The following is a 112,500-nucleotide window of genomic DNA, read 5'->3' on the forward strand; positions in this document are numbered from 1 at the left end:
GCTCTAAAAATGTCATAGTATAGCATGTCGTCCAAAAAACATCAGAGTATAGCATTTGGTCAGAAAACGTCAGACTATAGCCTTTGGTCTAAAAACGTCAGAGTATAGCATGTCGCTCTAAAAACGTCATAGTATAGCATGTCGCTCTAAAAATGTCATAGTATAGCATGTCGCTCTGAAAACGTCATAGTTTAGCCTTTAGTCCACAAAACATTATGTCCTGGCTGTCTGAAGAAGGTGAGGAGCAACAGAAAAACAATACAAACGCTGGTTTCCAGAGGGTTAGACAAGTATTTATTTGAAAGAGTAAGTTTACAACAGCACAACATGTTGGGGGGTTAAAAGCAAATGGGTGTTAGCAAAATAAAAATAAATAAACAGAACTAAAAGTGAACTTCACGTTGACATTGATGGACATTCCAACCATGAACAAAGTAAAAGATAATCAATACGAAAAACAACTCTTCCTGTTCACCTCTTAAAACCCCAAAAAAACACCGCAGTAGCATCCTAAACTAAAACTACCAATGGGTTCCCTGTTTTCCTTTGTGAACAATTCAAAGGTCCCTCTCTGTCTCCCCACACATCCACCAACCACTGGAACACATCTCCAAAGTTCTGTGGGGCCAGCTCAGCTTCCCCTCAGAAGAAGTGCGTCCACCTGCCAGATGAAGGAGTCTTTTGAGAGGCAGCTTGCATCGTGATTGGACTGTACTTTGGTCTGTTCCAATCCAGCTTCAGCTCCAGAGACGGCAGGCGGGACGAGTCAACGGAGGCTGGGTGGACGAAGGCATGCAGTTGAGTTGGGAAAAAAAATGCGGTTTTTCAACATGTTGTAAAAACGTGCCATATGATGAAATAATGTAAAGGAGGCCGTGAAAAACACTATGGTAAGGTTTTCTTTGAAAAAAAAAAATCATGAATTTTGGCGCAAAAAAACGCCATAGTATACTGTCGACAAAAAAATGCGATTTTTCAACATGTTGTAAAAACGTGCCATATGGTGAAATAATGTAAAGGAGGCCATGAAAAACACTCCAGAAAGATTTTCTTTGAAAAAAAAAAAATCATCATGAATTTTGGCGCAAAAAAACGCCATAGTATACTATGTCGAAAAAAAATGCGAGTTTTCAACATGTTGTAAAAACAGTGCCATATGATGAAATAATGTAAAGGAGGCCATGAAAAACACTCCAGAAAGGTTTTCTTTGAAAAGAAAAATCATGAATTTTGGCGCAAAAAAACGCAATAGTATACTATGTCAAAAAATGTCATTTTTCAACACTAAATCTTATTGAAAAATATGTTTTACTTAAGTCCATCTGTTTCAGCCATCTCTACCCCTCATTAGGTACCACTCTAAGGTACATTATACAAAAAAAATCCAGTAGACGTCACTGTGTTTTGAAACAGCATGCAGAGCAAGTTAGTCTGCTCACAGGAAGTTAGCACGAGCAAAATCACTCCTCACATGAGGCCTCTGTTTGCTGTGATTTTCAAAGGTAAAGTAATACTTTTGACATATTATGGTGCCTCAGGAGTTGCTGAACACAAATGTGTCATTTGAAATGTAAAAAAAAAAAGATTTAAAAGGGTGAAATAATTTTTCTCAACCGTTTGGTAGAGGTCAATATTTTAAAAATTGCTGGGTCTCTTCATAAAAAATCCATTGATTGTTGTTATTAGTGCCCAAAAGAGATAAGAAATATAAAGAAATAATTTTTTCATTGCCTTTTTCTTGGTGAGGATGTTAAAGGGTTAACTTAACACCTGTAAACAAAACAAAAACGTATCAACAAAGTTTTCTGTTAGAGTTTGTGGTCTTGTAAGTTTAACTCCAAGATTTTAAATACTTTCATTTACTGCAAATGAATATCTACTCCAAATGTCTCACTAATAATCATTATCAGCCTTAAAAACCCACAAAACACCCCTCTATACTGGACCACACTTAGTACAGTCCGGTTCCCCCTTCTATAAATCTGCTTGGAATCTTCCACTTCCTGTTTGTCAAAGTGGCCTTCTACCTGGACAGGTTTTGTTGGAGCTCATGCAACAAACATTTTGGGTAACTGCACTTTAATATGGATGGATGACTCTGAATTAGAGTCTGTTTTAATGAGACTGAGTTAAGATGTGAAGCTCTGTCATTAAATAGGAAATTATTTCTCAGAATTCACAGAAAAAAGTCTGAAATGTTTGCTAGGTTAGCGTCCCACATGTTCTTTGGCTCAGCTAAAGCTAACTCTCTCCAACTTCTGGATCTCTTGAGTTGTTTGTTGTTAAAGTATCTTTCTAGAAGTGCTGAAGCTCAGAAAGTCTGAGATGTTTGTTCAAAATTAGCTCATTCTCAAGTCTTATCTGAACTGTCCTCTTTTGTTTGAACTTTCCCTAAACTTAGGAGTTAATGACAGAGCAGCACATCCAGACTCAGTCTCATTTATGTAGAGATTAAACTTCAGTGTCATTCATTGATATTAAAGTGCAGTTTTTCAAATGTTTGTTGCACATGCTCCCGACCAAAGCAGTCCAGGTGGAAGACGATGTGAAGAGAAAGCTCCAGAGGATGAATATCACACATTTACGTTGGAAATAAATGTCCTTTAATTAGACATTGTCATGCAAAAGTTGGATTTCCCTTTAATGATGTTCAAATCTTTGTTGAGTGTTTTGTTGATGTTGGTTTCTAAATGTTTTTTGACACCCGGCCCCAAAGATTAAAACCTTTTCCGGCTCACAAGCTGCAACAATTCACACATTATCAACTATCTTTCTGACTAAACTAAGATAAAAAGTTAAAAACTGCCTGATTCCTGCATCATGAATGTAAATCTTTTTGGTTTTTATGACAGTAAAGTGAATATATTTGGGTTTGACATTTTATAAACCAAAACAAGAAATGAATTACTGGAGAAAACAATCAATAGATTAATGGACAAAGAAAATGCATTTTCCAACATATATGGCTGAATTACTCCAACATTACAAGATACATACAATTTTAATTCAATTTTATTTATATAACGCCAATTACAGCTCAAATTGTATCGATGCTTTATTTTTGTATTTTTTTTGTCATTTAAAATATGACAATGAAAGAAGTTTAAAACCTCTTGACTAATCCAATTTATTATTTTGTTTTTAAGAGACTAATCGACAACTAAAATAACTTTCTCCAGTAAAAGTAATAAACATGAGGTCAAATAGAAGGAAGAGTTTTAAATACTGCAGTCCCACGACGACAACAATAAAATTTGTCGACAAAAAGTAAATCTGCTGGTGGATTCCATGAAAGTCCTAATAAATGATAATAAAGTGTGATACTAAAAGTTTGTTGTGCTAAAAATCTCCAAGTAAAGATATCAAGTTGAACATCTGGATGGAGGTTGATAAAAGTTGACCTCCCTTCATTTCTCTGGAACTGACTCCAGGGATTTTATGGATGGTGGTTAAAGACCTGCTCTTCAAGTCGTCTTCCTTCGAGTCGCTGTAAAAAGTCAGTCCATCCTGGCTGACTTCAACACCTCTTCATGACAACTTGTTCTGCCTCAGACCTGGTGGAAACTCCAGAAACTCGGGAAAACCCGTGGAGACTCGAAGAACTCGTGGAGACTCGAAGAACTCGTGGGGCGGGGGAAGGTGTGGTGGGTGGTGTGGGGAGGTGGGGGAGTAGAGGGGGGAGGTCGCCACCCACCTCCCCACCTACTCTCCGCCCTGACTCCACCCAGGCTCCGCCTTGGCTCCACCCATGTGGTCACTTGAGAAACTACGATGCCAAAGGGACGACGAATTTATTTCTTTTCATCTGATCTGTAGCTCAGTGAGTTAAGGATTTGCCTATGGAGCTGCAGGTCGCTGGTTCAAGACCAGACCCTTCTTAAGTTTTATCAAAATCCTGACAAAGACAAAGAAAGAAAACTGCCGGTGGTGGGTCTTGAACCCGCTACCTTCCAGTTGGTAGTCCGTCTTCTTTTCCCCTGAGCTATTCGCTCAGATACTAATTCTTCTTTTTTTTGCGCATTTATCATCTATTTTTTCTCGTTTTCGAGTTTTTTTTTAACTCGAGTCTCGACTCGACCGTTTTTCTCAGGAGGTTGGACTTCAGCCTTTGTGATGGAGGGTTGAACCCTCAGTTCCAAGACTTTCCAAGCCTCCACACCTCCCGAGTCCTCAGGACCTGAGCTTTCACACAGTCTGAGGGCTGAAATTTTCTAAGTCCCACAGTAGTTCTCTGTTAGATTGAACTTTCAGACAGTCCAAGGACTGATATCTTCTAAGTTCCTGAGTACTTCTCTGTTAGTTTGAACCTTTCCACAGTCTGAGGACTGAAATTTTAAAAGTTTCTCAGGACTTCTCTGTTAGTTTGAACCTTCAGACAGTCTGAGGACTGAAAACCTGAAAGTTCCTGAGTAGTTCTCTGTTAGTTTGAACCTTTCCACAGTCTGAGGACTGAAAACCTAAAAGTTCTTGAGCAGTTGTCTGTTAGTTTGAACCTTTAGACAGTCTGAGGACTGAAGTTTTAAAAGTTTCTCAGTACTTCTCTGTTAGTTTGAACTTTATGGTTAACAGAAGCCTTAAAACTTGTGACCATGAGTCTTGATTTCACATTTAGATCATCCATCTGAGTTCTTCTCAGACCTTCACCTGTGGGTTTTTTAGAAATCCTCAACAAACTTTGATTCTCTTTACTGAACAGTAAAGTTTGTGGAGATCAGAAGGTAACATTAGTTTGATCCATGCCTTCAACTACTAGCAGACTTTATCTGGAAAGCAGTTTTCTTAAAGGAGCACTTAGTAAATCTATCCACAATCAAACCAAGAACATAGAAAGAGGAAATGTTTGAAGAAACAACTTGTTTTCATTTCACACTAGAAAACGCTTTCAGACCTTTATCTGTTTTTGCTCTTTTTGATCGTTTTATTGTCTTTTCTGTTTAATTTGATCTTCTAAAGTTAACTGGTGTCTTTTCAAATGTTTTGTCTTTAGTTTGATTCTTCTTAAATGTTTCGTTTTGCTCTTTTCTCACCTTTTATTCTTTTCTAATGTCTGATTTGATTTCGAAATGTTTTGTCTTTATAATGTTTGTTTTTTCAAATGTTTTATCGGCTTGTTTGAAAAATTTCCTTTTCTTTCCCAATGTTTAATTTTTCGATTAAATCTTTAAAGTTTTTCTTTTTAAATGTTTTACCACCTTTTAATGTTTAATTTTCTTTTTAAATGCTTCATTGTATTTTCTGTTTAATTCCTATTTAAAGTTTTATTGTCTTTAAGATTTAATTTTCTAATTAAACATTTAATTTTTTAATTAAATGTTTTCTTTTTAAAGGTTTAATAATCTAATTAAATGTTTTGTATTTTTTTTTAAATGTTTAATATTCTTATTGTTTAATTGTATTTTTTAAATGTTTAATTATCTAAAATATTTCATCTTAAATGTTTAATATTTTTGTTTAAAAATGTGTTTTTATAATTACGTTTTGTATTTTCTGTTTAATTATTTAATGAAATATTTTGTCTGTTTAATATGATTTAATTGTATTTAATGTTTAATTTTCTTTTTAAAAGTTTTATTGTATTAAATGTTTTTTCCTTTGATTTAATTGCTTTTTAAATGTAGTTTATTTCTTTAATCTTTTTTTCTGTCAAGATTTTAACCGCAACCTTAAAAATGAAACAAACCCTTAAATCACAATGAAAATACTTCTGTTGTCACAAACATGAGTTAGTCAATTATTCAGTTTATCAATTCAATTTTATTTGTTTAGCACCTTTCACACAGATGACAAAACTAAACAAGCAAAGAGAAAAAACTATGCTAAAACTAGGATTAAAACTCAAAAACATATTTTTTAAAAAAAAGATTTAACATGGTAATAAAATATATTGTGTCCAGGGGATGGAGGGAGTTTATTGAAGTCTTCTTGGGCTCACATGGGAAATCATTTAAAATATAAACTTGATATTCAGCCGAAGGAAACTGGAAACTGCAGAGCGACAGAAGAAGCAACAATATCTCCTGTTTTCTCCTTTAATGAGTCGACTCTTCTTGTGCTTTCAGACCAAAGAACTAGACTCTTCACAACCTGCTCATACTCTTGGTACAGGACCTCACCACACGGGTCAAGAAGGTTTCTGTCTCATTTCTACTCTGAAGCTCACCTTCTCCTGCTCAAACTGCTGATAAATGTTTCTGCTGCTCTGAAGTCTGCTCTCCAGAACTTCCTAAAAACTCTGAGTCTCTTCTGCTGCAGGTTGCTTTGTAGAACTGTTCCAGAAAACCTCACTAAACCACATGGAGGAGCCTCAAGATAGTCGTCCAAATGAAACCGTACAAAAACCAAACTAGCACAACCCAAATGCTAAAGTCTCCTGCAGCCTACCAGAGAACCTCTGAGAACAGAGAATCAGGACAGGAACTCTTACCTTCTGGACAACCAACGTTGCTTCACAAACAAGAATACAGAATGTGTCTGACCAAAAACCTCTAAAGACTCACTACTGCCAAGATAAAGACACAACTCAGCTGCTCCAAATCCACTAATCACTGCACACATTAGCACCATATGCTAACTGTGGCGAAAGAACCACATTTACCAAGACAACTATCCAGTACAAAGCCCTAAAACACACCAAGAAACACATTAAAGATGATTTTACTGCTGGAAGCTGCAAACCAACGCCTAAAGAACAAACTAAAGCAATGGAGCCAAACCCGGTTCAGTGGTGAACAGAAGCAGAGGAAATGTTTGGCTGCAGCTAAATAAAGCAGGAAGACACTGAGCTGCTCAGGTGTTCCTGATAATACCAAGCAGCCACCTGGACAGCCAATAGGAACACAGCTTACAGGAAGTCCAGAGGGCTGGGTAAGTGAAGTAAATTTAGTTTAAAGTTGAAGCAGAAAGTTAACAAAGAAAGTTGAAAACCACCTTCTGATACCTGAAATCTCTGAGTTTTCACACAAAGAACGCCTGAACATGTCAAACTGGTTCCATAGTAGAACCATCATTGTAAAAACGTCATAGTATGGTGTGTTGATCAAAAAACATTAGGACCCAGCTGTCTAGGGTTGCTGAGGAGCAACACAAAAACAGGACAAACGCTGGTTTCCAGGGGGTTAGGAAGCTATTTATTTGAAAGAGTAAGTTTACAACAACACATGTGAACAGAAAAATCACAAAGTCTGTCTTTAGTTCAGCTGAAAATATTAGTTTTTGTCTTTTTTCTTGACCAAACTTTTCAGGAAGTAGATGAAGAATAATTAAAGCTCTCATGTAGAAGTCCAGCTTATTTTGGATCCTTGTGGAGAGTTTAATCTTAGAGTTTGTAAAGCTGTTGAGTTTTTAGAGTCACATGGATTGTTTTGACATTTAATAACAGAGTCCTGAAATAAAATTACAGTTGTGGATTTCTGTCATTTAGTCTGGACTAAACAAATAACAGCAGCATGAATCTCAAACATCATTATGAGGAGTCTGGATTGAGGTTTCTCACTTGATAATGATCAAAACATGAAATTTAGGTTGGTTTAAAGGAATATTCCACCTTAAATCTTTGAATGTTGACCTAAAAGGTTGGTTTCAGGAAGTATTCCACCTACAAGGTCCTCAATCATCCACCTTAAAGGAACATTCCACCAAAAATCCTTGGACATGCACCTAAAATGTTGGTTTAATCGAGTATTCCATCCAAAATCCTCAAAGAGACCTGAGGGGCTGGTTAAAAGGAATCTTCCACCTAAAACCTCAAATATAGACCCGGAAGGGTGGTTTAGAAAAAAATCCTTCAATGTCGACCAAAAAAGTTATTATGGAGGAATATTCCACCTGAAATGTAGACCTGAGAAGTTGGTTTGGAAGAATATACCATCCTAAACATCCTTACATGTAGACTAAAAGACGGACTGGAAGAAAATTCCACCTAAAATCCTCCAATGTAGACCTAAAAGGTGAGTTTAATGGTATATTCATTCAAACTCATTTTCATCAGTTTTTTTAGTGGAGGTCACAAATAAAGGAGCTCTTAGTTTTTCCTGGCGTTACTGAGTCAAAAGCTGCTGTTTCAACACAGAACGTTCACATGCATCCACAAACCTCTCAGCACTCAAACACCCACAGACAGGAGGCCGGCTGGACCGAGGCTCGGCGGCGTCCTCAGACCCACGAGTCGGTGAGTCGCTGAACTTGTTGGTCCGGTTTGAAGGCCTCCATGTGGTCCAGTAGAAGTCCACGTAGTCGGTGTTGGCTTTGAACCACAGCGACTGGCCTCCATCAGGTGGACCAGCTCGTCCTCGTAGGGCTCCTCTTGTAGCCTTGAGGGGACCACAGGAACATTCAGTAGCTGCTGGAGTTCCTCCTGTCAGGTTCATGGTAGAACGGCTCTGAAGAATCTTGTACTTGTCTTATCTGGAACAATCTAACAGCCTAAACTGTTAACAGCAGTGTAAAGAAGCAAACACACAGGCATAGATTAGGACTCAAACTAGATTTATTTTAGAAAACAAATCAGCGTAGAGGCATTTGTTCACACATGTGGCTGAATAGGAGGCCGTCCAATCAGATTCAAGGTCTTCACTCTGTAGGTTGTTTGTTTGGTGAGACTCTTGGACCTCCATCAGCTGACGTGGATGTTTGATGGTCTTCTTCTCTAGTGCCAGATGATTCATCCATGAATTCAGCAGCTACAGACTGAAATGAAGCTCATGCTGCCGTTATTGAATTCCTGTTCCAGATCAAATGTTCAGAGCTCACCTTGAATGCAGCCGTCTGCTGTCTGATAGTTTTTCTCATTGTAGTCTTCAATAAAGTCTTTTTCCTCATGTCAGGATGTGGTGAGACTCTTTCTCAGTCTCTGCAGACGTCCCTCATTGTGCATCTCCAGAGAAGAAACAGAAAAACTGGTCACTGCTTCAGCATCACAAACGCTCTCCAGCATTGAGAGTGTTTTAGGAATTCATTCATTGTGTTGTGAACTTTGAAGGAGCAGAAACTTTACAGCTGCCAAAGATATGAGCTCCAATTCTGGATGTTTTAGGAAATGAAGTTCATCAAATGAACACTTGATTTTTGCTGATAACTCATTAAATTACTGAAGAAATCCAACATAAAAACCTGTAAACTCTCAGGCAGCTTTTGTTAAAGTTTGTCTATAATTCTATCATCATGTTCTGGAACCAGGACTCTGCAGAAGTTCCTTCAAACAGATACTTGTGTGTTTCTATTTAAGGCCTCAGGTTTGATGTACAGCAGAGGATTAGAAAGGAGTGATTTTAATATTTAAATCAGTCCAGTAAAGGTTTGGAGTAAAAATGATTAAAATTTTGATTTAGATTCGTGTCAAATAATATTGTAGTCTCACTTAAATAAATCCAAATGAGTTCAGTGTATTTACATTTTATAGAATATTTGATTTCTTAAACTCAATACTATAGGGTCTGACCCTAAATATTATAATAATGGTGTAAATTTAAATAATAAATATTGTAGTGCAGAGTCATAAACTTTAATCAGCTAAACTTACATAAATATCACTGCACAACCTTCTGCATGTAGGTTTTGCTCCAACATGCTGTGATATTCAGTTTTTACCTGAATCAATACAGAGATTCTATTTCCAACCAAGACTGGAATAAAAATTAGGATGTTATGAGGTTATTAATGCAACTAGATCCTTTCAGATGGAAGGATTTACTTCTAAGTTCTAATTCAAGTTTCAGTTGGAGCACATTGCATTCACAAAGAAAAACAGCGAAACCTTCATAGCAACATTTAATAAACCTAAAGCTTCCCTGTTGGCACATTGGTGGAGTTTGTTACTGAGCATCTGAACCTTAAATCCAGTGAGACGACCATCTTCAGTCGAGGCCAATCAGAGAACTTCAAGACCTTCCATCAGCTGGACCAGATGTGGCATCATCTCCCTCTGAACATCTGGATGAAAGGAGAAAAGACAGAAATCAAACACAGATCACAGAAATACAATTTATTCACTTTCATCATTTTATAAAAGTAGCATGAACTTTATTAAAACTTGACAATATCAGTAATGAAAGTAAACGTTTTTATCTAGTGTTGAAGCTAAATTTAAAGTCAATTTTAATGACAGTTTATCCTGAGAGGAGTGAGAATGGAGCTTTTCTTTCCTTTTTAGAATATTCCCTCAAAATATTCTGTTTATTATTGGCTTTAGAAGCATTTTTCTTTACTTATTTTTAGATACCTCAGACTGATGCACTTTGCTGGTTTGCAGATAATTTCATGTACAATGACAATAAAGATCTTCTATTATAACATATTTTGCTAAAACAAGAACTGCAAACCTTCTCAACCATCTCTCAGGCTGCAAAATTCCAACTGCGACAAAGAATTATCTGATGTAGTGATTATTATAATCTTTACTGAACCAGCCCTGGAATTAATAAAAATCTGTATATGGATATGATTTTCTCTGATGGAACCACTAAAACTGCCTACAATAAAGTAAATCTCTTCTGCACTGCACACATACTACACTTTTGTATAACTCTGGATGTCAGAGTAAAGGCAGACAGATCCACCGATCAGCCACAACATTCTGACCACTGACAGCTGAAGAGAACAACATCCATCATCTTGTTCTAATGCAACGTTCTGCTGGGAAACCTTGACGTTCATGTGGAAGTTTGACATGTACCACCACCTAAACACTGCAGGAGAAACAACCCCCTAGTCTCCATGGCAACAGCAGTCCTTGATGCCAGCTGCCACCCTCAGCAGGACAAATTAAACTGCTCAGGAGTGGTCTGTGGAACACGACAGAGCTAAGCTGTTCACCTGGGTTCCACACTCCCCACATCCACATCTGATGGAGCATCTGTGGGATGGTCCAGGATCAGCCTGGTCTAGGTAGGACCCACCCTGCAACCCACAGGATCCACAGAACCCACAGGATCCCCAGAGGTTCTGATGAACCACTGGGTCAGAGGAGTTTTAGCAGCATAAAGGGACCAACACAGTATTAGTCAGGTGGTCAGAATGTTCTACTGTTATATTGTCATGCTGATTATATGTTCAGTAAATGTTACCATCAATTATAACGTCCACATTGATCAGGAAAAAACAAACAAACTATCAGTTCATTCAGAAACTGTGGGGTTAAACCTAAAAACACAGACTTCAACAGCAGTTTGTTTCAAAGCAGAACACCAGCCGGTTTTCACTAAAGAAGCTTTCAGAGCAACAATTAAATGACAATTTTGTTCTCATTAAGTTCAGAGTCAGCCAAAATAATGTACACACATCAGGAAAAGAAAAACTTTTATAGATATTTAATTTGTATAAGTACTTCTACACATATAGATACCTCTTTCAAAGTTTGATCAAATCACGATAACTCTGTGTTCTGTTGTACGATGTTTTCCCAACAGATGGCGCTACCCTCATGAATGGAGCATCAACAAGTGACGTCTACAACACAACAGAAATGTCTGGAAGCCAGTGGCCACCACTTTGAGCACCTCTTGTAATTATAGAGGCCAAAGATAACTTTTATTAATCTCGTGATGTCTGAATAAATTTAGTATTGAAATATTTATGCAAGTTTTTCTTTTCCTGATGTGTGTAAACATTATTTTGGGTGACTCTGTATGATGGGTTTCTGACAGGTCACCAGGCAACATCTTTTTATAATAATGACAAACATACCTGCATTCTACAGGAGTGATTTTCCTCATGTGCAGGTAAAGATGTGGGAGGAGCTTAGAGATGACAGGAGCAGGAGTCATCCTCACTAATTCAGCTTCCACCTAGAAACAAAAAGACCACAAACAAACACACTGATATACTCTCAAACGTTCAACCTCACAGCCTCAAAATATCTGTTTAGGAAGTGTTGTGTTCCTAAATTGTGCTGAAAGCATTGACAGACATTCTCTTACAAGGTTGTGTAAAAAGCAGCCTGTCCTCTGAGCTACTGAGAAATCTTCCTGAACAAAGTTTCTACGTGTAAATCGGCTCAACAAAACTAAAGCCTCAGTCAGAGATAACAGGTATCGCAAATTATAGACAACTTTCTTTGTTAACTCAGACTGTCTGCTTCAACCTCACATAAAAAGGGGAGTTTAACTCGTCAGGTGACTGAAAATGAACGGCTTGTACAGTTCTAGATCCAAAAGTAGGATGTTTCATCTCATGTTTTACTACAAATACATACAGTAATAAATAAATACAATGGCTGGTTGTTAGTTTATTCACTATTAATGTCACTTTATATACTGGATTGAACTTGAGCAGTGGAAGAGAGAAGGAATTTAATGAAATTATGGAGATTCAGAGAGGTAATGTTGCGCAATGTTAAGTCAAGCACGGTTTAATTCAAACCAGCTGAATGTTAAACTTCAGTGCAGCTCAACGGGTTTCAGTTAACCTTGAAGTAAAATAACTCTTTTAAAAGCTAAAATACACAGCAGAGAAATACAGGTTGAGAAGCTCATTCTAATGACGGACAGCTGCGGCAGCAACTAACACAGGTGTTCAGCGGTAAGTTAGCCACCTGTGTTAATTAGCCCGCTAGCTAACTTAGCCGCTTAGCTAGCTAACGCGTCCGGACCAACTGCTCAAACACGACAAAACACAACTCTTCACAAGTCGCTGACTTAACGTACAAGAAAATAACGCTACTGGTTAGAAGTATTTATCTTCTTACCTTGTTTTACTCCAAAAACAAAGTCAACAGCAGCCAGAGATGCTACCAGACGTGCTGACCGTATATATAGCAGACTAGCTCCGCTAGCGCGCTGTCTTCTGTAGTATCTATGGTCTGACCAATCACTGCTCTCTGGCTCCGCCCACTGAGAATCTTGTTGTTGTTTGGCTCCACACTTGCTGATGACCACTTCCGGTCTCAGAAAATGAAAAAATGGACCTTTTTCGCTTCTCTCTTACTGATTTTATTTTTTTGTTATTCTAGGTATAAAATGAAAATCAAAGCATTTTTTAAAATTCGTATATCCCTTTTTGATCATGAAAAGGAAAACGCCATATATTTCAATTTTAATTTTTGTATTTTAAAACGAAAATCAAATAACCACTCGCTTTTTGTTTTTCAATACCTGTTTCAGAATGGAAAATCCAATTGCCAAAATATACACGGACCCATACAAGTTGAACAACAGGTTACATATAAAGCAAATCAGACAGTATTACAAAAACAAAATCCACAAAGACTTTTAAAAATAGAAAGGCTAAAAAGGACTGTTAAAAATAGAAAGGCTTAAAAGGACTGTTAAAAATAAAAAGGCTAAAAAAGGCTAAAAACAGGTGCAGTGGTCCTGAAGCATTTCTCTAGCTGATTTTTTAAATGACAAGAGTGATATGTATGAGAAGAGTTTTAGGGACTTTTGTAGAGTTCCAGTCGTCAGCAGCAGAAAACTGAAATGAGGATGACCGAGAGTGGTACGAACTTTGGGGATGATACATATGAATAGAATATAAAATATATAAAAGGCACCTTTAGAAAACTCCAAAATTCTGAAAGCTAAAGAAACATCCTCCACATGCTGTGAGAATATTTTATTAAATTTATTTTCTTTCATTTTATTTATTAAAATAAAAGCTCCGTGAATCCAGAGAATCCTCGGATTTGTTCGTTTTATTTGTATGTTTTCACTGTAATCCTAAATTAGTCACTATAATCTCCATAATTAATAACACCATACAGTCTGAGCCTTAATAGTTACTACAGCCAGGTAGAGTTGTATTTTTCATAATTTTTGAAGGTTTTAGTCCATAATATTTCAAATATTCAGGCAAATTCACACCATAAACACCACTGTAGGGTCTGTTACATTAATTCATGAGGCCACTCTTATTTTTCTACACTTTGGCTGAACTGCCGCTGATTTAATGTGCTGCATGAATAACGATGACTTGACCTGGCTTGACTTATTGAGTTTTGGATCCTCATCCTCTCGCCTTAATGCCTTTTGTGCGCTTTGATTTCCTCAGTGGTGAAAGGTGAGAACACTGGAGAGATCCTCCACATGCACAGCCTCCATCCAGATGTCTAGTTAGACAGAGAGAGACAGTAGAGTTGATAAACGTGTGAAAAAGTCAGAGGCAGGGGGAGACAGAGAAGAAGAGGCGTTTCATGACAACCACAGTCCTCCTCCTCTGGTTCCAGAAGGCGCCTCATGACGCGCTGCCTCTCTCTCTCTTTCTCTCTCCGTCTATCCGGCATGTAGTTCAGCGGGGTTTGCTTTAATTCATTAAGAGACATATATGGAGCAGAGAGGAGGAGAGCAGAGCAGATTCCTTCGGGCCATGTAAGAAGAAACAGCCACAGTCCGTGATTTCTTCCTCCAGTGTTTTTACGCGCAGCGGAGCGATGGAAGCGTTGCGCCCGGAGCGGAGCGCTGCGCCCCGGCTCTGCCTCCTCCTGCTGCTCCTGCTGGGTTCCTCCGTGTCCCCCTTGGTAGCCTGGGACTTGGTGCTTCTCCACACCAACGACGTGCACGCCAGAGTGGAGGAGACCAGCGTCCACTCCGGGAAATGCAGCAACAAAGGCGGCGGGTGTTTCGCCGGCGTGGCGCGGAGAGCCACGATGATCCGGAGGATCCGTACCTCTGAGAGCAACGTGCTGCTGCTGGACGCCGGGGACCAGTTCCAGGGCACCGTGTGGTTCAATTACTACAAGGGAGCAGAGGCAGCGCATTTCATGAACACACTGCAGTATGATGCCATGGTAGGAGCTACAAGGTCACACATAGAGGCAGTTTTCATGGTTTTATAGATGGGTTTTATATTCAGAATGCATTATTAATGCCTTCTTGCACCTCCACTAGAGGCTTATGTGTTGTTTCCAGTGATGGGGGAAATATCCAAATGTATAGAAGTATCTCAAATACTCCAGTATATTTTAGGGACTTACACTCTTAAAAGTAATTAAGGAACTCCTCCCTACCCCTCAATTAAATGCACTGTTGCAAGATAATAAGAAAAAGTCTAATTTGCTGATTTAGATCAACTTTATAAGTTGCAAAATCACTTCCCATGGGTTGTGGTGACATAATAATGTTGGTAATTGCATCAACTTAATAGTGTATAGTTAATTCTAATTATATAAATATAATTTCAACTCAGATTTCTGCCTTAGTTAACTTAAAACCAAGGCTTGCAGTTCAGCACTCAGTTGAAGTTGAGATAACTTAAATTTCTTGGCTTGATATCTTTTTTTCTTCACCGTAAGTTCAGGATTTGGAGTCTACCTTATTATGCCTGTATAATTAAAGATGGTAGTGCCATCTGAAAAGATTGGGGTCATTTTAAGTCTTTTCTGGTATTTTAATCTATGGTTGCATGTAATAACCTGATTAACTGAAGTGGACTCAAAGTGTTAAGTAGCTGAAATGGAAACAACCAAATACTGAATAAGTACTGAAATAAAATCTAAGGGTTTCTGTATAGTAATACTCTGATTATAATATCATTCAAATATCTATAATAGCCTGCATGGTGTTGGTGGTAAGGATAATTGTCTACTGTTGGATTACGGATGTTCCTGATCAAAGCTTTCATGTATTTCTCTGGGTTCACAGACAGCGATTGGTTCATTCATCATCCAGCAGTTTTCATCTGATAATTACCAACAAGAAAAAACAAGGACTTTATTAAGAAGTTACAGTGATGATAAATGATGAAGATCAATCAGCTCATTACATTTACATGTTTATATAGACAGTGAAGGAGCCCAGTCATCAATGGTGGCGTTTAATGAAAGCTCTACAAACGTTGATAAAACCATCAAGGACTCCGACTGCACTCACTGTAAGGCTAAAGCTGATTTATCGACTCGGGTCTAAAGGCTTTAGAGGTTTTAATTAGCTTAATTGCAGCAGCATTCTGATGGATCAGTTGTCTGCTCTCGTTGCTTTTTAGTCTATGAGACAGAATCAGAGAGACGAGCTGACATCTCACTTGAACCTTCGTGGAGAACAAACTGTTTTCTTCTCAGGAGTTTAAAAATGAGATGTTTTAAATTCTGCATGCGTAAAAAGTGAGTCGTGTATGAAGGCCAGGAGAGTTCAATGCAGTGAAGCCTCAGAAAAATTTGAATATATGTTAGATAAACACTTGAAAGTTAAAAATAAACGAAAGCAAAAGGCATAAAGGAATGCACTGTGAATCTACAATGCTTTTTACACAGCATTTTGAAGTGCTTTACTGTAAAACAGAGTAAACAGTAAAACTAAAAATGCTAAAATAACGAAGCTACCATAAAAAAATGAAAATTTGAGAAGTGTGAAGAATCAGTACAGGATCAGAACCTAGAAAAGATTTTCAAGTAGGAAAGACCTTTTAGAAGGGCGGTTTGTAAAGTTTGTTAAAAAGAACATCAACAACATTTTCATCTGAGTGTAAAGAAAATTATATGGGCTACTTTCTTAATACCTGCAACTGTTACAAACAGGTAAATGCAAGTTTAAGTTGTGTCACTGTGACTACGTGGTTGTCAAATGAAAGGTCGGAGCTAAATATAACCAGTTGCAGCTTTCAGCTCTTTATGTCCAAAAGGTTGAAGTGGAGTGTAAAGTTTTGTGTCATTAGCATAGATATGAACATATAGAGCCAATAGCTAACTTCGATTTGTGGACCAATGTCATTGAAGTACAGCAAATCTCTCTTCCAGGCCTTTTAGTGGCAACTAGAAGATATATTTGCATGTTAATTGTATTTAAAGATCCACTTCAAACGTGTTTTAAAATGTTTAAAAGTACTCTGCCTGTAATCACAGTTTCCCTCTAATATGATTTTTCACAAGAAAGTAAAAACCTGTAATACGATACCTTCTTCACCACTGAAAAATCAAAAGGTGCTGATTTTTTTCCAGTCTGAAGTTGATCTGTTGGGCCCAGGATGTCGTCGTCTTGACTTGAACAGTTAATTCTCAGTGTTTGTGATGTGGAAGCTTAATGTTGCTGCTTAACACCACAGTTGGCTCTAAACTCTGGTTATAAATCTTGCTCTTTCATGTAGTGGAGTGGGACTTTAAAACTGATGCGCTGTCCAAGTAGTACTGAAAATGTCCTTGTCCTGTTGTGTGGCCTGTTGTTTTATTATTATTATTTTTTTTTCAAATAATAGCACCAGGACTAAAGTTGTGCTGGTTTCAAAAGAAGCACACTGATGGAGGAAGTGTTCCCTTTGCATTAGAAGTTAACTCAGCTAGAAACGATCCTTAAAACACAGCTGTTAAGTGAAGTATGAAAAGAAACGTGGGAGTGAAACTTATATCCAAACCACAGACATTTGGTTAAAGTACACAGAAATGAACACAGGGTTCTAAAATGAGTAAATTCATAATTTGTTGAAAAGTCTGTTATGAGTATGCATGTCTGTTTCTCACAACTTTCAGTTTCTATCTGGGACAGTGCAAAGTTTATCAGTCTTCACTGGTTCCAGCAGAACAGGAGAGACCCAAAAGCATTTGTTTTAGACACAAAACTGTGAAATATGAATTCAAATTTAAAAAAAAAAACTATTTAAGAAGGAAAAAGTGCTGTGGTCACAGCTCATAAATCTACAGTTCCTAATCAAACTTAAGAGTAGGTGTCACCATAACTCTATTTAATGAAACTCACAAAGGCTGTGAGCCACTTTAATAGACAGTAGATCAGCAGTTTTATTACTTGGGTGATAGACTTTCCAAACCAAAGTTCAAAGTCTTTTCAAGTTGCTTTTTCACCAAAAGATCCAGGAGCTTAAATTTCCAAAGAACTCGTGCAGGAATTTCCCCAGAAATAAGGTGTCCTCTACAAAATGACATGGACTTCATCATCAGGTTTAGAAATCTGCTGGGCTCCTCCATCCTGGTTATTTGGGATGTACAACAGTGTTTTGGAAAATGCTGCTGAGCTTGACCAGTCAGGGACTTTCAGTGCACCCTGAAAGTTCCTGATCCTTCAGAAAGTTCCACCCTGAAAGCAGCGACTATTGGGGGTAAAACTCTCTGAAACTTAATTGAGATTCTGTTTTTGTCAGTGGACACTTAGGTAGAAGAAGTGGACTTCTTTAAAGGTTCCCGTTTCAAGGTGAAAACTCTGAAGGATGGAAGGACCGTGTGGAAAGTTGAGAGGAACCAACCTGTGAGCTTATTTTACTGAACAAAGACTTCCTAGAGGAATCTGTATTGGTGTGTAAACATCTATGTAACAGCAGCAGCTATCTGGATGGTGGTTCAAGTCATGAGTCCTTTTTGACTTTTTTTGTGTTTAATTTTCAGGTTTTTGGAAATCACGAGTTTGACAACGGAGTGGACGGACTCATGAAGCCATTCATGGAGAAGATCAAATGTCCCGTTCTGAGCGCCAACATCAAACCAGACAGAACTTTGGCCCCAACGTTCGGCAACAGTTATTCACCCTATAAGATATTTACTGTTGGAGACCAGAAGGTGGGCGTGGTGGGATACACCTCACAGGAAACACCTGCTCTGTCCAGGCCTGGTGAGCGAAAGTCTGTTTGGTTTCTGACTCACATCACTTACAGCCAAAGTTCCATAGAAATAGTTGTTGTTTTTTTTCTTATTTCTAGAAGCAAACATTTGATCCTTTTTGAAACAGGGCCTACAGATAAAGATAGTACACCTGAACACAACCAGGAGGAAAATTACCTTTTTCACTCGTTTGCTCAACAGAAATATCAACAGATGTAGTATTCTTAAGTGGAAAAGTAAGTACACCTTCGGCATCAGAAGCAAATATGGCTCCAGTTAACAGAAATAACTTCTTGTAGGAGTTTCACTACAGTGTTTGACCACTTGTCTAAAAAAAAAATTCTGTGCATTCTTTGTTGCAACAGTTCAGTGAGATTCAGCAGATGTCAATTTTATGAGATTTGTTTGAGCAATAAACACTGTTTGAAAGAGGATCAACTGTTTTCTTCCTGCTGAAAAAGTCCCATGACTGTATGTGCTCATCGGAACGCCTCCATATTCTCAACATCTCACCATATGAGATAATATACATTCCTTTGTTCAGCTTTTAGCTGATGGCTTATATCTGTAGAGTTAGTCATCAGCTAAAGGCAGGCACTTTTTTGTTCTTAAATGTTATGCAGAGTTTAAGACATTTTTGGTGTAACTGAAAAAATGGAGAATGGAAATTCAGAAACCTTTTGTCATCTACGTTTTTAAAAAACATGATGCCTACCACCCACATTACACAAAGAAAGAGACTGGTGTTGCAGCAGCTCTTCTAATTTTCCACAGCAAGTTATTCCACATTCAGTGCTCTCTTGAATATTTGTTGCGGCAGGGTGATGTGTGTGGGGCTGAGTTAAAATAAACTACAGTGTGTGCGTTCATGGAAATTAAGGAACATGTCCACCATGTGACTCACTGATGTGTTTTTAATAGGTACCAACTGTAGCACATAGGAATAAGATGTATCAGGCTCTAACATATCTGTTAGTAGGACATACAGCACATTTTGGATTAGTCGACAATAGGAAAAAAAAACGATTTTGTGACTTCTTTAACATTGTAGAATGTAAGCAGTACTATCTTATGTTTGTACAAGGATTTAATGAACACCGGTAACTAACTTTAACATTTGAAATAATAATTTAAAAGCACTTTTTCCATCCTCGTTGCCTGCCAGGCTTGGAAACTAACACATGTACATCTGCACTACTGTTCAAAAGTTTGGGGTCACCCAGACAATTTCATGTATTCCATGAAAACTTATTGCGCTAACATAACTGCACAAGGGTTTTCTAGTCACCAATTAGCCTTTCAACACCATTAGCTAACACAATGTAGCATTAGAACACAGGAGTGATGGTTGCTGGAAATGTTCCTCTGTACCTCTATGGAGATATTCCATTAAAAATCAGCTGTTTCCAGCTAGAACAGTCATTTACCACATTAACAAGGATTTCTGATTAATTTAGTGTTATCTTCATTGAAAAAAAAAAGTTTTTCTTTCAAAAATAAGGACATTTCTAAGTGACCCCAAACTTTTGAACGGTACTGTATATACGTCGTCATACCCACAAACTATAAAACAATACTGATGCTTGAAAAATGCTTCTATGTTTCTAAAGTGATTCACCATAAAGCAGAAAGGTGATGGAGCACATCTCAAGTTGTCATATACAACAATATAAAATGCAGTACAGTCAGTGATTCGATCCTCCTGCTTATGTTTTTGCCTGCACAACGTTTAAAAGTGTCAAATATTTGTGACTCTCATTGACCACATTTTGTCAGCTTGTCAGTAACTGAGCAGACTGATATGAAATTCATCATTTCTGCAGGTCGAGTCAGAGGTGACAGAAAGGTGGTTCCTTGACAACTGGTGGAAGAACTCATGCAGTCATGTTACAAGAAAATTAAAGCAAGTGAACAACAAAAATGAAAATTTACTATGTAATTTTTAAAGATATACTTGCTTGTTAGGTAAATTTTGAAGCAGAAATATATATCAAACAGGTTGTAGATTAATTTGTCTTTTCTGTGCGAGTCTTTTACGATTTTGAGCAAATGAATCTAGTTCCTGTGGTTCCATAATCAGTCAGGAAGTGTTTTCAAAGTAAGGCTGCCCTTCAGTTACTCTGTCATTTGCAACATTTGTTTCATCATATTTTAAAAATCTCTTTATTTAAGGTCAGGCCTCTCTTTCAGTGTTAAAGTGGACATTTGTGCAAGTCTGAAGGCATTTTTGAGTTTCCTCACCTGTTAATGGTTCTGTACAGGACCACATCTGGAGTTCGAGGACGAGGTGAGCTCCCTGCAGCTGCAGGTGAACAAACTCCAGACGCTGGGCATCAATAAGATCATTGCTTTGGGACACTCCGGCTTCACTGTGGATCAGGAGATCGCAAAGAAGGTCCGTGGAGTCGACGTGGTCATCGGAGGACACACCAACACTTTCCTCTACACAGGTAGGGATACAGCTGTTCATGTCACATCTGTTACAACATTCATTTATGCAACCAGTTTGTGTTTTCTGATATTACATCGAGGTGACTTGTTAGTGATGCACTGATGGCTCATGGTTAAGGTTAATGTTGGGTCAGACAGCAACCCCAGAAGACTCCTGAATACTAGTGAATCAGAAGACTGTAGAACTTATTTCTCTATCTCCTCCCCCACCTACCTCACCCCAACCAGTCAAGGCAGATGACCCCTTTCCCTGAGCCAGGTTCTGTCCAAGATTTATTTTCCTCCCTGTTAGAGGGTTGTTTTTATTTCCCTCCTTCCCACCGTCGCAGACTGCTTGCTCCTGAGGAATACAAAGGAAACTTTAGATTGTTGGGCTCTTGGTTCAAGATTCATAAAGTCTTCCCTTTACTATGTTTAGTGCTATGAGATGGCATATGTTGTGAATTTGTGCTATATAAATATAACTGAATTGTGCTTACTAGGAAAATAACATATTTGTAAATTTGAACAAAACTACCAAAAATGCTCTAAAAATAAAAATTATTTTGAGTTAAAGTCGACAAGCTAGTGAACTCACACGCAGCGTTGTTTCTCTCTTCTTCTCTCAAAAAAATCTACATTAAATGAAATGATGTACAATCCTGTGAACAAAATGCTGAGACCGTATAGGGAAATTCAGGCTGTATGTATAAAATGAGCATAGCCACCACAGCCCCCTTGAGTTTAGAATTTGGCTGTTGCCATCTTGGTCTTCTGGAACCGGATGTAATGAGTGAGCGATGGATCTGTCTGAGCACTGGAAGACATCATATGGTACACACACACCCTAAAACATGCTCTATTTTATCATTTATTTTCCTCAAAATACCACCATAATTTACCACGATAACATCATGTTGTATTGAAGGAGCCTTGAAGGTGGATTTTAAGATGATAAACTAATGAAGTAAATTAATTTTCTGAGGCAACAAATCAAGTGAGAATGCATTTCACTGTGCATTATACTATGTATAACTCTGATTGTGATAAAGATCTTGAAATCATTCTGAAGTAGGATCATTTTCTTTTTTGGCTCCTTTATAATCGGACTTCTTTTTGCAACCAACCCTGCCGGTTGTCAGAACAAATGCAGATTTAAGTATCTTCCCCGTCGGCTTCACATTTTACACCTGGAGAGAAAAGAGAGAGAAAAACAAAACAAAACTGACTGAATAGTAGGAAAATGTAAATGTTAGATGCTCAAATGTGAGATTGTTCCACAACCATTTTCACCAGTTTGTGGACTTTTTGCCAAGTGAAAGATATCACAGTTGAGAGAAATCCCCAACATCTGCAACTTAGAATTTCTGCTCCTGTCAGTCTTGTAGTTGTGATTCAGTTCAGGCTGGTTTTGCCCCACTAACATTTAAAGGGTAAGAACAGTGGATTCATCCAACTTTTCATTTTGTTAATGAGCCTCACTGCTGTGCCAGCTGGTGTGGCAGTAAACTTTCAGTCCGGTTTATTGTGTGTCTGCTTTTATATGGACAGAACAATTTTGCATTTCACCGTCCGTGAGCTTTGTCTTTGCTCCTGGACGAAAGGAAACTTTGAGTCTTCATACTCGTGGCTCATTCAAGAGTAAACATGCTGTCGACATGAGTCTGGTCTCCATAAATAACTCTGTAGTGTTATATATAAACAGCAGTGGTCAGACGGAGGAACTGAGCCGCCGGTTTGGACCTCAGGCCACAGAGAGATGTTTTTCTGCAGCGTGTAACTGTAGAAATAGGATGAAGCTCCACTCAGAGTGAACAGCACTTAGTAACTGTTTGGACTTTGGAGAGGAAGAGTGTCCTCGAAAGCTGACAGTGATGCATTCAAGCTCTCCTAAGTTAAATGTTTTTACTGTGCCATTTAAACCCACCAACTGCAGAAAACCATCAGTCCACAGGTATGCATACACTCGACTCATGTTTGGAGTGTCTGGTAGTATAGGCCAGATCAGTCAATACACTTGAAAATGTTATTTCTTAATGGAAACATCATTATCAGAAATGTCACCAGATTAGATCCTAATTTAAGGATCTGTGATGGAACTAGCAATGAGCAGCTTATGAAGAAAATATGTCCAGTCATTGGACAATGGTCACATTATTTGTCACATTTTTGCCTCTAATTCATCACCACAACATTTCTTTTTCTTTTCCTGTGTTAAAACATTTGATAATGTCCTGATACACTCATTGCACAATGCTATGCAACAAAGCCAACAACATCAAAAGGCTCTGCCAGTACGTAATTCCATTTTCTTTTTAAGTTCCTCAGATTACTCACCAAATTTGAGGTGAATTATTGCAGAGTTAGTCAGAATCAAATTTGTCTTTGAGATTTGCTGAGTCACAGTTGCAGTTGTGAAGCAACCAGTGCTTCAGTGATGTGTTGTTGCCGTGACAGTAGTAAAAATAGAGGGAAAGCAGAAGCTTGTTTTTTTTTTTTCATGAATAAATTAGTGTTCACACTGTAACCAGTTGACAACAGCTAAACTAACAAATCTGCTCCTAAAACCAGAAAAGCTACAAAGCAGATGGCGCCTTAAATATTAGTAACCAAACAACATGGATGGATGGATGGATGGATGGATGGATGGATGGATGGATGGATGGATGGATGGATGGATGGATGGATGGATGGATGGATGGATGGATGGATGGATGGATAGATAGATAGATAGATAGATAGATAGATAGATAGATAGATAGATAGATAGATAGATAGATAGATAATTTATTCATTCCCTTGGGGAAATTCAAAGTTTACTGCATGAGATGAAAAGAAAGAAAATGTTTAGTCATGTTGCGCAGTCAGTGACAGAAGACAATAAACTTTAATTGAGACAATGTGTATGAGACGTTGAGTTTCATCCGAAATTACATCACATAAGGGAAACTCAAAGTGATACATTTTCAGATAAAATTCTCAGAAAACGTGACTGAAATAAACAAAACCAAGTGTTTCCACTTAACTTTATGACCCCTTCTGTGGTGACTTGTTTTGTCAGAATGGAAGGTTGCTGCTTAACAAAACACCAAATGTCTTTGGGTTCCATCATCTAAAAAGTGAGGATTTTTTGCTTTTCTCCGATTTGTGTCACTGTAAACTGAAAGACTTAAGTTTCAGACTGTTGGTCAGACAAATTAAAAACATTTAAAGATGTCCGTTTGAGCTGTGGGAGACTGTGATGAGCATGTTTGGCATATTAGCAACTGAATAAACGCATAAAGTTGCAGTAACTGCGGTTACAAACTACATGTCAGTACAGTAACAGTTAGCTGTTTTTGAAGCTTCCCCTGACTGTAATTCTCCATTTTACTTATTTTTTCCACCCTTTAATTTTCCAGGAACACCTCCTTCTTTTGAGGTTCCAGCCGGTCCTTATCCCTTCATGGTGAAATCAGAGGACGGGCGGCAGGTTCCTGTTGTGCAGGCCTATGCCTTTGGAAAATATCTGGGTCATCTGAAGGTGACCTTTGACGATGCAGGGAACGTAGTGAGGTCGACAGGAAACCCCATCCTGCTGGACAGCAGCATCCCACAGGGTAAAGACAGCAAACTGTGCATCATTTGCTCCTATTGTTTTTTCTCACTGTAATTATTCTTGAGTTACGACTTTGTTACTGCTGGGAAGCTAATCGTAGTTTTTGATCTGTTTTTTTTCCTGCCTTTGTGTCTGAAATGTTCTTATCTGACAAGAAGTTTCTAACACTGATGACTCCACCCATTTGGTAACCTTTGAGGTACATGAGGTCAAACCAGCACTTTTTTCCCAGAACTTAGTATCAACAGTAACAAACACAAAAATATATTGTGGTTTTATTGTATATGATACTAATACAGTGGTGGAAAAAAGTTTTCAGACACCCTTGAAATTTTACACAATCTCAAATATTATCATGAAGTATTTGTGGAAAAATCTTTTTTGTGTTTCGAAAGGTGTGGCTATATTAGGCATACACAAACAAATACAAATGATATATTTTTTTGTTTATTGTTCACAAGAAAAACTAACAAAACTAAATTCTACCAAAATGACCCAATACTCAAAATTTGTTATTTTTATGGAACTAATCAATTTAAAGTTTTTAATGGCTTATTTAGGATTTTTTTAGTATTATGGCTGTGATTGTACTTAAAGAAATTGCACTTGAAGGCCAAAGAGTGATTCTTAATGCAATATTTCACAAATATATGGGGTGTCCGAAAAGTTTTTTCCACCACTGTTGGACATATCCATGCTATAATCCCAATTCACGGCTCATTTTGTCTGAGCTATTATCATCATTTCATCCTCTGGTTCTGCTTTTAAATGATCTGATTCATAAATGTAACCAAAAACGAATTCCTTCAGATCATCAGCAGCCTCAGCATTAACTGACAGGGTAAAATATAGTCCTAGGCTCACATAAAGTATGCATATAAGGGTTAAAAAAGTGGATTTTTTCTTTTGACATTTACACATTAGTGCATTTTAGGTAAGTTCTTAGCTGAAGTAATAGTGTCAAAACAGTGTCAAAAACAGGCATTTATTTACATAAATCATCATCACCTGTTATTTTGACTCCTCTTAAACCTGAATAATATCTCTCACAGATCCAGATGTCCTTTCTGATGTGGAGGAGTGGAAGAAGAGTCTGGCCAACTATTCAGCTCAGGTGGTGGGAAAGACTCTGGTCTTCATGAACGGAACAACTGAAGAGTGCCGGTTTAGAGAATGCAACCTGGGAAACCTCATCTGTGACGCCATGGTAAGTCTTTAATTGGAAGGTCTCAAGGTCTGTAGCCTCGTGAAGAAATTTCAAACTGACCTCCGGCTGGTGTGGTGAGTTTTTGCTCACACACTCCCATCAAAGTGTAGTACGACTCACCGGATGTAGACTGTGACTCTACACCTGTAATTGTCTGCATATTCAGGCAATCACCTCCTTTTCCACTATCTGCATGTCACTGCTTTAAAAATCCACTTCATTATTGGAAACAATAACCTCCAAGCAGCCACCTATGTGCTGAAAATGGCAAGTTTTGATAAAGATGCTGAAGTGTGCAGTAAGATTTTCCAAGCATGTTCCACCAAAACAATTCTCCCTCACACCATTTTGCAGGGGCACCCCACCACTGTATCCTGGACTTAGCGCTTCACAAGATGAATGTGATTTGTTTAAAGAACGAGCCAGAGCATTTTACCACCGTAGCACAGTGATGAGGTGCAACCAGATCATTCCCTAGATCCAATGCAGTGCTGTGGAGATAGGTCTGGCGATGTGAGACCGAAAGAATGAGACTGCGGGTACAAGCGGCCGAAATGAGCTTCCTCCGTAGGGTGGCTGGGCTCAGCCTTAGAGATAGGGTGAGAAGCTTGGACATCCAGGGGGAGCTTGGAGTAGAGCTGCTGCTTCTTCGCATTGAAAGGAGCCAGTTGAGGTGGTTTGGACATCTTATTCGGATGCCTCCAGGGAGACTTCCTTTGGAGGTTGTCTGAACACGTCTGCCAGGGAGGAGACACTTAGGTAGACCCAGAACTCGCTGGAGGGATTGTGTATGTGGCCTGGGAACGCCTCAGATTCCCCCAGGAAGAGCTACAAAGCAGGGGCAGGGACATCTGGAATGAAATGCTTCGTGTGCAGCCTCAGCGACCTGGCCCTGGATAACCGGAAGAAAATGAATGGAAGGATGTATGGATGGATTGTTCTTCTCATCAATTAAAATTAGACAGATCATTTACTGCTGCTGCAGATCTTCAGGCAGGGTTGGCAGCACATAGATCTAAAAATAGCAAGAAGGACTTGGTAGCACAAGACCTAACATGTTTGACTGAAGGAATCTGCTTCCTGTTTCCATTCCTCAGGTCGCCAACTACATTAGGTTCCCCGATGATCTCGAGTGGAACCATGTCAGCGCCTGCCTCTTCAACGGAGGTGGCATCCGGACATCTATCGATGAAACCAGCAGGAACGGTGAAGCCAAATAAAAACAGAGCAGGATTTTCCAGTATTGCATTGCATTGTTTATGGCAAAGCAGTTTGTGATGAACTGTTGTGTGAGAGGAGCTTTAGAAAACATTGCTGATATGTCGTCGGTAGGTTCGATCACTATGGAGGACCTGATCTCTGTCTTACCTTTCGGAGGAACCTTTGACCTGGTGCAACTGAAAGGCTCCACACTGAGGAAAGCTTTCGAGCACTCAGTCAGGCGATATGGGAAGAGCACTGGAGAATTCCTACAAGTGTCTGGTATCTGCATTTTTACCTATGTATATATATTTTGCCTTGACGATAATACAAAACTAAAAGAATCTGGATGGTTTGCTGGTCGCTCCACCACTTTGGTTCATATTGAAATTGTTCAGCAACTATAAACAGAGTTAGTGCAGACATTAATGGTGCCCAAAGGATCCTACTCACCAGTAGGCCTCTGACTTTTCCTCTTGTATCGCCTTGAAGTTGGCATTTGTGGGTGAAATGTAGCAACTATTAAATATATTGCCTTAAAATTTAGCACAGACATGCCTCCAGAGAACACTTTACTGTCCCCTTTTCCTCTCGAACCATAATCAGGTTTGAATTAGCTCAATACCTTTGTGTATACAGAGTCAGCCAGGTGTAAACAATATTTAGGAGCAAATCTGTGCCTTTGGATCAACAAAAGCAGGAAACGGACAAAACTGTAATAATCTAAAAGAGCATTTTAGTCTGCGCGACATGCAAAACCATCCTCAAACCTTTTAAAACAGCAAATGATGAATCATCAGCATTGTACGGCTTGATAGTTATGTATTGCTGACAGATTACATCCTTCTAATTGTTTGAATCCAGCCCTGAAAAGCTAAGGCAGGGAAGTTCTGCGCTTGGTTTAGCAGTCTGTTAGCTGATCAAATACCTGCAGAAGTTCTCATCAGCCTCAGATATACTTTATTTACTGCTAATTAGGATTGTTAGCATGTTAACACATGAAACTAAGTTGTGAACGTTTTACCTGCTGAACATCACCATTGACCACATGCTAGCATACTAGTGTTTGCACTTAGCTCAAAGCACCACTGTGCCTGTGGTTACACACAGCTGCTAACACAACTGGAGGCAAAACAAAAACGGCCAAATTCTCGAATGTTAAATCTCATCCAATCACAAGACTGTGCAAGAACTTCATACCTGACCAAAGACTCATCATCTAGGTCATGGTTAGCCTCAGTGCTACAGCAGAAAGTTTACTCAGTTTTTAGTTAGAATTGAAGAAGCCTCTTGGATTTGGAGGTAAAATGTCTCCAAGAACCAGAAAGAGAAGTCCAGCTGCTTTCTACAGAAGCTTTTAGGAACACATGAGAGAGTACTATAAACCACCTTTCGTCAAATTTTGACAGGTCCCAATCAGAAGCTGCCACGTCACAACCGTAAGTCCCGCCCACCATGCCCCCAACGGCTGTTTTTTAAAAACAGCCGTTGGGGGGCGTTGGGGGTGTGCTACCACGTGAGAGGCTGGACTCTCTCACGTGGTAGTTTCCTGATTCAGACTGACGTTGTTTCCTTATTGTCCTACAGGTTTTCATGTAGAGTTTGACCTCTCCAAACCTGCGGGGAATCGCATCCGAAGCCTCAGCATCCTCTGCACATATTGTCGGGTTCCTCACTACGAACCGGTCGAGGATGAGACGGTCTACACAGTGGTGCTGCCATCCTACATGGTGAAGGGTGGAGACGGATTCTCCATGATCAAAAACGAGACCCTCAAACACAACAGCGGTGAGACTTCTGGAAATAACCTCAGGACTGAATCAGTTTAGTTGCTTGAGATGCTGATTAATTTGTAAAGGGACCATTTGCCTCTTTTCACTCTTTTTTTCTTTTCCTTTCAGGGGATTTGGACATTTCAGTTGTGTCAAAGTACATCATACAAAGAAAGAAAGTTTATCCTTCTGTTGAAGGACGCATCAAGATCTACAACTCGGCCTCTGGACTTCTGGGGCAATCCACTCCACTGGTTTTACTGGTTTCACTGGGGCTGCTCTGGAGTCTATGTTGCAGCGTCTAACTTTACTCACAAGAGGACAGAAAAATTTTATTTTTAACCAGACCGTGTTTTATAAACTGCGCGTGAACTTTAAGAATTAACAGATGTCACGGATGTAATCCTACAAGACTGAAAAGCTCACCTCATAAAAACTTTATTTCCATACTATGGGAAAGCTCTAGTTCAGTATTTTGGGTGTGTATTTAAAGCCCATGTGGACCAAGTTTGGACAAAACTCCACAAAACATGGCCCAGTATTTAAGCTATGGAAGACATTACGCACTGCAGTTCCTCTAATCATCACTAGATGGCAGCTTCAAGAATAAAATTGTAGTGCACACTAGGAAATATGAAAAAAAAAAGCCCTCTGTGCAACAGAAGTTGAAATTCTCATATGTACATTATTATGGATTGAAAAGAACCACTCACATGGCACATCTTAGCTCCACAGCTTCTGGTCTATATTACTGTTTTTAAATTCAGTTACTGCCATTAGCTTCAGAATCATCCAAAATTGAAGGCAGAAATTAAAGCAGCTGGACAGTTGAACCTTCGTAAACTGTGGTATTTGAGATCTTTTTCAGCCTTGGGTTTTAACTGTACAGATCTGTTATTTCCAAGTAAATGTTTGAAAATTATTATTTGTGTTGAGTTTTTAGTGTTTAGCTCATGACTTTATTGATCAGTCAGTCAGTTGGTCTTTCCATCACATCAGTGACCATGAAACTGTTGCAGATATTCATGATTCCTAGATGATGAATCCTGTTTACTTGATCATCTGAAATTTAGTGCCATGATGAGGCTCACATTTGTGATTCTGAAGTAAAATGTCTTTTGAATGTACTGTCAGTAAATTTTGTTCAAACATTCATGCTCCCCTCAGGATGACCCATAATCACTTTGGTGTGTCGTCATCTGGTCAGCATTTGAATTTATCCAATGATTTGGTTTATGACTGTAGACTGTATGTAAAAGATGGACAAAGTGACATCAGATCACCCACTGATTTGTGTGCTACTGTTTAAAGCCTCTAATTAGGCATTTGGCGGTCACCATGTTTGTGTTTGCGAACAATGGATCTGAAGAAGAACACAAAGACATTATGCATTATGATATTTAGCAACCTGCCAATCACAAGCTTTGTCGTGTCCTACAACATACCCTGCTTTATCATCTATTTTCCTCTAAATGGGACCACAATTTACAAAAGGAACAGCATGCTGTATTGAAGGAGACTTAAAACCATAGATTGAGACCATAAACTCATGAAGGAAACGTTAATTGAGGTAGCAGATCAAGTGAGAATTACGAGACTTTTCTCAAAAGCTTTTATACAATCAGACGTCGCCTCCTGCTGGCTGTCACGTTGTCTTCAAATTTCAGACCCAAAGGTTATGTCCATTTTTTATATACTGTCTATAACTATGTTGATGCTTTGTGTGTAGTGCTGATTTGCTAATGTTAGTATGCCAACATATTAAATTAGGATGCTAAAGAAGATGGTAAACATTATACTTACTAAACGTTGTTGATGCATGCTGACGTTAGCATTTAGCTTGCTCCCATGACAGTGGACTCCTCCCTCTAGACAAATTTTATTTAAAGAAAAACTGGTCAAACTCAAGCACAGTGTCATTCATCATTTATATATTTCAAAATAGCTCGCTTAGATTAAAATGCATTCATTATTTGAAAATGCACTAATGGAATATCATCTCCAGTTCACCTTTAATAAACAGCAAAGTTCATCCATCCATCCATCCATTATCTATACACCGCTTAATCCTCACTAGGGTCGCGGGGGGGGGGGCTGGAGCCTATCCCAGCTGACTCAGGTGAAGGCAGGGGACACCCTAGACAGGTCACCAGTCTGTCACAGGGCTACATACAAAGACAAACAATCACTCTCACATTCACACCTACAGGCAATTTAGAATGATCAATTAACCTCAGCATATTTTTGGACTGTGGGAGGAAGCCGGAGTACCCGGAGAAAACCCACGCATGCACAGGGAGAACATGCAAACTCCATGCAGAAAGATCCCGGGAAAGCCGGGACGCGAACCAGGGATCTTCTCGCTGCAGGGCGAAAGTGCTAACCACTACGCCACTGTGCAGCCCCAGCAAAGTTCAATGTTGGAAAATGCTAGTGAAATTCTAACAAATTTCCAGAGCAGTAAAAAAAACAACAACTTTCGAAACCTTATTAACTTTGTAAAAACAAAAATGACAGTAATTCAGAATACAAGAGGCATAAAAGTGCTCTTTTAAATGTAAAAAGTACTATTAAGTATGGTATTCATTAGTACAGTGTTGGTCTTTTACTGACAAAAACAGCCTCTATTGCAAGAAAAATGTGTGCTGATGAACTTTCTCTGCTTCCATCATAAAGGTCAGACTGCATTTTGTAATATAGCTCCATGACTTCCATGCACCACAGTGGCATTCAGAGCACTAAATTGTTAAAGCAGAGATGTTTCCACTCAAGTTTAGGTATGAATGAAGTAGTTTATGACCCTCTCAACAAATACTCTCTACTCTGATGATGGTGGTGATTTTGCTTCACTTCAGGCTGAGGATCACTTTGACTTTCTGACTAAATTTAACATTTAGCTTTTAATAATTACTCCAAGTAGATGGAAAAACGGCATGAAAGGAGATCTGAAATGTTTCTAAATCTTTGGACCTATGGAACATTTAACATTTCTGAAACATAAATACAGGTAACCATAAGATACAGTATGTCTGGGTTTGTTTACACTGCATGGTCTCTGTTTATACACTAAGTTTCAGTGTGATTTATTTTCTGTTGGTTAAATATGTCCTAGAAAAATGTTTGACATTCCAGGAAATACTCATTTTGGCTACAGTTTACATGACAGCCCAGATGCAATTAGCTTAGCTTAGCTTCACTTAGCACAATAACAGGAAACCAGGGGAGACTGCTAGCCTGACTACAGTAGCTTTTTGTAGGTAACAGTCTGAGACTAAAGCTGCTATAATGACCGTTTTGTGGAATAGAAACCACAAACTATCATCAGCCGCATTTGTTTACATTCAAGTGTGGCATTTATAAAGTTCACAGGGAGGGGGAGGTTGGTGTGGATGGACGGGTCAACAAAACATTTGACCGTTCGAAGCTATGTTTTGTATTATCATGTTAAGATCATGACTTTACCAAGTTGCTTTGGTGCCTAAACCAAACCTTTGTAACATCAAGGAGTTGTTATTTTTCAGCAACGTTGCTCTGAAACTTTAATTTATGCTGGATTTTTTGAGTTGATGTTGAGTTTCCATTGAATATTTGACTTTAAAAAACAATCTGACCATGATATACTAATATGTAAAGGGTCCTTTAAATATGGTTGTTGAATAAAAGTAATATTTAATGAGGATAACATTTTACAGTGCACTAATAAACTTGTCTTCCTTACCTCTTGGTGCGGCTGAGTATCAGCTGACGGCAGCAGTGTTCAGGAAACTCTTCATCCGTAACAACCAGCATTGTTGGCGGCAGCTTTTAACCGGAGCTCCTCGGTGAAACAAGGCCTCCTCTGTGCTGAGGGATCTCCCAAACAACGCTCTCTGCCTGCTAATGACCGGGAACTCCTTGTTAATCGCTGCACTGAGGGTTCACACAGCCGGCACCAGCCTGCACCAAGACAAGCTGCCAAAAACCTAAAAACAGACTCATTCAAATGAAGTGGAAAACTGCTCTCCATCTGCTTTCATAGCGAGGACAGACGAGCACAGAGCTGACAGCTGTAGAATCCATCTGAGTCACATTCAGGTCAGGCAGCTTGTCATTTTCATATTTAGTCAGTGAAAGGAGCTTCCCAGTTTGACTTCAGTGATGTTATTGGCTCCTTTTCTTGTTTGTTCTTTTTGGTTTTTAGTCTTGTAACTGAGACTCTCGGATGGAGCAAACTTCATCTGGTAATGAAGAGCACAAGATGTATCAGAGAGTCGCCAGAAGCTTCCAGTAAGCAGACTGTGTGATGAATAACAGCAGTGAGTTCCCAATTTACTTTTAAACGGTTGTTTCAACCAAACTCCAAGACCAACAACCTCAATACGTCCTAACTCATTTCCTGCTGTATAAGTCAAGTTAGTTTTGGTTTTATTTGCCCAGATTTTGAGATTTCTGTCTAATACAGAGGATATGGAAATGGTTTTAGCACTTGAAACAAAAGTTTGCTGCACCATTTTTGTCGAGCAGTGCCCCCCGTTACTGTTTGTCTCTTAATGTGGTCATTTTGCATTGTTTTGCGTCTCTGTGTGATCATTTTTCATCTTTATCCAGTCATTTTGTGTCATTTTGCATGTCTTCGTAGTTGCTTTTTTTTTCATCATTTGGTCATTTATCATCACCTTCCGGTCCTTTTTGCATCTCTGTGGTCATTTTGTGTTGTTTTGTACCTAACTGTGGTCATTCTGCAACTTTTTGACTACCTACCTACAATTTGGACACACTTTCTTATTCCTAGAAATGGATGACAAAGTCTGTTCAAACTTTTGGACCCTAATGTGGGTGTCTTTGTAGTCTGTTCGCTGATGCAGAGGCGTCCTTTTTTCACATGAACAAAGCTACGTCTGTTAATGAAAACAAGATGTGGCACAAAGTTCCAGTAAGTGGATTTAATGTTCATTTTTTTTCTGAAAAGCTGTTTTCATGTTTACTTGAAGTATACCAAACATGGTTATTCTTATCTTTCTTCACAAACATTCCCTTATATTTGAAACCTGCATTGTTCTCGTCTGGTCATCGTCTTTGCTGTCAAAATGCTGCTTTTCTAGGAGTTTTTCTGTACAAACTCTGCAGACAGTATGGTTGTGAGCTGCATCACCAGCATGTATCCTCCTGTATGTGCTAGTAGAGCATCAAAATACAACTAAATGGAAACTCGCTAATGAAATTATGGCTCTATGACACCATTAGTAGTCAAAATCTCAGGAGGACAAGTTTCTTGTGATTACATGTATGTAACTGCTGACATCTGTGGAGCGGCGTAAAGGTTCTTTTGGAGGTTTTTGACATGTAGTGGTGCTGTGCAATGATTTTCCTATGACAGAGTCCATGCTTTGTTTATCAGGGGACACAATCTGGACAATTTTGCCCCATTACTTTACTGATAACGTGCCAGCATGCATCTCACAACACACAAATGAGTTGTTTTGAAAGGACAGAAGCATTTGTCTTTTGTAGCACTACATGATAAGCAACATTTTCTGATCTCAAAATATTTTGTCTTAAGCTGGAAAGTCAGGAAAAAAAGAATCCTCAACTTTTCCTGAAAGTGGCCCGTCATGATTCCTGGTGTCCCTTAAATTGATTCTAAAACACTGAAGCAAAAATCCTATAAATATTTAACATTAGATTTCAGACACGTTTAATGACAAAAAAAAAAAAAAAAAAAATATATATATATATATATATATATATATATATATATATATATATATATATATATATATATATATATATATATATATATATTTTATATAGAATATCAAATTGCGCAAGTACTGTAATAGGTATTGACAGAAAACACGACAGACAGCATCTAACTGTAGTGACATCAATAAATATATCTCTTTATTAGTGCATTAATAAACAATGGAGTGCAGCGACTGTCCCAGAGCTTTGGAAATAGTTTGAGAATATTGCACTTCTGTTGGTCATGATGTGGAAACAGTGTCGGGTTTATCTTCTGATTCACACGATGATCGCCTCCCTCACTCCCTGAGGTGGAGGAAATAACAAAAAACATCTGTGAGCTCATGTTTAGACAATCACCAATCCAGTTTATCATATTAAAGAAAGTCTATCATGTTCAAATAATGTGTATTTATGCAGTGAGAATTTCTACAGGCTGATTCGGCTCCTATGTCTGATTTCATTTTAATAATAATTAACTATATTTATACGCAACCTTTTACAAGTTTCTATGGTTAATGGGATAAATTCTTGTTTTGTTTGAAAATAGGACAGATACTTACTTGAACTTAATGATTTCTTTTATTGGTTCCTTATTCCTTCAGAACCAGTTCCAACTTGTCTGACGTAGAAATAAGCAAGATAGCGGACTGTACTGTTTACCTGCAGCTTTGCTTCTGGTGTTTTATTTCAAGTATTTTTCTTCTGCCCAGTATAACATGAACCAGTGCAGATAGACAACAATCTAAAGACTCTTAGAGTATAAACAACTTCTGTTCCTTGGAAAAACTGACATTGACAGTAGGATGAGTGTAGTCTCCTGGATTTTTACAGCCTCCCACATAACTATTACACAAGGTCAAACATTATACATTTGTTATATTATCTTTTTACATTGTCAGTTGTTTACCTTGCTGAGTTCAGGAAACAGTTCCTGTACAGCGATGTCCAGCAGGACGTACGTCATCTGAGGAGATAAATAAAACATTACAGTCACAGAAGAACCCGCCTCAGACACTGCAAGCACTTTGATTAGTGCTTCTTGTTCATTTTACTGCATGTTAATGTAAAACAATCACTGTGATGTATAATTCAACAAATTTCTTTGAATCTTACTTGACCTTTTGCGCTACTGCTTGTTCTCACAGCCAGATTACATTCACGAATAGAAAAGCACTGAGAGAGCGCAGCACTCTGCCAAGAGTGTTCCTTCCCCTATATAGCATTGTTGGAAATGCAGCATTTTTTGGTAGAAATGCAGCATTTGTTTATTAGTTATTGATGATCAGAAATCACAGCACCATAGATAACTCTGCCGCATTCCTTAGCAATGAATACATTATATACAGAAGTCATGCATTGGCTGCCAACAGGACTGACTATGAAAATGTACAACTTTTTGGTGCCGAGTTAATACATCTGTAAATCTAATTCTATACAATAGTTTAGACTTTACTGAAGTCAAGTTATTGTTTGGTAGCATGTATTCAGAAAATGCTTAACATTTAAGGACTTTTTTCTTTTGTTAAATAAGCACAATAAGAATTGCTTTGGTATCAGTACAAAAAGTCAGATATTGTATGGGAACTTGTATATAAGTAATTGTATAATACATCAAAACATGTGGTTTATTTTAGCACTGTCTAAAATGATTATCCAATTGCGTAATTCTGAGGACTGTAGCCTGAGGTGCTACATAAAAATAGCTGTCAGCTGTCAAAAATATGAAGCAAGACAAGAGCAACATTCCCAGAAGTATGTGCTTGTAACAAACACTGCAATAGTAAGGAGGAAACTGTTGACTCTGAGCAACAGTACTGAAGCTGTGGATATTTTGATAATTAGTGAAGTTTTCTGTAACTCGACCTGTAAAACAATGCATGCAAGGACACAAGGGAGCTGCAGAACAAGATGTTTCCACTAAGAAACAGCACAAATGTGCACCTTAACAGTTTTCTTGGTCATTTTTACCAAGTTTTATTTTTGTTGCCTTCTGCACTTGGGTTTGAATGTTGTTCTTCACACAAAAACAGCTTTTCCAGGTCTGAAAACTTTTACACTGTCATGGTTTAAAAACTGGTAATAGAAAAGTAATAACTGACCTAGTATGCAGGGCAGGAGGTTGGGAAAAGAGCAAGTCAGCAGCAGCAGCAGCACGCCCGGCAATACCTGGCTCTTATCCATGACTTCATGCCATTTCACTGATCCACTGTTGGCAGTAATGTGCCACGAAACAGTACACATGAAGATTATACCTGATTTTTGATTCTATTCATGGAATTATTTCTGCAATAGCTGTTAAATGTGTTTACATTCAGTAGTTTTTTATTGCTGGCTGCAGAGTCCAACTTGCCTCTATTTCAAACAGCAATCTGAGCATGAGGAGTTCCCTAGAAGCCATGCAGTGGCCTCAGTTTTTGTCGACATTGTATCTGTTACTGGCTATGCTAAATGCTGTTTCACATTAAAACCTCAACTGGAGATAAACCAGATGATTTGAATTGTGAAGCAGAAAAGGCCAAACATCACGTGTCTGATGAAGGTGAACCTGTGTGCAAAGGAGCACCATCAGAACGACAGACCTGCCTGAACATGCAGGGTGTAACATAAAAGTACTGAGGAATATTGGCACTGAAAAGGTAAAGAGGTAAACTGTACATGTCTCCTCATGAAGCCCAGGCACCCTCTAAACCCTCTGATTGAGCATTTGGCAGATCATTTATTCAATATTTTAGATTGTAGTTATGGGATGACGGAGCTGCTCCCTTCTTCCTCCTCATTATACAGGGGGTCCTCGATTTACGTCACAGTTCCGTTTCTACAGATTGATGTAAGCCATTTTTGCCGTAAGTTGGAACTCGGGAGAAAATGTAAACAAAGCCATTACGTGCATCACAATACTGATCAGTTCTTCATAAAAGTCATAAATATCAGTGATTTTCATGCAGGTGAGTCATTTTACAAGAAGATAACAGGATATGTTCCACTGTTTTTACAGTTTGATCTATTAATGCTGACGTTCGTTGGTGTTTCATCTTGCGCCAAACTTTTTATTACATCTAATTTCACATCCATGGTGTGTTGCCCTTAAGGCAGAATTATCTATGTACTTTTATTTTGAAAAAGCCTTTATTTTAAAGTTGTCTGTTGACAGTTGTCATTTCCTGTCCGCTATTTTTATGTTTAGCTTTACACACGTACGTGCTTTTCTCAATGCATGGCTCTCCACTTTCTAAACGCCACAGAGGCAATGTCGTAAATAATTAACTTCATTTTTGGACTTACTGGTTAAGTTAAAAGGATTTATTTGCGTGTATTTATGTTGTTTTATTCTGCTTTTGTTGCAGCTTTCACTCTGTTTGTAATGTGTATCATGAGCCACAGTAAAGAAGTCAAGTTTGCTACTACTCACGATTCATTTTGTAAGCACAAGTTTAACTAGTTGGACAGCTGCAACTTTTACGTTGCAGTGAAGACGGCACACATGGAGACGGCTTTCCTTTTATTTGAAGCACTGCCATCAGAAGAGTCTGACTTACACTTGGGAGCCATAATGAAGGCCAAAAAGTTAGCAAATGTAGCACAATCCAAGGTGGCATACAACCGGAGAATGTAAACAAAGCCGTCTTATATCACTGTGTGACGACGTGTTCGTCTGCTCTGCTCGTCAACTAATTCCAACTCTCTTAAAACAACACATTAGTGTAGCTGTGCTGTGACCAGACACAGCAGCTGCTCAGTGAATGCACACACCTTCATAACCACAGATGTCACTAAATCCACCTGAACGAAAGCTTCAAACTATTACTGCCTGCAGATCTGTTTTGTTGTTTTGTTTTAGTTTTACTGTTTACCTGCTTGTTGAGGAGCGGCTGTTGCAAACCATCGAAGAGGAGCTGGATACCTTCGTATTTTGCCTCCTCACCGATGCATTTTCCTACGAAGTCTGAAATCAAACACGCGTTTTAAGTGTGTTGAACATCTGCAGCATGACACAATTCATCTTTTGGCAGAGAATGTTACAGTCTTGAGGACAATAATAACATAATTATTGTTATTATTGTTAATAAACAAGTGTGGTCAGTAGGGATATTTTTAACTACATCGAACCCAAAAGATATTACATGAAATTATCAGGATATTTCTACCGGTTCAGTTCGTGAATTTCACCTGATGGCCCTTAAAAATTGTAATTTCATCAATTCTGTGTGTCTTAAGCCTATAACCCACAAGCACACTTTGAGGTGCACTAGTTTTAAAAGTTCATTTATATAACACATTTTAAAACTAGTGGTACAAAATGTTCTACACACAGCAAACAACCCAGAGTGAGATAAAGAAAAAGCATAATATCTGAATATTAACAAAAAAGAAAGAAAGAAAAATTGCTCACAAGCAAAGAACTAAAAAAATGTATGTAAAAGTAGGTGTAATTTATAAGAATATGGCAATTTGGTGAGTTTGAGCTCCTCAGGCGGATTGTGAGGGCAGAATTATTTCAGTTTAGGTGCCCTGACAGCAAACAAAACACGGCATGTACAAGAGGATGATTACTGGATTACAATATGACTACCATGCAAGTGAAACATGGTGCTGGATGCAAACTGACCTGGTAAATATTTCATCATCTCCTCAAACGTCTGCTTCGCTCTGACTTGTTTGTCCTCTGCTGTTCGCTCCTCGCTGTTCTCACAGAAAACGGCGTCTGCAGGAATAAACAACAACATACAGAGAGCCGGATTAAACTTCCACATAACCAAGATTTTTAAATTTCCCCTTGTGTCTTTCTTTGTTTTACTACATGCATGTTAAAATCCTAAACACGAGTGAAGACGGCCCTCACTGCCTTGACGTGTTGAGTTCAGAAATATAAGGAAAGATTCATGGAATGGTTTTTGAAGGGCGTCGAAAATGTGCTTTAATTTAGAGCTGGTGTGGAACAAACAAAAAAACGTTGGTGAAACTCTGAAAGTTAGAGGACAGAAGTATTCGGATAATTCAATATAGTAAAAAAAAGTGAGACCTAAAGAACACTCCATCATAAATCTAAGTGTTACATTCAAAATTTCATTATTACAAATATGTACACTGAAGTTACAGTTTTATTGTGTATGATATTGTGTCATCTTGCCATTGCTGATCCCTATTAATTATATTAAAAGCAGTGTGGTTGGTCAAAGCAAAGCCAATTCAGCAGCTACAGTTGGATCTGGAAACTGCTAATACAGACTTTAATCTAACACATTTTATTAAATATGCAACACTTTGAAACAACAGGCGAGGCCTTTTAAACTCTGCCACCTTATTGTTCACAAGTTTAGTCAAATCCTCAAGTTGATAAGCTTAACATTAAAACATTTATCTCTATTATTTTAAATTTTAAAAATATTTAGAGCTTTGAAACATTTTGTTTGTCAGACTGTCACAGTGAAAACAGTTTGCAGTACAAAAGTATGTACAAGTACAGGTGTAAATTAACACATGCAAAGGTAAGAGACTACAGCTTTCTTATTACAAAGTGAGGCACTATTGTTGCTGCCGTATTGGTATCATAAAATGGTTAACGCCATTTTTGTGCTTTAAATGTTTATTCTGAAGTGGTCGATTGCAAGTAAAGATGAAGAAGCAGAACTTTTACTCAGTGGGTGTTAAAGGGTTAAGTCACACTATTTCCTGTAGGCATCAGATAAAGAGGCGGCATCTCATAAACAATCTTTGACCTCCGAGTGACCACAAATTTCGGTGGAATATCACATAATTGCAACGTCCAGGGTTTTGACTCCCAGTCGGAGCAACTTAGTTTCCAAATAAAATGCCCAGACATCATTTATATAAAAACGCCAACAGTGTTGCAGAGTACAGAGAGCAGCTGAGCAGAGAGCACGCTATACATCTGTTCTACCACAAAGTCTATGAATTACATCTGACATCAGCTGCTGCCAGCAACATTTGTCACTTCAACAAGCCGGGAATCAGAAAAAAAGACTTAATTTGACACGATCCTACCTCTGAGCTGGGTGATGAGGGAAACCATGCGGTGCTCCTGGAGGATCTGCTCCAGTTTCGACTGCATGTACTGGTCCATGTAGGCTTCGAATGTGCTCTTGAACAGGATCCTTCCCGCGGCCAAGATGTGATGCAGCCAGTCCGGCATCCGGAATACCACTCGACCTGTTAGTAAAAAACACCAACAAAGACTGAAGAGCGAGAAACGCACCAGAGAGACTGCAAACGATGCTTTAATATACAAGGTCAACAACCAAAATACAATCTACAGTGTTTCTAGCTGTTTTTAGAGCAGCTTTACTTCAATTGTGCCAACTCTCATCTAACTGTAATCTGCATTTAAAGCAATTACGCCTGTGACTCGGGTAATTTTCAAGGAATTTATATGATTTAATCTCACTGTCAGTGCTTCATTTACTGTAATTATTTTCATACTGAGCTGAGAAACTGAGCTGAGAGCACTTCGTATTGTTCAAAGGTTCAAAGGTGTGTAAAGGTTGCTTCCTGTTATTAAACTTACCAACATACATCATGTAGTCATACATGCCATCAACAGTGACCATTTCCATGAAGTAGTTGCTGTTTTGTTTAATCTCTGGACCCCCTGAGAAGTTAGCGTTGTTCTTGAACAGACCATTGAAGAGCTGCAGGTGAAAGACATGTCGTTAGGAAAATGAGGAATCGCACAGTCCTGGAGAGGAATTATATACACTGTTATCCCAAACTTCAAGAGAATGACCGAAGCTAAACAGAGAATTTACTTGATCATTTCACATTTTGTGCCATGACGTGACTAAAACCAGCAATGTGTTCAGCTTTCACTGCTCAGTCTGTGACTCCAAGCTTACTAATAAAGACGATAATCTTTAAAAAACCCTCACAAATTTGTTCTTTCCTTAAAAAAATCATTTATTTCTTCAAACAAACACTGTTGTTTTTAACAAACTTTTGGTCTCGACTGTATTCAGCAGAAGATTCCCCCACATTTGGTGCTCTTTGACCCACAGTTGCCAAGATGTAACTAAACTTTATTCATTGTTTCAAATCAACATCAACGAACCACAATGTTAAAAGTGAGATAAGTTTTGTTAGCAATGTTTACTTTTCTGTTTACATTTGTAATATTGGTTATATTAGAGTTTGTTTTTATTTTTCCAAAATTACAGCCTGTTCCTCTGTTTTTTCTTTTTTGTGGAACAAAAATGTCTGACTTTCAGTGACTTTTTAAAAAATGTTTATTGGTGAAATCTCCCTTGAAAATGTGATTTTAAATTTAATGGTCTTGCTGCTCGAATAAAGACTGAGTAAATTAATTAAAAATATTACATGTTTTATAATGTGTCCCACTAACATTAAAAACTTTCATCTCTAAAGTTTTTAATGTTCAAAAACTTTAGATATGATAATTCTCAGGTCTTTAATTGGCCGGATTCATCAAATAAAGACTGTGACTTTCTCTACTGTCAGTTCCTCAACTGAATTTCAAGAAAATTGACTTTCTTGCATATCTAACTGCATCAAGCATTTAATTTAAAATATTAAACTACCCATCAGTGTACACTCAACGATCTAACCTTCACCAGTGGTGATCCTCAACATAAAGTTTGACTCGTCCCGGCTGCTGATTGGTACAGAATGAAGCGTTTTCTTTTCTGTTCTCGTTTGAGCCACAAATGCAAACCTGCTGTTAGTCACACAAACATAAGTGACGGAGATTCTAATTTGAGTCACACGGTTTCTGACTCGTGACAGTTACTGCGCTGACATGCTGCACAATATGGTTATAATGCGCTGCATGCAAGTGCAGTGCAAGTGCACCACAAACAAAAGGTTTTTGTTTGTGGTGCACTTGTATATCAAGTATATCTCATCCAGACACCCAGCGCTGCTTGCTGATGTAACAAGTGGATTATAAATACAGGGTTTAACACACTGCTTTATCAGTCAACTTAGCTAATGCTTCCTCTCGAGAGGAAAAGGAAATTTCTTTCCTCTCAAACCTGATAAAATTCTCTGCAGATGTTCAGGAAGCCATCCTTCAAAACATATATTTTGTCTTTTTTTTTTGATAAAGTTAAGCAGTCAGTTTTGGAGCCAGTGTGTCTGAGGAGTTTTGGGATTGTATGAAACATCCTGCTCTGGTTCAGCAGGATAGAGATGTTAAGTTTGTGTTGAACATTTTACCTTCTTGTTGTTCTCTGCCGTGGGGCTGAGGATGGTCAGCTCGGGTCGGCTGGGTTTTGGTTTCGGCGACTCGCATGAGTTGAAGAAGGACTGGATGAAAGGCTCCAGGTTCTGTCCTCTCTGAAAAACAGATATTGGTAAATTTCACTGTGTAATATCATTTCTACTGCAAACCTCCCCTATTAGAAACACCGTTTCTGTTAATTAGTGAAGTTTCAAGCAAAAAATGCAGAAATGCCAAGTTATAGAATCATTTTAAAATCATAGGAAATTCTTTAATCTCTTCTGCACAGTCATTTTGTCCTACATGATTCTGGACTGTGGTTTCATGTTGGACAACAGCAGCACTTTTTCTACTGTACAGCACCAAACAAAGGATGCTTTCAGATGTGAATGTGTCTTATTTCCCCATCCACACAGAGAGGTCAGAGTCAGCTACATAACACCTCTGGACCCTATAGGACTATTTATCATGAACTCGCTCACATCCTCACCCCTGCTCCTCCCTGCAGACCCTATGATCCACTACATATCATCCACAGAGATCTTGTGGTGTGAAAACATCCCCTTCATTAAAGAACAAACAGGGCTATCTTTTCTGCAACCACTTTGAGATACATTACAATAATCTGTACACTTTTATCACATTTCAGCTGAACACTTTGTAGTTTTGTGTGCTGTGTGACAGCTTGGTTGTGCTGTTTCCTTTTTTGGTTGAAGCTATGACAGTGTTTTTGTATTGTGAGCGTGTATTGTGTCTGCATATTCACATGACTCTAAAATAACTTTTTCCATATATCATGAGATGTTTATTCTCATAAATAAATCATTTCAAACCAGGGTGAGTAGGTGTCTCTTGAAAAAATGCATAAAACAGTACTAAGCACAAGTTAGTAAAAAGCACAGATAGTTTGTATATTTTGGGAAAAGACTGTTATTAACTTTCTTGCTCATAGAATTGCAAGAAGATTGACATCACGTTTATGTCTGTACTATAAACATTAAGCTGCAGCAGGCAGCCTATTGGTGTAGCTTTGCACAAAGACAGGAAACTGTACGATATATTGTGGGTGTGAATGAAAATACGGACCAAAAAATTAAACTATGACTCATCCTTAGAGCAACATTTCAGCTTAGGAGGGACTCACCTCTTTAATCAGCTTTCCTGGAACAGACTTGAAAATTTTCCCTGTAAAAAAAAGATTTAGTTACCAAAATAACTGAAAAGCAACAAGGAGCAGCAGGTCTGATTAAGATTAAAATGACACAAAATGTAACAAATGTTAAAAAAACAACATATTTTCAGTTAAACACAGCTAACGGAATTAATCGAGGTGGATATTTAGGAGTAGTGTTGCCAAAAATATTGATTTTTCAATACACATCGATCAAATGTTTAAAACAGTGTCATGTGTCATTTTCTGCAGTATCAATACACCAACGCCAGCTGCACAATCTTGCTCATTCTTTTCACTGGCACTGAGTTGATACAAACATGCTGCAGTAACCACAAAGCCTAGTTTCTACTCACTCACCACAATGCTTCTTCTCATCCCTCGTTGTACTCATGCCAGATGAGCAGTGTTTTATCTGACTGCTTTCCCTCATTTGTTACTTGAAAATATGTAAGATTGTACTTTTTTAAAACTTTTACTTTTACTCGTCACATTTTTACTCAGTTTGGGCTCATTTTTCACTTTAATAGAAAGTCCTGCACCTCTATGGAAACAGAACAATGATGGCTATGAGTACAGAGAACTAAAAAATTTGAACAAGTCTGCAAATATTGTAAATAATGTGCTTTTTTGCAAAGCATCAATCCCCACTTGAGGCAGGAGAGCGACTCAGAGGCCAACATGACGCCGTATGACACACTTTAATAAATAATGCTTGACAGAAGGAGGCGGTGTACAGTGTAAATATGAACATACCCAGGTTGACATCAGGCAGCATCCTGTCCAGGAACTGAGACTCCATGCTGTGAGGAGACAGGAAGTCTGCCAGCAGCTGACTGTTACTGAGCTCTGGATGCTGCAGCAGTCTCTGCACACAAACAATAACACGTTTAGTTCAAGTAGCACCAATGGGGTTGTTCTCCAGAACACATATAAATGACTAAATCTTCAGAGTGGTAAATTCTATCAGGCTGAACAGAGATGCAAGCATTCATTACAACTATAATTTTGTCTTAGACATTTTAGGTGATTATAGCTTCTTCAATGCAAGGAGTTGCTGCCTTCCTTATATGAAAATAAATAAAATAGCAAGTGCCATTTTAAGGACTAGAAAATGACTTAAACCAATAGTGAAAATATTCAGCAAAATTAATCGAATCAAGTGATTTTTTTTTTCAAATGTAACCTTCATTTAATAAGGACAAAAGTCAAACTTTTAAAGTGTCTTTGAGGGAGGAAGAACAAAAGCGAATAAATACATTCAAACTCAGAAATACCTTCTTCAAGAACACAAATCTTAATGTCAGAGTGAAATAGACTGCAGTGTAATACATTATTCATTATAGTTCTGTGGTGAGGTTTAACATTAAAACAGTCTGTATACGTGGTACCAATCTGCAGAAAAAAGAGTACATGATTAATCACTGTTAAATTTAAAATGTATGTTTTTATTACTTGAGAGTAAAATGTTCATATTTAAAAGGTCTTGATCCAATTAACTACCTTCTTTAATACCTTGATAATACTGCCCTCTAATGCCAGTACAGAGGCACATGTAAATCCCCTATATTGATTCTGTAACAGCTGCCTAATTTAGATTTCTATAAAGGATTATTCTAGTGTACTTCAACCTGCTGTAGTTTCCACTGACGTGTCTATTGTGGCTCTATGGGTTATGCTAACTCTGCACTTTGCTCTTTTGCTGTAAAGATTAAACCAGCATGCAGAGATGTCAGAGATCTAGTCTGACAGCTAGTATTCCTGGAAGGACATCTCTTATACAGTGAGTAAAATGTCCATTTAAAGGGGCTAATTTCTGCATTTCCGTTCAGTCAGACCAAAAACACAATGATTCAGCTGCAGGGAGCTTAAGCTTTTTGCCCAGATATAAGCTGATAAGTGTGATTACGTGTTTCCCTGACTCTCCACAATGGGAGTGAATAGTTAGAACACTTGAAGACACAATAATACATCAAGGTTGAATTAAACTGGATTCACCCTTCAGCACTAGAAAACAAAAATTTAACCGCTCCTCTCACACAACTCTTGAAAATGCAAAACACAAGTACTAAACACAAAAACAACAGCAAAACTATATTCTGGCTCAATACCTGTAAATATTCCTCAAATTCTTCCCTTTTTGATGCAAGGAACTCGAAATTCTTTGGTCCGATGATTCTTTTGGATGGAAGCTGTGCATCTGCAAATGTGCCTAAAAATTGTAATGAAAACAGACATGAAGCTCAAGGAGAATATAAACGGAAACAACACAAACTGGAAATCTGGGTTATTATTCTGTGTGCACGTGCAAGCTAATATTGCCTTTAGAAGATGCAGATTGTTATTTTATTAAGACCCAATATTACCATGAAATTCAGTGAGTTTTGATTCTAGTACATAGAACTCCAAGTATCTTCTGTAGATCGACCACTTCTCAGTTTCATGACCAACTGCAAGAAGAAGAACAACAAATTACAGCCTGTCTGACTGATACAAAGGCTGATGTGTACAGGACTTGATACTTAAACTGACTAGGGAGTCTACTTTACATATGAGAGAATTACATTTGTCTCTACATAAAAATAAATAGAAATTTGAAAAAAAAAAAAAAAAAAAGCTGCCTTGTTATTGCACTGTCTGCTGCTCACATAAAGCCCTTGGATCAGATGCTGGTATTAAGGTCATACACTATGGAACAAGAAAAGCACTCAGAGGGCTCTGCCAAGACTGCTCAGGTGTTGTATCATGTCCAACAGATGAAATTTTAGAAAAATCTGTGGCAGAAATAATAGAAAATAGAATGCGGCCATTTAACATAGATGTTCCCACAAACAAAATGACCTTGCACTGAGCACAGGTGTGTGTTATGCATGTGTACGTTATGTACAGATACCGAATCGCGTGACCTAAATATGTAGCAGGCGGTGGGGATTGATGGGACTCAGAAACACCTCCACAATTTAATCAATTGTTCCTTGTATCATTTCCAGTGGATAAGTCCCAATAAGTCTGCAACGGTCGATTTTTAGTAGGATCGCAATCATGTGATTGTCAGCAGGCAGCTGACATAGCGTTCACTTGTTGTCATAGTTACAGTGACAGCATGCCGCATTCTCGCTTTTTACGGAGTAAATATCAGTGAAAACAACCTGACAGACACTCATGCATTTAAAGCTGTCTGCAGCTGACAAACATCATTAAATGCACTGAATGTCCAATTGGTTTACAGACGATGCATGTGTGTGTGTGTGTGTGTGAGACCACATATTATTTCCACCGTTAAGAGCTTGAAAAGTTAATATATGTTTAACATTTTTGTTATTTAAAACTAAGAAATAAAAAAACAAATGAAATTTTCACGATTAAGAATTGGACTACTGTGATTTCTGATAAAGAAGAAGGAGTACTTGTTTGAACAAGACAGGTTTGAAAACTAACAGTATGACATTTATTACCTTTTAATCATAAGCTACTGCTGTGTTATCCTTTTTTAAAAAAAAATGTAAACATGTTTTGTATTCATGCAACAACACACTGACCCATTTTGTCTTCTATTTTAAATATTGTTTTTACATACAGCCACACAGGTGTCTGTGTAGATGAATGTAAATCAGTGTACGCATACATGTACATATATCAGTAGGAATTTACTGCTTTTGTTTTATTGTTGCTTTATGATGCTTTTTTTCTATTCCGTGCCTCCTAATGTTAAAAGCAGAAATGTGATTGAAAAGAAGTTATGCTAATAAATGACACAAAAACCAGACACTATCTGGTACAAAAAGGAAACATTTTTAGAAGGTTGCGGAGTGTGACAAATTTAATAAATAAGCTATCTGGTACTCTTATTATTAAAATGGATGCAACATTGTTGTGCCTGATATCTTTCCTGCATCACATTTGGTTGATTTGCAGATGAAATCATACAGACAGGTTCAATAACATCAGTGTCACTGACTCGTTCTAAAAAAGCCTGGTATTTAGCCTCTATGGAAAAAAAGGGAATTTTTGCTTACTCTGACTTGTTGATGGAGGCAAACAGACTTACTATATAACAAAATTCTCCAATGTGTCTCTAATCCACAGAGTCCAAGGTTGTTCAGAGTCATAAAGTTTAGTTTGTTAAACATATAAGCCACCTTGTTGCTGCAGCTTTGCACAGCTGACAGTTATTTCGTGTTTGCATAAGATGGTGATCTCCTGTTCAAAGAGGAAAAACTAAAGCTCAACTTTAAACATACTTTCTGGTAAGAATTTCATAACTGTTTTATTCTGTGACATGAAAGCAGCACTGCATTGTTAAAAATCTGCATAAACATGACTCAAACAAAGAATGCAGCAGTTTGCATTTTGCCTCCCTGTTGACTCACCGTCCTTCCTGTCGTTACGTTCCACATCGATGCAGAAAACAGGAATCTTCTCCTTCTTGGCCAAATCATCGTAGAAGTCAATGAAGGGAATTGTGATGCTCCAAGCCGACAGGTTCCTCTGAGAGCCTGGTGTGCTGGCTGGCTCAGCGGGAGTGTCGTCCTCCATCACCACAGTCGCCTCTTCCACCTGTGGGGAGACAAAACAGGGAGCAGAAAACAGAGACTCATCAGGATCTGAAAACACATCTGCTGATTGAGGGAAACCTGCTGTGGAGACAAATGACAGACTAATTTGAACACCTTTAGACGTGTTTTACCACATATAAAGGGTAACAGAATACATACTAACTAGGTCATTTTGGAAAACCTCTATGACCTACTTTATTTTTGTTTACGCTTTTAAATATACATGCTGACCAGATAGTGGATGCCAGACAAGCGTCAGCTAATGGACAGAATGAAGGGACAGATTAATATGGAAGCATGAATGATGATGGCCCTATGTGTCTCTATAAGGCAGTGATGTTTTCAGGGTGCATTTGCTACTCTATCCAACACCACCCGCAAAGAAATACTCACCACATCATCGTCCATGTCATTCATGGCGCTGGGTGGCAGCAAGGCTCCTTCCATAGTTTGGCTCTTGAACACACCTTTGATTTTGCTGCCGATTCTGCTGATACCGAACGAATCCCCTCGTTTTGACAGGTTTCTGGTGTGAACAGAGAACATCACATCTTATCTGTTTAGTCTGCTTTTAAAACATCCCTTCTCTTTGGGTTTTCCTGCAAGAGTAAAATAGCATATTTAGACACTATATTTCTCTTTGTACTGACAAGAGACAAATACACATTTCTATAGCAGAGTGAAAGAGTCATGCAGCAGACATGCAACAAAAAGGACAGCTTCATGCTGTTTACATACACTGGAAACAGCAGTGCGTAGCTCCTGAAACTAACTTTACAGTTCACATTTTAAAGTTTAACCTGGTGGTTTGACTTTGAAAATGGGAAAGGACCTTCCTGACAATAATTAAACGCCTGGCAAAGATCGATCCAAAAAAGTCACACAGGGTTCTCAGTTTTGTCCTTCTGGTCTCCACGCAAAGCAATGACACCTCTGCAATTTTCAAAAGGGCACAATTCAGACTTTTACAACAACTGAGATTACAGCTATTCAATAGTTAATCAACTACTACCTCTAAAACCTAACAAAACACTCTGAACTAAATGTCAGGACATGTACAGGTTGTACTGCTCATTACAGCAGCAAACATTCTCCCCCATGTCAGAGACAACTGCTTGCTGTTTGTCTGTAATGCTTAACGAATATAAAGATAATACAACAAAGTAGTCTAAAATCTATTGTGTGTAGCGTGTGTACCACAGCATTACATACAATTAAATCTCTTTCTTGCTCTTTGCTACCGTCGGCTGCATTTTATGTTTGGCTGGCGGTATAAATATTTATTATTATGAAGCTGCCAGTTTCTCACATTTGCAGTTATTAGTTTTCTGTGTTTACCTGCTTTACTGCTCAGACATTGAGCGTTTTGTTTTGAAAGTACATATGTCAAGTAGTGAAAGCAAGCAACAAATGCTCAGTTAGATTTTTGCTTTCCATCCTTCGATTTAATATTTACTGACTGAAATGCCTTTGCAAGATAAAAGTAAACTCTGGTGCATTTAGAGATCATTATGATTATTTTATGTGCCACACAGAGAAAGTATTTTGTCTTCCTCAGTGTAAGCTATCGAAAATCATACTATCTTGGGATCATACTGAAACTCAAAGAGCACAGCCAGATATACATTTCAAACAATGTGCAGCTCTATTTGAAAGAGTTACCAATGCTAGAAATAATTCCCAAAGACCTAAGCAGAACACCTTCATAGTTACAATGTCAAACTGCCACCCATAAATGCCAATAAGGACCCAAGACTTATTACCACCTCTACAGTGGTCTGTGATTTACTCTGTAGCTTCTTTATGCTATCATTTTAAACAGCATAAAATCTGGGTTCAAGCATCAGCACAAAATGTGAGCATACAGAAGCATCTTGCAGCAGATCATGATGTTAAAAAGGGATTTTTTCTTTAGCAGCCAAATATCTGTCTGATAAACAGTGCAGCCTAGTGTGAGATATGCTGTATCTACATGCATCACAATGTGTGTGTATGCTTGTTTGCATCCAGTATCTTACAGTCAGCAGGCTCTGTGCAGACAGGCAGCATGCCACAGGCTTACTTACCGGTTTTCTTCCAAAATGAAGCTATTTCTGGAATAAGATGCACAACTAATGATGACCATTTGGGCCAAGACTTCAGAGACATGTGAGTTAAACTGGGCTGGTCGGACTACTACTATATGTGAAGTCAACTGTATATTATAATGAAAAGTATTTGTGCTGCTGCAGACTAAAATAGTAATTGCAAACGCTTTGAAAATAAGTCTGAAATGAGGAGTAACAAATCAAGTGAACCATCCTTATATGAATACAAATCAACACACCAATACTTGCGTTGTTGCTTATATCATGTACATTAAGTAATTACTGCAGATGTTTTTTTCATCAGCATCATTCACTCAGCTTTTTCCCACCACTCATTTTCCTCCTTAAACACAAAATAAAACATAAATTATACAAATATCCACTTCACAAACCTGTTGATTCTTGAGTTTCTTGTTGGAGACTCTGCTCCCCTCAGCAGGTGTCTAAAGTACTGAACAGAGACAAGAGAGAAACAGAGCAAAACAGATGCACAAGGATCAAAATGTACTATATGAACAGTGCTTTTCTAAAATTTCAGTGAATTTGTGAAAGAAAAATCCATGTGTTCAAGGGTTTTGTGGTGCAAACAGGAAGTGTAAAAATATAGTCTGATTGAAGAGAAAGTCCTGTAAAAGGCACTTTTGGGTCCAGACTGATCATTATGTTTGATATTATTGGACTGTTGCTAAAGCATAACTGTCTTTTAATGTTATAGCTAATCAAACTAGAGGTAATTTTAAATACTTTGTGCTTTCTGTCTGTACATGAACTAAAAAGTAACTAGAAACTACAGCCAACAAATTATTGCAGCACTGTTTCAGCAGCGTAATAGAGTGTATACAAAAAAAAGACATTTTACTAACTGAATTAGGTACCTGCAAACTGTAATTGAACACAATACAAGAGAAAATGCTCAGCTGAGAGTGATCTGTGTATGTATGGGTAAAGGAGTATTTTTGAGGTCTTACTTCATCACTGTGACAGAACATTGGTGTGAAAACTCTCTCCAGCAAAGACAGGACGTGTTCGTACGCCTCAAACAGACAGCGCATCGTCTGCAGCTTCACCACACCAGTGTACGGACCTTTAGCGACTGTCAGGGAAGATGACATTAGGTTATACTGGCAGCTCTTCTCACTTTGTGTTTCTGTTTAGAGTTAAAAAGTTTAGAGGAACAGGAAACTGCTGCATAACTTTGCACACAAACAGTACCTAAACTATGGCAAGAATAACTGTACACCAGGCTGAAGATAACAGATGTATCAGCCCTTGAACCCACAGACTATGAAAATACTTCCGAGAAGGATGCATTCATTGCCAATTTCATGGGATGTTCCTGCTATAAAATAAGTTATCCTTAAACATCCAAAGGGCAGATTGGTGCAAACAGACTAATGTTAGGCCACTGACATGAATAAATTGCCTTCCTTTTCATGTTTCCACTGGGTTGTATTGTTCTGATGCTTTTTTTTTTTTTTTTATGTTCTGCGTTCTTTTGTCCCCGACTTTGGCAACTCCCACACTATAATGCAGGGATGAGAATGACAAATGGAAAAAAACTCGGAAAATGTCTGCCGAAGCCCCCCCCCCCCCGGCTCGCGACGCGTCGGCCGGCCGGCCGCTTGCCTACCCCCCGACAATTTTCTCAACGGATTTACACGATTCACAAAAACTATACTTTCGGCGGAAAAAAACTCGGAAAATTCTCATCCCTGATAATGTATCATTCAATAGATTTGAAACCCTGCTCAACCAATACATCTGGTTTGGGCCGACGACATCCGACTGCCTGACCTCACTGGCCAAAGTAAGCCTGATGAAGACACAGCGGTACTGAAACACTACAGACTGTAAATAAATCAGCCTGCGTCAGTCCTCTTTTGTCTTCTTAAAATTTGTCAGCTGCATTTTGGTGGAAGATGCGAGGACCACCCTGTTTTCCTTTAACACCCATACAAGTATGTGTACAGATAATAAAATCACATAATGAACAATCAACACAGCATTCTTGTCCAAAATCAGTATTGTACCAACGCTCCATTCTCCTGTTTGGTCAAGAAATGCGAAGCAATTTAAAGATTATCTTACCACTTACTGCTGGTGACATGAGAATGTGGTGATTAGCAACTAGTTTATGCTTAAGTTGATGAAAAAATGCAGATGTAAATAGCTATGGTTAGCCTGAAAAAATAACACTGTTGATTTGAATCTTTATCAGTTTGTGGATAACGTTAGAGATGTGGACTATTATAAAAGAGCTGTTTTGGGTGCAACGGTTATAAGCGACCCCCAACAGTGAAGGTGAGGTAATGATAATGAAATAAGAAGTCTCACTGTTCCTAATCTCCTCCACGATGAACGGGTCAAAGCTGATCTTGTCGATGCTTTCGTCCAGGCAGTAGGTCTCGTAGATGTGCAGCACCTCACCATGTAAACGCTGCAGCTCAGTGTCACTCAGCTCCGGACTCAGGATCTTATCATTAAACTCCTCTGGAAGAAATAACAGTTTGATAAAGTTAGATGGCATGAGCACCCTGATGCATTCATGTAACAGGATCAAACATTTTTTTCTAAGAATTCAGCATATCATATTTCTCATCCAGAATTACTTTCATGTTTTTAAGGATTTTCTTTTTCCAAAAACAGGATAAATAGGATGAAGTTTCACAAGGCCACTGAACTGATAGACATGACTATGGGTGCGGCAAAGTTTGCGTATGAAGGTTCATCTTACCAACAGTGAGGCAGAACTGCAGCACATGTACAGCTCCTTCCTGCTTTAGAAAGTTCATGAAACGAAAGAGGAGATCCTGCTGCTCCCTGATTTCCTTCAGCTCCAACTTCAGCACCTGTGCACACAGAAGGTTCGTTATCCACAGTACAGAAAATGTCCCAAAAATGTTCAACAAAAGTAGAGATCGACGCAAATGTTTAGACAACAATACAGAGATGATGTACATTGAGTGGAAAAGTGCAGCAAGGAGGGAGAAACAGTCAGAAAATGTAGCACAAGAAAACAAATATATCTCAGTTTTTATGTGTCACCATAAAAATATGTAGTCTCCAGTAAATATTTCTTAGGTCTCTCTCTCAGTGAGATACTCACAGACTGCTTCTTGTTGCTGACATCTGCATATTTCTGTAAAAACGGAACCAGAGCAGATGGAGGCTCTGTGGCTGGTTCTGGCTGGAGATGCAAGAGATTTAAAATAAACAATAATTAGTTCAAAAACTTGACTGCAATCAGCCGAGTCCAAATATTTAAATTAAGATGTATGAGCTTTAGCTAAACAGTGACTGCTGCTGTTTTGAATTATGCTTTTTTGTTTAAAGTACCAGAGCACTAAAGTGTTTGTCTTAATAGCGTTAGGTTTGCTTTTCTAACTGGACACACATTACATGAACTTTTCACAGATTCAAATATAAAGCAACAGCTCACTCACCGGGGTGTCATCAACAAATATGAGCACCATGAGGTTCACAGTATCCTGAAAATCCAAGAAAAGCTGCGTGTTAGCTTAAAGTCAAGACTTTGTTCCATTAAAAACTAAAGTAAAAGAAAAGTCTGTTTTCTGAAAAGTGTTACTCTTCTGTGGATCTCAGCAGGTAATATAGCTGTAACATCAGCAATTTAATGGCACAGTAAAGTCCATGAATTTAAAATTTTGCAGTGCAGAAACACACAAACCTGCTCTACTTACAGGATCAGCCATGAAATCCATGGTTGGTAGGATAACAGATCCAGCCATCACCTCCCGCAGCAGCAGAGCCAGAGACCTGAACCAAGACGAAGCATAATGACAGGTTACAGCATTCTACATGAAATTCTGGAATTTAACAGCCACTCACGCTTTTTGTTCCCTGTATTGGACTAAGTAAATTCAAAGGGATGTAAGAGCCAGTTTACAGCCTAGAAAATCACACATTCTAAAGCTCATTTTTCATTGATTCTGACAGAATGCATCTGGCTTCCCTCACATTCAAACAGATTTTCACTCGATGTTGCCCAATCAGAACAGCTCATCTAATGGAGCCGGTTTACGTGACTATATCTGTACGGAAGAGCACCTTCATAGATCACACATATCATGGGTCTGATTGGTTGTAGGTCCATCAAATTGCATAAAAAGGCATTTTGGTCTGCACTCATTGGGATAAAAAGAACTGAGAGGTTCTATTATTATTGCATAGCTAGTATACAGTGTTAGAATTAATTTGTTAAACATGCTGTCTGACCACATAAGAAGTCAAAGCTGATAAAACAGTCTTACAGGCAGAAATGCCAGACATCACAGAGAGGGAGGACAGGAGGGAACATAGTTTAGAAATAAGGAAAATTTTCAGTCTCTTCAAGGAGACATTCATCGTGTTGCACTTGGTTGCTGACAAAAAAAAAAAACAACTGGACAGATCTCTTCTCTCACCTGCTCACAGCTGGACAATTTCAACATCAGTGTGAGTGTTGAATTGTTTAAACGTTGCAGAAACAGACTGAAACAGGTAGTGGTGTAAATCTACCTACCTGCAGTCTGTTGCTTTGGGAGGCATCACATATGAAAACAGCATCTCAGTCAGCTTCCTCAGGTAGAGCAGCTCGTCTTTTCGGCTGTGCAAAGCAATGTGAAGGTCAGCGCCGTATTCATCCAGGGCTGCCTGCTGTAGACCCTCCACATTATTCACTGCACACAGACACACATGGATGTTATTGTACACCTGATAAGTGGACAAAAAGAGGAGATTTACAAAATAAGGTGATCTGCCACATTTTTTTGTGGCATGTTGCATTTTTTGCTGCACAGCTTAGTTTATTCTTGTTTTGTGTAGTGGAATGTGACACTGTCTCCAGATTACGGTTTCTAGAAATGTGTCCTCTAGCTGAATTGCTGGCAGTCTAACTTGATGTCAAAATTTAAAAACATAGAAATAAATATAAATGGATGATTGAACAAGAACTTGAACATCTGCTTAATTCGAAGGTCACCAGTTGGCATTTGAGACTTAAAATAACTGAGTGCACTGTCTTACCTCTTTCTCGAGCTTTTGCAATAATTTCAATGTGCTTCATTGCAGCCTTCATCACTTTGTCTGCAAACACAGTCATGATATCAACCTACAAGCAGGCAGAACAGAAAGTTACATTTAGGGCATTGTTAGAATTCAATTTAATAGTCGTGTCAGGGTCACACCACCAAAAGTATGAAAAATATCAATAAAAACCAGGAGAGATGACAAGGCTTACAATCAATTATCAAGTGCTGTGTTAAATAAATGGCATTTTACTTACATTATGTCCCATTTTGTCATTACTTCCTGACATATCAATAATATATTACAGGGCTGCAACTATGCTACTTTTTTTTAAACATTATTACTGACTTATCTGATGATTATTTAGTTTCTTGAGTCAACAAAACATTGCAATAAGGTAAAAAAAAAACCGTAGAAAAAAATACTCAAGAGCTGAAGATGACATATATCATTAGTGTGACATAAATGTAGCAAATCTTGACATTTTTGGAGATAAGAGTAAGAAAGTTGCTCTCTTTTGGCTTAAACAATGACAAACACCATAGATTATCAAAGTAGTTGATTATCTCTCTACCAGCTGACTAATTGTGTTTCAGCTCTACTACAACTAAATGAGCAATACAGGTCTTCTGGACGTCAACATGCAGCAGAATAAGAATGCTTGGATTGATCAATTAAAAACAATCCATTTAAGGTCAACAACAGTGATGGGGATTTTTCAGACAGGTTTGGCTAAAATTAAGAAAAAACCTTCTGTAAAAATCATTGCTACCTCCAGCAGGCTAGAATAATACTTAAGGAATTAGAAAATTACATTTCCGACAATTTCATACCTTCAGTGCCCTATATGACTTTTCACACATTGCAAAGTGATGCAACTGCCTTCAACCGACTACAAGAGGAAACATAGCACTCTGTAGCACTCACATTTAAACTCTGAGGTATAAATTCAGCTTTTCCTTTAACTTTTCTGTTTTGACTGAAGAGTGTTATAGCTTCACCTTCTGAGCTCGGCGAACAAGCACTGATGCGAAGAAGCGAAAGGTCATTCTAACTTCATCTAAACACGCCTCATCATCCGTGATGTCCCTGAAAGCAGATGACGGAGGAGTTTAAAGCAGCTTATCCATGTGTCTGTGTAAAAAAAAAAAAAAAAAAAAAAAAAAGAAACCTGCAGTGGGATTTCTTCTTACCTGTACCAGGGGTACACAAAGTTCTCGAGAACTAACTCGAACACCTGCAGGGCAGAACAACAAAATGTACAACAACCCGATGTTAATATCTGGATTTTTTACATTCATTAATTCAAAATGTGACCATTCATATGCATCCATACACTGCTGTACCTCTGCTACTGAAGCATCCACTTTTGAATGAACCTTCAGGTCCAACCATGGCTGATAGTTTTCGAGGAGCAGAGTCGGCCTAGAATGAATAAATAAATATTTGTGTTTTGTTATGAGAGCATGCTTCTTAAACACAATTCACTCCTGGTGCACTTCAAACACTGGCTGACTGCAAGTTATTTGTTAAAAAAAATTCCACAGTTATATCCTGCTGTAGAGACCACAAAATGAGTTGTTTGTCTGAGAAGGTTCCCTAAAATGAGGTTTCTTTATTGTCACTGTACATACTTCAGCATTCTTTTTTTCAGGACTCTGGCTGTAACAGGAAGCACTGATGGTGTGTGATGGAAGCCACTGACTAGACAGATTAAACTCTATAGATTAAGTGATGACCAGAATCCTACTATCATTAGCATTCACTAGGGGAGAACTGTTCTCTCCACTGCAGTATTGCTGCACAACATCCACTAGGTGGCAGAGCAGTCTAATGTGTCCTCTAAAAAAAGATATGCGGCAAGTAAACAATAAAGTATAAAAATATCACTAGTCATTCTTATACTCATTAGCATGATCTTTCTTGTGAGAATTGGATGTATCTTGATTTACTTTTTACATTGGAACATTCAAGCACTGTGGGTTGCACGAACAAAAAGAGTTATACAAATAAAGTTTGACTGAGTTTGTCTACATAAAATAAAAGAAGCAAACAAACCATCAGCTTGAATTGAAAAAAAAAATACATTTATAGAGTTACTGGTGTCAAACAAAGGTTGAAAAACAAGAGGATAACATTGTCACAGAAATGTAAAGCAGCAAAAATAAAAGCAGCATAAAACAGATACTGAAAAATGTACTACAACAGTACTGAAGCACAGCACTTGAGTAAACTATCAGAGCAAAGAAACTACACTAAATACTAATATCATTGAATGTCATGTTAAATGACATGCATTTAGAATCACATTAAGTTTTTTATCTGCTCCGAGATCATGTGAACATACCGATGACGTTTGCACTTGACCTTCCCACAGACAGCGCAGCTGTGGCCCAGAGGAAACAACTCCTGCTCCTGCCGCTGTGGAGAGAGAGAGGAAAAAAGAAGCAGATGTAAACCACCAGTTCATCTGTGCATAATTAATCATGGAACAGTTTTCTGTGTAAGAAACACAGGCACAGAAAAATAAACAGACTTCTCAACTAAAGGTGTTGGATGTCTGACTTACTTTGTTCCTCGGCTTTACAGTAAAAAAGATGTTTGGAAGAAGGGACTCTGGTCCAAGTGAGCAATAGAAAGTGATGAGACCAGCCAGGAGTGACCAGAAAACCATCAGGATGTGGATATATCTGGAGGGAGATTATTACACGGTAATCAGTTACAGAGATCAGAAAGAAGATCAAGTTACGGTTTGTGAAGATTCTGGTTACTGGTAGTTTGAATTCATTTATTGTATAACTAATTTTACTTTTGATCATTTTCATATTTCATCCATTTGTTTGATGGAGTTTTGTATCTTTACTCTGTGTGTATCCTGGAGCACGCCATGCCGCTGTTGTGCATAATTTGAAGTCCTGCATCTAATAAACTGACCTTAAACATCTTGTTTTCACTCCACCATGGTGAATACAGTGTCAGCACATAAACACACAGATAAAAGCTATCACCCTACAAATACAGAAAAAATAATCACAACATTTCTCAGCAAGCAGAGGAAGATGAATGATTAACATACACTGCCTGGCCAAAAAAAGTCGCCACCTGGATTTAACTAAGCAAATAGGTAAGATCCTTCCATTGGATAATTACTACAGTGATGAATATGTTTCAGCTGCAACAGCTTATTTAACTCTAGCTGATGCAGTGAGGAGCTTCTCATTTCTTAAATCATGCTGGAAGACATATCTTGTGGTCATGGAAAAGATGTTAATCTGTCTCAGAAGGGTCAAATTATTGGCCTGCGTCAAGCAAAGAAAACAACTAAGGAGATTTCTGAAACTACTAAAATCAGGTTAAGAATCATCCAACCCATTATTAAACCTGGAAGGATAGTGGAGAACCATCATCTTCGAGAAACAAATGTGGTCAGTCATGTGGTCTGATGAGTCCAGATTTACCCTGTTCCAAAGTGATGGGGGCATCAGGGTAAGAAGAGAGGTGGATGAAGTGATGCACTCATCATGGTTAGTTCCTACCAGCCTGTGGGGGTTAGAGTTATGATCTGAGGTTGGTCAGGTTCAGCAACGTTATGTTCCCTAAAGAATGAGGTCAGCTGACTACCTGAATATACTGAATGACCAGGTCTTTCCATCAATGGAGTTATTTTTCCCTGATGGCACAGGCATGTTCCAAGATGACGATGCCAGGATTCATGGGGCTCACATTGAGAATGAATGGATCAGGGAGCATAAGACGTCATTTTCACACATGGATTGTCCTCCACAGAGTTCAGACTTCAGCCCCATTGAGAATCTTTGGGATGTGCTAGAGAAAACTTTGTGGGGCGGTCCGACTCTCCCATCATCAAAATAAGATCGTGGTGATAAATTAATGCATCTCTGGACAGAAATAAATGCTGTGACATTGCAGAAGCTTACTGAAACGATGCCACAACGAATGAGTGCCGTTCTCAAAGCCAAAGGTGGTCCAACAAAATATTAGTGTGTGCAACTTTCTTTTTTTGGCCGGGCAGTGTATATTCAAGTATGATCCTGCAAGTTATTGAGGATGTCTAGCATTGTTTGTCTATGTTGGCTTGGGAAACCCTGTCTGAAACAAGTAATCTGTTGATGTACATTCTGTTGTTTGTGCTCTAGTTTACATATCACTTAAAATTACAAATACTTGACAGAAAGATGATTTCCATGGGGAACTTAGACTCTACAAAGCCGGACCTGTCACCACCAGCAGAGGAGACATCCTTACTGAGTTCACATAACACCGAGGAGAAAAGATCTGATAGTCATGCAAAACGGTTACGGTTATCAATCATTAATATACCTCAGAGAACATGAACAGTGGTGCTGCCTGAGCTTGCATATCAATTTGTTTTGGAAAATGTTATATTAACAGTTTCTGGTCGTGTGAACACATGCAGACTTTTACCAGGAACAGAGGTATAAAGTTGCCATGTTTACAATCTGGAAAAGTAAATACACCGAATTATCTATTAAAAGCTGCTTCTTGCTATGAAACATTAAATGTGCTGACAACAACCTCTGCATTACTTTGATACTGGAGAGATGTTAAAAACCTGATCATTCTCAAGCAGCTGCTGAACTGAACTCCGATAAGACAGGCAGGTCACGCTCCTCCGGACATCACATGATCCACCACCCACTCTCCATCTGATAAGCCTGTCTTCTGGGGGAATTTTCACACTTTTTCCCCACTGACTCTCACCTGTTGAGCAGCACCGTGAGAAACACCATGGACAGCAGCAGGAAGCAGGAGAGCGGGTACTGACGGCCGGCTTCCCGCAGGACGTCAACCTTCAGCCCTCGCTTCAAATCCTCCACATACGTAAAAATACCTGCCATCCTCTCACCTGTTGGACCTGTCAGGAAACATTGGAAAAACATCTGTCAGGACAAATTTAGCGCTTTAAAGGCATAATTCTGAGTGTTTATCGCAGTTACATCGGCTCACGGTGACATTTTGCGGTTTAAGTGTCGCGGACAGTTAGCCCGGGCACTTTTAGCTAGCTAACAGTTAGCTTCGGACAGAGCTTCAACTCACAGCGACACAACTATCGAAGCGCTTCTTCATGTCATAAAACACATCTTATCCTCAGGCGGTGTCCCCGGCAGGAGCCCAGACTGGTCCCGCAATCAAATGACTTTCTTCTAAAGTTTTTACTTCATGTTTTCCATGTTTGAAAGTCCCTACCGACTTCCTCCGCAGATGGAATGTTTTCTAATCCGACCGCGGGTTGCCAGATCTGAAGATCGTAATCACGCCTCCTTAAAGGCCAAAGAGGGCGGTTTACGTTTGGTTTTTTTGAGAACTTATTTTATTGGAATTATGCGGCAAATAATAATTAAACTAAACCAAGTTTAACAGCGCAAGTGATCCTCATGAGGAACGGTCATTTATTAAACATCCACATTTGTGTTGTTTTATTGGTTTAAATTGTAGGTTGGATTGGATGCTCACTGTGTATGTACTTTATTGTGTTGTATTGTTTTTAAAATTATTTCTTTTACTTTTTTAAAACTTTCTTCAAGATGGTATTTGTTTATGAGTGTTATACGCAAATAAATATCATACTATACTTGTTTATACAGTCTATGGAAATATCCTTTAATTGAAGAAAATTATAGACAAAAAGCAGACTTTAATCATTTTCAGTACATGGCTGTTAATAAGGATGCTATTCATTTTTAGTTAATGTGTGGCGGATTTACATTTAGAATCAATTGGTTCTAAATGGCAAGATTAGTTTTAATGAACCCACTCTCTGTACATTATATTGGTTCTTTTCTTCTCCTTTTTGTTAATTTCTGTAAACAGGATATTTCATTTATGCAGGATATTATCCGTACTTCAAACATCATTTTATCAAGTTAAAAAAACGCAAAGAATAATGAATTCTCCTGTTGCTCTGTGAAGACGTAAACGCACGAGAAGCGTATTCCTCAGCGGACATGGCAACCCTGATTCCAAACAACGCCCCTCCCGGTAAGGCGTATCAGCAGTGACAGGAATTACTGTGAAGTGTACCATTCAAAAATCATTATTCTTTCTTTCTTACTTTCTATTAGATCCACGGTTTATGAATGTGGATTTACTGTTTACTAGGCTAATTGTCTAATAAGAGCGATCTAAACCAAATAATCCATTCTGTATTAAATCAACAAATCTGAAAGGAAGATCCCACCTGATCCGTTACCCCCAAAATCATATTTTTATTTGTTAGAATACGTTGTGTATTTTTAATGAAACCGTGTAAATCTAATCTCTTTCTTCCTACAAAAATACTCAGAAGAGTTACAGGTATATAGGAGTGGTTCAAAACACCTTAACTACTAGAGCTAGAAACATAAAATTTTCAGGGCTTCAAATTACATTTGAGTTCAGCTAAGAACAGCAACTCAACTTAACCTCCACTCCAGGTGATAAAAGCTAAAACTGTCTTAGTTCAGCCCTTTTTTTCTATAACTGACCTTGATCAACATTGTAATGGCATACTGTATATCATAGTTATGACAGAAAAATAGCAACAATTAAATATCTGCAACATCTTTAAAAAGGGCATTTCGGATAAACTTATCACCATGTTGGATAGGTGGATGGTCAGAACAAGTTATAGCAAACAAAACATCTTATTGTTATTTATATTTTGACATCAAGCTAATCTTGTAGCCATGATTCCTTAGGTGTCAACTATTTTCTAACAGACAAAATGCTTATATTATAAAGGTAAACCATTGCAAGCTTCCATTAAATATAGTAGTTATTGCACAAAAAAACCAAAAAAATCAGGCAGTTCTGAGGGTGTCAGGTGAGAGGCACTGACCCCCATCGCATCAAAACCTGTTGATAAAGTGGATAACCACTACATGTTATGAAATGTAACAGGTATATGCAAACATACAAGAAGTGACGCTGCAGATGGCAATCAAAAACACAACGAAGGTCAAAGTCAATAACTTTATTAGAAAAATAGGTTTAACTCACCTCACTGTACAGTATAAAACATTTTATTTGCAAGACTGCAAACACACTTGTTAGCAAAAAAAAAAAAAAAAAACATTCTTGACCCTTAAAATTGGAGATCCAACAGAGTCAAAGCTAGTATGAAAAAAAACTAATCTGGCTCTTTTTCACAAACCAGGTAGAAAGAGGAAGAATAAGCTGCACAATCCTCTCTGAACTGGAAGAATGCTAAACATGAGTCAAGATTCAAGACACCGTGTTTCATGGCAAATGTCACAAAAAGGCAGAAAGACTACAACGCACTAATGGAGTTTAAATGTCATGTTTTTAAACGAGCTGCAAGGAGAAATCCAACATCACCGCTATTAAACAGTCTGTGATGTACAATGGATTTTAACAGTGGTGACTTGGTGACCTGCTTTACTGTTGTTTCCTACATTTCCCAGAATGCCTTTCAAACCCATCGGAAATCGGTAATGAACTTGTACTTTGAATATTAAAAATCTCATGGTTGCATGCTTTTTCCTGCTCATGTAGATTGAGCAACACTGAGGTAACACCAAAGCCCAAAAAGTCTGGTTATATTCTATATTTTTTTTGTTATCAAATCCCATGTTTGGACTCAAACCAACGCTGAACATGCTACTAAATACTCTGACGTGCTCCTTCATGTGCTTGAAAACACACACTGCAGAATGTTTTTACTTAATCCCACTATAGCACCACATGGATTAATCTGCCACTGAAAATAGTCCCCAACAAAAGCACTAGTTGCTTCTGCTTGATTGAAAAAAAAAAAAAACACTGTGTCAAGTCATTTTAGAAAAATGTGTAATTTTTTAGGAAATGACACAACAAACTGAAGTGTTTGAAAATAGTTTTATGCAATGTGCTTGGATCCTGAGGGCTACAGAGGGAGGAGGAGTCTAAGTGTTCAGAGATGCATTGTTGTTTTTAGTCTTTTCATGGGGTTTGCAGATAAAAATGCAGAATATTGCCAGACTTACCAATTCAATTATGACTTTTTTTCTTATTTTTTTAATGGGTTAAATGCAATTAAAACACAGAAAAATTGTCACACGGTTTGAGTTGACCTGATATTTCATGTTTGATAATAAGTAGAGCTAGCCTCTTGATTTCCTTTTGTTGATTTATATTAATTTTCAGCCAACTTTGTAGTTCAGAGGTAAAATTTTTACACCCCCATTAAAATAAAACATGGCAAAAATGCTAAGTACATCACTTAAGTCTTGTTTTCCCTCTAAAATTTCAATGCTAAGAGATGGATTTGCTCCTTTACAGTTTCAACATGTTGATTTGCACACCGACAATGAAAGAACATTAACATCAGCTTACTCTACAGGTAAATTTGTCACAACCACATATATGGCATGATAATCAGTCTACAGTGACATACAACGTGAAATGTATAATCATGCTTTGTGACGCCATCTTTAGTTGGATTCTTAATCTTTTCAGGACTTAGAGTAAATTAATTTTCTTCCAGACCTGCTTAGAAACCCTAAACAAAGGCAGCGTCACGGTATGTCAGTGGTCCTTTCATGCTGTGCACAAACAGGTTTGTACGGAGCAGAAGGCCTGAGACATCCTTACACTGATGTGTACAAAAAAAACCTAAAATTAAGACAGTTGTCCCATCGTGGAAGACAAATGATGACTGTGGTTTCCAGGCATTTAAGATTTTCCCAAAAAATAAAGTTATAAAACAATTGCTGTCCGTCAACTACATCATTGCTCAGTTCATTCATAGACAGCGAGGCTTGTTCAGGCTCGTTTCAGACGACCAGCTAACATGCCTTAAGTAGTTGCAGCCTACGTCAATTCTCAAATGAGAACTATAATTCTTTAAGTGCTCTGTTGCTGCTGCCTGTGCATACCTCCGAGGTGGAGGGATGGGGAGGGAAGGGGTGAGGGTGGGTTGTTTTGGGGTGGGTGGGTGGGGGGTTGAACCCTGCCTCAGTTTCCTCAAGTACAAAATGGGACAGAGCAGGCCAGTCCACGAAACTGAGGTAGTTAACAAACCATATTCCTGGAATGCCCGACCTTCAACGGCGGGTGATCACACCTCAACACTACCTCAGATAATCGTAGATTATCATGTCTCGTCCATAATAAAAGATGCAGTTTAAGAACTCAAAGAAACTAAAACATCAAGTTCTGCTAAACCACTCCAAACTTGAAAAAAAAAAAAAAAAAAAAAAAAAAAAAAAAGTGCAAAGCCTTATCCAGAGGGATGTCCGTCATGAACTCCTACTCAGTAGGTCTCAAATGGCAGATCTGGGGGGGTTGAAGGGCTGGGGCTTCTAAACTCTTTACAAAAAAAAAATAAATAAATAAAAACAAGTTTTGCTCTTGTGATTATCTTCAAACGTGTCAGTTTGAGGAGATCTGCTCCTTAAAAAAAAAAGGCTGGACTACCATTGGACCACTGAGTCAGTTGACCTTACCATTCCATCCACTGGCAGCCTGCAGTGTGTAACGCCAAACACTGGTCAGTCTTCATAGCGACACATCAGGACCGGCCTCGACCCCTTTTCCCTGCTAGTCAGGTAACAAAAGGAAGCAATTAGAGAATGGAAAACAGGATCGTATTACATCTACACACACATATACTGTTCTCCCTCGCGCTCACACACTCACGCTCGGTACTAGCTGTACAGGGAGAACTGTGTAACACATGAGTTTGCATACATTAGAAGACAAAGCATTCTCAGACTTGCACGCCCTCTGACGCAACATGCACATGTCAATGCCTTAAAAGAGGACGACAAGCAGAGAATCAGCTGGCTCGGATCAGAAAACTTAAAACTGAGGTGCGGCAGGTGAAACGTGGACACGCTTAGACGGGCAGAGAAGGGAGACAGGGAGGAGTGAGGGATAAGAGCAGCCATTATAATCAATAAAAGCAAATTGAACCAAAAACACAACAAAAAAACCTACAAGCGAGACATGCATGGCAGTTATCTCCCACAACAGCACAATATCAAACCTCCAGATAAACATGCAAGATTAGTATCCAGGCCTTCAACAGCTAGGTAGATCCTTCTGGGACAAGGAAAAGCTTCACTTTGAAATAAATCAAATTGTGCCTTTATTCCCTCCCGCCACTAGTGACAAAAGGGACTTGTACGACAGACTTGTAGGGGGTGGGGCTTACTCTTGATGCTGCATTGACAGTGAATTTAGGACACCAATTTGTGAAACATTTATGTTTTTGGACATGTGAGGAACTCATAAGGATGAAGTATGTCACTACACATACAGAGCACTTGAGAGATGCCGACTATAGAAGTAGGTGATTTGGAATTTGATGGCATGCAAGGTGACACTGTAGCATGTGGCCAACATTGGCAAACCTTTAGTCCATTTTCTTCCACAAGGAGCCTTAAATTTGAAGGCAATTTGAAGAGAGAATTTGCCGAAACATGAATTTGCAACACAATTTGAAGTTTTGTACACGTGTGCGTGTATGTTTATTAAAGCAGACAAACAGCAAAGAATACAAGCCAAAATGTAAAGCCAAAAAATAGGACTACGATGGTCCTCTTTTTTCTTTTCAATAACAAGACACGCATTACTTTGTGACAATACAAATTGTATTTTCATTTGTTTTAAATACATGTTTAGGAGACATATGCTTTGTTGCTGTTAGCTACTTAAAACATGGAAACCAGAATTTCTAAAAACATACATAAAGCTATAGCCAAATAGACAGCTCGAGCACATAATTGCATCTAAAAATTTTTTCAAACTTTGTTACGGAAAATCTTTTTACGACCATCTTAAAAAAAACAAACAAAAGGAAAAAGAAAACCAGTTCGCCAGAAACAGGTGGGAGTGTGACTACGGTTTGAGTCCAAGCGGATTATTAAAATATGTACAAAAAGTTATCTTGCCAGATGTCACCAATTTTGAGGAAAAAATGCAGGCAACCGTATGGGATTGAGGGCCAATCAGATCAAGTCTCTAAATAAAAAGACAAAAACAAAAACCATAAACACGTATTTTGTTATCAAAGCCCTACTGGTTTACTTCCACTGTTGCCCAAAAGAATCCTGATAAAATTCCTGGTTGTCAGATTTGTAACCGGAATAGTTACCAGAATGATCACCACCTTGGAGTGGTTGCTGAGCAATGGGTTGAGAGCCCCAGTTCTGATTATTGGTCTGGCGACGCTTGGAATCTGGCTGGTTGTACCCATCAGCTTTGCGCTTTCCTCCTACATTTCCACCGCGGCCACCCCGCGCACCACGTACCCCTCCTCGCCCTCTTGGCTGCACGCCTCCTCTTGCGCCCCGCCCGCCGCGGCCTGGTCCGGGCCCACCACGCTGGGAGAAGTTGGCCCTGCCTCTGGGTGCCCCAGCGCCGCCACGTCCTCTGGCCGGTGAGGCTCCGCCCCGGGCGCCCCTGTTACCGCCCCGCCCTCGGCCTGGGGCCTGGAAGTCGTCATACCCGTAATACGGGTCATCGTAGCCACCGCGGTAGTTGTGATAGTCATAGCCGTAGTAGTCATAGTAGTCCTCATAACCGTAGTAGTCAGGGGGGTAAGCGTAGCCGCCCCGGTTGCCACCTCTACCCCGGCCTCTGACAGGAGGAGGCATGTGGGGAGGGGGAGGGTAGTAGTAATAGTCATCATACCTGATGAGAGAACGAAGGCATGGAGTAAGAACAGAGGCAACAAAATCAAGAGTACAATTCAAACAAGCAATGCAATCACTTAATACACCTAATGAGACATTTCTTACATTTGTGTTTTGGCAGCTTGTCTCTGGGCCTTTCGCTCCTTCCTTTTCTGATCTGGTGGCTTAGCGAAAACAATCTCAATGGGCTCTCCCTCCAGCTCCTTTCCATTCATTTCTTCCAATGCCTGAGAAAACCAGTGTGTGACCACAACTCTTAATATTTCTGTTACTATCTTCAACAAAAGATAGAAAACGATTTTGCTCATTCAGCTGAAAACTGAAAAGTCACAAAATTTCTGCATCACAGAAACAGAGTAATCGTTACCTTCACTGCACCATCCCTCTCCTCAAAATGAATGAAGGCATAGTCTTTCAGCTTCTTAACTCGCTCCAAATTTCCAAACTGACTGAAGGACTTTTCCAGGATTTCTTCTGTAACACCATTAGCAAGATTTCTCACAAATAAAACCTTGACCTGCAACATAGACAGAGAAAAGATCAGATTTCACATTAGTCCCTCTTCCTACAAGCTCAACATAGCCAAAAGAACTTAATCTTCAGGATGACGACTAAGAAATACCAGTGTTAGGGATAACTATCCATATTTATGTTCATCACATTATCTCATCCCACACATTCCAAGACCACGCAGTTTCTTCTTTTGGTGCGCTTTGTGTTCTTCTATCACTGAAGCTCACCTTGGCCATGACTTCTGGGTCAGGGTCTTCGATGGGATCAGCCCACTCCACTGTCACCACGTTGCCCCAAACCTTGACCTTGCCACTCATTAGCCGGCGGCGTGCCTGAGCAGCTGTTTTGTGGTCTTCATACTCCAAGAAGCAGAAACCTCGGTTCTTCTTCTTGTCATCAGGTTGATGGTACAGTATGACATCACTGAGGCCCTCTGGATGAATACAGAAAAAAAAAAAGAATTGTCTCATGTTAAGTAATAAAATTCAAATGCTTTAGAACAGAATGTGCTGTTCTGGTTACTTTACTTAAATAGACACTCCAATGAGCATTTTACCTGTAACTTTAGAAAATTCTTCAACAATCTGCTCCTTTGTTTTACTCTTGGGAATGGAGCCAACAAATAACCTGTTGTTGGCAACAGATATACACACCCCAATGTGCTTGCCAGGGCGAATCTCATGATTATTACACTGTGAAACAATAAGACAAAAAAAATAAATAACTGTCAGTGATGACAACCGACAACAAAAGTTAGTTGAACTGCCTCCAACTCCAAACTCATATTTTTACAGCAGAAATGATTTCCTGCCAACAAAGCAAGGAGGGGAATTTTGATCTATATAGTGGTAATTTTTTGACTGTCAATTCCATCATTTGTTTTGAATCAAGAAGTCACCTGGCTGCTAAACTAAACGACTATATCCATCTAATTTCTGTTCTACCTACAGTTCCTCTGAAGAGAAGACTGTTCTGCTAAATGTTGCATTGCTAACAAACTTACCAGCTTCACCGCCTCCTGTGCCGCTTCTTTAGTGCAGAACGTGACGAAGGCGTAGCCCCTGTTCAGACCACTCAGTGGGTCCATCATTAGCCTGAGGTCCCAGATAGGCCCAGCCTTCTCAAAGAGAGGAACCAGCTCATCTTCAAACAAGTCACGGGGAATCTTCCCAACAAATATCTAGGAAAAAAGGAAGAATATTTAGAGATGCATGTCCCATGTAAAGACTCTGCGAAACTTGAGACAGTGAGTCATTTTATGACAACAAAATCCACAATGATTGCTTTTATTCAATTTTCATGCTTTCCAATTCAATAAATTTGCTTCCAGAAAATCTGGCAGAATTTATTAACTAGAACTGATCTTTCTTTACACACAAATTGTAAAGACATGAGGTATGTAAAGTAATAAACCACTCAGAAAAAAAAAAATTATTTATACCAGCTTGCGCAGATACAACTATCGCTGTTTAGAAGGCCAGTCAAAGTGACCTCAACATTTAAAGTGATCTGTAAAATATTTGCACAACTCTGAAAAGGAGTGTGAAAGGACTAAAACAAAAAAAAAAAGCTTGGCTTAAGTCCTTACATCTAATATTAATGTTTTCTCTGAAAGCAGTAACAGAAAATAAAACCAATTCAAATACGTAATTCTACCTGTTAAAGAACATACTACTTCTATTTTCTTCCCTGACTGACAGATTAATACAACAGAAAGCATACCTCTGTTCCAACAGTAGGTTGGGCACCTGAGTACACAGACTCAGGTGGTGGCCCGCCATACTTTCGCTGGCCTGTTGTTACGTCAAGTGTGTAGTTGGTTCTATCCAGGAGTTCTTTGATTTTAGCCTCATCTGGTCCTTTAGTGGAATCTGACACTTTAGTCCCTTGTTTCTCTCTCTGTCTGTAAGTCTTCATTACCCCACAGAGAAAGGCACTTTTGTTCTGGAAGAAAAAGAAACATTTGTAACACGGATATATATACATGCTGTTATGGGGGCAAAACTTCACAAATAAAAAAATGTGTATTTGCAAAGTGATAGTATACAAGTTGCCCAAAAAGACTTTCAAAGAAGCCTTTTTCACATTAGTGAACTTACTTGCACGTGTGACAGATCACTCTCTTTGAACTGGACCAGCACTTGCAGAGCTCCCTCCTCATTAAATTCTTTCAAAGCTTCAATTGCCCTTTCATCTAGGTCACTATGTGCTACCAGTCCTGAAAAACACAACAAAATATAAATTTATATCATTGGTGTGGTGTATAGAGGGTGTGTGACTCATGCAGCAATGGAGTAGTTGTGCAACAGACACTTAATAATGATTGATCTGTGTGGGAAGGAACAAAATAAAATGACAGCAGAAAGTACAAACGCACAATTCTATCCAGGTTTCACTCCTATACACATTGTTGCTTTACAGTCAAAGAAATGTCAATGCAATCAAAGGCTTCAAGAGAAACACAACTAATCAATTCATCCAACTGATACATTCAAAATTAAAAAAAAGGAAAGAAACTTTAAAAATATTCCAAACACCTTTAAAAAAAAAATTTAACCAAGCATGCTATTTTCTATTTACCCCTATCATTTAAATTAACAGTCATTGTAAGAATGCACTGGATAACATCTTTGTAGCTCATTCTGCTCTCCCTCTGAGCAGAGTTCTACTGCTGTCGCCACACAGCTGCTCTATTGTTTCTGCCTACTGGCTTCTACCTACCTTCCTTAAAGCATTTACAGCTACACACATTCTTGTATCCATTCAATCCAGTTTCTCTACAATGTGACAGTGCTCAGTCTAAGATCTGATTTAAGTAACCGATGTCACAAGAAGGTACCTTTAGACAGCGACATGCAAAGACGACAGGATACATTCTAAATGCTCTTGAAAAGGAAATCTGGCTCTTGTGGATTCATCTAAATTGTAGTTTTATTGCTGGCTAACTCGTGGCAGAATCTGTGACAGAAAAGACACACAGAAACTCAAGAGGTAGAGAAATTCCTTTTTAAATGCTCTCTGTCATGTCTGCTGCTAATATGATTAATTAAATTTTCAGTTATTTGTTGATTATACCACAGAGGAACTGAAGAGTGTGTGGCATTGCATTTTCAGGACATCACTGTTTCAATTGATAATAAAAATAGGTGTGCTGATACTTGATATTTCTCTTGTTGTCTACCAAAGTCATGTAAACAACATAACTATTGTGGTACTCCATGTTGCAGCACTGTCTGGCCCCTCTAGAATGAGCAATAGCCAAACACACTGATATCTCCAAAAGATGTAGATCGTAACTCATCACACATGTGTACTGTTATTCTTAAAACTGGTATTTTGTCATAATTTCAAATAGCTCGTGTGTTGATTATTTCCAGCACCACAACAGTACATGCTGGTTAGGTCCAAATGAACTATAGCTGAGACTCAATCATGTGCTTTCAATAGTTTTTGGACAACAATGCTACTTCTGTGGCAAATAGGAGTAATGTATATCAGGTCTATAAAACATAGAAATAGTGCATTTTGTACAGAAGTCATAAAGCCTTTCCATATAATTTGTTAACTCTGTTATGGAATTAGGCTTGCAAAAACGGCAATATCAACAAAACTGAGAGCTGAGACCCTAGCAATGCCACAGGTATATCTGAGAGATGAAACAAGATTACAAGCCATGAATTTCTACACTCTGAGATGAAGTCTAAAGTGTTAAAGGCAGCAGGCAATGGCAGAACACTACCTGAGATGAAACTTTTGCTTACCTGCTACATAAAGTTCATCGAGCTTCTCAGCAACTTTCTGAGGTAAACCAGCTTCCAGTAAAGCCTGGAAATGTTCTGAGTGGGTCACCGCAGCTGTAGTGTCCATTGGTTCTTCCGTACCATTCCCGTTTACATGATCTGTGGCCATGTCTCCAGACATCTGTGCAGTTGAGATTAGAGCAGAATTACGAAAGGCACGACTGCAGTTGCTGGATAAACTGGGACAACAGATTAAGTGTGCGGTTTGGCGCCATCGTTCAAGACTGGACACGGTTTACAAACTGTAACGCTGTCTGAGTGGCTGCTGTGGTCGCTGCACGCAATTGCGAAACTGAAAGAGCACCTGGATGGCGCGGTTGGCCAACTTTACCGCCTGATACTTGCTGAAAAACGTGGGTCGCGCTATCCTGCCACTACACAAAACAATAAATAAATAATCTCGGGTTTGAGACAGCAGGTTTCCATGCATTTCCACCACGCCTCTGTAAGCTAATGTTAGCTAGCAGCGCTGGCTCGTGCAGATCACAGGCCGTACTCTTCGCCACGCGCATGGAGGTGCAAAGTGAACGAGGCTAACATTAGCAAAATAGCTGTTACACATAAACACATTTACAGTAGTTGGACTCCCTCTAAATTTGGCTCACATTAGCCACATATCACTTCAAATTAACCGGCCGTCAATCAAAGCGGGCCCGTTTTCAAAATGCCGGCTAGCCGTGTAAACGAGCTGCTATGGTGCTAACAGTGGCCGGTGTGCATCGCATCCAACATGAGAGCACGAACTCAACAACAAAACATTCATTTTCCCGGTACCACGGTGCGTACATACCATGCGAGACTAAACTTGGGTGCACGATGCTGATCCGCCGTGATGAAAGTGCTCTAAATGAGGGAAAATATCCACGCCGGTGCTTTCCAGGTTGGTTTCTTTACTCCCGGTGAAACAAAATGGCGTCTACGTAACGTCGCGAGCTCTGCTTTTCCCCGACATGCACGGGGTCTCTTCACCTGCTCGGCACGGGCTGCTCTGTTTTCTTCTTCTTGCTGTGTGAGGTTTAATGGCGGTTAGCAAACAACGCATTGGTGTGTCAACGCCACCAACTGGTGAGAATGTGGATCTAAACGTGTCATGTTCAACAGACTGCAAAGGAGGCTGCATTTTCAGGACCGCAGTTGTAGAAGCCTTGTTTTTTTTGTTCACTATTTTTTGGGGCAAGATAATGTGGCAACCACATGGTTACTCCAAGCTAGCCTTTTGCCAAAGACAGTTTTCCACATAAGAAACCTTTAAAGCCATAAATTGCTCATCAGCAAATCTATTTGGGCGTAGTAAACCCCTAAAACTACAAATACTTGAACAGAAAGTAATATGATGGCTGAAATTGTTTTTTAGAACCGTAACATGTGCATCATAAACTACTGTTTGGGTGGGGTACACCTTTACGACTATAGGTATTCAAAAAGTAATATTTTTGGAGAGTACAACCTTCAGAACTTTAACTCATTTATTAGAAAGTAGCCTAATATTTAGTTGGAATAAAACTTTAAAACAATAAGCACTTGGACATAAAGTACCATGTTTGAGTGGAACAAACCTTTAAAACTATAAGTAGGCCAACATAGACAGAAAGTGGTGCTTTGGGTAGAATAAGCATTTATAACCATTACTCATTTGTTCAAGGATACTATTTGGATGGAATAAACCTTTAAAATTATCAGTGCTTGGACAGGAGGTAGTATTTTATTTCTATTCTTTTGGTGGCGCAGTTGCAGAAAACAAGAGTCCTACAAATGCAATCCTGAAAATTCAGCCTCCGCTGCTGCACACACAGAATACATCTCATATTTACAATATTTTTGTATACAAGTTTCATATCCTCTTGGTCAATTTAATTTGTCTAAGATAATAAAATGTGATTTAATAGCAGTCAATTCTTGAATTGTTTCTTAGAACATCTTTAATATTGAATTTTACTTTAATTGTAGGAGCTTCAGTACAAGTCAACCGGACTTCTCTTGTCAATCTCTCATCCAAGAGGCTTCTTCAGGTCAAACTGACTAACGGGGAGTTGCAGAGTTTATAATCACTCCAGCTCATATTGGCCCATTAATGACCCAGGACTCACATGCCTCAAGGTGTGAGTTGTTGTAAAACCAGGTGATCCACTAACAGTGACAGCAATCATGGTGATTGGGCATGCCAGTTTACACAACAAAGGATGTGAATCTGCCAAGTCAGGAGTGACTCCAGATGTTAACGATGGTAAAACTTTCCTGGGAGAGACCTTAACACTACAGGTGTTTGATAAGTGGTGTTGCAAACCCCCTCTTCTGTTTACAGATGGCTGTTCCAATTTGTCATAGATGGCTTCCTTTACTCCTCTCTCAAACCATCTGTCCTCTCTGTCCAAAATGTGGACATTGCTGTCCTCGAAGGAATCTCCTTTATCCTTCACATGCAGATGAACTGCGGAGTCTTGTCCTGCGTAGAGCCATCCACGTGTGAAGCTGTTGTTTAGTCTCTTTTATGTACAAATCTGTGCTGTACTGGACTTCAAATACAACATTGCTCAGCTTGTGTGTTGTGTTTTATCCTTGGAGTGAACCAGTCTTTGTCTTTTTGCTGGGTATGAAGTGCACTGGGATGTTGTGATTGGAGAAAATTCTCCTGAGTTTTTCAGATACTCTTGCTATGTACATTGTTCCTCCTGTTTTCTTCACTGCTTGTTGTGTTTCCTAGATCTTAATGTAGATTTGCTGAAGGCCCAGTTGGGGTAGCCACAGTTCTTCAGTGCTTTCCTAATGTAAGAATGCTCCTTCTCTATTCCCTCTGCGTTGGAAGGAACATTATCAGCCAGGTACTTTAAGGTTCTGATGACCCCTAGTTTATGTTAATTACAGTTTAAAGGTACAGTGGCAGTGCAGTACATTATATTTTCAATCCGCTTAGTTTTGAAGAGTAATAATTTTCAGAGCTGTATGTTTAACTGTATTTCTGGTGGACATATGAATACGTTAATTAGGATTTACATTACAACAATTTTGTAAACAAATCATGTCAAAGTTTAAATGTCAGCTATTTACAGAGTGAAAACTTTAAATCTCAGCCCCTTTAAACTTTGGTGGACATCAAACGGACACGAAATTAAACGACGTCAGTTTACATAAAGTAAAATTACCCAACTGCCTCCTTTTTACCTCGTCTTTTTTTTCTGTGTATTTTTATCACGGCCCCGCGTCACACCTCGGAGGCGTGGCTTTAAGAGGCACCCTGAAACGCTATTGGCTGAGCGCGAAATTTCAAATGTGAGAACAGCAGCAGCTCGCAGGAGTCGAACTGAAACAGCGATGCAAACCTAGCGAAACCTATTTGTGTAGCAAAAAGACAAACATCTGACTGTTTATGTTACTGCTTGAGCGTTAGAACGACTTTTGAAACGTTTTAAAACGAAATGGATATCGCCACATATTTACAGTAAGTCAATGAAACTCTAACGTTACTCGGTGTTAGCATACTGTTAGCGGTTAGCTTTAGCGCTATGTGTGACATATGTAACTTATAGAGAGCATAACTGTCAGACATGACGCTGCCTTCTTTTCATTTTGCGTCTATTTACCATTTTAGGTGTTTTGAAAACAGTTTGACCTCATATTCAGGAGACGACCCTCTGGATCAATGGGGCAAGTGAGTAATCTGTTTGGTTTTGCTTACCGTTTTAAACTTATTCAGTGGACGTTGTCTCTATTGTCCCCAGACGGATATTTGTTTGCAGTCAAATGACTTGAAGAGAGAAAAAACAAAGCATTAAAACATACAAGACGTCATTTACAACTATTTATATTCGTGACACGACATAAAACCTGGAATACATCTCGTCCCCTACCAGTTTCGCATGGACTCAAATTTTGTCTTGTATCTGTGTAAGAAATAAAGCTGCAGTAGTCCCACACACCTCCATCAAAATCTAACTTTCTTTTAGTTACACACAGCTAAAGCTACATGCTTTTCAGTTAATTATTAAATCTACCAATTAGATAATCAATCTGCAACTGTTTTGATCAGCAGTGAACCCTTTGCATCATTAGAGATTTTCCTGTAAAAGCAAAAGGAATATCACTGGGCTTTAGTTGTTGTTTGGACAAAACAACACAACTGAAGAACTTTTGCACAGACAATTTCTTATTTGTTTTAAAACATCTGTGGTTTTGTAGACAAACAACTAATTGATTAATCAAGGAAACAACATAAAACACTCAGTGTTGGAACATAGTGTCTTCAGTTGTTTGTCAGTGGTCCTGACCTCTTAACCTGAGGTTATATCACAACAGAAATTTGTATTAAGGATTAAGCAGTGCATCCTACACTTTGCTCAAAATACAGTTGATCTTCCACCTCATTTATTCATTGTTTCTGCATGTTGCATCTGCATGGTGTTGGCAGCATTCATTCGATATTTTTTCTTTTCACATGTCCAGTTTCATAATAGTAATTTCAATAGTTGAAATTTACAACTCCAATTCGTGTTCCTCCCTCAGATGCTTCTTTTTAATAGTTACTGTTTATTTTAGTAACTGACTGTATAGTTGTAAAGCTTTATGTGTTCAGTATGTTTTTTGCAAATACACTACAGGTAGTTGCACTTGAATAACATGTATGACTGACGCTTGAGAGAGTACTAAATGCACATCTCTTGTATACTTCCCAAGGTTTGTTGAATACCTGGAGCAAAACCTCCCTGCAGATGGTGGCAGTGGGATGTCGCTGGTGTTTGACCGTCTTGTCCAGAGGTTTTTGAATGTTGAGCAGTATGCAAATGACGTCAGATATGTGAACTACTGCATCAAATGTGTAAGTCTGACTAAAATATCTCATTATTATGTGACCAGATTTGGTTTGCTGTTCAGACTGAGAATGTACATTCTAAATGTGTCCTGCAGGCGAGTTATTATTCCGACCCTGTCGCGCTGTATAGTCACGTTTTTAGTAAGGGCATCGGCACCAGGACTGCTGCTCTTTATGTGGCCTGGGCACAGCAGTTTGAACACATGGGACTGAATGAACAGGCTGATGCAGTGTACCAAAAAGCATTGGAGAACGAAGCCCAGCCAGCTGACACTGTTCATCATGAATACAGGTAATAACAAAGATATGGATACTGTAGTTTCAACATAGAGCTGCTTTTCAGGTCTGTTTGGGGTTTTTTTAGCGTTCTGACAGGTCCACAAGCATCACAGACCAAGATATTTCTCAAATATCCATTGTCTTTTAACTTTGTCAATTTTCTTGTTTAAAATGCAAGTTTACCGTTTCCACTGTTTTTATGGTCTGTTTTAGTAGGTTTTTTGCAGTCTCTTAACCGATAATAGATGATTTTTTTTGCTATTGTGTGAGTTGTTTTTGGTTTGTTATTGACCTTAAAACCACAGACATGATATTAATCTAGCCTTCTAATTAGGAGGATCTTCAACAGAGTGTAGTCGCGCTTGAAAACAGAACTTAATTAGTGGAAGGCACACTGTGTGTTGCATCAGTGTGTGACTGTGTAGTATACAATGTAGAACAACTTGTCAACAACAAATACTTTGATCTGCAGGCAGTTTCAAACAAGAACCAGAAGCCAGACATCAGCACCAGGTAAGATGGTGTTTCATTGCTTGTTTGTTTCTTAAATAATGTAAATCTGTCTGATTCAACATCTGTCTGATTTTTATTTTAATATATAAAGCAGGAAGTCGAAACCCTTTGCAAAACTCCCATTTAACCAACCAGATGTCATCCCACAGAGAGCCTGTGGCTCAGAACAAGGTGTGTGTCCCTCAATTTCCATGTTAACCATTTATTAACAATGTGTCTGCATTTCAGCACCACTAATATTCTTTATCTTCTCTTACAGGTGTCTGTGGATTGTCCATCCAAACCACCTGCAAATACAATGACTGTAACGTAAGTGGAACAGTATAGACACTTATTGACGCTAATCTACTCCACATGATAACATCAGAAAAATGTGCACTTTGAGACTACAACCCACCATCCACAGCACTCTAATGGAAAATAACAAGATGTGTTTACTGTTATAATTCTTGTCATATTCAGTATGTTACTGCCATTCAGAAGCAATGCAGGTGGTGTATCTAGAAGCTGTTCTCACCGAAACATAGTTATATTATTCTTTAAAGGAAATCAGGAAGTTTGGTAAAGTTAGAGGAAAGTATAATTTGGGGGGTTAATCTAGAATAGACAAAATATTAATGTTGGTTCTTTTAGACAATTTGGATATAAAGATATTTCTTACTAATAGTATCAGTCATTGTTCAATAAGAAAGTTGTATGTGGAGGAGTATTAATTATCTGTCAGGTGATGACACACTTAAGAACAATACAATGTTTTGAAGAGTAACCTAAGCATCTTCTAGATATTTAAAGTTTATGGGGTATTTCAGAAATGAGGTCATGTGATTTTTAAAAAGTGTCAGAGCTGTAAAGTGCTTTAGAAACTAGACATGATATTGTCTGATTTATTGTCTCCTCCACAGAGTTTCTCGGTCCGAGACTTCAGGCACAATTCCCTCCAGTCAAGGTTCCAGTGTTCAGACTGTGTCGGCGTACATAAAGGATGAACTCATATGTGAAGGATCTGAACTTTGCTTTGAGGAGGTCAGAGCACAGAAATACTTTTGTAAGCTCAGGGAGAAACAGGAGAAGGAGCAGAAAGAACTCAGTAAGTTGGTGGTTTATAAATCTGAATATAAATTTGTATGTGTGATTTTTTTTTTTTTTTAATAATTAAAACCTGGAATAAAAATCAAAGTAAGATTTTGATGTGTTTTATCTCGTGGGTTATCAATATCTGGATTGTTTTGCTTTTAGTGGAGAAGGCGCTGAAGGAGAAGGAGGAGAGAATTCAAAGCATTAAAAGTATTTTGGAGTCGGTTAACCAGGATCTTGAAGCCCGTGAAGGTTTTACCAGCCTGACGTCTTCTCAGAGGGTGAGTCTGCAGATTCAGGTTCACTGACGCTGCACTGCCGTAATTCCATTTGGCAGTACTCTCTCTTGTATTGCCAAATGAATGAGGACTTGCCAGCAATTTTGGCCCCAACCAGCTGTTTGTTGTGGCAACAGCAGAATGATATTGGTTCTCATCCTGCCAACTTTATGTTGGCAGAAATTTTATGTGGACAGGATTCAGCAGTCAGTCAGTCTTTTGACTAAATTTATATTAGCCTTATTCAGGTTGTAGTCATTTGGCTTTTGTAGCTAATCCCAAAACATTTGAACTGAGTTCTACTAATTTTTTATTTGTGAATTTGGTAAAAAGTTGTTTATTTGAAAAATCACTTTCTATTTCATTTTTAATTCTATTTTCATAGTGAAAAAATCAGTTCTCATCAGTGGATACTTTTCTTCATTGTTTTCATTCTGTAATTAACATTTCAGAATGACAGCAGGTCTTTGACAGCCAACTTTAAAAATGTTGAAAATGGGGGAAAAAAATCAGCAAGTCATGTAATAATCATTCAACAAAAGTTAAAAAAAAAAAAAAAATAGCTTGGTGTATTTAAAGATAAGCCTACTAGAGGCGTGTTTCATCTTCACAAAACTGCTTCTAAGATTTTGAAAGAACGTCGCTGTCCCTGCTTGGATTAATTTCCATTTCACACTTAGGTCATATTAGAGTTATCACAACCGCACATTTCCAACTTTAAATTAGCTTTTACAATTCTGAAAGGTCAGATGTGTCTAACTTGGCATTCAGTAATACAGGACTGCCGGAAAAACAAGAAAAAAATGACACCTCACGTCAACTAAAATCCATAATTAAATGCCATTTAATGATTTTAATCAGCGTTTGCCCTTGAACAACCATGTCATTATCGTCAAACTTTCATCCCACATGATGAGAATTCTACAATATACCCTGGTGTAGCTGCTTGCGTACAATTTAAGGAAAGAACTCAATGCTTTGCAACAGTTCAGTCAACACAGTGCCTTTTGTCTTCATTGCAGGTGTCTGTAGCAGAAGCAACCAACCAACCAAGTCTGATTTCAGATCCTCCCCAGCAGTCCTTTGTTCGCCCTCGACCCTCAAACCGTCTGACCAGCAGGCGCTCTCTTGGCTTGAGGTTACACACTGAACCGACCTTCATCCAGGAGGCCACTGCCATCTCAGAAGCTCCTCAGCAGCAGGCAGCTGCTGAAACAAACGCTCTGAGTTCAGAGGTATTCCATCAGCGCTCTGTACTGGCTGACAGCAGCATTCATCTGCCAAACTCTGCAGGGACTTCAGTCTTCAAAGATCAAGAGTCTGTCATTCAGGCCCCAATGGTTCCGTTTCAGTCAATTCAGCAGCCTATGAGCTTTGAGCAAACAAACGTGTCGACTCACAGACCTGCAGAGACCTGCATCTCTGCTGTGAGTGCTGACGTTCTCTGCCAGGATGCTCGAGTTCATCTCTGCAGCTCAGACAGCTATCGACCCCAGGAGCACAACACCACACATCAGTGAGTAACTTTTAACTCTGCTCACATGACTTCTGTTATTTTGAGTAATTTCTCAATGTGTAGTTGTCTCATCTCACCTGATGAACAAGAAGAGGGTTGACAGTTGTATAAATTTTAAACAGTGCCAAGCTAAAGGAACTATGTTGCTTTTAGATAATCTAGTTGGAGTCCAATGGCCTTCCCAAGAAAGAAAGGAAGGGGTTTGGTTGAATTAGACTATTAGATTACTTTCTATTGTGTTGGTTCAAAAAGCTGGAGTAAATAAATGTATAGATATTAATAGAATGTAATAGAAAGTAAAAACACATGATTTTCATACTCATAAATATGAGTGGCGTTATTAATTATTTACTTTTCTTTTCCTCAGGGATTTCAGTGAGCCACCAGAGCCTGAGGAGAAACTCGATGGTGAGTTAATCAACTGTTCACGAGTGAGCTCTTTAATCTCAACCTCTCGTGAATGAATGTTTTCAGACCTTCTCTTTGTATCTCTCAGTGTCTCAGGGAGGCACAGCCAACCTTTCTCACATCACCCCTAACAATTCACTGGGCTTTGTTCAGGCCACGCCATCTAGGGTGCTCCCATCACCCACTGTGAACACACGAGAAGCACTGGGTGAGCACAGCTTCCTCAAGTTTGATGACATGTCTGGGATGTTGTACAGTTTTTGCAGAGTGTTTGTGCTCCTGTTGAACTTTTGATGTTTTCAGCTCCTAAGATTCAAAGCAGCTTCATTCATGCACTTTGGGTGAGCACCGAATTTTTGCTACACTTACACTTTTTCCCGATTTCGTGTTGTCTCAGGTGTGATCATGGACATGTTTCAGGCCCCGACGTTTCTGGAAGAGCCGTTCAAGAACACATCAGCACTTCACGCTGCTGAGAAAGAGTTTGATGCTGGATGCTCAAGATACGGTAAACATAGTGTAAACGCAGGTGTGCATTTATGAAAGTGGAATGAAGATAGCCTTTACTAAATCTAATTGAAGTAGGTCAACAATGTCTAAAAACTGAACTAAACTTTTACTCACTTACTAAAGCAAAGCTTGGGTGTCTCTGTAGAGCAGTGTCTGTTATTTTGCTACTATTCTCTGCAAGTTAACTTAATTGTTCTGTATTTCATGGTTTGCAGGAAGTGCCTCTGCGCCTGTTAAGCCTCCCACTGCAGCTGCATTTACTATTTTCCAGGACAGTAATGAAGACAAAGAAAATGGCAGGTAAATACGGACTCGAGAGCTAGGGAGATCACAAGCAGTACAGAACTAAGTATAGAAACAAAAAATTAAAGGTAGTGAAATATCTGTAGGGTGTAGTCACCATTTCTTTCCCCAGTATTTGTAACGTCTGTCAGCACTTTGAAAAACATTAAACATTCATGTAGAAAAAAAACTATTTTGTAAAAATAAATCAATCGATTAAATAAATAAATTCAATTCATTAATTTAAACCTTTTCTTTATTATAATATATGACATTCTTGCGGTCATACTGCACAGAAGATATTTTTGAGTTTTCTCTGCTTTTAGCCATGGTTGTGCTGATTCCATAGACGTGCAGGACTTTATATTACAGTGAGGAAAAATGCGATGGGAGTAAAATAAATGCAGAAACTGCTTGGAGTTCAGAGGGTTGAACAAAAACAACGATTAAATAGTAAGCACTGGAAAACTACAGCGCCCATGAAGCCATGAAGTACAAGTGCAACAGCTAGATGTGTTTACAACATCACAAGGTGGTCTCGTCCACAACCGTAAAACTGACGGGTGCCTCCTTCTCAAGTCCTTTTTTTTATGGCCAGACAGTTGAGATCATGGGGATGGTGGAAAAGATTCTCATGACAACCAAGATAACTCCCTCATAACTATAGATTCCAGATGTCTTCATCAATAAGCACAAACAAAATAGAAAGGCACAAAAGTTAGAAATGTCTTCAATGACTGCCATACTAGCTAGTAAGGATATAATGGTGCATGCATTCATCCCTTTTGGTGCAGTAAGCCCTGCGATCAAAACTATGACAGAAATGTATTAATGCTTCACACGGTCAGGAACAATAATTCCAGAGCTTCAAGTTTTACCTGGAATGTTTTGAAGCTGGTAATGTGAAGGCTTGTTTACTTTTGTCCACTAACATGAAGTATTTTAAATTTGCCCCTGTTCTGTTCAGTGCTGCTGCTCCCCCTGTGACTGAGAAATCCAAACCAGTCAGAACTCTGGCTGAAATCACGGTGTCGAAATCAGACAAACCTAATGTGAGTATAAAGCATTTCAAACACTTTGTCCAATAAAAGGAACCAGAGTTTGTTTGTATCATAGTTAAATAGATGTCAGTTACTTTTTTGGATTACAGTTTCATGTCAACCATAGAGCATTGCTCAGTTTTTGGTTTATGTGTAATAAGTTATTTCCTGAGTTAGTGGAATTTTACATCCCAGTTTCTGTTTTCCGATCAGGACACCCCACCGGATCTGATGCCGGATGAGAGCACCATGTGGGGCGCTCGCTACAACTCCCTCAACTCCCTGGCTGCTTGTCCAAACAGCACCACAGACTTTGCCATGTTGGCCCAGTTTGTCTCCACTCCGTTCACTCACAAAACTCCTTTCAACAGCAACTTTTTTCAAGACCAAGGTACCTGACCTGGACTCATACACTTTCTTTTTTTATTTCAGACACGAGCCAAATACAGAACTGAACTTATTTTAACTTTATTATGCTGCAGCTTTTCAGGCTTCTTAAGCAACACATTCTAATCCTGTTGATAAATTTAGAAATGATTTTTTCTTCTCTCCAGAGAATAACTGTGACAACGATGATGCTGATGATGAAGCTTTTATTAGACGTCAGACCAAAAAACTCAGGTAACCAATTTGTCCACTCTCAATTCACAGCTTTCTGAGGTGTCCATGGTCCTTCTAAAGTCTTTTTAAAAACCTAAGCGTTAATTTTAAGCAGATATCTGACTGTTCAAAATGTGCCTTACGAATAATCGCTATCAGAATAGTTCTGTACAGTTTGTAGACTAATTTATCCAAGTTATGTTGTCAAAACTGCATTGAGTTGTTTGATTTGAGCATAACCTCACAAATAAGCCAATTAAAACTGGACAATAATATAATTATTAAGTTATTTATCAAGTGAGAATATCAAAAATTTCCTATTTTCAGCTTCTCGGATGTAAAGATTTGCTGCTTTATCTTATTGTTGCATATTATTATTAATTAGTATTTTGGTTTTGGGCTGTTGTGTCAAACATCAGCTTAGAATTTTCTGCATTTTCACACTGAACTTTTTGCTGATACTGACTGTAGTCATAGCTGTGGTCCTGAACACTATGAGGTAATGGAAGGGCTCACAGATGAAACCTCTCCTGTTATCTCCCCTCCCTCAGCCCCATCATAGAACAGAGTCCATCTGATGAAAAGCTCTCTGAAACAGCTGTCAGTCAGCTGGTACCTTCCTCCGCAAGACAGGGCACCATCGTTGGTGAGGGGCTTGCCACCACCCAGCACTGCCTCACCTCTTCCTCCATCACCATTGTGCAGCCTCCTCCTCTCGCTAAGCTGTCCTTCAGAGACCAGACTCTCTGTCACACTGACTCCTCCAGGACTGCAGGACCCGCATGGGAAGTGTACACAAGTCCCCAGCAGCCTCCCAAGTCAGCCTCTCTGATCTCAGTCAGACCCAAAAGCGAACCTTTTACAATCATGGAAGATTTGGACCAACCTGCCAGCCTTAAACGGATCCAGAATCAAGTCTGTGATGTTCCCATGAGCCCCGAGTGTGCTCCCAAACCAGACTGGCTGACCGTCACGAGCCCAGAGGCCACAGCCGAGCAAGACCTGGACGCCTTCTTGAGTCCGTGTCGCCCCAAGAAATCAGGTGTGACCTGCACCAAGACCCTTGACGTCCCCATGAGTCCAGAACAGCCACAGCTCAGGGCTGACGTGCCCATGAGCCCGGCACCACTGCCTCAGGTCAGCGTTGTAGATGAACCCATGACGAGTCCAGAGAGAGGAGTGAGGCAGAGCGGTGATGTGTCCATGAACACAGCCAGGACAGGAGCAGTGCAGCACGTGTCAGATCCCTGGGATGATGAACTGATCTCTGATATGCTGTCCTCAATCAACCCGCCTCTCACCTCTCACCCCCACTGCATCACCTGGCAGTGTCACCTGCCCAGCATCACCCCAAAGATGACCATCAGCATGGGTAAGAAGCATTACTGCAACTGTTATTTTAACATTATTGATGAACAGATTCATATCGGTACTCATTTACTATCGATAGAAACTGCAGTGACGAATCAACGAAGTAAATATGCTTAAAGTATAAGAAGGTGGTGTCAGATTTCAGATTTACCTGAACATATCTAAGCCTGAAAATATTTTAGAAATGCTTTCTCATTAATTGATTAATCTATACATTGATTATTATTCAGACCTCAACATTACATTGTAACTTGGTAAAAAAAAAATCTTCTTTTGTCCTCCTTTGCTGTTGTACTTTTGGAATTTCCTTTTGTTTTATGTAAATTTAACCAAATCTAAGCTGACAATATGATTTCATTTTCATGCATTGTTTTGTTCTAATCTTACTTTTTGTGAGTCTGACAGTACTGTCACAGATTTCAGTATTAATTCCAAATATAGCAGATGCATTTACAGTCGCTGGAATTTGAGGTAAAGTGAATGAAAATGCCATTAGACAGTGTAGTTAAATTGCAAATGTTTGTTTTCTGACAGGAAATTCGTCCCTTCGAGTTGACTGTATTTTAGGAGAGGGGGCTTTTGCAACAGTTTATCAGGCTACAAACCCCATGACCTCGGAGAGGACGGTTCTAAAGGTAAGATGACAGATAAAGATGAAGCCCCATCTGTGATCACATTTAAACTGTGGTATACCTGTCATCCAGCAGCAACATGCAACTTCTGATGTGTTTTCATGATTTTACAGATGTTTTATGTCACAGATAGGGCAGATATTACATTTAAAAAAAAATATTTCGGTTAAGTCCTAAATTTAGTTTATTGTATTTGTATATTTATCGATTTTCCCCATCTTTGTTCATAAATTCAACACTCATATCTGTCATTTAATATCAAAAATGCCAAAAAATGCAACATTAAACACGTCAAACTGCATCTGCAACCAAAGGGGAAAAATTCCTACAAAAAGCAGATGTTTTTTTTTCTAATCAAATGTTATTTTCAGTAACATTCCCCAGCAGTAGAGGTGTCAGCTGCATGTTCACAGTGAATATCTGTCATTCCTGCAGGTTCAGAAGCCAGCAAATCCCTGGGAGTTTTACATCAACACTCAACTGGATGTTCGACTGCAGCCCGACATCCGTCACTTCTACAGCAGCATCCGCTCTGCTCACCTCTTCAGCAACGGGAGCGTGCTGCTCACAGAGCTTCACAACTACGGCACTCTGCTGGTCAGTGTTTCACCACAGCAGACAGAATTAACAAGTGTTTTTTTTCATGACTGTTTTTACAGTGCTCATCTATCGCTTTTGTCCAAACCCTGGTGTTTTGCTGTTTTCAGACATTTGCATTAGAGCTGCAGCGATTAGCCAATCATTAGTAACGGAATGTTGATCATTAGTAATTTGAGACATTTTTAAAGCAATTTGCCACAAACATTTCACTGCTCACATTATATGTTGATGGTGGTAGGGTTTGAGCATCAGATAATGGTTAAGGATGGAGTGTAACTGTTTTTGTGTTGTTTTTATAAGGGGGTCAGGTGGGTAGAAATGCTGATGTTCCCTAGAAAAAGGAACTTAATTTTATTTGCGATAAATAATTTAAACAAAAAAAGCACTCAGAGCGCAGCACTCTGCAAAGACCACTCATTCCCTGACCTTGCGCTAAGCCGCATCACTGCCAAAATCTAATGAGGTGGTCCTTGTGTCATTTCTGACCTTCCCTGAAAATTTCATCCAAATCCGTTATTACATTTTTGAGTAATATTGTGCACAGATGAAAGAAGGATTCACGTACGCCGATCGTCACGTAACTCCGCCGCGTTCCTTGGCGGAACAAAAATGAGACTAAGATCAGTGGATCTCTTTTTCTGACATGTAATGGCTCTACTTTCAGAATGCAGTGAACATCTATAGAACCCTCAGTGACAAGGTGATGCCTCAGCCCCTTGTCATCTACTTCACCATCTGTATCCTGCACATGGTGGAGCAGCTGCACAGCATCCACATCATCCACGCTGACATCAAACCTGACAACTTCATGCTGGGAGAGAGGTACTAACCCAGTGCTGCTATTTGTTACTACACTATACACTACATACTAGTGTCTGTACTGATCTTAAACCAGTAAATGATTAATGAAACAAAGTAGTTACCAACAGCTGATGTGGAATAAAACATTTGCTTGTTGTAGCTTCTCAGATATGGTGATTCACTGCTTTTTGTGCTTATTTTACACCAAAGTAAATTACATAGAAATGTAGTTTGTTTTTGTTTTGGAATGTTGTGCCAAAATCTAGCCTTACCATATTGTAGAGAGAATCTCAACAACTCTTCTGAACAGAAGTCGGCCGAAAATCGAAAAACTTACTGTTTCTGTCTTTCAGGTTCCTGGAGAACAAGTGTTTTGATTCGGACAGCGTGGACCACGGCCTCGTCCTCATTGACCTCGGCCAGAGCATCGACATGGACCTTTTCCCAGAAGGCACCGCTTTCACCTCCAAGTGTTTAACGTCAGGTTTCCAGTGTACTGAGATGCTCAGCGGGAAACCGTGGACCTATCAGGTGAGGACAAACAGGAGGTGTTGTTATTCCTGCAATTAAATAATAATATTTATGGATTTCATGGTTAATCTGAATATAATACAATTCTTTTGATGTGTTAACAAAGTGCTTTATGAGCAGAAAAAGTCACCAATCAGAGTCACTAAATTAATTTAGATATGAATTACAACACTTCTTAAATACACCTCTGGTCTGTAGCAGCACACCACAATATAATGATGCTTGTAACATTTTCAGAACATGTTTGTGAGACCTTCTGGTTTCACAAAGTGATATTTGTTCTGGGAAACTATTCATGTGTTTCTAGCAGTGGGGTCAAAGCAGCTGACTACTAATTAGATGTATCATGACGTATATTATCCCTCTCATATCTTTGATCAGGTGAGCGATTCCAGCAGCTTCAGGCCCGTCCTCATCTGCAGAGTTGTTGTCGTCAAAACCTTCAAATTTAAAGATAATACAGCTGTACACTAAACCATATTCATGTTACTGTGACAATATAAACAGACACCTTCATCACAGTGTTCAATCACAGTAATGGTGACACACAGATGAGAAGCACCAGGAAGCTGAGTGTTCCTCTGAATAGAATGAATGGATTATACAAGCTGAGGTTAACATTTGAAGATTAAGGATACAGGAAATCATGCGAAAAATCTTTTAAAAGCCAACTACTGTCAGTTTTAACTTTTTTTTTCTTGTGTCTTTTGCTTGTGTGTTTGTTTTTAGACCGACTACTTTGGAATAGCAGGGACTGTCTACTGCATGCTGTTCGGGACGTACATGCAGGTCACAAATGAAGGTGGTGTGTGGAAGACAAATGGTATCTTTAGAAGGTAAATTACTTCAAAGATTCCCAACATCTCAGGATCAAACTGTAATATTTGTCTGTGAAGCAGCATTTAGTTTAAGTTAAGGGCTACTGTTCGAACTGGTCATGAGGTGGAGACTGTGCTTTATCATAAAGCTTAAATCTATTTGCTGTTGATTCAGTTTTTTAAAGAAACATGGCACACATTTGTAAATAGTGAATCAAATCCATTTTTGACACATAAACTGCAATAGGACTGGAAAAGGTTTTATTTTTTTGTTTTTTTTATCAATATGGTGACTCCAGATGTGGATTTGGATGTTCTTTTGCTTCAATGTGGGTAAGCTAGCCAGTGTTTACAGTCTTTCTGTTAGTCTTTCAAAATTGGTCAGCAGTGTTTAAAACCAGTTTAACCAGCAGGAGTCTCTAAAGTAGGGGTGTCAAACTCATTTTAGTTCAGGGGCCACTTTGAGCCCAAATTAATCTCAAGTGGACCGAACCAGTAAAATCACAGCATAATAATCGACAAATAATGACAACTCCAAATGTTTACCTAAATTTTAGTGTAAAACAAGTACATTCTAAAAATATCACATTTCAGGACTTGAAAAAGGAGACACAAAATGACAAAAAGTGAGACAAATGACATGAAACAAAACAGAAGAGACAAAAAATTTGACCAAATAGTTACAAATTGACAAAAAAAATTGGCAAACGACAAAAACGAAACAAAAAACCCCACAAAACAACATAAATGATACACAAAACAATAAATTAAACAAAACACAAAATGACAAAAATAAGACAAACAACACAAGCAAACTAAAGGGACACACAAAACCCCGCAGGCCGCATGTTTAACACCTGCTCTAAACGCTCCTCAAAGTGAGGAAGTTAAAGAAATTAGAACAGGTGGTCTTTTGGTTGGGACTTGATGAGGCGTCCAATATGAAACACTTCAAAAGACAAAAACCATCAGCAGTCATTCCTGAAGGACTACATCTTTGATCTATGTTGTTTAGTCTGAAGCTAGTAAAAAAACAACCTAAGCCCAGGTCTTTGGTCCAAATGTGCGATCACCACCTAACACAATGTTCTTTCCCTCTCTGCTCCCCAGAAACCCTCACAGCGACTTGTGGCTGGATTTCTTCCACACTCTGTTGAACATACCGGACTGCGGTTCGCTGCCGAGTCTGCAGAGACTCCGCTGCAAGCTGACGTCCGTCCTGCAGCAGAACTACAGCAGCAAACTGCCTTCGCTCAAAAGCCGCCTGGTCGTGCAGCTGCTGGAGAACCGCAAGGCAACGCGGAGATGATGGATGCCCTCCTCTCTACCTTTTAGCTTCTTTTAGCTTTTCTTCCCTGCAGCTTTTCTCTGCAAACCCCCAAAACACTTGAAGCTGCTTCTCCATCTTTGCATGTCTTTGCAGTAATTTTCCGTGGTTTTGTGTCGCTTCACAATTGTTTTGAAAGATTTAAGCAGCTGATCAGAATGTGTATATGTAAAAAAAAAAATTACTTTAATTTAGTTGATTTTTATCTTTTGTCTGCAATTTTTCTCTGGTGAAGAATAAACTTAGGGTTGAAGTTTAGTAGTTTATCTTCCTTTGTTCCGTTGGTGTTGAATCTGACGACTTACAGCTGATCTTATGCAGCTATATTTTTTTGTAAAACTGTTTTCAGGATTTAGTTTTTATGTTCAGAATTACTGCTTTGAACTGATTTCATGTGGCTGTAAGCTGTTTTTCAGTATTTAAGGATTATTATATTTTAAAACTCTCCCACAAACAGGAACATTAACTTATCATTTTGCTACTTTCTTTTATGCTTTTAGACAATAAAACATGTCAGGTAGAGATTTTATATTATTCTGTTGGCCAATAAATAGCAAACAGTTTAAAGTACATGTCAGAACAATAAGTCACAAGAGCTAAAGAAAGCTAAAGAGATGTATCTGAGGCCATGACCAAACAAGTTTTTTTTAAATTTACACTAAATTATCCAGTTTAGTAGAATTAAAAGGATCCTCTGCAATTATGCGTCTTAATGTCTTAAAGTCTTTTAGAAAGCAACGATTTCTTCAGAGATTTCCTTCAAGAACCAACAAAGATATGAAAGCATCTTTTTTTTTTTTTTTTTTTTTACAAAAGGTATTCAATGTTGTTCTTTCATACTCAAGGCAGAAATGTCAGTTAAAAAATGTTTTGTGTGATTTTTACGAAAAGTATCTGAAAAAGCTCCAATGTTACAGTTCCAGACCTTAAACTTGATGTCGAATTCATTTGTGGACCATAGTTTCTCATTTTTCATTAGTTTCTCATTATTTTTTGCTGATGATCTGATTGCAGGTCTTGTTTAAAGATATTATTAAAGTTATTGTTACAAACTGCTGTCAAGTCAGTAGATTGATGCTCTTGCTGGATAATTTCAGGCCTTATCTAGATGATGGTGAAACGGGTTTTGAGTTGCTTTTTTATGGTGTTAAAAATGTCTGTTAAAGTGTCAAATGTAACTTGACAGACATGTATAACTGGAACTGGGTAATAACAGCTGAAAGGGATGATAATCCACGTGTGACTTGCAGGATGACGTCATGTTACCAACCAGTGAATGAGTCACCGGTGAGTCTGTCGGCTTCTGAACAAAGCTTCCATCGTGTCCATGTGTTTGCAGCCAGGGTTACACTAGGATGGAGACGAGGGGGAGTCTTTCTACGCTGCTGATAGTTTTCATCACAGTGTTTCTTCTGCACAAAGTAGTTCCAGTGAAAATTAGATGCTGTGGATGTGGATTGTTGAACACAGCAACAGCTTTGTCTCTAATTGTCATTGTTAAATGTTCCACAAACTAAATTCCGAGTCTAAATCTGAACAGTCAGATAACACCAGGGAGAAATCAGAGCATTCTCCGTTTTATTTATTTATGCACTTTCTTAAGTGTTCTATAATTTGGGTGCCCTTTGACCTTAGTGAAGTTCCACAGAACAACAATACATCCTAAATATACCAGCTTTCAGCCAAATGCACTGCTGTGACATGTTTATTTTTTTATTATTATTTCTGTTTAATTCATAGTTTAGGAAAGTGACATTCTGGTATCTTCATGAGCGTCATAATTTTGGTTTAGTAATTCAAAATTAAGCTTTTAAAATCGTAAAATCTAATTGCCATCAGAAACAGTCCACTTTTCAGTTAAAAATAAAAAAAAATTAAATAGCTTTTTTAGATCTTAGTACTTGGTATGTTTAATCTGGTTTATAATCCTGTAATTTGCACTGGCTTCTCTCCTAGCTTTGCTGTGTGTTGGTAAGATCACAGCAACATGTCAGACGATGCATGACTGGCACACAAGTTTGTCAAAATGATCGGATAGTTCATTCAAAATGTATTCAAAATCGCTAAAAAATAACCCAAATTACAATATAAAAACATAGGAAATAACATGTCAAAATGGTGTCTAAATTAGCAGGTTAAAAAGGCCACATACCATCAAAATAAAATACTGGAAATTGGGAGATAAAGAGTCAAAATTATAAGAAAAATTGTAATGAGAGAAATAGTAAAAAGCTTTCCCAAATAAGTATCTATTTTGACAAAAATATGCACTATAGTCAAGTCAAAAAGCTAAATTTATTTAGACTTTATCCTAATTTGGACACTTTTTAATGTCAAAATGTGTTTACTTTTTTCTTTCTATTTTTCTTATCATGACTAACATTTTGTCTTAATGTTTTCTTGTACTACTGTAGCTGAGCATCCAGTCCCTACAGACTGTCAGTGTGATAAAAGCAGCAGAGTCGATATATGTGTGACTTTTTGTAACATAGTTTACAGGTATCATAGTTGACATTTTTGCTGTTTTCAGGCCTAAAATCAACATGGCTGCCTATAGCCAAACACCACATGACATTTTTAGAGAAAGATTCTCCTAAATATTATATATACAATTGAGTCAAATTTAAATTGAAAGTTATTTCTAAAGATATTGTAGTAAACCTGTTGACATGTGATAAATTCACACTTGACTCACACACTACTTTATATTAAATGAGAAAGTCTTGGAGTCTGGACAGTCTTTTCTTCAGGAGGAAATGACATCATGTGGAGCAGGTCATGTGATCTGGAATTAACACACTTCCTTGAGAGGTATTTTTGTAACGGGTAACTTAGTTGAAAGTGATTTCTGAGACACAGATACAATTTGTTATTTTCCATATCCAATGTGATATATTTCCAAAAAATACCTGTCATGATTATCTCAACTTAATAAGAACAACACAATCAAAAGAATTTTTGAATAAACTAATTTTATTATTGTGTAGCTAATTAGAAGGTGGTTGTTATGAAATTTGGACGGTTATTTAGTTGATATTTTAGTGATATCCAGTCATTTTTTATTTATAAGTGATCTTTTCCATAAGAAATAATTATGGAATTTGTAAAGACATGATCATAATGAACATAAAAAACTTTTTTCTTTTTTACTTTTAATAAAAATGTATGCAAGATACACTATATTGCCAAAAGTATTCGCTTACCTGCCTTGACTCGCATATGAAAGTAAGTGACATCCCATTCCTAATCCATAGGGTTCAATATGACGTCGGTCCACACTTTGCAGCTATAACAGCTTCAACTCTTCTGGGAAGGCTGTCCACAAGGTTTAGGAGTGTGTTTATGGGAATTTTTGACCATTCTTCCAGAAGCGCATTTGTGAGGTCACACACTGATGTTGGACCAGAAGGTCTGGCTCTCAGTCTCTGCTCTAATTCATCCCAAAGGTGTTCTATCGGATTGAGGTCAGGACTCTGTGCAGGCCAGTCAAGTTCATCCACACCAGACTCTGTCATCCATGTCTTTATGGACCTTGCTTTGTGCACTGGTGCACAGTCATGTTGGAAGAGGAAGGGGCCAGCTCCAAACTGTTCCCACAAAGTTAGGAGCATGGAATTGTCCAAAATGTCTTGGTATGCTGAAGCATTCAGAGGTCCTTTCACTGGAACTAAGGGGCCAAGCCCAGCTCCTGAAAAACAAGCCCACACCATAATCCCCCCTGCACCAAACTTCACACTTGGCACAATGCAGTCCGACAAGTATGATTCTCCTGACAACCACCAAACCCAGACTCGTCCATCAGATTGCCAGATGGAGAAGCGTGATTCGTCACTCCAGAGAAGGCGTCTCCACTGCTCTAGAGTCCAGTGGCGGCTGCTTTACACCGCTGCATCCGACACTTTGCATTGCACTTGGTGATGTATGGCTTGGATGCAGCTGCTCGGCCATGGAAACCCATTCCATGAAGCTCTCTGCTGAAGCACTGTTCTTGAGCTAATCTGAAGGCCACATGAAGTTTGAAGGTGTGTAGCGATTGACTCTGCAGAAAGTTGGCCACCTCTTGGCACTATGTGCCTCAGCATCCGCTGACCCCGCTCCGTCAGTTTACGTGGCCTACCACTTGGTGGCTGAGTTGCTGTCGTTCCCACACACTTCCACTTTCTTATAAGAAAGTGACAGCTGACAATTAACTGTGGAATATTTAGGAGCGAGGAAATGTCACGACTGGATTTGTTGCACAGGTGGCATCCTATCACAGTTCCACGCTGGAATTCACTGAGCTGATGAGAGCGACCCATTCTTTCACAAATGTTTGTAAAAGCAGTCTGTGTGCCTAGGTGCTTGATTTTATACACCTGTGGCCATGGAAGTGATTGGAACACCTGATTCTGATTATTTGGATGAGTGAGCGAATACTTTTGGCAATATAGTGTATATCTCATGGACTTCAGAAGTCTCTCAATTATATATTGACCCAGCAGTTTTTCTCTCTGTCTCCTTACAGCGACAGGAGATGAGGATTTCTCTGTTGTGTTAAATACTGACTGAACTTGGAGTGCTACTGTCCCCCTGCAGCTCCTCAGTTACGTGTTCAGACCTGCAGCTTCTTCTGCAGCATATCTCACCATCGTAAATGGAAGCAGCCGCTCTTTCAAACTCCTCTCCTCTGAGCCAATAACAACATGTCATCTAACTCTTAATGCTTTAACTTCACGTCACATTCAGCCTTTATTTAAAACTAAGAAGCTGTTTGTAGTTTGATATTTTGCAGATGATGTGATTTCTTTTTTGTCAGCTCCGTCACGCTCCGTAGAGCAGCTGAAATGTCGTGGGTGGAATTTAACTACCACTTTGGCAGTTGTCCTTAGTGCCGGATTACATTTATTGTCAGAGCTGTGGGTGTTTCTTTTACTACAATTCAGGACCTGAACTCCCACATCTGAAAAAAAAAAAACATGCTGCATTCAGGGTCTGTCAGAAATGCGAGAATCAGGACGTTCTCAGTGCTTCCTAATTCATACTAAAATACAAGTAAAAATAATACCAGTAAATGATGATGATAATGATGGCTCCCTAAACAAAACAACTAAACAATTTAAAAAAAAAAAAACATTCTTTAAAAAATCCCAAAAACCTAAAGAAATTAATATTTCCACAAATATTGCTGCTATGACTATGAAATATATAAGTTTTGTTAATCTGACGGTTGAATGAATCAATAAATTTGGGTGTAAATTTTCAGTTTTCATTTGGGCCACGGAGCCCAAAGATGTCTAGTTTCTAATCACAGATAACAAAAAACAAAACAAAATAAAGTAGTTTTGCCTTATATGGGAATAATATCATTTTTTATCTTATAATGTTGGCATTTTCTTTTAGAAATGCCACCTTTTAATAATATTTTAGCTCATTTCTTAAAAATAAATTTAATTTCACAAGTAAACATTTTTCATCATACAGCTTTGACTTTTAACTTTAATATAGTAACTAAAATATCTGACTTTTAATCTTGTAATTGACAGTTATTATCTGTCTTATTCTTTAGTTTAAAAACTATAAAAATTCTTCTAAACTGGAATTATCTGACAGTGCACACATTTCATTTGAACTTTATTTTAATAATTCAAAAGTTATGTTGCCCTATGTTGTAAATTTTACCAATGAATTTTATAATTTGGATAGTTTAGATTATCTGTCTTCTTTTTCTTCCCACATTTTGATATAACAAAATTTACTTTTTGCTTTCTTATGTAGTACTAATAGCATCATAGAATAATTACCAATTCCTAATTTTGAGTTACCATGAAGATTTATTTGACTCGTGACACACCTTTCCTATCTGTTTGGGTTTTTTCTTTTTTTTTTCTTTTTTACAATAACAGAGTTCCAACCCCTTTCAGATCAGCCGCCAAACTCCTTGAAGGCATCAGCGAGTCTCATGTAACATCTGAGAAATTCAGTCTCCTAAGCAGCACCTGAAGGCAGCAGGAGGAGCAGCAGAGAAGCTGTGTGGAGGAACCTGTGTGATCAGTCAGTCTGATCTGAGTCATGGTGAGCAGGAGACTGTCGGACGAGGCTGTGTCTGCTGCCTGCCAGGAGGGTCACCCCCTCACCCAGGTGATGTCTGCATGTTTATTTCTCCTGCTTGTAGTGATTTCATTTACTCTGTTAGACGTATTTTATTGTACAGAGCAGGAAGAAGATCTGGACTGAGTGAGGGTGTAATGTAGTCAAACCTGTTGGCTGTGACTTCAGACCTGCACATACCTGCAGACTCACACATTCTGGGACATCTGGTTCAGGATGCACATCGAGCAGCAAAAAACAAAACTAAATTAAATTAGATTTGCCTCACATTTAGTCACAGCTCGAAGGTATTTTTTTTAAACCTGTTATTGGTCTTTGAGAGTCTAGGTAACTCAAAGTACATTCTTCAACTATTTGAAGATGAAATCAGTAATACATTATTCTAAACACTCTTTATAAAATTATTTCAGAAACACCACAAATTAACTTGAATTCATCCCAGTTTATGACACTGATATACATTCCTAGTTTCTCAAACTTATTTTCGTTTATGTTTTCTAATTTAAATCTATTACTGTTAGCCAGGGCTAAATATGATGTGGATTTTTCACTAAGTTTAGAATTCTAGTAACCAACCAATCAATCGTTTAATGGCAAAAATAAAAACAAATAACTAATCTGCTGTAATAAAATATAATAATAAAGTAGTTCTGGAAAACAGTTGGCTGCTTTATTGTAAAGGAGACACAGAGCTGAGGCTAGAGCCCCAATTTGAATTCATTTAAAATATTTCTGAATGGAAAGTCAAAATGACCACGAGACACAGAAACCACTAAGAGATGCAATACGGCTGCAAAGACACACAAAATTTTCGCAAAGAGTTGCACAGTGACCAAAAAGAGCATTAATGAGCATAAAGAGCTGCAACATGACCGCAAAAAGAAACAAAGCAGCTGCAAAAGGGTGCAAAATGACCACAAAGCGACAAAAGGTGACTGCAAAGAAATGCATAAAGAAACACGAGACAACTGGAAAGAGACAAAAAAAAGAAAAACTATTGCAAAGACATGCAAAACTATCATAAAGAGACACAAAACAACTGGTGAGACAAAAAACTAATACAAAGACATGCAAAATGATCATGAAGAGACACAAAACAACTGCAAAGAGACAAAGAACATGCAAAATTATTCTACAGAGACACAAAATCACTGCAAAGACATACAAAATTATTATAGAGACAAAGATAAAACAACTGCAAAGAGATGCAAAGTGACCACAAAGGGACAAAAAGTGATCACAAAGACATGCAAAATGATCATAAAGAAACACAAAACAACTGCAGTGAGCCAAAAAACAACTGCAAAAACACGCAAAATTATTCTATGGAGACACAAAATTAATGCAAAGACATACAAAATTATTATATAGAGACACAAAGATGCTGCAAAAAGACACAAAACAACTGCAAAGACATGCAAAATTATTATAAATCAACACAAAACCACTGCAAAGACATGCAAAATTATTATAAAGACACATAAAACAACCGCAAAGAAATCCATAAGTACTGTAAAGGCATATAAATTTATTATAAAGAGACACAAAGATGCTGCAAAAGACAGAAAACAACTGCAAAGACAAGCAAAATGACTGATTTGAGTTTGGATGTCTTGCTCTTATGCAGAACTTGTGGCTTTTTTTTATTTCTGGAAACACCAGCCCTTTGCATTATAATCCATCCATGCACATGATAACCCCATGGAGTGGTGTTTGTGTTTATCTAATTCTAATATTCAGTCTATTTTAGCTCTGCTTTGGTCTCCTCTTCCGGCTCCTCAGAAATATATCCAACTCTCCAGCTGCTAAATGCTTCGGTTTGTGTGTCCGTCTGTGATTTGATGCTAGGCAGGCCATTTACCAGGAGATAAAGCATTCTAAAAACAGCTGAACATGCTGATTTGAGCAGTGTTAGAGACATACAATGTGCTTGTTGTCTTTGTGACTTGGGTCTCTGCAGGACTTCATGATGCAGCAGACGATGCTGAGGGTCAGAGATCCGGCTCGATCTCTGGACTTCTACACCCGAGTCCTGGGCATGACGTGAGTCCTCAGTGTGATGCTGAACCTCTCCGAACACCTCCAACTTTACTGTGCTCTGCTCAGCTTACAAAGCAGCAGGAGCCTCCATCTAACCTTCGGGCTCCTCTGTGGTTTCCAGGCTGCTGCAGAAGATCGACTTCTCTGCAATGCGGTTCACCCTCTACTTCCTGGGTTACGAGAACAAGGCGGAGATCCCGGCTGACATTAAGGAGAGGACGGCGTGGACTTTCTCTCGAAGTGCCACCATAGAACTCACACAGTACGCACGAAGTCCACAATGCACCAAATATGCCCTGAATAACTCCTCTAAAGGATGTGTTTCTGTAAACTATACAACCAAAAGTGTGTGGACTCTGTGTGGGACTGCTCCTGGTCTGGTGCAGAGCTTCAGCTGCATAAAAGTGAATCTAAATGCTGCAGCACACAATGATAATTTAAAGCACTCATGAACTTCTTATGTTGTGTCACCAGTTTATATTGTTTGTAACAAAAAGAAATGGTTTTACTCTGACTAAAGGCACCTGAAGAACATAATAATAACTTTTAAAAAAAGACGTTTGAAAAGCTGGAACCACTAAATTTAAGGCTTAAATGATTAATCAGTAATCAGAATTGCTGCTAATTAATACTCTGATCAGGTGTAGTACTCAGGTGTGCACGTACTTTTGGCAATACAATGACACAGTTCAGATGATAAATCTGCTGCATCTTGTTATAACTTAATAATTGTTTTGTTTGTCTGTTAGTAATTGGGGCTCAGAGAAAATAGAAGGCCTGTCATACCACAATGGGAACAAAGACCCACGAGGATTTGGTGAGTTAAGTTTATCCAGAGTTTATTGGTGGTTCATTTCTTTTTATAGGTCCAAAACAGACTCAGAGTATGTTTTTCCATATTTTGCATGTAAACGTGTCCAAAATAACTTTGTCTGATGAAGTTCAAAGTTCACAACCTCTTAAAGCACATTTTGAATGTCTGAGATCAATGCACCGTATTTGGCACACGTAGATTATATTGACTGTGTGTGTTGGGTGTAACCTACTGTCTTGTCTTGTCTTGTTGAAGGTCATATTGGCATTGCTGTTCCTGACGTTAATGCTGCTTGCAAATTGTTTGAAGAGAGAGGAGCGACATTTGTCAAGAAAGAAGATGTAGGTGAGTTCTTCTTTGTCCTGAGAGATCAGGTCAGTCCCTACAAAGGAAAAACATAGTAAACTCGTATTCGGTACAAAACTGAGTTCAGACCTTTATCTGACTTTGTAACATCTGGTATACATACATAAAACGTTTCAGGCTCTTGAAATCTGTAATTTCTGTGAAATCAGCTTTTTAAATTTGCACATGGCAGACAGTGAGACAGCAAACTGCACAACTTAAGTCAGAAAAAGATGCTACCTGCACATATAATGTCTAATAAAGGCAGCTAAAGTAATAGAAACAGCAAATTACATAGCTAAAGTCAGAAGAACAAGTAACTACATAGCTAAAATCGTATAAAGACAGCCATAGTAATAGAAAGACAGGTAAGTACCCAGCTAAAGTCAGAGAAAGATGTTAACTACATAACTAATATGCAATAATGACAACCAAAGTAATGGAAAGACAGCTAATTACAAGGCTAAAGTCAGAAAGACAACTAATAGCATGGCTAAAGTTAGAGAAAAATGTTAACTACATAAATAATTTGTAATAATGGAAGCCAAAGTAATAGAAAGACACCTAATAACATGGCTAAAGTCAAAAAGACAGCTAGCCGCGTAGCTAGAAAGACAGCTAACTATGCAGCTTAAGTCAGAAAAACACCTAATAACATGGCTAAAGTCAAAAAGACAGCTAGCCACGTAGCTAGAAAGACAGCTAACTATGCAGCTTAAGTCAGAAAGACACCTAATAACATGACAAAAGTCAAAAAGACAGCTAGCCGCGTAGCTAGAAAGACAGCTAACTATGCAGCTAAGTCAGAAAGACACCTAATAACATGACTAAAGTCAAAAAGACAGCTAGCCGCGTAGCTAGAAAGACAGCTAACTATGCAGCTTAAGTCAGAAAGACACCTAATAACATGGCTAAAGTCAAAAAGACAGCTAGTCACGTAGCTAGAAAGACAGCTAACTATGCAGCTAAGTCAGAAAGACACCTAATAACATGACTAAAGTCAAAAAGACAGCTAGCCACGTAGCTAGAAAGACAGCTAACTATGCAGCTAAGTCAGAAAGACACCTAATAACATGACTAAAGTCAAAAAGACAGCTAGCCACGTAGCTAGAAAGATAGCTAACTATGCAGTTTAAGTCAGAAAGACAGCTAATTACAGGCTAAAGTCATACAAAGATGTTAACTAAACAAATAAGGTCTAATACAGACAGCCAAAGTAATAGAAAAACAGCCAATTACATATCTGTAGTCAAACTACAAAAGTCAGAGAAAGTTTCTAACTACACAGTTGAAGTCTATACATAAAGACAATCAAAGTAATAAAAAATGCTAATTACACAGCTAAAGTCAGAAAAACAGCTAGCTATACAGCTAAAGTTGCACTGCGCAAGTCAAAGCTAGCTGCTATGATAGCCGCAACTTTTTAAAGTTCCAGCTCTGTTTAGATATTGATTTTTCTTTAGATATTATCTGTCAAATAAAATATTTTGATGAAGTGAAAGCTACATCTTCAGTCTTTAATTTACATAATTTAAGAAGACAGTAGCTAAATCAGTTTCAGTTATGATAGAGAAGAAAAAACAGCTGAACTACAGGTAGTTACCTTAGCAGGTGTCAGTCAGCAACATTTTCATTAGAATATCTAATGGCACAGTGCATTGTTTTCATTTTTCAGATACTGAATGGCTTCTTTAGTGTTTTTTTTTCATAATTAGCCTTAGAAAATTAGAATTTTCAGCACTAAAACCTTTCTATCTATTTCACAGTTTGTCATCCAGACTGAAGACTTTCAACATTTATTTTCTCAGCTTTACTGCCTCTGTACTTTGAGCTGTCTGCCTCTAGAGGGCAGTACAGTTCTATTTCACACAGATATAAGCTGCAGTAACTATTTTTACCCCAACACTCAATTTATAGTTTTGAACAACTTGCAGCACACAGTGATTGATTTCAATCTTTAAGTTATAAAAACAAAAACAACCGAAAACAAAGACATAAAGAAAATATTGAAAATGAATGTGCACAGCTCATATTGACACACACACACATTATACGTAATTATAAGTAAAACTCATATATAAAAGACGCATATAGCACCCAAGTGCTTTAACAAAACATAAAGATGGCTATACATTCGTGTTCTGCAGGTTGTGAAAAATCCAGTCGCTATTCACACTCAGACTGTGAATAGCAACTGGAATAGATCTGGAGTTCCTACAAGTATCATGGTCTCTGGCTGGATTCTTCACTTTCTTTCACTTCTCACATCTAGACTAGGGTTCTTTTACCGTAATAAGGCTTCCTTCACATACTCTGCCAAAAACACTCTTGTGAAGATGACCATCCTCCCCATGTTCGACTACGGCGATGTCATCTAAAAAAGGCCTCTAAGTGTGCCCTTAACAGGCTTGATGTTCTCCATCACTCAGCCATCCATCTTGCTACCGGTGCACCTTTCTCCACCCATCATTGTGACCTTTACAAACTGGTGGGTTTTCCCTCCCTTCACACCAGGCGACTCCAGCATTTGCTTTTACTCATCTACAAGACCCTATCAGAGAAGACACCTCAATACCTCTCCAATTTCCTATTCCCCTCCCATAACAACCACCTGAAGTCTAGTCATCTCATAACACTCTCTATCCCCAAGGTTCACACTGTCTTTGGCCGGAATTGTTCTCAGCTGATCATACCTGGTAAAACAAAGATTGAAAAAAAGGACTTGGGTAAAAATGAAATGAAAAAAAAAACAAGCAACATTTAAATGTAAAAGTCTATGACATATTCTTTCAAGAAATCTGTCTCCATATGCTCATGATCAACTGCATTTTTGTCTCAAAACCTCTTGTTAAAATTAAATTTCTACCAGGAGGTGGAGCTCACAGGCAGCTTGACAACTGTAGACTGTGAGTTAGACTTGATAAATATCCTGAGAATGAATGCCAGAAAATGTGAGGTTCTCCAAAGTGTCAGAACCCACCATTGCTCCACTAACTACAATCCTTTTTCCTTGTTACAGGTAAAATGAAGGATCAGACCTTCATCCAGGATCCAGACGGCTACTGGATAGAGATTTTATGTCCGAACAACATGGTGTCCTTACTGTCGCCTTAGAGCAGAGACACACTGAGGAATATTCTTGTATTAGTATTATGGTTTGTGGACACAGCTGAAACAAAACAGGACAGTTTTGGAGCTTGACATATTGTTTTTTTACATTTTTGATTATGTTGCTCAGTTTCTTGTCTGGTCCTACAGATTTTAACATGCACATTCATTTTCTATAGCAAAACAACAACAACAACAACAATAATAAAACAATACAAAACAAAAAAGAAGGAAATAAGATATGCCAGCCTGTTGCAGTTTTGACAACATTTTAAATCATCTTGTACTATACTTTCTACTTCCAGTATACTTAAAAAGGGAAACATTGCACTGTCTACTTCACAGCTGTAACTACTTGTGTTGAACATTAAGATTTTGCATTTAAAACATAAAAAGCTCATAAAATGTGATGCTTTATTATCAATAAAGCTATTCAACAATAAATAAAGGTCAAGTTTGAACAGTCAGTCATTCAAAGAAAATGGTTTGTCATGCAAAAAATTCTTAAGTGTAGAGATTTTCTGCTTTTTCTTCTAAACTATTCCAACTGGTTAGGATCAGTCGGACAAGGCGACACCGTGAAGAGTTCACTTTTGCTTTTAAATCTTTAACAAACCAAACAATCAGTCCATCCATTGAGAAAATTAGCAGATAAACCAACAATATAAAGATTCATTAGTTACATATCGACCAGTTCCAGCACTAAAATATTGTTTGCACGTTAAAGCATGAGGAAGATTAATGTAATCATAGTCATATTCTGCACTTTTTTTTCATTACTTTTTATATTAAAAGCACATCTTTTTAACAAACTTTACTTGTGATGGAGCATTTTTACAATGAGTGGATTTTAAGTAAAGGACCTGAATACTTCTTCCACCATTGCTAAACATTTATTGAGCAGAAAATTTAAACCAAAACCTTCTCATGCATCTCTGTCTATTCATTATACCTGATATAAAGGTGAATGGATACTTGAAAGGAAGAAAAACTAAAATATTTAACAGATAAAATACACTGCCTGGCCCAAAAAAAGTCACCACTTGGATTTAACTAAGCAAATAGGTAAGAGTCTTCCATTGGATAATTACTACAGTGATGAATATGTTTCAGCTGCAACAGCTTATTTAACTCTAGCTGATGCAGTGAGGAGCTTCTCATTTCTGAAACAATCATGTTGGAAGACATATCCTGTGGTCATGGAAAAGATGTTAATCTGTCTCAGAAGAGTCAAATTATTGGCCTGCATCAAGCAAAGAAAACAACTAAGGAGATTTCTGAAACTACTAAAATCAGGTTAAGAACCGTCCAACGCATTATTAAAACCTGGTAGGATAGTGGAGAACCATCATCTTCAAGGAACAAATGTGGTCAGGTTAGGGTTCTGATCTGGGGTTGGTCAGGTTCAGCAACATTATGTTCCCTAAAGAATGAGGTCAGCTGACTACCTGAATATACTGAATGACCAGGTCTTTCCATCAATGGAGTTATTCTTCCCTGATGGCACAGGCATGTTCCAAGATGACGATGCCAGGATTCATGGGGCTCACATTGTGAATGAGTGGATCAGGGAGCATGAGACGTTATTTTCACACATGGATTGTCCTCCACAGAGTCCAGACCTCAGCCCCATTGAGAATTTTTGGGATGTTCTGGAAAGACTTTGCGCAGTGGTTCGACTCTCCCGTCATCAATATAAGATCTTGGCAAAAAATTAATGCATCTCTGGATAGAAATAAATGCTGTGACATTGCAGAAGCTGATCGAAACGATGCCACAGCGAATGAGTGCCGTACTCAAAGCTAAAGGCGGTCCAACAAAATATTAGTGTGCAAATTTTTTTTTTGGTTTGTATTGTATTCTATAGTCTTAAAATCAGGACGCAGTTTTAGTGCACCTTGTTTGCTGATATCACTTTAAAGGCACCACATAAAAGTATTTCAAAAAATGAAAACAACATGTCAGATAAACACTTGTTTATATAAGTTGTTTAATGTGATGAAGCAAAAACTTTCTGAAACTTTTTAAAGGGTCACAAGTGGCGTGTCATTAGCTGCTTAGTGGCTGGGTAAATTTTGCATTAAGCTCCTGTATCCTCTTCCAGCCTCGGTGTCTCTTCGTACTGTTTCCACTTGTTATCTGCTCTTTGTGTCCGTCTGTATGTAAAGCACTGACCGGCTCATGCCACCTAATTTACCGCCGGTCACTTCAAAGCGGCGTCCCGGCGTGAGAACCGTGTCGGCTGACCGGGGCGGATTTACGGCCTGCAGAGCCGTTCCCAGGCCTGTCAGCCTTTAATCCTCCATTCAGCTGGAAATGACGCCGTTTTCTTCTCTGGGAGGATTTAACGGGTGCAACAGTGATTTCAGCGTGTAAATCAACTGCAAGATGAAGGCAAAGAGCAAGAAGGAGTGGATTAACGTGTGTGTGTGTGTGTGTGTGTGTGTGTGTGTGTGTGTGTGTGTGTGTGTGTGTGTGGGAATGCTGCCTGGTTGCTCACAGATATTTTGCCTAAAATAATTTAAGGTAAAAACATTTTATTTTATCGTCTGATTGAATCATGTCGAGAAAACATGCTTTCCCAGAGCTTTCGATTGTATCACATGATCTTCCTCACATAGTTCATCTGTGTAACACAGACGTTCACGTCTTTAATGCTTTTCTGAGGATTTTGCCTCCGTTTTGAAGTCATCTTTAAAATAGGCAGAGAAAGGGACACAAAACAAACTCAAGCTTTTGAGGAAGATCCTGCAACTCGTTCAAAAGCTGCTAAATAGACACGCTGAGCTCATGGATGAAGGATGGAACAACGAACACCTGGACACAGATGTGTACAAGACCTCCTGCTACAAAGGACAGCCCTCTTTTGTTGTATTTGTTTAGCATCTCTTTGTAGTATTGCTTCTCTTTTATGCTCTTTGTTTGACTCTGTGGACATTTTGTGGGGTTTTTTTGTGCTGACTGCATTTTGTCTCCGAGCATTTTGTATCTCTGTGGTAATTTTGTGTCTCTCCGTGGTCATGTTGTGTCTCTTTGTGGCAATTTTTTGTGTCTATGTTATTGTTTTGGTGTCTCTTTTCTAATGTTTTGTCACTGTAGTCATTCTAAATCTCTCTACAGACACTTTCTGTCTCTTTGTAGCGTTATTTTGTGTGTTTTTTGTAAGTTTTGTCTCATTTTGTGTCTCTTTGTAGGTATTTTAATTGTCTGTATGTAGTTTTACATCATGTAATGATAATTTTGCATGTCTTTGTGTCCATTGCCTGTATCTGTGATGATTTTTGTGCTAACTTTTTGACTTTTTTTGCTTTTCAGAAGGTGGTCCTTAAAGAGACAGAAGCTAAAACATAGTGTTTCAGACAGAGGTTGAGAAGAGGCACTGCATCAATGTACAATATGAGAAAAATAACATGAAAGCAGGTCAACATATTCTGGCAGATCCCCAAAATAAAAGCATGAACCTGTAAATATGCATAATATGGGCTGTTTAAATATGCATATACACTCTCCAGCCACTTTAGACAGTACAACCATAAACTCGATGTAATAAAATACAACAGCTCTGCCATAAATTCTGCTTTTATTAAGGTTCTACATTCAGTGTTTGTTGTCAGAAAGGTGATAATTCTACTTTCTGTTTATTATCGGCTGCATTATCAAAAAGTAGTTCTAATATTTTACATCCCTCATGTATATTAATGCAGAGGACAAAATAATAGGAACATTTTCAAACAATCATTACAAAGTAGAATTATCACGTATTTGACTCAAAATGATCTGATTTGTAAGAATAGAATTTATGTCAGAGCGGTTGTGTTGATTAGACTGAACAGATGCTGAAATGCTCAGCGAATGAACTGTAAATATAAATATCAAGTTACTGCATAAAACAGAAAAACTCTGTAACAGCTGCCCTTTTTTTTATTACAGCAGCAAAACCATTTAGTCATCTTTATTTGTACAAAGGCACACAGGGCATCACAGATATTTGGTGGAAAATTCTGTGAAAGTTTACATGTAAACCACAGATATTAAAAAAAGGTCTAACATGATCAAATATTAGTAATGTTTTCTTAATATTTGCCCCAGCAACTGTCTTGGGAGGCAGTTTGAGAACAACGTTCTTGTTCCATAGATTCTCCATGAAATATGTATAAAATACCAGACAAACCAAGACTCTTGTAAGTCGGGTTAAACATGAGGAACTGATAGTTAGAGGAAGATTTTGGTTTGTTACTTTTTGTCAGTGTTTCAGATTTGTTTTAGAGTATAAGTCTGATGTTAATCTATATTTGTATCACTGGCAACAAACCACACCTCACTGACACTTCCTTACCTCACAAGTATATGGTTTTAATTTATTTTATGGTCAGTAATTCCCTACAACGGCTTTTGTTTTTACCAAAAAAATGTAACATTTGTTTGGGGACTATTTTCAGCAGCAGATTGCCCTAAATCTGATTATTTCCGCCAGCAGGACATGTGTAGGAATGAGTTAAAATAACATTCAAATATAGAATATCACCAGACTTATCAAGGCTAAACATTAATATATATTCAATTTCACTTTTGTCCAAGTGGAATGAACCTCACTTAAGAGCAGCTGATCACACAGAACATGTTTAAACACAGTAAAGCTGAATAGGACACCACATGAAACCACACATTTCAACCAGTCCGTAACAGCAGCAGGTGGAAATCAGTTAAAAAACATCCCGATGGTTAACAGATTTAACAGAACTACTTGTCTGAGTCAAGCGTTAAAACCAGTCGGTAAATGACATTGTGATAAAAGTGTTTTCCAAGCTGTTAAAGTGTCAAAGAGGTTAGTGAGCAGCGCTACAGTCAGAAAGCTCCGACCTCGGTTCCCCACGGCCTGTAGGGTTTACTGCTGCTGTGAGGAGTGTGGGAGGAAGAGGAGGAGGAGGAAGAGCTGGGAGGACTGTTGGAGGTGGCGGCAGAGGGGAAGGAGGAGGAAGGGAAGATGGGGAAACCTCCGTGGAGGGCGATGGGGAACGACGCCGAGAGCGACAGGAGCGAGGCGGAGAGAGGAGCAGGGGTGCAGGGGAGCACGAGGGATGAGGAAGAGGAGGAGGAGGAGGAAGGGGAGGAGGAGGCGGAGTCTGCGTGGGAGGAAAAGGTGGAGGAGGCCACGCTGCGCTGCGACAGCTCCGCCAGCCTCTGGGGGGCTCCACCACCTCCACCTCCAGCATCCGGAGAAACCGCGAGGCCGCTCAGTCCGTACGGCAGAGGACGCAGCGCAGCCACGGCAGCCGCCCAGTGATGGGGGTGGAACGGGTGAGGCAAAGGGTGAGGCTGCTGGGGGTGATGGTGGTGGTGGGGATGTGGCGAGTGGGAGGCGGCGGTCAGGGCAGCGGCGTCGCGTTGGGAGGCGCAGGAGGTGAGGTGGGAGAGGAGGCGGCAGCGCAGAGGGTCGCTGGAGTCCAAGCCCTCCACGGCACTCAGGTAGCGAGAAACCTCAGTCACACACTCCCTGAAACCCAAAGACAGGAAGTCCAGGGCGAGACCGTGGGCGTCGAAAAAACCTGCAGACAGAGGGGCAGATGTGAGACACACCTGGACAGGACTGGGGGAAGTGGGGGAGAAAACACAGCTCAAGTCATTTGGATGTGGCTCGTGTCTCTAGGGAACTGTGGACTCATCTGTCTGCAATAATAATTACAGCTAAAATTGCCTCCTGCTTTTCTCTCAATGTGCAACTCCTTCTAAAAATTAAATCCTGTTCATCTGTTATCAACTGTTTCCTTTTCTGCAGTAAGATCTTTCATTTACAGTGTGAAATTCAACTTTTGTGTCAACTAAAAGTTTCAAAATTGTCAAACCCTAACCCAGAGAAGAAATCTGTCCAGCTGTTGAAAGTGATATAGTGTTATAGATCATAGTTTTTATATTAAGCTAAGACAAAGTAGGCTTGGGAGTTTTAAACTTGCAATCAGAAGCGTTTTTGTAGAAAACTTTATCAAACCATAAAACATGTAAGAAGGGAATCTTAAAGATCCCATATAATGAAATTCCATTATATTTTGTTGTGTGATTGTTATCAGCCTGGATGTGTAAACTAAATGCTGCTAAGATATGAAGATGTTTATTTCTTGATTATCTTTAGGACCCCACAACTAGATATCCTACTATACATATCACCACAAATGCATAGTCATCTCCCACAAACTTTAATTCTGCCTCCTCACTGCTTCCAGGTACACCATTCAAATCAACGAACTACCCCACAGTCCATCAGGTGTATTTATTTTGTAGAACTGCTTGTGCTAACTCTAAAATGTTCCAGCCGCAAGCAACGCATAACCACAAACACAGAGAGAGTCTTTTTCCTGAAGGGGGTGTGGACAACAGCACCTCAGCTTCATCTAAAGCTACAGACACTGAAACAGCCCAATTATAACAGGATGAAAACCAGGAGTTTTAGAATCATGATGGCATAAATCATCTTTGCAGCATTTTGAGTTGAAAAATTTAAATGCACACTGTGGAAATGTGAGACTTTGATTAATTTGCTGGAAAAGGGCTCAATATGCAGGGGTCCTTTAAAGATCCAGTCAACTGTAGGGGACAATATATACATCAAAAGTGATAAAAGTGAAAGATTATTCAATAATAGTGCAGCTCCCTGCTTCATTGTGTGGATACATTGATTTTGTAGAAACATAATGAAACAAGGGAAGTGCACCTAAATCATTTGCATCACGTCTTCTGTTTAAAGTAAAAATGCCACATTGTGGATGTTTTTTTGGTCTCTGTGACCCTGACAGACTCTCTTCTCAGCTGACGCTGTGTTTGTTCTGTCTCTGCACTTTACACACTGCTGATGCTGCTGCTGTTAAACCCAAACAAACACTGCAGAGAGTCCGCCTGTAAACCTCACCCCCTCTCCCCCTCCATCTCCCCCCCGCCGGCTTTATGAAAGCAAACAGCGCTGCTCAGGGTCAAGTGGTGCTTTTATCCCTGCAGCGTTTTCCCATGGACTCACCACCTCCTCCATCACAGACAGGCCTGTTTCTATCACTTCAGAGAACATCACACCTACTTACGCTCATTTTCTGGAGACTTAACCTAAACTTTACTTAGCTTTAAACTAAACCTACCCTTGACTTCAATCTAACATTAACCTAACCTTGTCCTAAGCTCAGCCTAACCTAAACCTAGGATTATTGGGCTTAGACAATATCTCGGGAATGAAACATTTCATGACTCTACTGGAACGAAATTGATCCAGAGTCCAACCCCTCTGGAAGATGATCAGAGTATTGATAGGTATTTTAAGGGTTGGATAGGTGTTTTAGTATATGCACGTGTTCGGCGTGTGGTTATTTCAGGGACAATGATTGAAAAAATTAATTAGACTCTTACTCTGGTATCTAGAAGATTTTTCAGTTTTTTGAAACCTAAACCTGGCTGTAGCCTGAACCTACATTAACCTTGACCTTAAACTTAAATTTGCTCTGGCGTAACCCCAACCCTACCCAAACTTTAATCTAAATCTAACCTTACCCTAAACCAAAAAGGAATCTAACTTTAACCTAAAGTTAACCTTGAACTAAGTCTTCACCCTAATATTCGGTGATTCACATTTTAGGGACTTCTGTCCTCATCATGTAAATCACAGCAAAACATGCGTCCCCACAATGTTACTGTAAGCAGATTAATGTCCCCATAAAATGACTAATAAATGCACACACATACACTGCTGTAAACAGTTTTACACACTATCCATGCTGACATTCTGACAAACCAAATGTGTCAGCACCCTGATGTGTCACCTGAACATCAGGGGTCAAACAGCAAGAAAAATCTTTGTGACCAGTGATAAACTGACTGTTCATATAGTATGATTAGTGTTATTAACAGTACTGTGGTAGTGTTGTGGTTACCTTTCCCCCCTGTGGCTTGCAGCATCTTCAAATGATCCACAGTCATCTGGAGGATTTCTGCTTTCTCCAGTTTAGCTGAACCCTGATTTAAAAAAGCAGGACACTGGTTAAACACCACACTGATGCTGATAGTGGTTCAGTATTTTGCTAGACCTGTCTCTGAAGTGCTGTCAACTCTGGAGAATGATCTAACTACACCTCATTACTATTTCGTTAAAGGGAGTAAATACTCTTGCTTGTCTATTTATTTTAATCCATTACGATTATCTTGGCCGCTGCTAAGCCCAGGATGCAGGGATGGTGCCCCTGTAAAACAGTGTTAGGGAGTAACTTGTTTTAGTGGAACATTTGCATGCAGAGAGGTGAGCACACTCATTAAAAAGAACAATTTACTGAAAAAAACAAGCAGCAAGCCAAACCTTTGACAAAACATGACATTTTCAGCATGTAGGCTGTTGTTGTTGGTTTCTATTGTGAAGGGGATTTTTGGTAACAGGCAAATATTGGAGGAGGAGGATAGAGTCACGTAAAATGTGTGGCAGAAATGCCAGACTTGTACATGAAATCTACATCTGGTTAGTCAGACTGTACAAAAACAAACAGATTTTCACCTGTTTCTCAAACGCTGTTGGAACGAGTCTTCGTAACTCTGACAGGCTGTTGTTGATTCTGTCTCTGCGTCTCTTCTCGATAATCTGATGTGACAGAAAACAATAAAAAGTAGTGTAAAATCTTAGGATACATAGCACCAGCACCAATACTCCTTTAATAATCTACATAACAGCTGTACCCCTCTGCGTTTTTTCCTTGCCATCACTTGAGTGGTTGTGGTCGGTGATCCACATCTTATAAAGGACTTCATGTGCCTGCAAACAAACTAACTGTTAGATCAACACATCAAGCAGACACAAAGATGGGCACCTTGAGGCCCTATTGTCACACAAAACTGCATTTTCATTTAAAACTGGTGAATTTATGTATGTGAGATATGAGAAGTGAAGTAAACATTGAAACAATGAACCACTGAAGTGACTCCGGCTTCTGACAAAGTAAAATTTTGTTCTAAGCGTTGACCCTGTGGAAGTGAACAGCACGTCATGTGAGCATTTGTGGTGTTTAAGTGTCATTCATACTGAATTTATGAAGCATTTCACTGTTAACACTTTTTTTGTTATTCCTAACAACATGCATTACATGTATCTTTACATCTATGTATTTATCTGCTTCGTCTTTGATGCGTTTACTCCTCTGCAAACACTTTAGAGAAGATTGCTTGAGCTGTTTTAATTTTTACAATAGGAGTTGAGAAAAATAGGCTACAATTCTAAGATATTTGTACTTCTGTGTGTTGCAATTTTATGCCTACAGCCAGTAAAGACAGGAGACTGTTATTCCATATGCAGAACATGCGATGAGTTCATAAAACATGGTCCCTTTGTATACATTAAGCCACCCAACTGGATGTAAAATAGGTCAAATCAACTACAAAGATACCATAGAATGCAATCTAAACATATTTATCCTTTTTTTTACTGCATATTTTAATATTTTCCATATATATATGTATATATGTTTCAAGAATAAGGTTTTGTAAAAACTCTATTCTCAAAAAATACAGTTCTTTGGTAATGATAAAATCGGTTGTTTCTAAGCTACAAGAGATGTACATAAGAAGTTTGACTAATGAATGATTTCCCTCCTTAAGTCTCTATGGTTTGATATAAATAACTATAGTTATGCACTACAAAATCACACATTAGTGGAAAAAATTCCTTTAATTATCTTCTGACCCCTCAGATTTACCTAGTGACCCTTCTGAGGTGGGGTGATCCCCAGGTTGGGAACCACTATACTAAACGGAGTACATAAAGTAGTTAAGTAGATCCACCATGAGCTGCCACAATAATAAAATGTTGCCTGTACATGTTGTTGCATTTGCATTAATATCCAATATATGTAAGTTAGTACAGCTTACTTTGGTAGAACATTTTCTTGACATCACTTTGAATGCAAGACTTTCACTTTTGAAACTGTGGTACTTTTACTCAAGTAAAGTATTTCAGTACTTCTTGTATCATGTGACATCTGTCATAAAACTGTAAGCAATAAAAAGTATTTTTGTGGCAAAAATAAGTTTAAATTTTAAATTTTAAAATGTAGAGTTGTTTTGTTGTGGAGTTTGCTCTGAATCAATTCATAATGTTGAGTGTTTTTAAATAGATTTTACTTCAACAGCAATGAGACATTTTGTCAAATCACATTTATTCTGTTTGACCTCTTTTTAAGAGTCTAATTGAAAACTTTAACTCTTAATTTGAAACGTTTCAGGTGTAGTTTTGTAACCTCTTGAGCATGATTTAATGTAGATTGAGTGTCTGACTATATTTTGACTGGCCAAGGCTATCTTATTGTTTCAGTAGCTGTGCAAGTCATTTTTCAGCATAAAGGCCATAAAATAAAACAGATTTATTCTCTCTCGCAAATGTAAAAAGTTTCTGTTTTTTTTGTGCAATCTGACATCTTTACAAACCAACGATGAATCAAAGAAAATTATCCTCAGATTACCTGCATGGTGATCATTAGAAACACTGATCTGCCAGACTTCTTTTAAAATATTTTTTAAAATAACTTCTTTAAAGACAGCAAAGGGAGAAATAGTCTTAGGTTTCTAAGTACATCACTAAACCAGAAGTCTTTAAATATAAATGTAATACTGTAAATGTTAAATATAAAGATCACAAGTGTTAGTCGACAGTCTCTATCAACATAACCAGAAATGATTCAAGAACAACATGAAAATAAAGAGCATCAGATATAGATTAATATTATAGACGAGGTCGATCATTTGTGACCTTTTATTAGACTATGTAATCAAGAGAAAAAGATTAAATGTTCCTGATAGCTCACCCTGGATACATGTTCTCACTGCCCACATCGATGGTTTCCTCCACCTCACTCTCCGCCGAGCTGCTGTCCTCACACGGCCGCTTCATGGTGCATGAACGATGGGGAGGTGACGTGGAAATATGAGTTCAGACAGCAGAGTTGGAACCAAAAAGCTCAGAACACTCCTTTCTGATTCCTATGATATATTCTAAACTACTGTACACTGCAGGAGTGCACATATAATCGATGATATAGTCAATAGTGAGCGGCACAGGTGCACTAAAGTCCCCAAAGGAGTGTTTTAGAGAACTTCCAGAGTCTCTCAGAGCTCCTGCTGGGGAGGACTGATCAGTTATAACAAGTATTAAAGGAAAGCGTTTGTTTAATCCAAGAGTTGGCAAAGTTTCAGACTCCCTCCCAGCAAGCAAAAGTTACAACCATGAAAGTTTTTCTTGCAGAAATGTGGAATTAATGATCCATCAGGCATGAAGCGCTATAAAAAAAAAAATGTTTTCAGATCTCAGCA

General features: G+C 38.6%; 6 protein-coding genes and 1 long non-coding RNA gene across 18 annotated transcripts in view; 3 read left to right on the forward strand and 4 right to left on the reverse strand.

Annotated features, from left to right (window-relative positions):
* The first annotated feature begins 14,161 nt into the window (after positions 1 to 14,161).
* nt5e (5'-nucleotidase, ecto (CD73)) lies at positions 14,162 to 29,595 on the forward strand. The gene is made up of 9 exons (XM_023279221.3): positions 14,162 to 14,716; positions 18,254 to 18,476; positions 20,728 to 20,916; positions 24,298 to 24,495; positions 25,547 to 25,701; positions 26,799 to 26,907; positions 27,034 to 27,183; positions 28,489 to 28,689; positions 28,803 to 29,595. Exons 1-9 carry the CDS (start codon positions 14,360 to 14,362, stop codon positions 28,976 to 28,978), a joined length of 1,758 nt encoding a protein of 585 aa, XP_023134989.1. The 5' UTR covers positions 14,162 to 14,359; the 3' UTR covers positions 28,979 to 29,595.
* On the reverse strand, positions 19,366 to 34,335 carry LOC129350183 (uncharacterized). Its single transcript, XR_008603501.1, has 2 exons — positions 32,392 to 34,335; positions 19,366 to 30,541 (listed from the first exon to the last, which is right to left on the reverse strand). It is a non-coding gene; the product is annotated as an uncharacterized LOC129350183 (long non-coding RNA).
* A 191-nt stretch (positions 34,336 to 34,526) lies between these two features.
* snx14 (sorting nexin 14) lies at positions 34,527 to 60,700 on the reverse strand. 2 transcript variants are annotated; one of them, XM_023279206.3, is made up of 30 exons: positions 60,510 to 60,700; positions 60,174 to 60,327; positions 58,000 to 58,120; positions 57,778 to 57,851; positions 56,777 to 56,855; positions 56,624 to 56,667; positions 56,432 to 56,519; positions 55,428 to 55,512; positions 54,925 to 55,081; positions 54,104 to 54,179; positions 53,846 to 53,890; positions 53,509 to 53,589; positions 53,137 to 53,251; positions 52,737 to 52,892; positions 51,371 to 51,495; positions 50,795 to 50,853; positions 50,382 to 50,408; positions 48,709 to 48,841; positions 48,130 to 48,316; positions 46,126 to 46,209; positions 45,871 to 45,971; positions 44,516 to 44,627; positions 43,733 to 43,773; positions 42,585 to 42,704; positions 40,921 to 41,044; positions 40,401 to 40,565; positions 39,004 to 39,099; positions 38,249 to 38,340; positions 35,305 to 35,361; positions 34,527 to 34,700 (listed from the first exon to the last, which is right to left on the reverse strand). In XM_023279206.3, the coding sequence occupies exons 2-30, from the start codon at positions 60,308 to 60,310 to the stop codon at positions 34,674 to 34,676; spliced, it is 2,808 nt and encodes a 935-aa protein (XP_023134974.1). In that variant the 5' UTR covers positions 60,311 to 60,327; positions 60,510 to 60,700; the 3' UTR covers positions 34,527 to 34,673. The 2 variants fall into 2 exon arrangements, with proteins under 2 accessions (XP_023134974.1, XP_023134975.1); XM_023279207.3 differs by lacking the exon at positions 50,382 to 50,408.
* Positions 60,701 to 62,409: 1,709 nt separating this feature from the next.
* On the reverse strand, positions 62,410 to 72,353 carry syncrip (synaptotagmin binding, cytoplasmic RNA interacting protein). Of its 9 annotated transcripts, none has more exons than XR_008603551.1 (12): positions 72,194 to 72,353; positions 71,365 to 71,524; positions 69,703 to 69,821; positions 69,326 to 69,547; positions 68,607 to 68,783; positions 68,160 to 68,295; positions 67,831 to 68,036; positions 67,458 to 67,607; positions 67,196 to 67,317; positions 66,707 to 67,088; positions 64,898 to 64,988; positions 62,410 to 64,760 (listed from the first exon to the last, which is right to left on the reverse strand). XR_008603551.1 is itself a non-coding variant. In XM_055016041.1 (11 exons), exons 1-11 carry the CDS (start codon positions 72,194 to 72,196, stop codon positions 64,950 to 64,952), a joined length of 1,716 nt encoding a protein of 571 aa, XP_054872016.1. In that variant the 5' UTR covers positions 72,197 to 72,353; the 3' UTR covers positions 62,410 to 64,949. The 9 variants fall into 9 exon arrangements, 5 of the variants coding, with proteins under 5 accessions (XP_054872016.1, XP_054872015.1, XP_035808238.1 ...); XR_008603550.1 differs by having other exon boundaries at positions 64,898 to 64,991; XR_008603549.1 differs by having other exon boundaries at positions 66,550 to 67,088.
* A 2,327-nt stretch (positions 72,354 to 74,680) lies between these two features.
* bub1 (BUB1 mitotic checkpoint serine/threonine kinase) lies at positions 74,681 to 89,624 on the forward strand. 2 transcript variants are annotated; one of them, XM_023279224.3, is made up of 24 exons: positions 74,681 to 74,839; positions 74,990 to 75,049; positions 76,072 to 76,213; positions 76,303 to 76,499; positions 76,959 to 76,999; positions 77,091 to 77,170; positions 77,259 to 77,308; positions 77,902 to 78,086; positions 78,236 to 78,354; positions 79,374 to 79,867; positions 80,235 to 80,275; positions 80,364 to 80,483; positions 80,673 to 80,783; positions 81,001 to 81,085; positions 82,035 to 82,119; positions 82,321 to 82,498; positions 82,662 to 82,728; positions 83,259 to 84,079; positions 84,613 to 84,713; positions 85,146 to 85,307; positions 85,975 to 86,132; positions 86,465 to 86,642; positions 87,372 to 87,478; positions 88,571 to 89,624. In XM_023279224.3, the coding sequence occupies exons 1-24, from the start codon at positions 74,817 to 74,819 to the stop codon at positions 88,767 to 88,769; spliced, it is 3,804 nt and encodes a 1,267-aa protein (XP_023134992.2). In that variant the 5' UTR covers positions 74,681 to 74,816; the 3' UTR covers positions 88,770 to 89,624. The 2 variants fall into 2 exon arrangements, with proteins under 2 accessions (XP_023134992.2, XP_023134997.2); XM_023279229.3 differs by having other exon boundaries at positions 77,094 to 77,170.
* Positions 89,625 to 94,745: 5,121 nt separating this feature from the next.
* Positions 94,746 to 101,648, forward strand: LOC111574553 (lactoylglutathione lyase-like). 2 transcript variants are annotated; one of them, XM_035952344.2, is made up of 6 exons: positions 94,746 to 94,904; positions 96,835 to 96,917; positions 97,036 to 97,176; positions 97,664 to 97,731; positions 97,984 to 98,069; positions 101,093 to 101,648. In XM_035952344.2, exons 1-6 carry the CDS (start codon positions 94,836 to 94,838, stop codon positions 101,099 to 101,101), a joined length of 456 nt encoding a protein of 151 aa, XP_035808237.1. In that variant the 5' UTR covers positions 94,746 to 94,835; the 3' UTR covers positions 101,102 to 101,648. The 2 variants fall into 2 exon arrangements, with proteins under 2 accessions (XP_035808237.1, XP_023134986.1); XM_023279218.3 differs by having other exon boundaries at positions 94,747 to 94,904; positions 97,984 to 98,073.
* Positions 101,649 to 105,079: 3,431 nt separating this feature from the next.
* hey2 (hes-related family bHLH transcription factor with YRPW motif 2) overlaps positions 105,080 to 112,500 on the reverse strand; it is a 7,774-nt gene continuing 353 nt past the window's right edge. Inside the window, exons 1-5 of the mRNA XM_023279217.3 lie at positions 111,996 to 112,500; positions 109,879 to 109,954; positions 109,700 to 109,783; positions 109,089 to 109,170; positions 105,080 to 106,727 (exon numbers count right to left, since the gene is read on the reverse strand). The exon at positions 111,996 to 112,500 is cut by the window's right edge and continues 353 nt beyond it. Of these exons, the coding sequence (XP_023134985.2) occupies positions 106,027 to 106,727; positions 109,089 to 109,170; positions 109,700 to 109,783; positions 109,879 to 109,954; positions 111,996 to 112,081 (1,029 nt within the window). The 5' untranslated portion in view covers positions 112,082 to 112,500 and the 3' untranslated portion in view covers positions 105,080 to 106,026. The remainder of the gene's footprint in view (positions 106,728 to 109,088; positions 109,171 to 109,699; positions 109,784 to 109,878; positions 109,955 to 111,995) is intronic.

Source organism: Amphiprion ocellaris, chromosome 12 (genome assembly GCF_022539595.1).
Source record: "Amphiprion ocellaris isolate individual 3 ecotype Okinawa chromosome 12, ASM2253959v1, whole genome shotgun sequence".
NCBI classification, from domain to species: Eukaryota; Metazoa; Chordata; class Actinopteri; family Pomacentridae; genus Amphiprion; species Amphiprion ocellaris.

What these genes read in the sequence shown, in the direction of transcription:
- nt5e (XM_023279221.3), top strand. Translation starts at nt 14,360, where the DNA reads ATGGAAGCGTTGCGCCCGGAGCGGAGCGCTGCGCCCCGGCTCTGCCTC. An exon ending in ACCTCATCTGTGACGCCATG is followed by an intron (nt 25,702 to 26,798) that starts GTAAGTCTTTAA and finishes TCCATTCCTCAG; the next exon opens with GTCGCCAACTACATTAGGTT. An exon ending in GACCCTCAAACACAACAGCG is followed by an intron (nt 28,690 to 28,802) that starts GTGAGACTTCTG and finishes TTTTCCTTTCAG; the next exon opens with GGGATTTGGACATTTCAGTT.
- snx14 (XM_023279206.3), bottom strand. Translation starts at nt 60,310, where the DNA reads ATGGCAGGTATTTTTACGTATGTGGAGGATTTGAAGCGAGGGCTGAAG. An exon ending in CTCACGGTGCTGCTCAACAG is followed by an intron (nt 58,121 to 60,173) that starts GTGAGAGTCAGT and finishes ATCTCCCTCCAG; the next exon opens with ATATATCCACATCCTGATGG. An exon ending in ATGACATGGACGATGATGTG is followed by an intron (nt 48,317 to 48,708) that starts GTGAGTATTTCT and finishes GTCTCCCCACAG; the next exon opens with GTGGAAGAGGCGACTGTGGT.
- syncrip (XM_023279208.3), bottom strand. An exon ending in AACCTACTGTTGGAACAGAG is followed by an intron (nt 68,784 to 69,325) that starts GTATGCTTTCTG and finishes CTTTTTTCCTAG; the next exon opens with ATATTTGTTGGGAAGATTCC. An exon ending in CAAGCTGCCAAAACACAAAT is followed by an intron (nt 67,089 to 67,195) that starts GTAAGAAATGTC and finishes TTCTCTCATCAG; the next exon opens with GTATGATGACTATTACTACT.
- bub1 (XM_023279224.3), top strand. Translation starts at nt 74,817, where the DNA reads ATGGATATCGCCACATATTTACA. An exon ending in GAGCACAACACCACACATCA is followed by an intron (nt 79,868 to 80,234) that starts GTGAGTAACTTT and finishes TCTTTTCCTCAG; the next exon opens with GGATTTCAGTGAGCCACCAG. An exon ending in TGCTGGATGCTCAAGATACG is followed by an intron (nt 80,784 to 81,000) that starts GTAAACATAGTG and finishes CATGGTTTGCAG; the next exon opens with GAAGTGCCTCTGCGCCTGTT.
- LOC111574553 (XM_023279218.3), top strand. Translation starts at nt 94,836, where the DNA reads ATGGTGAGCAGGAGACTGTCGGACGAGGCTGTGTCTGCTGCCTGCCAG. An exon ending in ACCCGAGTCCTGGGCATGAC is followed by an intron (nt 96,918 to 97,035) that starts GTGAGTCCTCAG and finishes TGTGGTTTCCAG; the next exon opens with GCTGCTGCAGAAGATCGACT. An exon ending in TGTCAAGAAAGAAGATGTAG is followed by an intron (nt 98,074 to 101,092) that starts GTGAGTTCTTCT and finishes TCCTTGTTACAG; the next exon opens with GTAAAATGAAGGATCAGACC.